Source organism: Alexandromys fortis, unplaced genomic scaffold (genome assembly GCF_014885135.2).
Source record: "Alexandromys fortis isolate MF-2015 unplaced genomic scaffold, M_Fortis_MF-2015_v1.1 scaffold_22, whole genome shotgun sequence".
Classification (NCBI taxonomy): domain Eukaryota; kingdom Metazoa; phylum Chordata; class Mammalia; order Rodentia; family Cricetidae; genus Alexandromys; species Alexandromys fortis.
The window spans coordinates 15,092,907-15,237,085 of record NW_026067900.1 but is presented as its reverse complement, the minus strand read 5'-3'; the positions used below and the strand labels follow the sequence as shown (position 1 = coordinate 15,237,085).

The following is a 144,179-nucleotide window of genomic DNA, read 5'->3' as shown; positions in this document are numbered from 1 at the left end:
GTCATTGCTTTTTTACTGTTGAGTAATACTCCATTGTGTAAATGTGCCACATTTTCTTTATCCATTCTTCAGTTGAGGGTTATCTAGGTTGTTTCCCAGCTATTACAAATAACACTGCTATGAACACAATTGAGCAAGTTTCCTTGTGTTATGGTTGAGCATCTTTTGGGTATAGGCCAAAGACTGGTATAGGTGGGTCTTGAGGTAGATTGATTCCAAACTTTCCAATGAACTGCCATACCAATTTCCAAAGTGATTGTACAGGTGTGCACTCCCACCAGCAATAGAGGAGTGTTCCCCTCTCTCCACATTCTCTCTAACAAAGGCTGCCATTATTGTTTTTGATTTTAGTTATTCTGATAGATATAAGATGACACCTCAGAATCATTTTGATTTGTGTTTCCTGGATGGTTAAGAATGTTGAATAATTCTTTAAGTGTATCTCGGCCATTTGAGATTCTCCCATTGAGAATTCTCTGCTTAAATCTGTACCGCAGTTTTTAATCAGATCATTTGATATGTTGATGTCTAGTTTCTTAAGCTCTATACATATTTTAGAGATCATCCCTCTGTCAGATGTCAGGTTGGTGAAGATCTTTTCCCATTCTATAGGCTGCTGTTTTGTGTTACAGAAGCTTTTTAGTTTCAGGAGGTCCCATTTATTAATTTTTTTATCTCAATGTTTATCTTGCTGGTGTTATATTCAGGAAATTGTCTCCTGGAGGCACAAATATCCTTGGGTCATGCTTCAAAACTGCTGAATGAGACTTCGGGACATGAGGCACAGAAGTCTGTGTTTGATTAGCTCTCCATTTCTGGAGAACACTAATTTTAACTATCATTTATATTTATTGCCCATGGAGCTGTATACTGATGATATTCACCAGATGAGTTTCTGTGATGCGATTCAGACTGCACTCAAATATTCTCACATGATCCTCCACAGCAGCACAGGGCACAGGCAAATTATATTTTTCTTTCTGAAAACAAATCCCTGCTCCGGTTTCAAAAGAACTTCCAGATTTCTCTTCCTTAGCCAAGTTGAAAATTAGTGGTGGTGAAAATATCTACCACATTTGAGAGCTTTCAAACATCAACAGTCCTCATCATTGGGCATCTGAATGCTGGCTTATTTTACTTTTGTGAGATAGAGTGTGTGTATTCAATCAAATACCCTAGAACTCTAGGAATCTCCCACACAGTCCAGCCTAGCTTTTCACATATTATCCTCTTGCCTCAAATTTCTGATACTGACTGGGATTATGTTATTGGCCAACATAGCCTTGTAAGTGATTTAAGACAAAAAATAGTTACAGTTTTTAAACACAGGCTTATGAATATGTGGTTCTTAATATACTTAAAAGTTCTTGCAATACTCAGCCTAAATACTAGATTTATAGCCTTCTTAACTGTTCTATAAGCCAAGTACCCTAACTGCATCCTAAAATATTTCCTAAGCAAAATTTTTAGGACATGATTCTTCCCTATGCATAATTTTTTGTTTGGTTTAGATTTTGTTTGCCTTATTTTGCATATATTTCTGTTTTTTCCTCTCAGTTTAGTGACAGCTATCTCAGGGACATCTAAGAATTTGCTGTTTAAAATGGTCATAGAAATGCTAGTTAAGGGGGAAAATTTTTTTGTTTCTATATCCCCACTGTGATTGTTTGAATAAAAGTGACTTCTTTGACTCATAGCTTTGAATGTTTGGCCATTATAGAGTAGCACTATTTAAGAGGATTAGGAGGTATGGCCTGACTGAAGTAGGTGTGGCCTTGTTGGAGGAGGTATATCTTTGGGAGTCAGCTTTTGAGTTTCTGAAGCCCACCAGGTCCATTGGCTCTATTTCTTTTTTTCTGCCTGTAGATCTGGATGTAGAACTCTCAACTTCTTTAGCATCGTGTTTGCCTGCTTGCTGCCAGGCAAGTTCCCTGCCATGATGAGCCCCAATTAAATGCTTTTCTTTATAAAAGTTTCCATAGTCATGGTATCTCTTCACAGCAATAGAACATTGGCTGAGACACTTAGTTCCTCATGTGTGCACTGATCATTGCTTACATAAGATTATTTTTCTTTCTGTAGGCACAGCTCAGACACTAGAAATTCAACAATTTTATTCAACAAAAGCATGTCACTCAAATCTAATACCTTGTTTGCTAACCTCTTTGCCAACAATATTTTCACAGAATAGTACAGTCCTGCAGATTTCTAGCATCTTATGGTGTTTCTCTTGGTTAATCTTACTAATTAACCATTAAGTAAGTGTTTAAGTGACAAAACTCTTAAAGGTATTAATATATACATGAATTAAAGCAAAGAAAACTTGGTTTTAGCTTGCTTTCTATTATTGTGATAAAGTAACCAAGACTACAGTTATTTTGGTAGAGGAAAGAGTAAGCTAAAGCACATGCTTTTATATTTCCTATATTAGTTGTTTTTTGGAGAGACATATCCCTTATGCCATGTGCCTGTTTAGGGCTATTCATCATTCTTCATGATTCCAATATTTTATGTACACTCTGGTTTTCAGGGAGATACCCTTTTCATGTCTGATTCACTCATTATTTAGTCTTATGTAGGGCTGTTCCTCAGTCTTCTCATTTGGGGAAACATAAGGAACCTTTCCTAATTCTTAGAGAACTTCACTTATTGCTCTACATAACTTTAAATAGATGAAGAATCTTACTTCAAGACTGTGACAATATACACAAATTATTTAAGATCAAAAGAATACTGTATGTGTGTGTGACAGGATAATTATGAGAAATTTGTGTGTCATATATACACAATGTGTTTTGCTGACTATTGCAATGTTCTTATCTGTTGTGATGATTTTTTTTTACTCTTTAAATTTTCTTGGATCAGAAATTTGAGTTTATGATTATGGGCAATTCAAATTTAAGGGGACTTTGAGAGTTTATAGATTTTTCCCTCTGCTACATAGTTAAATAAAATCTCAGGAAAATATTTGTTAAATCCAAGAAGTCAAGGAAAGCCCCAGAATTCAGGATTTTTGGTCCTAATTCTGTGATGTTTGCCTGATGTTTCTTACTGAATGTGTTCTAAGTATCTTCCTAATGAAAATGGAGACAATGGGATACTATATTATTTATCTATTGTTGATTCTACACATAAGACAAATTTAAATTACATGACAGATTTAACACTACCTTTATAGCTGGTCACACTTAAGACATCAAGCTTCAAATCATGTATAGATATAGATATCCAGCTTCAAACTCCAGATGTCCCAAGTATATCATCAGCTAAATTCATTAAATCATCCAGGAAACAATCATAACTTTTATGTTGCAGTACCAATTATTGGTAGCTTTTTAATGACAATTATCAGAATGATTTGATTGGTAGGATTGTGTTGTCAACTTTAGAAAATCCAGAACCACCTGAGTATACATTTTTTTGTGCATTCATGACAGAGATTAACTTCATTATGTTAATGTGGGAAATTCCCTGTTAACTGTGGACAGGACCTTTCCCTGGGGAACAGGGGCAATCCTATGATATGGGATTCTTCTCTGTATGCTGTGAATACCATTGGTGAATAAAGAAACTGCCTTGGCCAGTTGATAGGGCAGAACTTACGTAGTCAGGGAAAACTAAACTGAATGCTGGGAGAAAGAAGGAGGAGTAGAGAGAAGCAATGTAGCCCCACTGAAGCTGGATGGAACTTTACCCAGTAAGCCACAGAAACATGGCAGTACACAGATTACTAGAAATGGGTTAAATTAATATGTAAGAGTTAGCCAATAAGAAGCTAGAGCTAATGGACTAAGCAGTGATTCAGTGATTTAATTAATACAGTTTCTGTGTGATTATTTCAGGGCTGATCAGCCAGGAACTAACTAGCAGCATCCCTATAACAATCCTATACTACATAAAATGTAGGAATTGATTGATCAGAATGTGTTCCTCACATTCTGTTTTTTAACTGTAATGTAATGTGGTCAGTTCCCTCAATAGCCTCCCTTCTTGGACTGTAACTTGACAACTGAGCCAGAATAAATTATGTCACCTCTAGGTTGCTTTTATCATAGTATTTTATGAAAGCAACAATAAGAGAAACTCATAGAATTGCCAATATAAACCATCAAATATCCAGATTTATGGTATTGTATAAACTACAAAATCAGATATTTCATACAACTTACATTGGATAGGTTGTAGACAATATCTGAAAGAGAATTTAGATGCATATTATACAATCAAAGACTGAGTAAGAAAACCAAAGCATCTGTGCATAGGGACATACCAATGAGACACAGAAAAGTTGTATGTCCAGATGGAGGAGGGATAAAAAGCCAAATTGCAGAACATAGATTAATAAAATCAGATTAATTTAATCTATAAGAGACAGTTGGGAACAAGCTGAAGCCAAAGGTTAAGCTTTTATAATAATAAGTTTCTGTGTAATTGTGGGGAGCTGAAAGACCAACTATAGTTGGTGCCCAATGACTGCACATATATACAAAGAGGGCCTGAGAATGCAACAAAAATAAGAGTTCCAAACATGGAGCTGGTTATATCTTCCTAGTAACCACAGTCTTTCAAGCAGTCTCACTGCTTGTGGCATATAGAGGCTTAGTTCCTTTAAGAAGCTCTGCTGTTAAGCCTAGCATTTGAGTAGTCAGTATGCTACTTGGCACTAGGCTCAACAAATTTCCAGACTTTGCCTGGGTAAATCCATCTCCCGACAAATGCCTGTGGGCATAAGACTTGGCTTTCATGGACCTTAGGGGAACAGAGAAACCTTGTGGTGGATGGCCTAGCTGTTTACGTTTTGACTTATATGATCTTAAAAATACAACAGATATAGAAAAAAATACTAGGTCAAGGCCAAAAAAAACCCTCTTAACAGGTACAGCATGCTTGAAAATATGCTTTTGTGCTAAAGAAAGTGAGCAAAGTTAGTCATAGAAAAAACAGTTTACAAACAATAAAAAAATCTTTAAAGAAAGAGTATAGTCATATCAAAAGAATAAGCCATGTAAGGATGGGAATTGCACAGGGCATTTGGATCCTATATGGTGCTTTGTTGACTACAAATTTATTAAATGAACATAAAATGACAGTTGCTGAGAGATATTGGATTCTTGGGAAAAACTACTAGATTAAACCAGTCTATATATTTTAGGAAATAACTTTAGAAAGGAAGTCAGAAAATGTGTTGAATTGGGGGAGAGTTTATACCTTTGTTTCCACAGTACACAAAATGCTATGGATTCCTTCACAGTTATTAAAGACCAGATTTGACTGGAGAAACTTCCTGAAAAATTTGACTGTAGACATGAAGAAAAATCAAGAAAAACTACAAAATATGTGACATATAAACTGATTCCTCTACTTTGGAAATAGCTCTGAGACTGGATAAGCATGATATATATTAATATCTACAGAGTTCTCATGACTTATTATTACACGTTATCCTCTTGTATGGTATGGATGGAGATTTAATTACAGTTTGGTTTTACAGTCTCAACAGATTTATAAAGTTGACATATGTTTGCTGCTCAAACACAGAACAGAAAATAATTTTAGCTAGTTTGTGCATACTGTACATTCCACACTTATTTTAAAGCAGATATATATGTTACCTTTAAAATTTGTGTGTTTTCAGAAAAAGAAAAACAGACACCAAGTAGCACTGGTGATTCACCTACTCAGAATGCCTCTGTTGAAGTTTTATTCAACAGTCTGCATCCAGGAGAACTTCAAAGCTGCTAGTTGAGTGGGGTCTGCCTCACAGACTGCTCTCTCCAGGATTTCAGATAAACCCTGGACTTTCCCTTTACAGAGAGACTAAACAACAAATGATACAGCTAGCTCTCCATGAACATGACCATTATCTCAATTTTCTGAGGGTTCCCTAAAGATGCTGTCACCCTAGAAAACAGCGAGTAATATAAAAACACAATGCCCATATTCCCAAGAGGAGGGGTGGGTGGTTTTTGTTGCTTGATGGATTATGGATATTATATCATCATTTAGTGGGATTAGTTGTAAGTTGTTATTGGTCATTGTCAGTGTGAAGACTAATTGAAGGAGGTTAGATTCAGGCATCTTCTAAAAAGATCAAAGAGAGAGGACATACATACTGGAGGAGAGGTTAAAAAAAGGCACATGGCAGAGCATAGATAATAAAAACAGGTTAATTTAAGTTATAAGACAAGTCTAAGCTAAAGGTCATGATAGAGTAATTAATAATACAGCTCTGTGTCATTATTTGGGGGCTGCAATCCAAGAAAGTCTGACATAAAAGTCTCACTATTCTCAATGTTTTTTTTAAAATATTTTTTATTGAAAAAAAAATTTCCGCCTCCTCCCCGTCCCCCTTTTCCCCCCTCCTCCCTCTCCTCTCCCCCTCCCCCCACTCCTCTCCCCCTCCCTCTCCAGTCTGAGGGGCAGTCAGGGTTCCCTGCCCTGTGGAAAGTCCAAAGTCCTCCCCGCTCCATCCATCTCCATCCATCTCCAGATGAAGGTTCTTGGCTTCTCATCAGTCCTCATTGTTCGCCATGATCAGAGTCCGGTTTTATCTCATGCTTTTTCAGTCACAGTCCAGCTGGCTTTGGTGAGCTCCCAATAGATCAGCCCCACTGTCTCAGTGGGTGGGTGCACCCCCCGTGGTCCTGACATCCTTGCTCGTGTTCTCCTTCCATCTGCTTCTCATTGGGACCTTGGGAGCTCAGTCCAGTGCTCCAGTGTGGGTCTCTGTCTCTATCTCCATCCATCACCAGATGAAGGTTCTATGGTGATATGAAAGATATTCGTCAGTAATGCTATAGGATAGGGTCAGTTCAGACAGAGACCCACACTGGAGCACCGGACTGAGCTCCCAATGTCCCAAGGAGGAGCAGAAGGAGGGAAAATATTCTCAATGTTTTTAAATATAAAATACAGTTTTTGAGTTATAAATCTCTGTGATAAATTTTCTAAAAATAAGATAACTATAAGATTATCCTCATCAGGAGTAGCATAAATATATTTTACAGTAAGAATAAATAATGTTAGCCAGATGGTGGTGGCTCGTGCCTTTAATCCAGGCTCTTGGGAGATATAAGCAGGTAGATCTCTGTGAGTTCAAGGTCAGCCTGTTCTATAAGAGCTACTTCCAGGGCGGGCAGGCTCCAAAGCTACAGAGAAACCCTATCTCAAAAGACAAACAAAACAAAACAAAAAGAAGAATAAGTAATGTTATGGTTATAGTGTTTTCTTTTTCTTTTTTTCTAGTCATAAAGAGAAACATGAAAATACATTCTTTTGTGTACTAAATAAGTCTTCGTTTAACAACAGCTACAACCATTGACTAAAACACAAGGACAACCATTTCCTTTTTTTGGTGTGTGTGTGTGTGTGTGTCTGTGTGTGTGTGTGTGCGCGCGTGTGTGCCTGTGAAACTCATGTAAGATGTAATGGAAAGAAAATTAGCTTTTTGAAAAGAAAGTAGGTATTAATATAATTTGTCATTAACCACTTGATAGTATTAAGAACTTGCTGTTAAATATAAAGAATATTTTAAGCACATTATTTAAATGATTCAATAAAATTTTTATTTTAGAGTCTCAAATGAATAGCAATGTGAATATCTCCATACCAAATGAACTACATTTTACCTTGAAAATGATGTGTTAATTAGTATCTAAGCACTTTTGGTTCAAGAATAATACATTAAGTATTACCATGGTGTAATAGTACTAAAAAAAATCCATGCCAAGGAAAGAAGAATGGCTTAGTATGTAAACTACTTGCCCATTAGACATGAGGACCTGAATTCAGATTCCCTAAATTTATGTGAGAAGTTGAGAATGGTGGTACAACCCTGTAGTCCATGTGATGGTGAGATGGGAGGTGGTTACAAGAGGATCCTCAATGCTTATGGGCCTATTAGCAATAGGCCAGTGAAACAGTCTTCAAAAAAAATGGCAGAGGATTTCTGAGAATAAACACCTAAGGCTGTATTCTGACCTCGTGTGTGCATCTTCATGTGCACAGACTGGTACCCTTCCCACATTAACACACATGTTCACAAATGCACTTAAAAATGCAGTGTTTTTTTTTCCTCTCATCAGAATAGGGTCTAGTTTAGCAATAAATTTGGACATAAAAGAAGAAATTAAAAAGTACTTACATCTTGATTAAATACTACAAACTATTAGGTGAGTACAAAATTAATTGTAGGTTTTGCATTGTTATAATTTGTCATTTAATATTGGAATATATTCTTATTAAATGCTGCTGTTATTCATCATTTTAATGTACATTTCTCTTTCTTCTGTTAATGAGTCTTGTAGTACATTTTATAGTCATTTAATACTGTGGAAATGATACTGGGCAAAAAACAAACTAGAGGAATGCATGAGTTGTAAATGGACCATAAATAAGTGCACAAGTCACAATGTCAACAAGACATTTGGCCCAGGAAATGCTGATTAACACAGAGTGCAGTGGTTTATGATGTTTCACAAAGGAGGTGAGAGCTCTGAGGATGAGGAACATGGTAGTCAGTCATCAGAAGTTGACTCTAATTAAGAGCAATGATTCAGGCTGATTCCCTTACAAATGCATAGGGATTTACCAAATAACTCAATGAGGGCATTTTAATAATCATCATTTGAAGCAAACTAGAAAGATGAGAGAGCTCAATATTTATGCACCTCATGAGTTGATCATTTTTTTAGATTGTCATTTCAACTGTCATTTTCTTTTATCTATGTAACAACAATGAGCTAATTCTCAGTCACATTGTAATGTATAATGAAAAGTGGATTGTTTAGGACTGATGTCAACTCAGTGGTTGTACTGAGAAGTTCTTCAGAACCCCCAAAGCCAAACTTGCCCATTCTTCAAATGTCATAGTCACTGGTTGTCTGACTGTCTATCTGATCCACTAAAAGTCTGGAAAGCATGCAAAACTAATCATAAGGTATACAGAAACAGAAATTACCCAAATCTCTACAATATTCATCTACAATTATAATAATCAATACTTCAAAATTTGAATGAATTTGGTTATGAAGTTTTTCTAGCTGCCATGTTCACCTGATCTCTTACCAATGAGATGCTATTCTCCTTCAAGCATCTCTACACTTTGTACAGGGATAGAGCTTCCATAGCCAACAGATTAAGAAGATGCTTTTAAAGAGTTCACTAAAAACCAAAGTACATGTGGGGGTTCTTTTTGGAATTACAGGAATAAAACTTACTCTTCTTGGCAAAATACCTTGATTGTAACGATTCATATTTTGCTTGATGCAGGTGTGTTTTAGCCTAGTTATAATAATTCAAATTTCATGGCCTGAAGCTGTCATTCTCTTCTCACTAACTTAATCGTTTGTAACCAAGAAAATTATATATGTGTGTGTGATTAATCTTGATCTTCAACATGATTGGATTGAGAGAAATCTTGGAGATAGAAAAGGGAATGTCTATGTATATTTGGAAAGGTATTAGTAGAGAGGGGCGACTGAGAGGATAGTATTGCCTGGAATGTGGAAAGGAATATCAACTCAACAGGGACATAGAAAAAGCTTGCTAGTATGAGCTTTATTTCTGCTTTATGACTACATTTTAATCACAAGCACATGTTGAATAATCACTTCAGGGTTTTGAGAAATGAGTATTTATCTTCAGAAATATGAAGAAATGGGGATTTACATCTCAGTTAATTAACTAATACCAATATTTTAAGCTTTTACTAACTTACACATATTCCCTGAGCTTTGCTAGTAGACATCTGTTTTTGAAAGAAGTAACTATATATTATAATAACTGTGTGTTCCCTTGTGAGAATTCTCACATTGCATCTACAGCTTCATATGTTTCACTTGAAGTACATGTGGAAACCAGGTAACCAGAAAGGCATTGCCATGGTTTGAGTGAGAAATATCCCTTAGGCTCACTCGAACATGTGGTCCCAAGTTGATTGTGTTATTTAGGGATTGATAGCACCCTCAAGATGTGCAGCCTTGCCAGAATAATTACAACATGGAGTGTAGGCTTTGAATGTTTATGGCCTTGCCCCTCTGCTTGTTTGCATGTAGTTAAAAATACAGTCTCTCAGTTTCTTATTCTAAATACCTACTGTCATGTTTTCCCAGCCATTATGCACGCTCCCTCTAGAAACATAACACAAAATAAAATCTTCTTTCTATATGTTTCTTCTCATCATATTTGTTTGTTTGTTTTGATAACACAACAGAAGTGTAGCTAATAAAAGGTCCATTGGCCATAGTGGCACATCAAGGTAAATAGTGTAGTAGAATACAAATGAAAGTAAAGGGGAGAGAATACTGGGTACAGACAAGTCTATGTCTAAGCAGAGAATGGGTATAGATGGAAACAAATTGTTGCATCGGAAATTCCTCTTGGGTTTGCTAGGTTTTATACTGCTATGCAGGCAGATTGGGGAGCAAAGGCATAAATGGTCTTATCCACTGTTAAGTCCTGTGTGATACAACACTGACCTGTCAAGAAAGATTATCCCATTTATGCTATAGTACCATGATGGTTATTGGGGGGGGGGTAACCAATGTTTTCTCCAAAGGAGAGATGATGTGGGATTTCCCTCTGTATGCTGTGATTACTAGGTAGCTGAGAACCAGAAGTGAACTTCCTCCTCCAACAAATTGGCACCTACATTGTCACTACATTTTTCCCCCTCTGAATTGACTTTGCTTGCTGGCAGCATGCTTCTGTGGCTCTTTTAAGAGAGATTTTCCTTATTCGGCAGTAGCAAAAGAAAAAAAAGCCATGCCCTTCGAAATGCTGGCTTTCTGGGGCATGCTGCTAGGTCTTTCAGGAGACCGAGCATTTGAATTGGGTTTCTGAGCAACATGCTATGTTTTGCTTGGTGGCAACATGGACTGGCTGTGTGCCGAGAGATGGGGCATTGCACATGGCTCTGGGAAGTGGGGACTAGCTCTGCCAGGCTGGGCTGGGTGAGGCAATCAGGAAGTAGTGTATTTCCCCTAGCAATGGTGCTGCTTAAGTTTTAAGAAGCACTTAGTATTTTAAAAAGTAAAGAATTACAGATATACAATTGGACAGATTCAGACATATAAAACCTCTAAATGGGTCACAGTGCTGGGTAAATGTACATAGGCTTGGAAAGAGAAGAAAAGGATTAAAAAATAAAACAAAGTCTATAAAGAGTACAGACAGTCATAGATTAAAGAAAATAATAATAAACCACATAAAGATGGAAAATTCACAGAGTCTGGATTATAAATATTATTGTGTTTCTTTGAATTTTTTTGATTGTGAAGGAGCTAAGCACAGAGAGACATTTCATTGTATGGGTCCCTTAGCTAAACCAACATCTTAAAGGTATCTTGATTTCAAAATATGGATCTAAGGATATGTTGCTTTGGAAAAGACATTATTCTTTGTTTCCACAGAGGATGAGAACCTGTGGAATCCTTCCAGACTAATGTGGTTTGAAGGACCAAGATCCCCTGAAAGGTTGCCTTGAACACCGCTCAAAAAATTACTTTGGCCAATAAGCAACAGGAAGAAGTTTGGACAGAACTACACCCACATTCCCAAATATTGCCTATAAATGTTTCCTTACATTTAAAGGGGTATATGCTATAGAGATTTGTATTGGTGTGGATCTTACTTTATTGATACAAATTTAAGGTCAATTTTGTCATATTGTGTATATATATATATATGTGTGTGTGTGTGTGTGTGTGTGTGTGTGTGTATGCTCTTGATTAACATATTGTGATTGTGAGTTCAAGGCCAGCCTGGGCTACAAGAGCTAGTTCTAGGACAGACTGCAAAGCTACAGAAAAACCTTGTCTTGAACAACCAAAAAAAAAGAAATATAAATAATCATCTATAATAGTCAAACTTGTAATCATGTTAGTTAGGTTTTCTAAATATATAGAGATATATTTAAATCATTTAGGTGTAAAAATTTAGGACTTTCCATGACAGTGAGACACATATGTTTCTAGTAGCACCAATCTACTTCAAGAGGAAGATGGGCATTGAAGAGGCTCCTTATGGAGTTTGCTAGCCATTTGGGCAAGTTCTTGCCTGGATTGCTTGATGAGTTCATGCAGGACCCACAGAGAAATTACTGCTAAACTTGCCTAAAGGTGAGATGTCCCTTTGGGTTTTCTGCTTCATGAAAGAGTTGGCTAGACATTCTGCAGGACACAGAAGAAGATGACTGAAAACAGCCAATATAGGTGGAACTGTCTTTGAAATTTCCTGCTTCATGTAAAAGTGACCCATCCACTATGGGCCTGTAGAGTGAAGATGGATGCTCCAGTGGTACAGAAGAACTTTGGGTGACTGTCTAGGCAGCAAGGTGTCTCTGTCAATTCTAGAGTTTTGGACGTTGCTTACAATGTACTTCCTGTTTACTTAGGTAAATATTATATCCTTCTGGAGTCTTTGATGGAGTTAAATAATAGAAAGTAGATATAGTTTTTGTTAAGTATGATAAAAGATAAAGTATATAAATATTGTAACTGCAATTCTTATTGATACCTGTTTTGCTGTATATAACTTTACTATGTTAAAGTTAAAACCTTTCTTTTTTATTTAAACAGAAAAGTGGAGGTGATGTGGGATTTCTCTCTGTACACTGTGATTACCATTAATGAATAAAGAAAGTGTTTTGAACCTATAGTAGGGAAGAACTTAGATAAGCGAGGAAAACCAAATGAATGCTGGGAGAAAAAAATTGCAGTCAGAGAGAAGCCATGAAGCTGCTGGAGATAGATGCTGGGAACTTTACCCAGTAAGCCACAGCCACATGCCAACATACAGATAAATAGAAATGGGTTAAATTAATATAAGAGTTATCCAATAAGAGCTAATGGGTCAAGCAGTGATTAAATTAATACAGTTTCTGTATGATTATTTTTGGTCTAAGCTAGCAGGGCACCTAGGAACCAACAATTGGCCTCCCTCCAACAGAGAGAATCCGTACCTTGTACTCTAAACTTGGTCAGACTTTCAGAAATGTACATGTTATAAGGCCTAGAATGGAACCGGTGTCACTGTCTTGCTAAATTCTCATGTTGTCAAATACCCTTCTAAAATTTTATTATCATACCCACAGATTTGTGCTGCTCTCAACCTTGGCCATAGAAACTTCCTTATGTAGTGGTCAATGGTCAATGTAGACTCTTAACTTGTAAAAGTGCTGAAAATAAGTGACTTGGAGTGCTCAGTCTTAAACAGAAAACCTCTATCAATTCCCCTTCCCCCAAACAAAAGCTTGAGGAGCACTGGGAATGAGAAGAGAGAAAGAATATAATAGTTGGGGAATGAGGAAAAATTTCCTTACACTGCAATCATGAGCGCAAAGGAGTGAAAATTCCTGAAATTGTAGAAGAGGAATTCATGAGACTCCACACCTAAGCTGCTATGGGAGTGAGTGCCATTTTTTTTTATTGGGATGTTGCCATTGATAGGTTTCTCATGCTCCCTACCAATGTGCATGTGGTCATCTTTAATTGTACTCAAAGGGTTATATTAAACAAAAAGAAGAGATCAAGAGATTGAAATGAGGATTTATTGGGAGGTGGTCTGGGTGAATTAAGAAGCTAAAGTTAGGGATAGCTATGTTAAAATGCATTATATAAATGTATGTTATTCTCATATAAAAATAAAAATATTATACAATTATAAAAGTTTAAGGACACAAATGCCTTTGCTCTCATTTAAACATTATAGGATATGCATACATGTTGAATATTACCTGGTATCTCATCAGTGTGTATCATTTTTTGAATAAAAATGAATAATTGAACATAGAAATATAGGTCTATAATGTATTTGTTTATATTCAGTGTTGATACTAAAAGGGAAAAACCTTTATATTAATCAGAAAAATTCCAAATGAGTTGGGTGGTGGTGGTGCACCTTTCATCCCAGCATTCAGGGGGCAGAGGCAGGCAGATCTCTGTGAGTTCAAGGCCAGCCTGGTCTACAAGAGCTACTTCCACGACAATCACTAAAGCTAAACAGTGAAACACTGTCTCAAAAAAGAACAAAACAAAATAAAAAAAAACCAAATGAATTATTAGGCACATTTTAACTTTCTTTTTTTCATTGTGTGAAGTGTTGATAGGTTTTCTGCAGATTAATTTTTATTTTGCCAATATAATTGAAATTAGTGGTTTGAATAAAACAATGAAAAATAAACTTTACTTTCTCCAATTCAATGTATTATAACCAGTGCTCTCACAGTAAAACTTCCAAGAGGCTGAAGTGCAATGATTATTTAATAAAAATATTCATGAAATCCTATAAAAATAAACACAACTGTTTTCAACTTTTGAATTGCATTTACCAACAGATGCTTTTAAACAAAATCCATGTTAAGTTCGACATTAAGCTGAGCTTGTAGCAGTTCTATTATATTTATACACTTTAGAGTTTATTATTTTTACTAAGATCACAGAATCTCCTACTTGTACTGCTTCAAAGAAAGGTACCTAGGCTATTATCTGTGGACATAATGAATACTTCAATAATTGGAAGAAAGAGGTGACCTATGAATCGTATGTTCAGGTTCATTCCCCAATTTAACTTGCTCTTATTTATTTGTAAAAGACTTGAACAGGCTATTCATTCTTTTGATAGTCTGGCACAGTGACTAGACAGATGGGCTGGAGCCAAATGACTTGAGTGTAAATCCTAACTCCACTATTTTCTAGTTGAAATAAACACTGAGAAATTTTCTTTTTTTTCTGAGAGATATTCTTAACCCTTACTCAGTTTCCTATCTGAAAAATAATGACAATAAAACTATCTATCTCTTTCTATCGCTAGTAAAGATGAATATTCAATACAAAAAAACCTCTGTCTGTCCTGATGTTCTCTTCTTTTGAATTAGAAAAATAATTTAGCAGACTTTCCAAAATACTATAATGGAAACAAAATTGTTCACAAGCCTGGAGAAATGGCTCAGTTGGTAAAGTGTACCACAGCATCTGTGGCAGTTTTTTTTTTTCTAAATCTACATAAAAACCAGGTGTAATGAATGTGTGCTTATAGCCTCCACACTGGAGAGGCAAAACCAGGAATAACCAGCCAGACCAGTGGAACTGACAAGTTTCAGTAGACTAATCTCCAGAAATAAGATGGATAAAAATTGAGGAAGAAAACATGCTCACTTTGTCCTTGCAAAGCCCTTCATCACTTCGACATTTGATGCCCTCTATCAGAAATAGGTCAACTTCTATTGAACTCAGTCATTGAATGCCTTACTTTATGAACCCTAATTGGATAACTACTATAGAGAAAAATCAAACAGCTAGGACAATTAGCTTCACTTTTAATGCATAAGGGCAAAGCTTCAATATTTGCATAACATTGACAGAAATTCTATAATGCTTTCCAAATAATCTCTCTCTTCCTCTAGCTATGAGCTCCTGAAAAGGTTTTCCTCCTTATTTATGAAGTTTTTCTTATTGACTCATGACAAATAATGTGTCAAAATTGATAGTAAGGGTTAACATGTAAAGCAAGTGAAGGAATAATTTTAATCCTATTGAACCTAATGTTATAATAACTTGTTTTGTATTATGTTCCCACTTTCAAATGTTTAATGTCCAAGATTCAGGATTATTATGTTTTATAAGATAGTGTCCCATGGTGTATTGAAATTAAAAATAAATTATATTTCACTTTAGACAATTTCAGAGACATTGTACAAGGTGACTATGACATGTTCTCCATTAATTTAGTGGATGAATATGACATAGCTTCTTAGGGAGAAAAAATTAGAATTATGATGGAGGTGGGTCTTGTATCTTATCTGTTGATTTCATTGGTTAATAATAAAGAAACTGCCTCAGCCCTCATAGGACAGAAAATTAGGTAGGCGGAGTAGACAGAGGAGAATGCTGGGAAAAAGAAGCTGAGTCGAGGAGTCGCCATGATTCTCCCGCTCCAGACAGACGCAGGTTAAGATCCTCCTTGGTAAGCCAGCTCGTGGGCTACACAGAATATTAGAAATGGGTTAGAACAATATGTAAGAGCTAGGCAATAAGAAGCTGGAACTAGCCGGGCCAGGCAGTGTTTGAAAGAATACAGTTTTCGTGTAATTATTTCGGGCATAAGCTAGCCATGCGGGCGGCCAGGTGCCGGGGACGCAGCCCTGCCGCTCCTAATTCAACAGAATTATATGTACTGCAAGGACCAAAATAATGGCTTTCCTTTTAGTTCCTTTGTTCCATTCCCTTTGTCTTACATGTGTGGTAGCTAGACAACTAGAATGTCAATAACATCAGTCTTAAAGATTGAATAGTGATTTAAAATTTAAGTACAGCATATCACTTACACAAAGCTTGAAACAAAGAGATCTTTATGTTAATATTGCATATTAGTTATATTCTGCTGTTATGATCAAGTACCCTGGCCAAGGCACCTTACAGAGGGAAGAGCTTTGGAATTAGGGTTCCAGAAGGGTAAGAGTTTATCTTGACAGAAAAGGAGAGCTCAGATTTCAACAGTAAGTATGAAGCAGAGTCAGCAGGGAGTGGGATGTTCCTATAAACACTGAGAACCACACTTGGTGATGTAGTTTTTCCAGCAAGGTTCTACCTCTCAAAGGTTCCATAACTTCCACAAACAGTGTCACTGAGGACCAAGTATTCAAATATCTGAGTCAATGCAAGATGCTTCTCATTCAAACATTCAAACAGCATTCCAACCTTAAGTCCCCATAGGTTTGCCATGCTATGCAAAATGCATGGAGCCCAACTTTAAAAAATAATTTCCATGTCTTTCTCAGTTTCAATATTATATAAAAGTCCAAAGCTCAAAATCTCTTCAAAGACTCAAGATGATTTCTTAATTATAACCCCATTTGTTGTAAATGACAAAGTAAATTTCAGACTTTTCCATACTATCAAGATAATGGTGTATAGAATATATAATACTATTCAAAAATGGAGGAATAGAGAAATAGTGAGAAAATAGTGGCCCAAATTAATACAAGAATACAGAAGGAGCAAGCACCAAATTCTGTAACTCATTATTCAGTGTAGAGAGCTTAGATCGCTTTGCCTCTCCAGATTTGCTCCCTGAAACATACATATCTATCTTGGGCCAGTTCTACTTTTGTACAGCTATCCTTGGTAAATGTCTCCTGCCTGCAGCATCCTTTCTCAGCTTCATGCGATTGCTTCTAAGGACCTTCATGCAGAGAATTCACTGCAACTTGCTACCTCATCTCAATGTTCTCTGAAATCATAGAGGTGGAATCAAAAACCCCTTTCTCTTGCATCATTTTCACTCTAGTGCACACAAGGACAATATTGTCAATGTTGGCTGCCAGCTTGAGATCAATCTTTAGTCCCCTGAACCACAGAACCAACTGTTTGCAATTGCTTTCTAGGAGCTTATATGGGTGGGATCTTTCCCTGAGGAAAGTTTTCAAGTGCAGAGCAGGCCTCTCCTTAACAATTAAAGCCCCTCTTCTAGCACTTGGCTTGGCTGTAACACTAAGCTTACTAGTACTCTCTCTCTGTAAATTTTATGTTTTTGTGTATCATTTTTGTTGTACTTGGCTGTTGTTCCTGCATCATGGGACCCCCCCCCCAAACAATACTACTACAGAGCTGATATCTAATGCAAATATACTGGGGTTTATTAATTAAAAGTTAGCCAACTCAAGCCATAATCAGACACTCCAGCACTGTGGGTGGGGGAGAATCCCTCAATACTTCAGGGCAAGGGGATTTTAAAGGAAAAACTGCAAGGCAGTGTGGCACAAGCCATGGTGTTTTGAGATTAGGTAAATGTATACAACTTTTGAATTCATTGGTTAGGGTACAGAGGAATTTTAAAATAGTGACTGTCAGCAGAAAAGTATTTCAAACAGTGATTCATCAGATACTTACAAGAGCTTTTGAAGCAAGCAGGTGTTGTTTGGACACCCTGGTGGGTCAGTTTGACCAGGACTAGCACAGTTTTTTTTTTTTGGGAATAGTTATGACTTTGTTGGGCTGCATTCATTCACCCTAGTTATGTCCTACTAAAATGGAGTTCTTTCTCAAAATGGAGTTTGTTCTGCTCCTTCATCCCCCTAATCTTTCTTCTTCCTACGAGAGTCCAATCATGAGTCTCAGTCTTGTTTTAAATTACCCAATTTTATCAAAGCCACCAGTGATATACAAGCCCTCAAATGCTGTGCCTGCATTACAGGAGCCCCAAACAAGACAACCACAGAGCCAGTGTCTGAGTTTGTTCTGCTCCTTCATGGTCTTTTTCATTGTAGGCCTACATAAGCATTATAAATGATAATCATACCACAGACTCAACCATATGGATTTTGAAAGTTCTTCCAACATAGGCATTTGTACATTACTTTTAAGATTTAGCTTCATGTAGGACTTGGGAAGAAATCAGCCAAATATCACATGAATGGCCTCTAGCCCAGCTACTATTAAATTTTTTGCTTCCTTCTGAATAGTTCACATTACTTTCAGTGCTACAGTCTTCCCGGATCCAATAGAATGACCCATTAAGCTTGACATACAGCATTTAACCACTTTCTAGCCTAAAGTTCCGAAGTCCACATTACTCCCAAACAACATGGTCAAGTTCTTCACAGCAACACTCCCACTCCAGGTATCATGTACTCTCTTAGATTAGTTTTACTAGTGATAAATAAAATAACCAGAAGAAAAATTGAGAACATGGTGGTTTAAATAAGAGTGGCCACAATAGGCTCATATGTTTGAATGCTTCGCCCATAGTTGGTAGAAAGTTTGGAAGAATTAGTATGTGAGATCTTGTTGGAGTATGTATGGTCTATTTGGAGGAGGTGTTCTGATGATCTTTAAGAACCCATTCAAGGCCCAGTATGTCTCTTTGCCTATCTGCACGTGGATCAGAATAACAGCTTTCAGTTACTGCCTCAGAACCATGATTTTCTCCTTCTCCATTATTATCCTGAACTAATCCTCTAAAAATACAAGGAGGCCTCCAATTACATATTATCTTTTATAAGAGTTGCCTTTGTCACCTGGTGGTGGTAACACACACCTTTAATTTCAGCACTTGGGAGGCAGAGGCAGGTGGATGTCTGTGAGGTCAAAGCCAACCTGGTCTACAACAGCTAGTTCCAGGAAAGGATCCATAGCCCCTGTCTTAAAACAAAATATATAAATAAATAAACTAGAAAAGCAGTTACCTTTGTCCTGGTGACTTCCCAGAGCAATAGAATAGTAGCTAAAACAGGGAGAAAAGTGTTTAGTTGGTTTACAGATTAGTGTTCATGAACTGGTGTTACTCAGGCAGGAACCTAGAGGCAAGAATTGAAGCAGAGGCTACAGAGGGATGCTGTTTATGACCTTTCCTCTACTGGATTGCTCAGTTTTCTTTCTTATACTACTCAGAATCAACTCTCTGGGGGTGGCATTACTCATGAGGGCCTAGGCCCAACTACTTGAATTATCAATCAAGAAAATGCCATACAAACTTGCCCACAGACAAATCTGAGGAATCATATTCATCAATTGAGATTTCTCTTCTCGGATATGTCTAGATTTTTGTTAAGTCAACAAAAACTAATCAGCAATATTCATTGTAAAGACCCAAGTTTCAAAGCAGTTAAAGTGTGACAAATTGACCAGGTAGCACATAATCAACTTGATAAGGCATAAAGTCCTTGTACTCTAAATCAAATTTTCTCTGAATGTTCCTAAGAACTAACATATTCAGCTTTGTCCCTAAGCAGTTATTAAGAGCTTTAGTAAAAAAGGAAAACCATTTTGAACATTTTATAGATTACACAAAATGCCAGAAAATACCACATATAATAAATTAAAAGGAGAGGTGTTTCAATTTAACACAATAACTTCTGTTACGGGAATTTTGGTTTTTATTTCTCTCAGTAATGAAGACATACATTTTTAGTTTCAATGAATATACTGATTTGTTTTCACGTACCATGAGACACAGAAAATGCTGGATTCTCCTGTGCTTGCAGTAAGTTTTAAAGCACAAAGCTGACAAATTTTAACAAGATGAATCAACTGGTGGGCCTTTTTTTTTCCTTTGAGCAGTGCATTCTGTGAATTATTGCTTTGTCTCCTTGAGTGATATGAGAAGAGTTAAATCTCTAGCAGTGTGGTTGCCTGATGATATCTTGAGGTGAATTTTGACACTTTTCAGTGAAAGTCAATGACCTTTTCTATTTGAATCATTCTGATCTCCATGTAACTCTTTCCCTTACAGCATGTTTGTGTGTGTGTGTGTGTGTGTGTTGATGAAAAGAATTTTAAGATTTTAAAAAATATTGTCTTGTATAATATGCCTGTCCAGTTTGATATTCTGCATTTTAAGTGAAAAAGAGAAAAAAACTAGACGTTTTCTGGATGAAATTATTTGTACTTTAAGAAGGATCACAATCACTTTCAATTTCATCTTGGAGAAATGGAAAAAAACTTGTTTTTTGTAAAGTCCTTGGGGTTCAAGGGTTCACATCAAAAGTGAAGAAAAGCGTCAGACACTCTTCTCTGTAAGTAATGGTTCACACAGTGGTGTCCCCAGTTGTTGACCCTATTTCCATGGTGAACCATTACTTACAGAGAATGTATATTTGAGAAAATTTGATTTTGAATCTTGGCACCACGATCCATGTACAGTGTAAGCTCTTTTGATTTCAATACATTTATCATAAGCTTCACCATGAATCACCTATGGATGCTTAAGGAACTCAGGACTTCAGTGATGCATACAGAGTAAAATAAAAATATATTCACTGGCGTACTCACAGTCCTTAATACTCACCTGAAAATAGAATTTTAAACTATACACTCAACTTTACCTCAGCTTCTCCTCAGCTTCTACACATTGATAAGTTAAAATTTACTCATGTCTGAGATCTCAGTTGAAACAATCTATGTTTTTGTTTATTTGCTTTGTTTTGTTTACCAAGCTAGGTTAGGGTACTGATTAGGTACTCCGACAATTGTCTATAGTTTTTTGAAAGATCATTAGGATTCTAGTTAATTGAACAGTCAATCTCTTTTATAGCACTTTCAGGCATCACAAAACTCTCTGGTTAGTTGAGTGGTCTATTAGTCATGAATAGAGCATTCGGAACTGCTAATGGATGTTTATGGAATTAATGAACTTGAAGACTGATCACAAGGATTCTACTTTTCATTTATTTGCTCAAAGGCTGTAGAGCAATGACGAAATGACTTAAGTTTTTACTTGCTACTTGTATATCCTGCTCTCTTATCTCTTCTACCAAGTGTAGAATTTTTTTTAATCTCCCTTGAGTAAGTAAACAGATGCAGTAGTATATTAAGGCACATTAAGGTAAAACTTTATGAATTAGTAAATGAACAGCTGCATGTCCCTACATTTTTCTCTCCAATTGCTGCTCCTTGGAATACTTGCCATAGCTCCATGTTTTCAGAAACCAGCATAACTGAAAATATGCAAAGAGCATGACATATCGGGCAAATTTTTTTTTCACTTCTTCCACTTCCAAATCTTAAAAGTGAAGAGGAGCTTTCTGTATTACCAGGCCCACCTCTCCCTATCCACTTGAATGTATGTGTAGGCCACAAACACCCTCTAGGCAGTCATAATCTGAGCTATTGGCTAGTAAATTTAAATCATTTCTATGAATATTCTTAGTGTCAGCATCTCCTATAATCATATTTTAATCATTGATTCAGAAATATTTTTCTAGACTCATGCATTCTCTGAGATTCTTTAGCCCTGTTTGTAAACCATGCAGCTCTTTGTCTCAAAAGTGTAAAGTAGCTGGAGGTAAAAAGGTAGATTCTTTTAACTGTACACTCAGTAGTAAGTTAGAGACCATCATGAAAACCCCAGCTAATAGAAGTAGGAATGCCAATATTTTCATAAATGTTATAATTTCTTTTGTGTATTATGGATCCAGTTCCTTGTTTGGGCTACATTCAAACTCCCTATGTAGCTCACATCCAGGGAGATTATCAGCCATTAAAACTTCAGTTTCCTCGTTGGAATTGAGGAAAGAATGCAAGTTCTTTTCCTTGATGAACTTGACCAGTTTCAGTAGCACTGAACATTAATAGAATCAGCAGAAAGTGAGAACACTGCATTTTAGAGACTATATAAATTTTCCCATATACACCAAATCACTGTCACAATACATTGATACTAAATGTCAATGAGGTTCAGTGTGTTATTTCCATACACAGATTGTGAATTGATAACATTCAGCTCCGTTCCTATTCACCCCACCTCACCTTTCCCAATACGTAATAATCATCAGTTAAATTTATTTTCTATGAAAGAGAACATGAGGTCATTGTCTTTCTTCATCTGCCTTATTTCACTTAATATGTGGTCTTCCAGTTCCACACATTTTGCTAAAAGTGATGCAATATCATTATTCTATAAATATATACATAAAGATCAAGCAACACATTTTTTAAGAACAGTAAGCGTATGTGTCCTTTACTCAAACCTTTCTGTAGATTTGTTACCAGTTTGGGACAAGGAAAAATTAATGCTTAGATAAGTTAGAAATGCCTAGGACAAAATAAATCTTGTCATATTCCTATCAACTCTTTGCACGTATGCTTAACAAGTTAGTTCTCTGCACTTCAGTTTCCTCCTCTCTTCACTAGAAATGATGGAAGTACCAGTTTCATAGGGTTATTCTGATTACTTGAATTGATACTCTGGTTTGAATAGTACCTTGAATCAGATAAGTTCAAGCTATCATCGTTGATGCCATTCAATTGTATGTCTTATTTTTCTTTTTTTTTTTAAATAGATTCTTTTCTCATATAATATATCCTGATTACCGTTTCCTTTCCTTATATTCCTCCCAGTTCTTTCTCACCTTCCCTCCTCTCTGGGTCCACTCCCTTTCTGTCATTAGAAAAGAACAGGTTTCTACGAGATAACAACCAAACATGACAAAATAAAATATAACAAGGTAAAGCGAAAACCATAACATTGAGGGGGACAAAGCAAGCCAACAGAAGGAAAAAAAAACTCAAGAGCAGACAAAAGAAAGATATCATCTTGTTCAAATGCATAGGAGTCCCATAAAAATGTTAATTTAAAAGCATAATATATATACAGAGGACCTGGTACAGACCCATGTAAACCCTGCACTTGCTGCTTCAATTTCTGTGAGCCTATATGAGCTTTGGTTATTTGATTCAGAGGGCTTGTTCCCCTGGTGTCCTCTTCCCCCTCTGGCTCTTACACTCTTTATGCCTTCTTTTCAGCAGGGTTCTCTGAGCACAGAGGGGAGGGGTTTGATGGAGATATCCCATTTAGAGCTGTGTGTTGCAAGGACTCTTTCTTCCTGTCTGCCTGTGAGTCTCTGCATCTGTTCCTGTCTGCTGCAGGAGGAATCTTCTCTGATGATGACTAAGTAAGGCTCTGACCTGAGTATAACAGAAAATCATTAGGAGTCATTTTATTGATCTCCCTTTTATTAAATACCAGTGCTTAGTTTTATTCCCAGCCTCTGGGCTCTCTAGTCCCTGACTCCTTGTCACCAAGCAATGTCAGGTATGGGTTCCTTCTCACGGAGTGGGCCTCAGGTCAAATCAGACATTGGTTAGCTATTCCCACAGTCTCTGTATCACTGTTGCTCTAGCATATCTTACAGTGAAGACAGATTGTGTGACAAGGATTCTATGGCAGGGTTGGATTTTACATTCCTCTTTTGGTAGCCTGCAGAGTAGTTCCTACACCCTACACCAAAGAACATAGACTGTAGGAATACATCTGTTCTATTTCACATTTCCAGGGTGATCTATGAATAGCCCCCTAGTCCTTTCCTCTAAAACTAACCTACTTGAGTCATTTATTTAATGACTAATATCCACATATAAATGAATACATACTATCGTTCCAAACTGATGTGGGATTGTTTGTGACTTACACCTTCAGTTCTGGGTCTGGGTTACCTCACTCAGGAATTGTATACTTTCTTCCCCAAAAGAGTTGAGTAGCTTTGTGCTTAGAGTACCATCAGTAATGTAATCTTCTAAGTGTAAGGGGATTGCATGTTAATAGTCTAACTTCACAGCAGTCACAGAAGAAAGTGAACTACAAGATATCAAAGTACTGAGACTATCCATATAAAACAATTTTTTTTGAAAAGTAATAACAATTTATTGGGGAGATGAACTAGATAGAACCATGAGTACATAAAGATAAATCTTCAGTGATGTTATTTCATATCTAAGATTCTGACAGGAAATACATAGTTGGCATCTGGAGAACACAATTCCATAGACTTTTTACATTGTACTTGTCACTAATTTTAATTTTGATGAATAACTTCTGAAAGAACTATAGCAACCATGAAGATTCCATATGTTAGATATACTCAATGACTCTGCTGACTAAAAATAGTTAGCCAATGATAGTCATACCATAACTGAAATCTTGTTATAATAATTACAGAGAAATTAAGATTAGAACAGATGGTCATGCTCTGTTACCTAAATTCTATAGAGTTTAATAGTTAAACCCTGAATTTAAAGGTACAGATTATAACAGATCAGATAACTTAAGCAATATAAAGATAAAAGAGAACCATAAACTGAAAAAAATAATGGAATAAATTTATTTTTGTAAGGTAGAGTCTGACTCTGAAATGATAATATTGAAGTTTAGGAATGAAACTCACCATTTCAATAGGTTATCTTTGATTAGTAGATAAATCTAGTCTTATGATTGAAATTTATACACAAATATATGTCAGGAACCAGCCTTGACAAAAACACCTCTCACCAGGGTATGGGTGTGGGGATTTAGAAATATAAGTAAAGAATAGAAAGACTTGAAAAATAATAAAACAGAAACCATAGAATAGTACGAGGAGGGCATTCCAATGAATACTGAAATCATCCATGCTTAATTTTCCATATGCTTTTATACCTCAATACAAAAGACAGAAGAAAGCAACCAAAGACTTTTCTATTGTGATACAAAAGATAACAGTTAATTGCTTTAACATTTTGAGACATCAAGTCATTAACATTCTGTTGTTTACACAGTGAAGCCGCTCTAGACCAAGTATCCTAAAGGGAGCTACTCCCTAGGCAACCTCATATTACAAAAGAAGGAGCAGAAATACACTTGTATATCCTGACCATCAGTCAGGATAGAATAGATCTACTTGTATGAGCCATTGTAATGTCAAAAGAACTGAGTAATCACGTCCTGAGTGAGGGCGTGTAGCTACACTTGTCAACCATTTCGAGCAACCTCCAAATTCTCTGACCATCAGACAAGGTGGAAACATTTTTGGGCCTCTACAAATGTATTGAAGATTTCCAGGGAAAAGAGAATACTCCTCCAATATATTGCTAGTATTTTAGGTTCTAGTGTTTTGTTATATTTGGTTTTATCATGAGGAAACCAGAAATAAAAATCACAAGAACTCCACCACTTTGTCTCCGTTTCCTCATGGAAAACCCATCATCAAGGCAGAAGTAAAGACATGGTGGAAGTAATCTAGGATTGGAAAAGAAAAGACTTAAAATTTGGCCCAGGAATCTTTTGAATAAACAAGCTAGACTTTTCAGCATTGGTTTTTAATTTTGCGAAGATTCCTATGCAGGTGGGGTTTACATAAATCTATTTTGTCTATCTAATAATACATCACCACAAAAATTTAAATAGACTACAATTATTTTTTTTCACTTTACCTTCTGGATTCACAATTTAAGGCGTCTTTCCTTTTTTAATAAGTCATCTGTTATCTTCAACTAAAAGCTACTCTAAGTCTGATTTCTAATCTTCAACATTTGGGATCTGAAAAGCTTCTCTTCATTCTGAGCTATCTTTCTCAATAGAAGAGACTGTAAAGGAATCATTAAAAATGTTTTTTTTTTTCTCGGAATTCTGTTTGAGGGTTCTCCACGCCTCAAAGATAGATCCAGCTCTCATAACCCATCTTGTTTCATGTAACTCTTTTTGATGCTGTTAACTTGCAATCCTACCACAAAATTCTTTGTGTTCTCAACTAAGGATCTTATAACCATGTGCCGAAGTTGATTATTCAAATACCATAGTTAAAGAACTGCAGAATGGTTTTACAGTCTAACCTGGCATGTCTTGATCTTTTATACTTGTTTCCAATTCTGCTTTCAAGCACAAACATTCATTTTTAGGCATCTCTTTTATCTCATTGTTATTCTAGAATACACAAAAACCCACTGTCTTTTTAAAGATCTGCCCGGATCTCTCCTCATCCATGTTGTGGCACTATTCCTGGAGATATGTTAACAAACACCTACTCACTCCAAATAGGAGTGAGTAATTAACTAACCATAAGCCAAAGTATGGATAGCACCAAAGTCTACCTTGGTGGACAAATGAACTTCATTTGAATTAATGAAATACGAGTGAGAGGCTATTTGCAGGAACAGAAATGACTCAAAGACAGCTTCATCACCATAGCCTACGCCAGCATGGGTGATGAAAGCTGGGATCCTTTAACAAATTGCTCAGCCTGCAAGTGGTTCAACCATTTGGAAAATATCCTTATAGCATCTTCTAAACATCTTACTAGTTTTGTTTCTGCTTTTTCCAGGCTTCTGTTCTGGTCTGAGCCTCTTCTAGGCAGCTTGTCTGAGGGTATCTTTTAGCAGTTCTTACTGCTTATGAATGCTTGCGAATGAGGGAGCCTAATTAATCTGACTGATTTCAAGGACTTTCTGAAGTAATTTTGAGTTGCTTACTTCCTGGACCTTAATGAACTTTCCCTGAAGATTGGAAGGTTTCACTTCTTTGAACAGTAGTTCTCAACCTGTGGGTCTGGACCCCCCTTGACACACCTCAGTCTTCAAAAATATTTACATTATAACCCATAACAGTAGAAAAATTACAGTTATGAAGTAGCAATGAAAATAATTTTTTTGGTGGGGAGGCTCAATACAACACGAGGCGCTTTATTAAAGCACTGCAGCTTTGGGAAGGTTGAGAACCACTTGTTGACAACTTCCTGGTGCTTTTACCTCTCTGTATAAATTCTGTCTAAAGCACATGTGGGGAAATTGTGTAATTCTATTTTGTAAAACGAAACTAACAATAAACAAGTCCCCTAGATTAAAAATACATATGTTGCTTTACTTTCCTTTTAACAGCATAAATCCTAATGACATTTCCTCAAGAAATTGCTACATAACACAGATTCAAGGGTTCACTGACTTCACTTTCTCTCTTCCCAGGTAGTGAAGGATTCAAATTTGACAATGGTTTAGAAACACTTATATAGTAGTGCCTCTCCTTTATATAGATGTCTCCAATGCCCTACAATTTCTATCTACTGCTTGGCTTCAGAGCTTTAAGTTTTTGATATGACAACATCATCTTCCTCAGTACTGATTTATTTTATTAGTTATTAATTCTCATGTAACAAGCCATCCCAAAGTTTAGTATCTAAGAAAAAAATTGTTTAATTTGTACAGCCAGACAAATCTTTTTTTTTTAAACTTAGTTTTTTTTTTTTTTATTTATTTATTGTGTATACAATATTCTGTCTGTGTGCATGTCTGCAGGTCAGAAGAGGGCACCAGACCTCTTTAAAGATGGTTGTGAGCCACCATGTGGTTGCCGGGAATTGAACTCAGGACCTTTGGAAGAGCAGGCAATGCTCTTAACCACTGAGCCATCTCTCCAGCCCAATACTTAGTTTTTTATTGGTGCCAGGGATTGAACCCATATCTTATACCTGCTAGACAGGTGCTCTCCCACTGAGCTACATACTCAATCCACACACCTCCCTTTTTTAAAGATTTATTTTATATATTCGAGGGTCTTGCATGCATGTGTGTAGAGTGCACTGAGTGCATGCCACTGGCAGGAGGGTTGCTGCCAGACGCAGCCGCTCCCTTTCTAGACAGGCTGGGAGCATCCTCTGTCATTGTCTCTCTTTGATCCCAGTGTCAGAGCGGGAAAGGAGGTTTAAGAGAAAGCCGCTTTGTAACAGGAAGCATTNCCAAAAGACACCTAAGGTCATGCTCAACCTCATTAGCAATCAGGGAAATGCAAATCAAAACAACTTTGAGATATCATCTCACACCTGTCAGAATGGCTAAAATCAAAAGCACCGATGATAGCCTTTGCTGGAGAGGCTGTGGAGGAAGGGGTACCCTCATCCATTGCTGGTGGGAATGCAATCTTGTGCAACCACTTTGGAAATCAGTGTTTCGGTTTCTCAGGAAATTCGGGATCAACCTACCCCTGGACCCAGCAATACCACTCTTGGGAATATACCCAAGAGATGCCCTATCATATGACAAAAGCATTTGTTCAACTATGTTCATAGCAGCATTATTTGTAATAGCCAGAACCTGGAAACAACCTAGATGCCCTTCAATGGAAGAATGGATGAAGAAAGTGTGGAATATATACACATTAGAGTATTATGCTGCGGTAAAAAACAATGACTTCTCGAATTTTGCATGCAAATGGATGGAAATAGAAAACACTATCCTGAGCGAGGTAACCCAGACCCAAAAAGATGAACATGGGATGTATTCACTCATAATTGGTTTCTAGCCATAAATAAAGGTCACGGAGTGTATACCTGGTGAACCTAAAGAAGCTAACGAAGAAGGTGAACCTAAGAAAAAACATATAGTTATCCTCTTGGCTAAGGGACGTAGATAAAATTGCCGGGGACAAAATTGGGATCTTGGGGGTGGGGTGGGTTGGGGATAAGGAGGGACAAATCTTGAAGTACTCTCACAGCTACTGTTTTTCAGGCATGTGAACTTTAATTGAAGTGGATATTTCCAAAGCGCTTCAGTTACTAAGTCTAAGCTGGTGCTCACTGTTGGCTGTAGATTTGTGCTTTTACTATGTTGTCTCTTATCCTTCAATAGCCACAGATTGCTTCTCATAATGAGTGGTTCATTCCAAATAATGAAAAGCAGTAATTTACAGTCTCTAAAAAACTAGCATTATCATCCAACACATTTTTTTTTTGCCTTATTTGCTTGTCAATTCAAATCTCAAAGTTTCAGATAACAAAGTAGAGAAATAGTCAACATAAGGAATAAAGAAGCCCAAACAGTATGGATTGGGAGTCATAACTCATTCAAGGGATATTGCTATCAAACAATCTAGAGTTTTATTTTAGTGATAATATTTGAACACTATATATATATTATATATATCCTTAGATTCTAGATATGTTGTAAATCTCTGAGAACACCACCAAAAATAAAGAAAAAGATTAAGAAAATGGATCCTGAGTCCAGAATGTAATGCATATCACTGACGAGAAAGTGTAAATGAAAAACCCTAATTCTGTAGTAATCACATACTGGAAAGGTGTCTATCATAAGAACATATAAGCCATGAAAGTTCGTGACTATGTCAAATGAAAATTCAAAATGCCAGTATAAGATTTGAGCTTAGTTTATATTCATAAGCCCCAAGTCAGTTTGCTGTGTGAATAATTGAACTGATTCACTTTAGAAACATAAATTTTGTATTTAATTGAACATATAATTAATGCAGTTAACTGAACACATTTTATACATTGCAATCATTTTATACATGTAAGCATTGCTGTACAGATAATTTTATAAAGAAGTGTACAAAGACTACTTTCTTTGCAAGTTCTAGTAGTCTTTTCATATATATCCATACTTTCTTACAGCTCTCTCTTTTTTCTTTAGTAGTTTCTTGTTTACAAATTGCTTACTAATTTTGTTCTTTTTCATTTAAAGCAATTTAAAGATATTTTCCATGCACATCAAACACGTTATTGATTCACTCAATATGAAGTAAATTAGTGTTATTGATTTTTGTTTGCATTTTGTTTGATGTGTCTTTTTTTCTGAAAGTAATTTAAAATGGCTTGCAGGTTTATTTTGATTGATGGATTTTCACCATCGTTTTCCTTGCCTCCTTCTTTCTTGCCTCCTTCCTTCCTTCCTTCCTTCCTTCCTTCCTTCCTTCCTTCCTTCCTTCCTTCCTTCCTTCCTTCCTTCTTCCCTCACTCCCTTCCCTCTTCTCCATTTCCCTCCCCTTCCCTTCCCTTCCATTCCCTTCCCTTCCCTTCTCTGCTCTCTCTGACAGGGCTTCTCTGTGTAACAGCTCTTGCTATTCTGGAGCTCTTATCTTTAAACAATGTCAAAATTAGACACCAGACATATGAAGAATGTTTTGATACTTGCTTAATATCAGGAACAGAACATCACTCTCCTGTTGTGTTTTATCTAACCTGACCTGAAGTGAGTTTTGGCTTCATCCTCTGCATGTCTTTGCATTTCTGTCAGACTTGTAGCTAACAAGAAATGGTCATCTGTTTCTAATGTTATTCATTATTATCTTTTTAAACATTATATTTCCTGAGGTACTATGCACACTCAATTGAAAGGGCTCAAAAGTTATGTGGCCAATGAACTAAGTTTTCCATGTTCTTACCACTTCTGTAAATTGTGAAAAAATAAGTAGAACTTACACACATGAAACATCATAATTTAAATCAGAGCTTACCCTTAATACAGATTTAAAGTCATTGTCTTTTGGTGATATTGTTAAAATGGCAAGGATTCAGGGCCTAGCAGACAAATTTTATAATTCTATAAGAATTTTTTTTTTAATTTTTCAAATGCTCAGTGCCATGTTTAAAATCAAGGATACCTTCACTTGATGACAATTATATCTTATTCAGCAGTTTATTTGACAAAAATGTCCCCAAAGATATTTAAGGATTCAGTGTCTGAGGCTTGAAGGCAGAAGATATCAAAAAGAGAAACACAAAACCAAATAAAACCCATCCTTTTCAAATATATTTTTGGTCACAAAGAATGAATTAAGATTCTTACTAATCTATGCTTGTGACTGAGATACTGTGTTGTCTTTATTCTAATATGCTTATAATGTGTGATTAGGACTAAAATTAAAATATCACCTGATACAGAGATCAATATGAATGCATGTGATATAGAGTTATGTAAAGAAAATGAATCAGATTTATAGCATTCCAAGCAGTTGATTGTGGATTCTATAGGAAACGGCATTGTCATGCTGGTTAAAATAGCCTAAATTCTAACAGCTTGACTATATTCAGCATTCTTAAATGTTCATATGAACCAACCAATGCAAGTATTATCATTAAATAAGAGAGAATGTAGCTTTCTTGTGTTTTTTTTCCCCAATATGTTCCCAATGTGGTCAGAAAAATTACATGAAACAGTAAGGTTTGTTAAGTATTCTGTTTTCTTATAAATAGTTTAATAAAAGTTCAGCCAGGCAATCTCATTAGCATGGTAATACAGGTTTGGTGGTTTGTTCGTATAGATTTTACTGAAAAACTATGTACTGGCGTGCAGATTTTTGGAAAGCTGCACAAAAGTTTTCAGATATAAGAGGCTCTGAACGATCAGCCTTTTCATGCTATCTAACTCAGATTGCCTTTTGTAAGGAACAAAGTAACAAAATACCTCATCAAAAGTAGCCACCCCCTGATGATTCATCAAATATTGTTCGAGGGATTAAATATTCCATACTTCACTGAGATTTCAAAGGATGCAGTTTTCAAACCCTCTGTATCTTCTTCCCACATGAACACCCTCAGTGGAGTGTTTCAGTGAATAACATTTGTTTTGGATTTCCTGGGGTTTCCTAAGCCATCAGTGACCCCTGGTTCTACAAATCCAGCATTTTGCCCACAGAAATCCTTTGCTTCCTCCTTATTGAGATATTGATACATTTGCTGTTTAGTACTCTCATCTTTTCTTTTTTTAGTGAATGGACCCTGGGGAATATTGATCCATCAGACAGCATGTCTAATTATACTCTTTTAACAGTATAGTTTTTAAAATGTATCCTCTAGGCTTCTTCTTTTTATTTGCAGTTTTGTCTATATGATGTTTTACTACATCTCTAGCTATTTTGAAATTCTCAGAGTGCCATGGGCCTGCATTCAGTGTAAGAGAAATTATGCTTTCAGATTAATAAAAGGTCTTAATGTTTGATGTACCCTCATAAAACAAGCTCAGTTTCTATCATGATGAGTTTATTCTTTAAATATAACTATAAAATGAACAAATCCCAAATGAAGAAAAATAAAATATTTTTCTTACTTTGTTAACTTTTGGGCTTTATATAAATTATAAAAAACTAAAATATGAAAAATAATGCATATTTCAAGGCAAGATATAAACACATTAAATATTAAATATATATTTGGATCTAGTCATGCAGTGTGTCTCACTGTGTCTCAAGGCATTCAACTACCTCAAATCATCATTTCTCTTCTAGATTTGCATTTATTTATCTCAGTAAATTTAGATGCAGATATTTGGAAATATCTCCAAAGGTCTTTAATAAGGAGTTATGCATTCATGTAGGGTGCCCAAAACTTTAGGGGAATATTACTCTTCTCTTAAGGAGAGGTATAGCCAAATAACCTACACATTTATAAGGCCTGGAGACATATTAAAGTGGAAGCCTCAAGTCCACCAAAGGAAGTGGATTCCAATATGTGATGGGTAGAATTTTCAGAGGAGTAGAGCAAAATGAGGAGTAGTCATCAACAAAGCACTGGATGAATAGACAGCCAATGGGAAAGTAGGCTAAAAAAGAAAATAATTTGATTTTAGTTCACTATTATATATGCATGGAAGCTGGTGTAAAACCATACAACATTTGTAAATGTTAGAGTCACTGAGGACACTCACCGGCCATCTCCAATTGACAGGCTTCCACTAGTTACTCATTGGAAGAAACTGGGGTAGAGGGGAAGGCGCTATCTTGAGTTATACATGGACACAAAATTTTAGCTTAGCATGGCCCATTTTATTAATAGAAGCTTATACCTCAAGAAACTGAAGAATGAAATCCAGGTAAAGACCCATTGTTTTTGAGGAGAGGTAAAGAAACAAATCATTTGTTGTTAAACAAAAGAAGTATTCATTCTGTTTCCTTCTAAGAGAGAAAGAATGTTCATGAGAACTCCATTCCATAAGCCCTGCACAGAATGTTTCAGAATGAACACCAACAAACCAATGAACAAATGAACATTTGGCTTATGAATTATAGTAGTTTTGACCAAATGAACCAGGAAATAGTAGTTTCTACTTATATCATTTTTTTCCTTATGTAAAACCCTGTGATGTATGTTAGTGGGAGAAATAAAACCAACTGTAGAGACAATTCTCTGTGGTTCATACAGGAGGGTCCTACTAGAAGCTAAGGTTGGATCAATAATGTTGAGGATTGGCTTTAGGTATTATACAAAGTTCCAACACTAAGCACTGGCATTTAGTTTTTATTTATTTATTTATTAAAGATTTCTGTCGTTTCCCCACCCACATTGGAGCACCAGACAGAAATCTCAAGGTCCAAATCAGGAGCAGAAGGAAAGAGAGCACAAGTAAGGAACTCAGGACCGCAAGGGGTGCACCCACACACTGAGACAATGGGGATGTTCTATCAGGAACTCACCAAGGCCAGCTGGCCTGGGTCTGAAAAAGCCTGGGATAAAACCGGACTCGCTGAACAAAGCACTAGCATTTCTAAACGGGAGGAACCAAAAGATTTTGTGGCAAAACAGGATATATGAAAACAAAAGTTTCCAAAACTAACTCAACAAACTATTAAATTGACTTTATCTACTCCACCAATACTTGGGCAAGGTATTGCCCAAGTACACATACATACACACACACACAGAGAAAGAGAGAGAGCACAATCAAGAATAAACATCATTAAAATAAATGAGTCAAAAAAACAGATACAAAAAACTGTGATCTTTAATAAGCTATGACCAATGAGTTAAGAGTTGTAACGCAAATTATGTAAGACATCTATAAAAAAGAGGAAGGTTCTAGAAATGAGCAGGATATGCAAGAAACTGTCAAGTAGAATTGCTACAAATGTGGTAAAAAATGTCATAGTTGAATTATTCTTTTGATAGAATTGTCATTGTGGAAAAAAAAAAACTTAGTAATATGAAGTCTAGAAAAGCAATTGAAGCTGAAACCACAAAAGAGAAAGCAAGTTTTAGAATACAAGACTAGAATATACAAAACATGTGAGACAACATGAAGTGATCTAACATAACACTAAGTGGGATCCAAGAAAAAGAAAAAGAAGGAAAAAAGAAGGAGGAGAAGGAGAGGAAGGAGGAGGGGGAGAAGAGGAGGAGAAGTAATGAAATAATAAAGAATATGAAAGATAATAGCACTGCCAAAAATAATAAAAGACAAGAATAATATGTAAGAGACTGAAAGAACCCAGTCACATAAATGTAGATCCAGATGTAAACATAAATGTAGACATGAAAAATTGCTAAGAAAGAAAATTTTGTTATGATGGAGAAAAGTTAAACTCAAGTTATGTGACTTGGTCTGACAAAGCACTCCTCAAGAGCCATAGTAATGAGAAACTCACTTTCAGGTTGTTGGCCAGGAGATTCTAAGAGACTCCCTAAACAATATAAGCTGTTGCTGTTTCCTTGGATTGCCTCCCAAAGGTGGATGGTAATTCCTATTGCTGGAAGACACTATGCACTTTGGACACAGGACCCAGATGATCCTAGCTGGGTATGATCTGAAAGCCTTTTCCCTGAGGACTAGCTTTGATTGTACCAGAGGACACCACATAATTTTACAAGAGAGGGAAGCAACCAGTCCTGCCCAGCAGTGATCTATGAACTACAACAGTGACCGACATGGCACTATTACCCTAATACTGCAATCATTGCACGAATACTTTGGTGGTAACAAACACTTCTATAATCAGATTGAGGACCTGATCAATAAGATGGAAGTAATGTCTGGTACAGGAAACAAAACAGACTACCTAGGGCTAGTAAGGTCATGGATCTTAGAAGAGAATCTACTACTACTGCTTTACTAAACCAGCTTAATCACTAGCCACATTGTAAATATCGATTCTTACATCCACAGATAAGAATAGATCTCATCCCTTACTACAGAGTCTCTGTTTGCCACAGAGAGACCATTACATAAATCCACAACCAAACCAGAATGCAGAGAAAAAGTGACTGTGGGGTACACAACACAAATTTTCTAAAACTCAGGTATCATTGCAGAATAGGAAGGAGAAAGATAAAAAAAGTCAGAGGAACAAGAAATTTGATGTTTGATGTCACCTCCTAGAAATGAAAAGGAAGGCTACACCCCTTAAGTCTCATCATTGTGACTGCCTGTGCAACAAAGATGATGCTAATAGTCATGCTAACAAGGAAGGGAAACTTCATGTGGCTTCAACACTAAGCAAAGAACTACAGGAAACCAAGAAAGCTGAGAGCGGAAGAAGTTCTCTTCCCAAGGGAAAAGCCTCCAAATGGTTATCCAATATTAAGTACTCAGTCTTGAAAACATGTCCATACAGTAACATTATATGAACTGATCAGGCTGTATTTACATATATTTAGAAATGCACATGTATATATAACATTATATATACATGTATATTATATATATGTGACAACGGTTAAAGAAGTATAGGACATTTCAGCTCTTCTACTCTTCCCATTTACACCCCGTGGGTATGGTGTAACTAGGAATAGTAGGAGAGAGGAAACATGGTCTGAAATGATGTAATTAAATATTTAAGGAAGATTTAAGAATGCTAACTTATAAATGTGTTTACTTCATTGTCTGATACTTCCCAGGTTATATGCCCTCAGGAGGCCGATGTTTTAAAGGTTTGATCCCCAGAATGATGTCATTGGTGTGTTAGAAACTCTAGGAGGTAGGAACAAATTAAAGGTTCATATGCTCCTCCTGGGGAGGGGCACACTCTTGATAGGTTTAGGCCACCCAGGCCTCATTTGCGTCCTACTAACTCACAAGAAGTACCTGTCCTCTGTCAAAATTGCGCAGCAAGTTTGCACAAATTTTGAGTTGATTCTCCAGAGAATGAAGTAAACACATCGTTTCTTTTATATGCTGATTATCTCAGACAATTTGTTACAGTCACCCCAAAGCTGACAAATAGAACAAGCTAGGTCCTCAGAGACAAGCTTCCATTCTCTGCAGGTGTCTTAGTTAGGGCTTTGATTGCTGTGAAGTAGCTGTGTAGCATCATGGCCACAGTAAGTCTTAAAAGGAAAATGTTTAATTGAGGCTGGTTTACAGTTTCAGAGATTTAATCCATTATCATCATGGCAGGAGGTATGGCCGCACACAGGCAGACATGGTGCGGGAGAGGAGCTGAGTGTTCTACATCTGGACAGCAGGCAAAAGTTAGAGAATGCCACTCTGGGCCTGGCATGAGAGTCTGAGACCTCAAAGTCCACCCCCAGTAATACTTCCTCCAATCATGCCACACCTATGCCCAAAAGGCCACACCTCCTAATAGTGGCACTCCTTATGAGCCTATGGGGTCTATTTTCTTTCAAATCACCAAAGTAGGAAACCATAAACGGTTTTCATACAATATTAGCTATGGGAATCTGGTCTGTGGCATGAAGAGGCAGTAAAATCCGTCTAAATAAAATACAGAAAAAATAATAAGCAAATAAAAAATAGACAAATAAAAGATCATCTTGTTTTGTTTGTCAACTTGATACAATGTAGAGTTTTCTGGGACTAGCGCCTCCAGTGAGAAGACTCGTCCTTCAGATTGTCCTGTAGGCAAGTCTGTAGAATTTTCTAATTAATGATTAATGTGAGAGAGCCCAGCTCCTTGCAGAGTAGGGCCTCCTGAGTGATGTAAGAAAGCAGGATGAGCAAAAAATATGCAAGCAAGCAAGCAGCATTACTTCATATCTTCTCCTTCTGCTCTGACTTTACTTAGTGATAGAATATAATCTGAGAGTTGTAAGAGGAAATAAACTATTTTTATCTGTTGATCATGGTGTTTTTTCATAGTGATAGAAACTCTAACACAACCTAGTAAATTTAGTTATTTTGATTCAGTTCTAAAAGGTTTCATCCTGTTCTCTATTGGCATAGTATCTGATCTATTAATGGTTTACAGTATTGTGTGCTAATAAATTAAATAATAATTAATTCTAGGTATTTAGCAAATTAATTATCTTCTAAATCTATCTTTTCTTTTAATGAAAAGATTCTAAATCCCCTCCTATAGCCATTATACTATATTGTTAACCACAGTTTGGGAACTGTTCAATAAAATCCCAGATTTTAGTGTTCTTGACTCACTCACCAGGACTCCGTGCCTACTGATCAATCTCTCTCTAGCAACTTTCTTCCATTCCTTCTCTGGACTCTGGAACCTGTGGTGCTTCTACACTTGTAATATGTAGGAGTCCACAGAGCTATGTGAAGATTAAATAAGTACTCAGGTCCTCCCTATATGATCCACTATTCCTTTCCTTATCTCGGATGGATTAATTTGCCTCTGTAACCAAACAATTGGATTTTTTTTTGGTGAACCCCACTGAAAACTAAGCAAGAAGCATATTTTACAAAATCTTAAAAAATTGTGAAGTAGATTATTGCCATTTATTATTAGCAAAGTAGGCAACTGCAATCTACTAAATACATATAATGCAGATAAAATATGTTTGACTATTCTTTAAATGTATGCATAATGCCCCTTACTCTTTTGTGAAGAAAGCACTAGAATTTACCCAAATAACATTTTGTTTTCTTTCAGACTTAGCTCTAAAGACATATGACTTTAGGGGACATAGTTTCAATAAAGTTTATGGAAAATCAGATTACTGAACTGTTTCCCCAAGATGCTTCAGGTAAAGGACTTCTCCTACTAGTGTTATGCAGCGCTGTAAGTATAGAGCTAGGGTAAAGGAGAATGGGATAAAGCTACAGGTATAAACAACAGGGACTCTCAGCTCGTAATTAAGAATAACACATACTCCAGGAGCAGCCATGATCATGCTCATGATATATTTCATGTCAATTGCCAGAGGTGTCTTCCGAGTCTCAAAATATCACTTGGTTACTTCCCTGGGGCTTTCCATGTAAGTTAATATAATTGAAACATAAAATATAAGTGTTTTCAAGCAATGCCTCCTAAGGTCATCACAAAAATCATTTTTCCAGAAAAATGCTCCTGAGCATTCATGAAATCTTTTCAAATGTGAACTTATTTCTAATCTCAAAGCAGAGGATGAGTTCTAAACTGTAATGTAAGCTCACAGCTAATGGATAGAGCTCATGATTTTAGAAGCAAAGAACTAACAAGACTTGTTTCTCATTGTGTATTACTAAGGATGACTTATTGGTATTTTCTCTGAATCAACTCTAAATAATTCCACAAGTATGTCTTTAAAAACCAGGTAGGTGAGTGGGCATTGCAAGGTGCTTGCAGAAATAAAAGAAAAATTGAAAATACATTCTCTACCCTCTGAGTTTGCAGTTTAAATTAAAGGCAGACATAAACAAAATATGCACCCAGGTATATGAGGACATAGAATAAATATTTACAGGGAAATAATGTATTTTGGGGGTGTATGAAAGGAAAAAAATCTTAATTCTGTCTTTGGGGGTCTGAGAAAGCTACGTTTACTAGGAAATTCATAGCAGTGGACACTGGTGATATCATGAAGTATAAAGAAGGTAGTGTGTGTAACTATGGTCATTCACTGAATCTTTGACAAAGGACCAAGATCTGGGTCAGCCTGCTTCTGAAAATCTGAAAACTTGACCTTTTGTGTGCCAGATAATCCTAGATTTAAGTGATTGAGAAATCCATATCACTACATAGCCCTCCCTTTATTAGCTGGTAAGTGTGGAGTTATTGAGAGTTTACATAAATAAAATACTTTTCATTTTCTTGTCATTATTTCATCCAAAGACAAAGATGGGGTAGGACAAGCTCTGGCCAGATCACATATGTATATCTAAGAGTAACAGTATGGGATTATAACCTTTGAAATTAATTACCCTCTTGGCTAACTTTATATAACTTTATCTGACATAACTCAGGTTTTTCTATTGCTTGCAGAAGGATAAAATTTCTTGAAGAAATAATTTTTCAACAGATGAATCAGAATGTATTATTCCACTGACCACCTGGAGGACAGAAAAATAGTATTTTCTCACTCCCCAGACTGCTCTACAGACATGTGCTTCCTTGGGTGTAAATGACTGTCAGGTCACTGCATATCAAAGCAGTGTGACACTTCTTGGCACCAGTGCAATCTCGCATGCCTCTGTGCAGGATATTAAAACTAAGTTTAAAATTTCAGTCTCTAGACATATAAAAATGGAGGAGACGGTGGTTGAATAAAGCAGAGGCACACCTCACTAATGAAATGTTCTGATCTATCTTCGACTTGTTCAGGGCCACCACTTGTGCGGCTCCTTTGTGGATAAGCACACTTTAGAGCTGGTAAGTACGATTCACCAATACACTTCTGATTCGTGAAGATTCCTCTGGAGCACTTGACGTCCTCTCTGCAGTGCACCATGAGATGAATGCAGTGATTTTTTTTTTAAAGCAATGATTTTGCACCTTAGATGATTTTCTCTTCTAGGTGTGTCATGTGTGCCAATTCTGTTACTGGCCCCAGTAACCAGCCTGGTGTCTCAAAACTCCCGGTCAGAGTTCAGAAAGTTTTAAGTCCATTATTTTATAAGGATGTTCCTTATTATTGTAAGCAACACCAAGTGTAAATCGATGGGCTTGCTGATTTCTAAGATGCTTACACACTTAAACCAGAGCAGAGTGTATGTTTATAAGAAGTCTAGGCCACTGCTAAGATATTTACTAAAAAAATAACTTCTTGGACAATGCAGACATCAGAAACCACATCATAAGGTTAGTGAGCAAGAATGTGCATATGTGGGCAGATTTCACAATAGTTTCTTAATCTAAATCTGGTCTTATACATGCTGTATAAAAAGAGGAGCAAATACACACCATGCATTGAAATAGTGCTAAATAATCAAACTTTAGGAACCTCTCTAATGTGTTCCTTTGCTTGCACTCTGATACTAAGCGTGGTCATGGTTTTATGGTCTGGCGAAATACGGGAGAGAAAAGTGAATTTTCTTTTTTTTTTTATAAGACAAAATTTAATGAAAATTGGTCAATGAGTACATATGATTTATGGTGCTAGTCCTATCAAACTGCCACAGAAATGTAAAAGAGAAGAGATGTTGAAGAAGATGCTACATATTGTCGTCATCTGATCCATCTTCTTCCTTCAAAGACTCCTTGGCATACTTCTCTGCTTCCTCCCTTATATCTTTTGGAACAATTTCATGTCTTCCTTTCGTCAATTCACCAACCCAGCTGAGCTCCAGTTCAAAAGCTTTGTCCTTCACCTCATCATGTACTATATAAATTATCTTTGCAACTTCTTTAACTACATCACGGCAAGTCATTTCTTTCATCTGAAGCCTCTCTATTTCTGTCTTTGCAGCTTGTCTGGCTTTGCCAATGGCACAGCCCCAATAGCCATATGAAACCCCCGATGGATCAATCATATAGAGTTGGGGACCATCATTCACACTGTAAGACCCTAACATGAAACTGCAGCCAAAAGGTCTAACAGCACTGTAGAGTGTATAAGCGTGTACGTACATGGCCACTCTGTCTGCAAGATGTTTGAGAGGAATGGTATAGCCAAAGTTGGATCTAAAGTTGGACGCTTCTTTTCTTGCTATGTCTGCTAAGGAACGAGCATCTGCCAGCAGACCTGCGACTGCCATTCCAACATGTCGATCAACATTAAAAAGTCGTTTATTGGAGCCTTCTTCATAAAGTTTAGAAAGGACTAATTTCTCTACCCCGAAGACAACACCATCTTTACATCTGATCCCAATAGCTGTACTACTGTTTTCCACGGCCTTCATAGCATACTCAACTTGAAAGACTCTTCCATCGGGAGAGAACGTAGAAGCTGACAGGTCATACCCGGTCCCAATGGAGCTCATGGTGCCGACCCCGGAGGCCGCGCAGCGATCCCCAAAGTGAATTTTCTTATTGGACACCTGTGACTGATTACTGTTCCAGAGGGGGATGTTGATTACAGGGACCAAGGAAAAAGGACTGAACAGCTTGTCTCTTGATCTAAATGGTCCTAGAGTACTGCCTAGTCTCTACCTTCATAGGAAAATATGCATTGGGGATGTATATGCATCTGTGCCTCTCTCTGTCTCTGTCTCTCTCTCTCTCTTTGGGGAGGAAGGGAGGGAGAGATACAGAGAGACAGAGAAAGGTTGGGGCTGAGGAAACAGACTATTGCTAAGTCTAGACTAGGGATGGGGATATTATGGAAGGCTCAGTTCTCAATGAAAAAGGAGATACTTCAGATAATTATATTTGAAGAAGAAAAACCGAAAGTTTTACATATGAAATTAAATGTATAGCTTAATACCATCAATAATGGAAACAAATCTAGTTGAAAATACAGCAGCTTGTAATTTGACACTTGGATGCCTCATGGAACTCTCAAATTGTTGTCACCACGGATACAATGTAGGCAGAAAATCTGCCATTTTATAAACACTGCTTTAAAAATTGTTATAATTTATCAAATATTAAATGTGGTTAATATGCTCTACAATGCATTACTGTCTTGTCAATATCACGCTACATTTGCTGATCATTATTTCTAATTTGAACAACGTCACAAATTTTTTTTTGTCTTAATGTTTTTAGTGTATACAATTCAATCAATTATCAACTCAACAGAAATAAAGACTTATAAAAGTGCATTTCTGGAGACATATGGATTTGGTTATGATAAAAGGATTAATATTAAAATTTCCCACTTACAAGAAGAAGATATAAAATTGTTAAGAATATTTGAAAAATAAAACAAAACAAAAACTCTTGGTGGCTGGGAAGGTGGTTCAATAAGGAGAATTGGAGTTTGTACCTCTGACATCATATTTATGCCAGGTAGGACTGAAAGGTGCCTCTAATTACAGTTTTTAGAAACTGAGGACAGGTTACTTGGCATCAAGTTTGATAGCCAACCTAGGGTAGAAACAAACACAACTGATTAAAAAAAAGCCAATGAAATGATTCCTAATGATATTCTGCTATACACATAGATTGATGTCCATCCCATTTGTCATCAGAGCGGTTTCCTCGAGCAACTGTTGGGAGCACACATTGGGTGATGCTCATGGAAACCCACAGAAGAGGGGAGGGAAGATTATAGGAGTGAGAGGGGTTCTGGACAACATGAGAAAACAGCCCACAGAATTAACTAAGCAGGGCTCATAGGGGCTCACAGAGACTGAAGCAGCAACCTTGGAGCCTGCATGGGTCTGCACCAGGCCCTCTGAATACATGCTGTGGTTGTTTAGCTTTTTTTTTTATTGGATTCCTAACAGTGTTAGTGGGGCTTTCTGACTCTGTTGTCTGTCTCTTTCCTCCTACTTCGTTGCTTTGTCCAAACTTGATATGAGGGTTCATGACTAGTCTTGTATCTTGTAATGCTGTGTTTAGTTGATATCACTGGAAGACCTGTTCTTTTCTGAAGGAAAATGGAGAAGCAGTGGATCTGGGGAAGAGTGGAGGTTAGAGGGATAAGAGGAGAGGAGAGAGGAGAGACTGCAATTGTGGTGTATTATCTGAAAAACAAAATAAAGAAAAAAATAGGAAAATAAATCTGTCTTCAGTATTAATTTTTGATAACTAGAAAGATGCCATTTACTTATCATGCTAAAAATAAATTTTGATTGCTTTATTTCCATAGCAACAGAAGAATCAGTCTTCCTTGGTGCAGGAACTCTTTTTTTCTATCTACCTGCACTGCTTCCTCTCAGCCCAAACAAGTAAGATATCTTTGATTTCCAGTTCCTACCATTGCTGTTCATTATCTTTATGGGGAATGTTGTATGAACAAGAACAATTTTTGCCAAGTATATCTTTTCTTCTTTAGGTCCCTGAGTTATCCATGAATTCATCTATCCAAACAGTGACTATAGAAAAGTATTTATACTTCTGGACAATAGAGTTTGATATTTATCAAACAAATGTGAGAAAAATGAAAAGAATTCAATAAGTATTGTGGAATAAATCTATGGTTTTTAGGCTTGAAGAAGGAAGCAGATACAGGACAGAAAAGATGGACCATTGGGTACGGGCTCTGACCACCAAGCCTAATGACCTGAGTTTGATACATGGAACTCATGAGGTAGAAGAAGAAATATTTGCTCCCTTTGACCTCTTCATGTGAGTCATAGCATGCATATGTGTGCATTCATGTGTATACACGCAAAGTCAGTAGATGCAGAAAATTTAAGAAGGAAGTACTTTCTCTAGTCAGTCATCTGTTGGTGAGTATCTAATCTGGTTCCATATCTTCAACATTGTGGATAGTACAGCAATACACATGAGTATGTCAGCATCTCGTCAGTATGCTAACATAGAATCTTCAATGAACATATGCAGTAGTGATGTGGGATTCCTCTCTTTATGCTGTGAATATCATTGGATAATAAAGGGACTGCTTTGGGCCTATAGCAGAGCTATAGGGGAATAGAGGTAGGCAGGGAAAACTAAACTGAGGGAAGGGAAAAGTCAAGGGATGACAGGGTAGGTGAGTATTGGCGGCATGGTCCAGAAAAGAAATGGTACTTCAGAATACCATGAGCACAAAACTGTAGTGAGGATGCAGTTCTGCACTCAAGAAATCCGGTCGTAACATAGTAAATAATCATTGAGCTAGGGAGAAACTAAAACACTCACTTTCAAGACTTGAGTTCTATACTGTCAACAAAATAAACTGTGTAACAAAACTGAGTGGTATAACATCATTGTAATCCCAGAAATGGGGAGCTGGAGAGAGGCAGATTCCTGGGTCCCACTATCCAGCCAACTTAGCTTATTTCATGAGCTGCAAGTCTCAAGAGAAAGGTGCCCTTCTTGAAAAAGGACATCCAAGTTGTCTCCTGGATTCCAAACACCCTCATATGGAAAAGTATGCATGCATATATGCATATGTACATTAATAAAGAGACATGCATGTTTCTTAGTCAGTAAAACCAAATGGGAAAAAATAATCAGAGCTCTTGAGTAGTGTTTTTTGTGAAGACAGATGACAGAAAGTGTGAGCATTAGCAGCTCCTACAGCTGGTGCCTAAAAGAAAGATTGAGACAGGACTGGAGGACATTGACAATTTTACGCACTCTGAAATTTCATCTGGACTTAACTCCAAGGATAAATGATATCTGTGGGACTGCTGTCTAGTATTTTATGCAATAGGGAAAGAAGTGCAGCAGAGTGGCAATGACCTAGTCAAGCTGAAGCTGGATGATCCTACAACTTTATGATAATTAGGAAAAACTAAATCAAGAATACGTTCAAAATTAGAGTGGTCTGGTGGGAAAAAATATTCAAAGAGATACAAATTCTTTTCCTTTTTTGGAAGATGAATATGTAATGCTCCAGCAGGAATTCAAACACAATAAATGGGGTAAACAGCAGCATACGATAGATCAACATTAAAGCCTCAGAAAAACCTTTGGTACATAGTATCCCAGGACCTATTTCCAGTGACATTGTTTTACTCTAATCTCTTAGCAACTTACAATGGATAAAGTATATAGTTCATCCCACATAACATTTTAACAAATGTTTATCAATGTTAAAAGCCTATTCTTGGATAAAGGAAAGAACTGATTAGTCAGTATCTCTGAGTTAAGAGTGGCATGTGATGACCTTTAAGACTCAACATAAGGGAATACATAAGCTGGTAGTGTGATCAATTTAAAAGGCATCTTATTGAGACAGAGATGCAAAGCCATGCTGTCTCTCTATCCCACCAAAAAGTCTCCAGAGACATGAAACACGAGTATGAAAATGTGACTATTTGGCAGTAATACTGTTTTAATAAAAACTGTATAATGTTCTGCTGGGAAAAAGATTTTTGCTTGTATTCCAAAAGAAATGAGTAGTCATTTAGCAGTAAGAACGCAGGCCGCGACTAAACTATGTTTTCCAGCCAGAAGATATTGTGATCCTGGACACAATTTGTCTTATTTTTAAGTAGCTCCAGAGCTGGGCTGTAAGAAGAATTCAGCTAGGTGAAATTGCTAAGTTAACTGGCATTCATCCTCCATGTGGCTACATAGTTCTTCATTATATGAAGGACAGTCCTGTAGTCTTAAGTCCCAGTTGTACCTGCTCGATATCATTTACAGTATTAAGTAATACTACATATCATGTCAGTAATTCCTGTTAATTTGGAATAGCAATAATTAGATAAGATCAGTGTTATATTGACTGTTTCTCTGTTTCCTCAGTGTATGCAACCACTGAAGTTCCAGAGCTATGAAGAGGCTAGGGTTTCATGCTTCAAAGTATTGAAGTTTACTTGTTTAGAAATAGTTAGGAATTAAATAAATTAATTTTATTCTTGAGAAATCAAATATATGTTGGAAACACACACACAATTTCAAACATAAGGGAAGGGAAGGAGAGGAGAGGAGAGGAGAGGAGAGGAGAGGAGAGGAGAGGAGAGGAGAGGAGAGGAGAGGAGAGAGGGGGAATGCATTTTGGGATGTAAAATAAATTAAAAATTTAGTGTGTTTTCAAAGAACTATCAGCAACTAGGGAATGGTAAAAGCGAGAAATAGTCTTTTCAATACAATAGCATACAAATTGAGTATCAGATACCAAATGGTTGTCCCCGAAAACATACATACAGGTAACATCATACAGATGAGCAGGTTGTAGTCACATATTTAGGTGTGTGTGTGTGTGTGTGTGTGTGTAGCAATATCCAAATAAAAAAGAGGCCGTGAATCTGAAAGAAAGCAAGGCATATATGTGGGAGGTTTTGGAGGGAGGAAAAGGAATGGGGATGACATAATTATATTATAATCTTAATATTTTTATAGTAATGTTAAAAATTAGTGTGCTTAACTACATTCATGCTTGTAGTAGCACAAGTGAAATATATGTGACTGTTTGGAAAACATAATAAAGATAATAAAGTTGGAAAATGCTTAACATGTTTTTGACCGGTAAGTAAAAAAAATGAGAAGAATCTGGAAGATTAGGGCAGGAGTAATAGTGTAACATGTAGGTGCTATGTTCAAAATCATTTTGCTTATGTCCTTTATTTGATTAAAGACAATATTCTGAACAAAGTAATATGCCGTAATTGAGCTTAATGGGAATGGAAATTTTGTCCTATGCTTCTGTAATCTTCCCTAGCATCTGTCTGTACTTCTAAGTGTACATATATGCTTACTGACTTGAAACTGTGAATGTTTTCATTACATATCTTAACTCAGAAAAATAAAAGTAAGGATTTGGTGTTCTCTGTAAGGACATTGTTCCTTTAAATATATCAACTTATTTATTCTACAATATGTGGCAAAATATTGATTACTCTCTTTGAGACATTGCTTGTACTGCAAAAACATAATTATTTCCTTTAAAATATCCTAAAAATAGGTATTGATTGACTGATGACAATTCAGAGAAAGCCTTTAGATCAATGGAAGAAATCAAACTGTAATGCTCATAGCTAGATATCACAGCGATTGGAATTATATGAGAAATGAACTCCATAAACACCAGGAGATCTTAAACACAAACAAAAAGAGTTCTTGACAGGGAAAAAATGGTTTTTGATGAGATCTCAGAAAAATGAACATTTGACAAGCAGCCTGGATATTACTGCTTGTCACTCCCTCGATATCCTCAGAGATGACTGGTAGAAGTAAGAAATGGGTATAAACAGGATGAAAAATGCAAGAGCTTTGTGTACTCGACACTCATTAGATACAATGGCAGAGACCATACATACTATTGGTGTACCTAAACGGACAGATATATATGTTCTTGGGACTTGGAATGAGAAAGGATAATGACCAGATGTGTATTGAATGCTCCCTCTTCCAAAATTCAGGTGTTAGTAATTAGATAGTGCTTAGATATGAAGGTGTTATTAAAGGTAATTGAGTAAATAAATTATGTGCCCCTCCTTATGAATGAGACTTCATACATTCTTGACTAGATTGTTCTCTTGCTCTTCAGCTTTCTTCCTGATGAAGATGTACAAAGAGCCCTCATCAGATGTAAAAACTAGTTTCTTTCTTTCTTTCTTTCTTTCTTTCTTTCTTTCTTTCTTTCTTTCTTTCTTTCTTTCTTTCTAACTATATTTTATCATTTTACACGCCAAATTTATTTCTCACTCCCTCCTCTCCCTATGAAGGGAGCTTCACCTTCCCCTCCACCCCCTCCCACCACCCCCATCCACACCTCAGAGAAGGTCAAGTTTCCCATGGGGAGTCAACAAAGTCATTGCTTTGAGGCAGGGTCAAGGCCCTCTCCACTGTATCTAGGGTGACCAAGGTATTCCTCCAGAGATAATGGGTTCCAAAAAGCCAGAACAAGCATTAGGGATAAATCCTGGTCTCACTGCTAGTGGCCACACAGTCTGTCCCAGTCGTCCAACTGTCACCCACATTCAGAGGGCCTAGTTTGGTCCTGTGATGGTTCCCTCACTCTCAGGCTGGAGTTGGAAGGCTTCCATTAGCTCAGGTAAGCTGTTTCAGTGAGTGTCCCCATCATGACCTTTACCTATTTGCTCTTATTCTCACTACTCTCTCTCTTCAACTGGACTTTGGGAGTTCAACCCAATGTTCCACTGTGGTTCTCTGCAGTACTATAACCCATTATATAATATTGTTGGGAGAAGGTTACTTTTGTAAGCCTGTATATAAATATACTCTTAACTTTTACCCTTTGCCAGCCAGTCTGCCTGTGTCTATCTGTCGTCTTGTTTGCTAGCCTACATGTGTGCCTATGCTTACATGTATGTGCTGACATGTGGCCCAGTCCCAGCCACCAGTTGGCAGTTGCTTGTCTAGCAACCTTCTCGGGGGAGAATAAAGTATGTATCTTCTGTGGTTCTTCAAAGTCTCCTTAGACTCTTGCCCCTCGATAAACTCCTTTTTAGCATCAAAGCGTGAACCTCATCATCATATTTGAAAATATCCCTTGGGAGAAACCCAAGGTGAGTCTAGGCTTATATGGCATGTTTTCTATTTTTAATAATGTCTATCTCTACACTGTGCATCACTTGCTTATAAAAATCTGTAACCGTAGCTTATGAAGAGAAGGTTTGTCCAATACTAGCTATTTCTCTGTGTCTATTGCTGTGAGACTCTTGGAACTATAATATTCATTGTGTTCTTCTTTTGCCTTTTTAGTTCTGCTGTCTTTACATTCTTTGGTGCTATCCTAAAGACTATAAAATCCATCCTTAAATTAACAGTAGGTAAAATTAGCATTATTCTAGCTTCTAACAACTTTTATACCTACAAGTTATAAAGTTTATTTTCATATAAATATGTCATGTTTTTACTGTCCAATATATATTATGTATATATTTCACATACCCATATGAACATTTTCATTAAGTATTAAGTTTGGGTGTTTTCTGCCTAACATCTTTCCCTATTATGTTGTCTGGATTTCTGTCTTCCCACCAGGTCCCACAGCTGTTTAACCCCAAAGAAATCACACAGAGGTCTATATTAATGATAAACAGATTGGCCCATTAGCTCAGGCTTCTTATTAACTCTTATAAAACTAATATTAACCCATTATTCTTATCTGAATACTTAGCCACATTGCTCAGTACATTTTTCAGTGGGGCAATCACATCTTCCTTCTTTTGTGGTTGGGACAGGACTGGGGAGAAACGGGCTTCCTCCTTCCCAAAATTCTCCTGTTCTCATTGACCCACCTTTATTTCCTGTCTGATTGTCCTGCATATACTTCCTGCCTGGCTACTGGCCAATCAACGTTTATTTAAAACATAATTGACAGAATATAGACAATTGACCCACACCACTATTAGCTTTTTATTTTACTTATTTTCTGATCATTCTTAAGTTGCTATCATGTACCCAATTCTATATATGCATTTAATTTTACAATATTTCTATTATTCAATAAACAGAGAATGACCTATATTTACTCAAATGTACACAATACCCAATACTTACATTTTCTTCAACACCGAACTTCCATTTATAATTATTATCACTGTACTGAACAGTTCTCCTTGTATTTTCTTTACTTTCTGTAAGTTTATAACTGACCTACTTTTGGATATTTTCACCAGATACAGCATTTTTGGTTGCCTGATTTTCCCCCTTGTGTTTAAGGTGCCACTCCATTTCTGGTGACAATCTTTTTGATTCTGAGTTATTATTGCTAACTGTGGCATACAAGATATTGTTGTTTATAATTTTCAACATTTGTACTTTTTACCCCACTTGAAGTTTTCACCTCTTTTTGAATCTCTCCTAATTATTTTTGCCAATGTTTTATAATTCTTACTCAGTACTTTTGAAATAATGTATAATTTAATCTTTTTCCCTTTGTCCCTTTCATTCATAATCCAAAGTGTCAAATGGATATATATATATATCGCATATCAATATAAACATTTCATCAAATTTTGGTATTTTCTGTCTAGCATTTTCTCTCTATTAACTATTTTTTCGTTCTAGGTATGCCTAATCAACTATCATAAATTTATGCATCAATTTTAAACTTGTGATTAATAAATTTTATATTATGTTTGCTGTTTTATCTGACTTTACAGATTTCAGTTCTTTGACGAATTAGATCCACTCAATATGTGGTTCTTTAGCACATTTATCACAATCCTCTCCAAATCCAAGCACATCTGGATTATCTGCATCCATTTGCGTTTGTTTTCTCCTTTTTCTCTTTATATTGTGCCTTTATATGGTTGATAACTTTAATTTGACTGCCAGATATGTACATTTAAAAAAAACATTAGGTGCTTCAGCACTTCCTAAGTGGTAAGGAGTTTTAACAATCGAGTTCTTTACAATACAGAAGTTAATGATACAAACTTCATGCAAATTAATGGACAGTTTCTGTGTATGAATAATTTTGAATCCTTAATTTAATCTGTTTGTAACAGTCCAATTCTTGCTTCTCAACTTTGGATAATCAGTCTATGAAATAGAAGACATGTCAGGAAGACTGTTCATAAATTAATGTCTTCTATTGGATATTGCATTCCACATAACACGTTATTATTTGTATTTTAAGTTTACTTCTCTCCTGATGACTCAAGTATATTCCCTTTATTAAAAATAACTTTCTATTATAACATTTATTGTTCCTTTTATTAATTTATTATAGTCAAAATATCAATTATGGATCAAAAACTATTATTAACTTATACTTTGTAGGCTTAGTAAGTTTACAGTCTATACTATAAACTTTCCTTGCTTGTTTCTTTTCTTCAAAATCTATTTTGTGTCCCAGGGCCATCATATTTAGTTGTAAAAATGTTAGCAATGTCCTTTTCATAGTCCTGAAAAATCTTACAACATTGCAAGTTTGTGCTCTCTTCTCTCTACTGAATTCAATGAATCAGAAAATTAGACTTTAAAATTAGACTTTCTCTTTCTTGCTAATGTCAGTTATGCTTGTCAGAGAGAACATATATTTAAAACCACATTTCCCACAGAAAGGATAGAACATCCTCATCGACAAACACATCCTGTCAACATGAATGCCTGAGAAAATCTTGCAGGATGCAGGAAAGGGGGGTGATAAGGATGTTGAACTGCTTAGGGATGTTCAAAGAAAAAGAAGTTGTTTGATAAGTCCTCACGTTAATACAAACACTGCACAACTAACCCTCAAATAATGTTTGCTAAAGATACTTTGCAGGAGGGCCTGACTTCAAAAACAACATCTGAAAGGGCAGACCAGAGAAGGATGCTCAAGGGAAGCAAGATGTCTCAGAAGCAGGGCTTGGGATGGAATCATTACAATTCAGAAAACTCCAGGAGACCCTTCCGCACCCCTAATCCCCCACGTCCCCCCTGCTCTTGACTAGTGTAAATCCAGGGTCAAAATCCTAATAACAAATCTGCAGAGAAATAAGCCTCCAGAAGTGATTTTCTCCCCACTGCAATGAATTTCAATTATCCAACTGCCACTGTAGAAGATGATTTTCCAACCAGCATTTCACTGAGAATGCCAGGGGACGACACAGAGAGAGGAGGGTGCTGAATCTTCTTGATCCTTTATCACTAAAAACATACACGGGCAAAGAAAGCTGAAAGTAGTTCAACAGCTGTAATCCCCAGGAGAAGACTGGGGGCCCAGCTGTCAGTTCAAACATCACTCGGGAGCACACAGAATACATGAAAGGTTGTTGGTCTCTGGTGAAAGCCAGTGTGCCTGGTATTCAAAAGGCACATCCAACACACTGTATTTGAAGAATGACACAAAGGCTGGCATTGAAAAAGGACACCTCATATGACAACAGATATAAAGCTTGGGACCCTGGGATATCAAAGAAAAATTAAAATATCTGAATTTTCCCAGCTATGAACTGTGAAGTCATGATTTCTTCAGTCCGCAGTGCTATTTTCCTCTGTTTCTTGGTGAAGGAAAGTATTAGGTTCAAGCACAGAAAGGTCTCTCTTGTAGTTGTATCATGAAATAGTCAGAGAAGTTAAATCATGAAGTAAGACAGAGAGACACAGTTTCAAGTATCCACTCAGCAACTTTTAAGTCTAATTAAATAGATAAACGTGCTTAACCTCTTCTGAAATACTGTGTGTGTGTGTGTGTGTGTGTGTGTGTGTTTATACATGGGCAAGCTCCTGTCCTATGGGAATGTTGTATGTGTCAGCAACATATAAAACTCAGCCTTTGAAAGTAAGTCCATTGACATTTTAAAGACACATCTCTAAAGGTAACTAACTATATGCTGTTGAGATTGAGATTGTTAAATATGAGCTAGCCCAAACAAAGGAGCAATCTTGCAGCAACTAGCCTAGATATTTGACATTTCAATGAGCATGGAATTCAGCGAGGCAGATTTTAAATGACTCGTGCCATATAAACTTCTGTGGAGAAACTGTATAGATACATTTTTACGTTAATTTTTTTACTTGTGTATATATGCGGCATGTTTGTGCCCCAGTGTATTTGTAGAGGTCACAGGACAGTTTAAGGGAGCTAATTTTCTCCTTTTATCATGTGGGGCCTTGGGTCCACACTCAGTTTGTCAAGCTTGGTCACAATCATTCTTATTCACTTAGCCTTCCACCCTCTCCCAAATACAATTTTTAAGAGGTTTCCTTGCTAAATAATTATCACTTCTACAAATATTTCTTGGTGGCTACTGTATTCAGGATAATGTGTTGATTACTGGTCACTCAACACTTCCCAAGGTCAGCAAAGAGATGAATATATAATCAATATTGAATAAACATGTTCTGTAGTACAAACACACACACAGAGTGAGGGAGAGATTCCTATTGCTAAATTATTCTCAGATGTAATGACTTTAACATTTTATTAGCAGTATGAGAAGAAAAGACACAGAAAATGTGTTGAATTGTGGAAAAGCTGCTGACTCAATCCCAAAGTGTCATTTTAAAGCCCTTGGGATAAGATTCAGCTTGGTTCTAGTACAAAGAACAATTAATCAGGTTGTTTTTTCGCAAACAGATATCGTGAGTCTCAGTTGACAAGAATTCCTCACCTGTACTTGGTTTTTGAAAATAAAACACATGGTCTAGTCAAGTCAGCTGCCCGCAGCATTTCTTTGCTATAACATATATACTTTAAAAATCATCTTCAGACTTTCCAGAGAAAAGACCAAAATGAAATACTCCATTCACTGTGTCTTTCTACAAGGTCCTCTGGGACAGAAGGGGCAGGATTTCTCACTGGGCTCAGTCAGTTGGTGTCTCCAGACAAGAGTACAACTGAAAAAAAGTGCTTTGTACACACTCCTCCCTTCTTTCTGCCCCTCTTTGGAAATCCTTCCTGAGTGAGCATTGGGGAAGACCAGAACAAATAGGGAAGAACAGTTGTCAGCCACCAAATAATCCACACTGAGCCCTCATGTGCCAAACTCCATAAAGTGAACCATGTCATCATGACGTCCAGATGAATCCTAGGACAACAGTAACAAGAACTGATAAATGTCCTCCTGACACATATCCTAAGTCCTTCTGATTAAGACAACTCTAAAACTATTTATATGCCAGAAAATGAAAGCATTTTGAGTAATGCCATATAGATATGGATCATGGCTACATTTTCAAACTAAGTTTCTTTGTAATGGCCTCAAAGATGCTGTTGAACATAACCCTGCCACACCACTGGACAAAGACCTACAGGCAACTAAGACCTTCTTGGAGAATAAAATTAGCCTCTCCCAGGGCTAACCTCTATATTGGTCTTCAATATAGAGTGGTCATATGTGAAGTCATATACCCACAAATGACAAAATAGATTCAAATATATATTTGTGCATACACATACATGTATGTATGTGACAAAAATAAATATATAAAAAGAGGCTATTAGCTTGAGTTGATAGGACATAGGAGTAGTTTGAGGGAGGATGACTGAGCGGGTCTAGAGAAGAAAAGGGAGGGTGGAAATGGATGCCATTTAAAAAGAAAATCATATTTTTAAAAAGCTGGATGTGATAGTGTGCAATCATATTCCGAAGTCTAGGGAGGCAGAGATGGAAGAATCTCTCTCATCTACTGGTGAGCCACTCTTGCCTATTTGGGTAAGCACTAGGCCAGAGAAACTTTATGTCTCAAAAGTTCAAGGTAGATGGTACCTGAGGGGGGAAAAAGCCGAAGTTGACCTCTAGCCTCCATATACCACACATACATGTGCACACAAACACACACACTCACTCAGGCCTGGCTCCAAGTAAGCATCTGGAGATAGAATGGCTGAAGTGAGGCACCAGTGCCCTTTATAAATCATTAACATAGTCCTGTCTCTCCCAGGCTCGTGTAATGTAAATAAAACACATTGAAATTTGATAAGAACTTGTATGTTATTTAAAAATGATTTAACTATGAGATTAAACAAAACAGTTCATAGAAAACCCTGCTTCTTCCTAAATTTGAAAACTATTTTGAAACAAGATTTTTTTTTAATCTCCAAAGAGTAACTGTTAATACTTTAGCATGCAATCACCCTTCAGAACTCAATGTACAAAGAACATACACACATGTTTACATGCACACAAAAATGAGAAAATGAGTGTCAGTAGTAAAACACTCTTAAATGCCAACGCTAGACAAGAAAATCTAATAGATTGAGTGGTTAGACATAGAATTAGCTAAAAGTGAACAGCTTAAACAAAGAAATTCCACCAATGCAAGATAAACCCCAGACTTGTGTGTGTATTCTTTGTGTGAGTATAAGTGTGTGTGTGTGTGTGTGTGTGTGTGTGTGTGTGTGTGTGTGTGTCAGGGTGCATATGTGGAAGTCAGAGAACAACCTCTGGTGTTGGGCCTGATCTCTGGCATCATTTGACACAGGATGGGTCTTGGTACTGATTGCTGCTTAGGCCACCATGGCTGGTCTCAGCATTCTATCCTCTAGGAGGAGCTGGGAGTCTGAAACACTCTGCTTTTGCATTGGTTCTGGGCAATCTATATTTAGGTTAGGTCATAAAGTTTGAGTTGCAAACCTTACCCTCACCTTACCCAGTGAGCCATTGCTCCATCTTCCTCTAACTTCTTTTCTTGAGCAGTCTCTCATTGAACATCCAGCTGGCTGTTTCAGCTAGACTGGCTGCCCATTGCACACCTGATAATTCACCTTTCTCCTCACTAAATCTCCTAGTAGTAGGGTTACTAGTCCAGCCTGCCAAATCTGTTTTTTCACATAGAGAATGGGAGCCCAAACTCAGATCCACAGACTTTTACAAAATTACTTCACCCACTGTGCTATCTCTCCAGTTATAAATTTCTTTTTTAATTTTTAATTTTATTTTTAAATTAAAATGTAATTGTATCTTTCCTCCTTTTCTTTTTCTCCCATAAATATCCAATCCTTTTCAATTACTCTATACTCTGTTGTGATATCAGGACCTTTTCCCCTTTATTATTGTTAGGCATACACACACACACAAACACACATACACACACACACATACACACATGGCATGGAAAGGTGTAAGCTTACATATACGTCTAAATATATAAACATAACCTAGATGCTTAATGGTGCTTCTATCTATCTATCTATCTATCTATCTATCTATCTATCTATATCTACCTACCTACATACTTACACACGCATACATATTCTTAAGGATGACCTCTTGGTAATGGTGATCCTTTTAGGTTCCACTTAGGGGACTCATCCCTGGAGAGAAGAAATTCTTCCTCTCTCAACAGTCTTTTGTTTCCTGGCGGTTATTTTTCTCTTTTCTTTTCTTTTTTTTTTTTTGTATCTGGTTAGAATCTGTGAGATTTCCATGATAGCATATCTACTGGTATAGAGTTGTTTTGTTGATGTATCAGTTGAGGGTTGGCATCCCATGATCAGTTAGTTGTTCTGTATTTTGATCACTTTTGGTTTTCTGAAATGGTCTCTGTTGCAAAGAAAGGTCTCTTTAATGAGAGTTGAGAATTAATCCTTTCTCTAGGTAGAGGGATAATTATTTAGAACACAGTTACGAATTATACTGATTTAGTAAAGTGGCAGTAGTTGCTTCTCATCTAAGATAGGAGACTTCCCTATCTCTAGGTAATCCCTTAGGTTTTCAGGACCAGGCATGAGTTCTTTCCTGTTGAGTGAACCTTAAGCCTCAACAGGAAATTCAATAGCTGCTTGTTACTTTCAGTATATAACTATCATGACAGAGCCCTTAGGTTTATTGTTCCATGATGGTCATCATAGTTCTTATGTTGTAGAGCTGGGTAGGGCTGTTGGCTGCCGCTTTCCCTTGGAAGCATGTCTATTACCTTTCAGTACTATTATAACTAGTCAAGCCTTTCAAGGCAGTACCAGTTCTAGTTCCCTGGATATAGTGGCTGAAGTATAGGGTACCTTTCTTCATCAATAACGACTTACCATCAACCTCTAGAAAGCAACCAAGGGCAATGGTAATAAACTATAGTGTTTGGGGAGTCTCGAGCTGCCATGACTAACAACTTAAAAGGGAGTTTCTCATGCCTAATAGTTAGCTTTTGTTAGTCTATGTCTTTTTATAGGCATTGTCTATGCAAGTGCGATAAGTTCAATTAGACTATATATGTATACATACACACATGGTCTTCTATGTAGTATATTTAATTTTTGGTAAATAAATAGTACTATCATTCATAATGGCTTTTTCAGACATGCTTAGTGTTACCAAAATAATTTTAAATTTTCGGGAAACATAATAAAGCAAAGTTGAATAACTTTGAATACATAACATCTTTCAAAACTTAAGTATTTAATTTCAAAGAATCATTCTTTCATTCAAGAAGCTAGTTGAAAATGAGTTAAAGTAAATTCCTAGAGTTATGTTTGTAGCTCAGCAGTAAGCACACAAGTCTAGTGTGTGGAAGGCTCTGGGTCCTATCTATACCACCAAAACATAACTAACACCGAGAGAAAGTTTCTGAGTTAAATTCCAAATATGCTCATCCATCAATCTCTTACTCTATTTGGAATCGGAGTAAAATGCTCATAAAATAATGAAAAATGGCATGCATGCCAATAACTACCCACAAAAGAGTAGGGAGAAGTTAGTAGATGCAGAGATTATTAAAACAAAATTCCTATTGAAGAGGCTGTGACAGGAAGAGTTATGAACTGGAATGTGTACACTCCAGTCCAAAAGGCCTATGGATATATTGCCTGGCACATCAAAAACACACTTTGCAGATATGAGGAAGGATCAGATCTTGAGATGCAGAAACAGCTTCCTGTTATGAGAATTGGCATCTCAGATCACAAATTCTTTAGCTCTGGCTTGTTTGATTGGTTGTTTGGTTGGTTGATTTTTGAGACAGGATCTCTACTGTCCCAGACTGTCTTCAAACTTTCTATGTAGACGGAGCTACTCTTAAAACTCTGATCCTCCTCAATGCCCAAAGTGTTTGATTACAAGTGTGCATCATATGAAATTTACATATTTAAGACAAAGCATCTTCTCTGGTTTTACATATGGGAGGTGATAGGTGACAGAGAGGAGGAGAAACAAAAGTGAAGGAGAATAAAGAATACAGGGAAAGGGGAAGAGAAGACAGAGGAGAAAAGAAATACCATTGGCTTTGAAGTAAAGGAGCACTAATTTGAATCCATGAATTCAAACAGTGTTCTGAAGCTGGATACCACAAGGAAAGTTATTCTCCCCCAGATCTTGGACGGTGGCATAAATACTTGATAATAACTGATTTTAATTGGGAAAAATTGTACTGACTTCCAGACCTATCAGGTAATAAATTTGTGTTGCTTATAGTTCTGTGTTTGGAGTAGATTGTCATCAAAGTAGTTCAAAACTATTGAAAGAATATTGATTGATAAGCAAAGCAAAGGAAACTGCAGTTCAACATTGGCAATCCGAGGATAGGCAGATAAAGAGGGGAAGATATATTAAAGAGGAGCTATATAAACTAGTGTGATGTCAAAATCCATGGAGTTCCACAGTGGCAGAGAGGGCAATTTTCAAATATCAGATCATTTTGTAGGACCCAAGTTTATTTCCTCCAATTCAGGTTGTTATAAATGCCTGTGTCACCAGGGAGAGGTCAAAAAATAACTTGAGTCCTCTTTGACAACATATCTGTCATGCAGTTTCTCTAGCCCACATCTGACACTGCAATGTTGTCCTCTTGAGGGCCTCACTGAAGTCAAGCCTGTACGGCTACCTTGCTCTGAATCCTCAGAAAAAAAGAACCAAGTCAAACTTTTCTTCTTTATAAAGTTCTCCAGTCTCACTATTGCATGACAGCTTTGGAAAAAAGATTAATGCACCAATACCAGGTGTTGAAAGATAATGAGGAAGTATCCTGAAAATTCCAATAGAAAATTAATTCTTGAATTTTGTATGAAGACCAATTATCAAACAGATGTAGTTTTTCAATAAGCTTGAAACTGATAAGAATTCTGATGACTTTTCTTCTGAAAATAGATCAGTAAACAATGCAGTGAATCCAGGACTACCCAGACAATAGAACAAATAAAGGCAGTCTCTGAAGAATAAGTGAGCAGCAGGTTCATGGCGCTGAAACTACTCCCTGGAACTGTAGGAAGATCTACCAAAATCAGCCATGTTTTGCTGATTTATTTTGTTTTCTTTTATATTCTTTGTGCCTCTTAAACACACACACACAAAACAAAATAAACACACATACACACACGCAAGAAATAAAAAAAAATGGAGTCTCTTTTGTGTTGGCCATCTAGTCCTGAGCATGCAAACTGCCCTAGGGTATTGCTGACAAACTTTGTGCCACTCCATTGAAGAAACTTCTTTTTCTCTCCATACTTGCATTCCATAACCTTATCATCACTGCATGAATAAACTAGCCCAGGGGCCTCCTATGCTCCTCCATTCCTAATATCCTCCATTCATGTTTTCTTGTGTCATTTGCATCATTTTAACATAAGATAAACATGATATTTATTTCCCCAAGACAAAGTGGTTCCCCCATCTAATAATAAATGAGAAAATTTATATCCTGGCCCCTAGGTATCTAAATGATCTGACTCCCAATTGGCATATAATCCAGTTTAATTTGTTATTCTTCTTTCTCACTTTCTTCCAATCTCAATGCCTTTTCAGGATTTATCAACCTTTTCTAGCATATTACTCATAATCTTTGACCTTGACATTTATATATTAGAGATTTCAATATTTTAACATCTTTCAATGGTCTCCTTCAAGAGGGAATCAGCCCATATTGCCCTTTAAAACATAGCATTCTCCTTCCCTAAACAACCTTGTATTACTTTGTATGTTTCACAGCATATGCCTCAGTCACTGTTCTGTTGTGAAGTGTCACTGTGATCGTGAAAAGTCTTATAGGTGAAAGCATTTAATTGGGTCTTACTCACATTATCTGATATTTAGCCCATTATCATCATGATGGGGATCATGGCAGCTTGCAGGCAAGCATGGTACTTGAAAAGTAATTGAACATTACATCCTGATCCAGAGACAGGAAGGGAGAGATAGACCGGATCTGGCATGGGATTTTGAAACATCAAAGTCCACTGACATATTTTATCATACAAGGCCATACCTTCTAATCCTATCAAACAGTTCCACTTCCTGGTAACTAAGCATTCATATATATAAGCCTGTGGAGGCCATCTTATTCAAGCCACCACAGCAGATGACACCACCTGACATGGTATATTTATTTGATTTTCTGTATAACTGTCACATGCTCTTTAGGATGTGGTTTCTATTCGAGTATACATAATCATGTCTGTCCCAAATGTCATCTGTAAGACCCACATATAAACTACTTCAAGAGGAATGTAAGACTGAAAATATGTAAAATCCTGGCACAGAATTCTCTCTGAAACACGGTCCAAGGATGTACCACCCCAGTAACATTTTTGCTCCTCCAATAAACAGCAACCCCACCATGTAATGGAATGTGACTTGCTTTTTAACTTTCAGAATCAAAATGGATTTAAATAATTCATACAGAAATGTGCGTGTCTTCTCTTCATGATGTGAACCTCAGTTCCATTCCTAAGGAGACGCAGTTCTGTAGAGCTTGCGAGAGCAGCAGAACACAACATGTTCCTTATATAAATGTGCAGCGAAAATAAATACCATTTGTTGGTGTGCAGCAAGAAATAGCAATAAAGTTTACTCGTTTCGAGTGCAGGAATTGACAAACGAGGCCCTAAACTGAAAATAGTGATGCAGTTATGTTTGGAGGTGGCAGGGCAGTGGAAGCAGAGAGGGTTTTGTAATTTACCTCTCTCTATGATGGCAAGGCTATTTTTTTTTTATTATTCTTTAATGTATATGTTTGGGTTTGATAGTATGGATACTGACTTCAGAATATGTGAGTCAGAATGAGAAACACAGTATTTTTTTTAACTAGGTGAAGATGATCTTGTGCTCATGTTCTCCCGTGTCTTTTTTTTTTTTAATTTATTAAAGATTTCTGTCTCTTCCCCACCTCCGCCTCCCCTTTCCCTCCCCCTTCCCCAATTCTCCCGTGTCTTAAATGAATGTGTAGTTAAAAAGATTTTATGAAATCTTTAGGGATTTCAACCCATTCATCGACAAGACAAAAGGTGGAGATAATAAAAGGTTAGTATGGGTGGGGGCGTGTGCTGTTGATGCTGTTCTCTCTAGAGATCTTGTGGTGACAACAGTACCTGGTCTTAAGGAGCAGAGCACACATTCTAAGGTGTGAGGAGGCTGTCTGCAGTCTGTACTTTGAACACTATCTTCCTAGTTCCTGACTGTGTCACTGCTGTGTCAACCTGTGTGCCATTGTACATAAGGCCTGTGTGGCTGATCACCCCACCTGTCATCCACACTCACTTTTCTGTTCTCTATTATTCATGTCACTAAGATGAAAGATTACTTGCACTGCTGAATCTTTGTCCTGTTGGCCTCCTCTCAAAATTCTTTCTTTCTTTCTTTCTTTCTTTCTTTCTTTCTTTCTTTCTTTCTTTCTTTCTTTCTTTCTTTTTTTCTCATTGATCAACTTCTATCCATCCTTCCATGCCCTGGTCCATGTTTTGCCTTCATTGTGAATTTTCTCAAAAGGGTGCGAATAGCCAGGTGTTCTCATTAATACTTTCATTCTCTCCAGTGTTTACTCTCAGTTCCTAAAGGTTTCTAGTTAGTTCAGAAGTCTTCTATAGTCTCTCCTAAAATAAGCACATAGTTCTCTCTGCATGTGCTTTGCTTGTTCTTTTCGAGGTCCTCCTATTGTCCTTGACGCAGGGATGAGTATACACTAAGTGGTTAAACATTATGGATTGAGCAAGACAGTTATACTTCAAGGTCACATATAGGTCTGAATGTGTCCAAAAAGAAGACATTGAGGGGGTAAAATAGAAACATAAATACTATCTGATTCTTTTTAAACGGACCCTAGAAAACAAACCAGAATAACAAACCATCTGAGGGATCAGAGACCTGGGAACTGATGAAAAGAAATGCATTACCAGGAGAATGGTTTGTAAATGCTGAAAGACTTCAGACAGAATCTGGAACTCACAATGAAGATTAGGCTGTCTACACTGGCGGGCTTCCCAGTATCATCTGGAAAGCCCAGGCATTTAGCAAAACATGAGGTAAGAGATAGGGAACACAATCTCCTTTCCCACTATGTTTCAACAGGCAAGAGAGGGAATAAGAAAGGCCTCTGGGACCTGGGGGAAATGCGCATACCTACTAGTACTGTATGTTCTAACACACAGTCAGAGTAGGAAAGATTAAGTGCAGAGAAAATGACGGACACTTCTGAGACAAGTAACACAAATTGTCTCGATGACTCTCCACAGTTCTGCTTCAGTCCCACACTTTGAAACTAAGAGGAGATGGAGGACACAGGGCATCATGGTTTGATTTCTGCTGTGCCTTGTGTGTAGGTTCAATCTTGTTACTTATTGCCAGTTTTTTTAAAATCTTAGGCAGAATAAACTGTTCTACTTTTGAGTCCTTTTGTGTGCTGTGTATAGAATCTGCCTTTTAGCTTACGATACAATATACATTCAAATTAATTCTACGTCTTTGCATTGAGTAGGCAGCATCTTCCTCTAACTTCCTTATGTGTCTGACCTTCTATAGAAACTCTGTTTTATTCCTGCATTTAGTAGGTTTTAAATTCACACCATTCCAAGGACATGGATTTTGTCATAAAATTGTGTGCACTCTTAATTGAAGCAGTTTCTTTTGTGTTTTTGAAACATGAGAGGGCATGAAAAGTCTACTTTACGACTAGGAAGTGAAAAAACTGTGATGGAGAGGAAGTAAAAAGGTCACACTCATGTACCAGTAGGATCTGAAAAGGCAGAGAGCCTGAGGCAGTGCAAAACTGAGTGAATGAACACTCACAGAATAGATCTAGAGACACACAGGCAAGCATATGAATCTTTGCTTGATACAAGGAGACATGGTAGTAACTTTCTCAGTACTTAGTCAAGCATGCTTATTCACATGCAAGAGTTCTGGCATGTACTTACAGCCAGATCATTCTCATATCTTATTTCTTTCAGCCTCAAACTAAAGGTTAATTAACTATTGTTCTATAAGTAATGAGACCTCAATTTCAGTCATATGAGATGAATGTAGTATAAACTCTATTTTTCACCCCTCTGCTAGAATGATCAGCTCTTCTCCAAGCCTTAATGAAACATCATTTCTTTTTTAGAATAGTAACAGATTTTCTGCTATGTTGAACATTCATTGAATACAAATAGCTTTTATAACTAAGAATTAATCAAATTGACATTAGCAGTGCAATATATTACAGTTTCGGGTGAAGTGTACATGTGTTCCATCATGTGAAAACTCACATCAAAAGTCCATGTCCATAGCAAAACAGAGAAGCTATTTTCTTTTATTTTTTTATAAGGATTTTCCAAGAAGCCAAGCAAGAAGTGGCCTTCATATGAAGATGGCTAGGAGATTGGTTTATATGTAAGGCTAAAGGAAGACTATCTTGACCTCTCTTAGAGGAAGTGTAATAATAAAGCAAAGTCTTCATGAATTCAAATTCAAATTCCACAGCAGTAGCAGAACAACTTAGATAAAGCCAGGAGTAGTAGGCAATATTGCCAAGGAGGAGAATTAAAGCCCTGGAAAGTAAATAAGAAGTGGGTAGGAGTGCCATGGGGCCTAGCGAGTATAACTGGATGGGTATTAACTTTTAAATTTTAGATTAAATGTCCTAATTTTAACAGAGACTATATTGCAAATTATGTTCAGTTATAAGGAGTTGTGACTTCATTTTTAATTTAACCATCTTAGGTCTGTAGTGTTTTAGAATATAGGAAGAACAGAGTCATTCCTTTCCTCTTAGTGCCTAGAACCATTATCCCATTGATGGGATCAGTGGAGACCTGGCTCATGAGTTTTCATAGTACAATAAGAACTCTATTATGGAGGGTGATAGAGGCCATTCACTGAACAAATTGGCCAAGAATTATGCTTGTGGACTGAAAACTTGGGTAAAGTTGAGTTAAATATAAGGAATGATTTGTTTTGTAGAGAAAATGTCAAAACAGGTGAACATTCAGGCTGGTACTAAGAAAGCAAGTCTAATTTCTTTTTTTNTACATTAAGACTATCTATATATACATGCAAACACACACACACATATATATTCCCCTTATTGAATATAAATTTTTTGAACTGTATATTCTGATTACAGTTTCCCCTTCCTCTGCTTCTCCCAATTTTGTTTCCCTAGCTTCCCAGTTTCCTCTCTGCACTTCCCCTCTCCCACAAATCCACTCCTCCTCCGTTTCCCTTCAAAAACAGCAGGCATCCCATGGATATCAATCAAACATGGCTAAACAAGTTACAATAAGACTAGACACAAACTTCATATCAGCACTGGGTGAGGCAACCAAGTAGGAGGAAAAGGGGTTCCAAGAACAGATGAAATAGTCAGAGACATCCATACTCCTACAATGAAGAGTCCCTCAAAAACAACTTAGCAATCCTAATAATCTTAGTTGCATAAGACCTATTGTAAACCCATGCTTATTTACGGTTGTTGCTTCAGTCTCTGTGACCCAATATGATCCCTATATTTGGTTCTGTGGGCAGTGTTCCTCTCTTAGTGTCCTTGAACCCTTTTGCTCCTGCTATTCTTCCTCCCTCTTTGCTGATGAGTTCCCTGAGCTCTGAAGTGAGTGGCCCAGTAGAGATCTTCAATTTGGACCTCTCTCCACCTAATGTTTGACGATGACTTTCTGTATCTTCTCCCATCAGCTTCCAGATGAAGCTTCCCTGATGACACGGGTTAGGCGTGATCTACGAGTATAGCAGAATATGATTAGGAATCACTTCATTGACTTTTATTTTCTACCCTAGTTCTCTCTGGACTATGCTGCCTCCAGTTCCTGGCCATCTGGGCAGTTTCAGACATTCACAGTGCTGTGGCAGAGACCTCAAATTAGACCAGAAAATGAGCAATTATAATTGTTATAGAGATCAGCACAATTAAAGAGAAATCAGTAGAAATACAGTAGAAGGGTGAGAAAAGTGTCCCAAGAGCCAAACTCCATGCATAAGAAGCTCTGTCTCAAAACTTGGAAACATTGTCTACGTTTGGGGACAAGAAATGAAAGGTTTCGGATTACAAGTGATGTGTTTGGGTGTTAATCTACCAGGGATGGAGTTGTGATTGCTAGAAGTAAATCATCTGCGAGATGGGGTTCCCAATCAAGATGAACTCTGTATTGAAATATGCCCTAAAATAAACCATTTCTTCTTTAAGTTGCTTTGTTAGAGAATTTTATCACAGCAGCAGAAAAGTAAGTCAGCTAAAAGTGCTTTGTAAACACTAGTCATAATCCGCAAGGAGAAAAATATCCTAAAACTCACATGATAAGGAAAGAGTCATCCCAAACCCTAGATGACAACTGGCAGACAGGGGCATCCATGTGTCCAATGTATTGGAGTGATCAGAGAGCCCTGAGCTCAGTTAGAGATGGGTTTTTATAGTAGCAAAGGTAAAGGTGAGGGATTTTTAAGGTTCAGGACCCCTGACTGGCTGACATTTGTCTAGGGGTGTCCTGGTGAAAAGCAATGGGTGTGTTTTAGCAGGTGATAATATTTTTGGTTATGAGCCTAGCCTTTAATGATGGAGCCATCTCTCTAGTCTGAGAAAATTGTTCAAAGACATTAAAACCAGAGATACTGGGACAGTTAATCTTGGCTTTGATTTCATATGGATCTGGAATGAACTAAGAGATAAGCCTCTCTGGGCAGGCCCAAGAGGGGTAACCTAGGCTAAGGTTAACCTCTGAAAATGTCTGGGAGAGCTTTTCTTGGTCAGATTAGCTGCAGTGGAGAAACACAACCTTAATGTGCATAGTTTTCAGGGACAGCCCAGAGAGGACTTTAGATAGAAAAGGCTTTTGCTTTTTTAATCTGTCTATCAACCTTCCTGTCTTGGTATTGAGTTTATGCACCCTGCATGAGAGTTCACTAATCTGTTGCTGCCACCACAGGTGCTATTTCATTTCTTCACTGATGTCAAAATCCATCTTCTTTGAGCTCCTTTCTCTTTAGGTCCTGATGAAAAAGAATAGCCATGCTTTGCTTGCTTATCACCTAAACGTCTCATATCAAAGAAAACTGAACTGGCCTCAAATTATACATTGCTCTGTTAGAGTTCTGTGCAAGAACTTTGACCAAAATGGTACTGAGTTCACCAACATTTCAACAAAGAGTGCACATTAGCTTCCCAGCCCATAGATAATGAGGGTCATTCTCAAACTGCCCTTGGCAGGAACTGTGACTCACAGATAAAAGATGTAGAGTAGTGAAGTCTCCCACATCACAGGCACAGAGTGTTTTTCTAATGTCACATACTTCACATTCTGTGCTGCAAATGGTGTTTTCTGTTTCTGCTCACAAAGAGACTTTGTCAAGATCAGAGGTTAGGTGCATTGAATAAAACAGGTGTCAATTTAATGAGACCCAGTGACAGAAATACTAAACTCTCTGTTTCGTTTTAGAGCTTATATAAGGCCATTGTAGTGACTTCTTAAGCCACCAAAAGTTCATTTGTGTGTTCTGTACTGCTTATCTTTGAGTTCAAGACTTCTTTGAGCTACAGCTTTGTTTAAGCTGAGCTACAGAGCATATGCTCTATTAAAGACTTAAAAGGTCTAACATTTCTCGGGAATAAAACCCCACAAGTGAAAGGCAATGCCCTTTCTGCTGACCTTCTGGTCAATAGTCTACCCAATGATGACAGAAAACTTGGAAAATAACATCAGAATGTTCTACTGTCAGTAGGTTAAGGAGAACTTTGACCTCACTCCCTCCAGCCTTCAAGTCTCATGTGGATTTCTAGATGAAAAATGAATGCTCCATACAAACACCGAGATAATTGTGACTCTAATTTTATTTCTTTGGAATAGTTTGTTGATCAACACATGGAAACTTTTCCTTCTGTTTATCATTAGCATTATGTGCTTCCTAGGTGAAAGTCCAAGGCTGATGAACACTGTCAGAAGCTCCGCTGGGCTGTGTCAGCTTCACAATTCATTGACTACTACCGTATATCAGCCTCTGCTCCACCCACAGCTCTCCTCAGGTGATGTCCTGTATATCAGCTGAGTGAGAGCTAAACGTTGATAAATACTGGCAAGGAAAGGTTCTCTAAAGACACCAAAGTCATATCCCTAATGATCTGGCCCATAATTTTTGACTCTAACTCCATACCACTGTCTAAACACATTATTCAAGAAGGGAAAGTTAAAATATTCAGGAAACAATCAAAACAATTTTGTTGAAACACCCTCTGCTCTACTGAACTTGTTCTAGCTCATTTTTAAATTATCCTCAGTTCCTGGATTTATCTGCTTTTGTTCCTTGTCTCACAGGTTCATTTCTGATGTTTTTCTCAGGGTTGACATTACGTATTCCTCATATCCAGATCAGCTTTACATGTCTAGGGAGTTCTTCTCAAAGCAGCCTTTTGTAGAGAACTTACTGCTGCCTTGCTTGTTTATATTTAAAGTCTTAATCTTGGTTCCTTTGGCTGGTATGATGTCATCTTTCTAGGGAACTCAGGAGATGGAGCAAGTAATACATCTGCCTGAAAGAATATTCCATCCTTTTTGGTAGATACACAAGGTGGTCCACCTCTAATTCTCTTCATGTCTCATTTGCACTTCTGGTCTTCTTTTAGCTAACTGCAGACTGCATTGGCACAGGGCACTATGAGAACCCCATTGAAACCCCAACCTGATCGATAAACAGAGACTCAAAGCAAATATTGCTTCTTACGGTCACACCCAATGCTTTCTACAGTGCAAGTGTTACTTGTGTATTACCCAAATCTCCCTTTAGAATATGTGTAGAGTCTCATCTGGCTCAGTTGTTGACTTTGACTCTGAGAATATTACTAAGAATGAATGAATCTGTCCGATCCATATTGTATTATTGACCTGGGTTCCTGCATCCTGCCACTCCCTAATTTTGAGGTTTAGCTCAACACCTCTATGATACTATGACAGAACTCCCAAAAGCATTTCCATTTTTGCCAGTCTCCCAATCACTGCCTCCATTATATGACAGACACATCAGCCCCTGCCCCTGTGTGAGTCTGTTTCCTTCATCCTTCTGAGAATACTCAGACAAAAGCTTCATACCAACCTCTCTATTGGGCCTAGACATAGACAATCATGAACATGTCTTTCAATTTGTTGTTAATTTGATCTCCAAAGCCATGCTTCTGAAAAAACCATTCTAGCAGATCATGGCTTCTTTGATAAATTCATAAGTCAATGTTAAACAATGGATTAAGCATTACAGCACACATGAGCAACACATTTTGATAAGCAAACATGCTTAGAAAACATCTGTGTTTACACGCCTTAAATACTATCGAGACCCTAACAGAATATATAAGTAGCTGTGTAGTGCCATGGATATTGCAGTTATTCAGATTTATTATTGCATTGTAACGAGTCTCAATAAGCCAACTCTTAAAACATAAAATCCTCAGTTTCTCACAAACATATGTCAGGTGGAAAATGCTTAATAGCCTGGGAGAGAAATGCTAGAAGCAACATAAATCAAGCATCTTACTAGTACGTGTGGTGCACGACCTTCCTTTTTAAAAGAAACAAGAAGAGTGAAAGGCAATATAAATAAGTTATTATTCACACTGAATGTGAAAAATATATCTGCATTTGAAGCAAAAATAAGAATTTAGGTATACGATATTTTCAAGGTAAGTTTTATTGCACTTTGTTATATAAATTCTAAAATATTAGGACATAAATATTTTTGTTAACCTGCCACATCCACAAAGCTAAAGGCCCTTCTAATTATGACTATGAATGACTTGTCTTTTTCAGTTTCCCTCTGTAAAATGGAGATAACAGTATTTACCTTCCTCAGAAGATGCTAAGATGATGAATTTCCTAATGTGTATAATGAACTTTGAAGATGAACACCTTCACATAAATGCTGAGTGCTGTTACTGTGCATAAATTTGTAAGTTATGACAAATGCACAATTCCAAAAAATATATTAAAGGAAAATTTCATTATGATTATTTTGGTGTTATACACCAGAATTAAATATACAGATAAGAGATAGCCTCTCAGCACCATACATAGACCAGACTGATTTTGTTCAGATGTTTCTTATATGTAAATTGGTGCATATTACAATTAGACAAAGAATGAAAAAGGCATAAATTAACTTTAAAAAAAATCATACAGTTTGGCTTTCAAAGCTTAGCCCATTTTTATTGCAATTCTCAATTATCTGGGGTTAATAAAGCTACTTGTTTTCAATTACTTTATGACATGCAAACTTATTGGAGAGCACTGGGATTTTACTCTCAATCATCAACAGTAAAATTTTGTCCAAAAAATAATTATAAAATACTCCTGATCATTCAATGCTGCCTTCGTTGTTAAAAGGTATAACTTCTTTCAATGTACAACCACCTCAGGAAAAATAAATCACAGTACAATAGAGAAGGCCGTGTTGGGAGTCTCTTGAGTTCATTATCAAAGTGACTCTTATGTGTTTTCTGCTTTGTGTTATAATAAGGTATTTCAAAGATAGATGAGGCAAGCATTTTTGCTTAACTTATTTTTGTGGCATTTATTCCCAAGTAGCTATCTGTCTGGAGGATTCACTAGTTCTCCTTGGCTATACCCACAAAGCCACAAGGACAGTGGCTTAGAAAAACAGTACACAAGCCCAATATGAATGTCAATGGCAAGATTCTCAGGGTTAGTCTACTCTCTCAGTGTTGAGTTTGGGGTTTGGCTCTCATCCATAATAGGAACTTTAAAAAAAATCTCAATAGTACAAAGATTTGTCTCTTCTGAGATTTTATCTTTCACTCTTTTAATGGTAAGAATTTAGCAGTGGGGTAGGCTGACCCAAGGACAAGGAAGAAAGGGATCATAAAATCGCCTCTTATGCTTATTCCATTTTATTTTTATTTTTTGTCAAGGAATTGTCGTCACTTACAAGCAATCTTTTCTAAGAAGGATGTTCAGACTAGTCATTCATGCATCTGAATAACCATAAAAAATGTTGCTTTCCATCTTAAAAGCAGCATTAATTTGTTTTAAGTGTGGGTGCTGCCAGCTAGCATCATAGACAAAGCCATTTGCTGAAATGGGGCTTCACTGAGGAAAGTTAATGCAAACGACGGATAAATGAAACCCTGCTAGCTGTAAGAATCAAATTTATGTTGCACAGGATTTCACAAAAGTTCAAATGAAACAACCAAATACAAAAGTTTGAGTGTTTTATGCGAAGCACAACATTAATTTAGCTGGGAGAAACCATCACTGTATTTTCTGAGAGAAGCATCTAAAGCAAGGTCAGCACATCATCTATCTCCTTATCCATCCAACTCATGTTTATTTACATTAAGCATGTTCTGCATATCACACATGTAGTCCGGAAGGGATACAAAGAAGAAAATAAAATCACATTTATAAAGATTATTTATGAACTACTTGGATAGTTCAAGAGTAGAAAAAGAGGCTGGGCTTGTCTATACTTCTGGTGGTTCCATGTATCCACAGAATCCGTGTATCATGAATGATCTTAGAGAAAATAAAGAAAAGAAGACAAAAAGGGAAGGAGAGATGAGAGGGGTAAAAGTTGCATAAATGAGTGAGGGTATTTGGAGTTTACTCACTGGAGAGGAAAGGGAAGAAGAAACAAAGGAAAGAAAGAACTCAACTTTTCTAATTACCCAAATTAACAGCAACAAACTTAGTTAGGATTTATATTACTGTGAAGAGACACCATGACTATGGCAACTATTATAAAGGGAAACATAAAGCTGTGGTGGCTCAGTTACAGTTCTGAGGTTTACTCCATTATTGCCATTGCGGGAAGCATGGTGGTTGGGAGTATGGTGGCATGCAGGCAGACATGGTGCTGGAGAGGGAGCCGAGAGTTCTTACATTTTGACTCACAGGCAAAGTGATATAGATCACAGGAAGTGGTCTATCTCACTGGGTGTGACTTGAACATATAAGAGAGCGCAAAACCTGTCCTCACCGAAACACACTTTCTCCAACAAGACCATAATACTCTAAGAAGGCCATACTTCCTAACAGTGCCACTCCTTTTTAAGGACCATTTTCTTTCAAACTACCACAGTAGTTGAGATATTAAAAACTGATCCCTATAGCTATCAGTTTGTAGATATTTCTGAACTGCCATGTCTGCCTAAAATTGCAGCTTCAAGGAATTAAGCAGATGAGGCTCTCATTCCAATAAAGAAGAAGTATATCTAGTTTTGGAATAGATGTTGTTGGAGATTATTTAGTTTACAAAGATATTTTCTTATGTGAACAATTCACTGATATCGAGAATATGAAACCTGATTTAAATGAGTCATGCTTTTTTAACTTAATAGGATAAATGCAGTTCTTATTTCCTAACTGCATTTTAAATGACCTATCCTTATACTACAGATAAGTGTGACTCTCACCCCTCATAAAAGGGTGAGCAACAGATGAAAACTATTTCACTAAAGTATAACAGGTCAAAATATAGAGATCAATTAATTGTAGTGATGCCTTATCCTAATACATCTACAGCACAATTCCAGCATCTAAGGGTCAGGGAACATCTTAAGAGGAACACTCTGTGTTTCAGGTCAATGTTACAAGTATTTCCCATCATGAAACTCATGTACATTAGTTCCACTCCTCCTAATAAATGCCTTCTGATCCCACAATATCTTCTGATTCTACTTCCTTGCCTGCTTTCTTTTTGGAGTTTACGTTGCCTCAAGCTGTTGTCTCTGCTGCCTACCAAATCATTTTTGTGCCTTGTCCACATGTGCTAGTACTCTAGGGAAATGTGTTCAGCGAGTTACCATGGCTTTTGTCACATGCCCATCCTGGATAAAGAAACTTCTTACCAGTGTGTTTAGAGAGCTGTGTATTACCCAATTGTTTAGACTGACAAAGATAAATGTTTAAGTATGTCTTAATAGAACTAAAAGAATGAATCTGCTTAACATACACAACATTCCAAGTATATTAGAACTAGAATATGCACAATCACTCTAGATATATGAATTAAATTATTTTACCAACCTGCCCCTTGAGATGCCTGAAGGAAAAGCAAGAAATATAAAATCAAACTCAAATTATAATAATAAAGTGTAAGAGTTATTTTTAGAAAGATGCCACTAATTAAGTCATATTATTGAAAACCTGGTCAGGCAAACTCTGCAAAGTTATTATGGTTAAAACTTTTTATATGGGTGAAATGGAAAAGCCAGACTTTGATAATGAGGACAGAGACTCTACTTTGGGAGACTTACATAACTCAGTTATGCCTTGTCCTGAAAGCAGCCTTCTTCCCTTCCTTCACCATTCCCACCTTGAATGTGAGCTTTGCACTTCAAAACACCTTCTAAGTGAGATTCAATTCAATGAGCATTTAAAAGAGGCAGTTATTTTCCTAAAGAGAGATTTTGTAAGAACAGGAGCAGAAAGATTCCCATTAATTTGCTCCCAGCCGAAGTCAGAAACTCTTTAAAGTATTTTCCTTGTACGTTTCTCAGGAGGTGCCCGGCCATCTCATTTCAAAGTCCTTTGCTAGTTCTTCTCTCCTGCTCTGCTTTACCAACAAAAGCCCTTTGGCAGTCCCATAGTGACCTCTGATCCCTTATTGCTCAGAAAAGGCACGCAGAGGTGTCATTGCCCTTCGTAAGTAGCTCTTCAAGATCATAAATGACAACGTTCAATTTAGAAAGTTAAGCTACCCTGCGTCTCATACTGTCTTAATAGTTTCTTTAGTTTTTTTTTTTTTTTTAATATTTTAAGCATATAAAGGTGAACATTTCTTCAAATAAAGATTTCAGAGAAAGATTTCTACTGGCGGGTGCCAAGAGAAGGTTCTGCACCCAAGGTATAGCATAGGTGGTGTAAGTTGTAAAGGAGATATGACATTCAAATCTGTTTCAAACAGTATCCGATGAACTAAAAGAATAACATAGCCATTGGAGGGTATTTATTGGTGATGAGACAGGCTCCACAGAAAGGCATCAGCAGTCTTCTGCTATGCCCTTTCCTCTGACCGTGGCCGACCTGACAATGTACAAATGAAGCATAAAGGTAAAGTATCCCTGCAGCAGATTCAGACATTGCAAATTGCAGGAGCACTTGCAGATGGCTGCGGAGGAAGGATGTGCAGGAAAAAGGAGGCAGGCATACAGGTCTGGCCTGAAACGGTCCTCTAAATGCAGACACAGCAGAAATTTTAAATGAGGAATTGTGCCTGTCACTTAAGTTGTCTTCCATATTGACCATTACAGTTTTCAGTGCTATTGCAAAGCACTTAGATCTGCGTCTGGGGTAGAAGTGTTTTGTAAGGAAGCCTGAAAGAGCTACTAGTTCCTGTGAAAGACATCTAGAGCACAAAATAGAATTTAAAAGGGTTGAAGAAGCATTATTTTCACTGCTACAAAGAAAGCAGATTTAATTGCTTCAGAGTCGAGAGAACTCCTGAGAACAAAAGCATCAGTTTGATACTTTGAAGGCCCTTAGGATAGAGCAATAGAGTTCTCTATTTTGCCAGATGATGCAGAAACATCAGCAGGGACAGTAATACCTGGAAAAGTGGATCAGTACAGTTCGTTGAAAAAGTCAATATTGTTTTCTAGACTCTGGAAACCTAGCAATGTAGTTATGTGTCTTAGAATTGTGAGAGAAGTTGAAACATAGGATAAAATAGAGGATGAATATCAGTAAAGCTCAAAAGAGAAGTGAAGAGCCACAGGATGAATGTGAATGGGTAGATGATATATGTAAGACAATTATATATATATTATATCTANAATATATTTATCTATGACATATATAATTGTCTATATGTAATTATATATAATAGATGATAGATATAGAAGTACATAAATAATAGGTAGATAGGCAGACAGATGATAGATAGATGATAGATAGATAGATAGATAGATAGATAGATAAATAGATAGATGATAGATAGATAGATGATAGATAGATAGATAGATAGATAGATAGATAGATAGATAGATAGATATAAAGATAGATATAGGTGACAGAAAATAAGGTAGAATAAAGGAACACTGACTTGTAATCATCTTAATAAGAGACATGTCTAGGAAGAGGCCAGGACCAGAAGGAAGGACCAAAGCAAAAAACCAATGTATTAGCTGACTGGGTTTGGTTGCTAGTACCTATGATGGTGCCACTGTTAATAACATCTTTCAATAGCAAAAAATAAAAAAATGTAGTAAATTATGGTTATCACTATATGATCATGCTAAAGTTGGCCTCAAGTTAAACAGCTTGACAATGTTTATATGTACTTAATTTTAAGAATTAAATGTAATGGGAATATTTGGATACAAAAGTGTGATTGATGTATTAGGCTACTATACCCTTGAAAAATTTGAATTTTTAAGAGTGTTGACATAATTATTTTACATACAACTAGTTACATGCATGTATTTATTATAGTTTTTCTTTATTTTTAAGATATGTATATATTAAGAATTCTTTATATATACATGTATATGTATAGAAAGAAATATCCTGTCTTCCATATATAGACACATACATTAATATGTACATATATACATATGGAATAAAATATTTTATCTAGCCTCGTTCCCCTAATCTAACTCCCCTTATATTCATCTAATACATCCACTTCTTAATGGTGTCTGCTTTGTTTATTTACTTTTTGATAATGTACTAACTCTAATTAGCACCACTCATATGCATGTAGGCATGTGGTCATTCATTGAATTGGAGAGACTACCGGCAGCCAATGTTATCAAAAAGGAATGATTCTCCCGTTTCTGTCAGCTTTCAATGCCAGCATCCCCTTTGTAAGCCTCATACGCTAGCCACTTTGATCAATGATGTATCTCTCCCATGAGTGGTGCTCACTGCAGAAAGAAATTTCTCTAACCAAATTGGAAAGCAGTTAAAGTCTATAATTATAAACATAAATATCAGAAAAAACATTTATCTAAGTGCCAATAGTGAGTTCTATGACCAGCACCTGTGACCTTCCAGTCTGTGTGTCTATGGTTTTTAATGGCTCTTAGATTTAGACTCTGCTCTGGGTCCTCAACTTCCACTGAAACAACTATGAGATGTGGAGCTCCTGAACTTCTTGTGGGCCTTACCATGCTCACAATCAAGCAAAAGACATAGACTAAGTCATGTGCTCTAAAACTATTTGGAAAGTCACAAAACGTGTGTTTTACTATGAGATGTATGATAATCCATCTAGCTTTAAAAACTTTGTTTTCTAAAATTGTACTCAGTAAATTGAGATAATTATACTTTAGAAATATATATTTTTCTCAAACATACATTCTTAAAAATAGAAGTGACCTTCGCAACTCATCCCAATACCATACTACTGGAACAAATCCCATGTATAAGATCCATTGTTAAGTGAATTACCCATTCTCACAAATCCTGACTGTCTGCCATTCACTCTTCATGTTTCTTGCCTTCCTGTTTATGTATTCTTTTAAATATTGTTTGAATCAAACATTTAAAATGTTTCAGTTTTCTGATTGAACTTCTTCCTTTCCCTTCATTTTTTATTGTTTTCTTTATTCTCACTATGACTCATCTATTTTTCACAATTTAGTATCTTTATGAGTTTATCCATTTCACACTTACCATTAAGTGGATATGAGAGAATGGCAATGAATAGATAGTTAAGAAGTGCATTATTTCAACACTGTATGGATGGGCAGAAATCAGCCACAAACCGCTCAGTGACATTAGGCCTGCATGTGTTGTCATAGGTGAAGGAGAGATGCTCTCCTGGCACACACACACTAACCTTTGTCACCTGTACAGTCGGGAGAGCTGGCCTTGGCAGCATGAGAGCAGAAGGGCTGGTCTTGCTTCTTACCAACTGCAGCACTCGGGAGAACCAACCCTGTACCTTGCCTGGAAAAAAATCATAGAGCAGGCCATGGTGGTATGGGTAGGCAGGCCCTGAAGGCATGAGAGCAGAAGTGGCTTCACCCTCGCTGCCTGCTCCATTGGGTGAGCTAGCCGGGGCAGTGCTAGAGAGCAGTGCTGGGAGACCCAGGTGGTGATGATGAGGAAAAGCTGGCAGGCTGATCAACACAGCCCAGGAGTCGGGCTTTGAGTTAACGCACCCCAACATCCACCTCATCTATAAACTGCTGGAGCACGTGACAAGGCCAGACCTGAGGATCTAGAGCTGCAAAGATCTCCACGACGCAAGGCTACAACAAGATATCCAAAAGAGGTCCCAGCGAGGGCCAAGTCTTGATAGTGTAGAAGAAGTCAGAGACCTCAAACCAGACCAATGACTCATTGCAATAAACACAAGAAAAGATGTATGGGATAAAGGGTATTCTGTCTAACTCACTGGATTACGGTTTTCATGCTAAGATTTTTGGGTGTATTTTTAAATTTTGGTTTTCTTTTAAGTTTTATTTTGTGGGAGGCTTACAAGGGAAAAGAGTGGTTGTGAAGGGATCGGGAGAGAAATGTGATCAGGATCAATGATGTGAAGTGAATAAAAAGCAAAAAAAAGAATGCATTATTTCATAAGTGCAAATGACAATAAATAATGGAACAAGGGAATATAAAGACATGAGAAAATAAAAACACAAATAGCTCAATAGTTAAAGATAATAAATCCCTATTTCTTTCATTAAATCAGAGTGTTTGCATTTTGTATATTATTGAAGCTATTTTGTGGTATTTAAGCAGGTGTGTGTATGTGTGTATACTTATGTGTGTGTGCATGTATGCACACGTGGCTATTCATGCACATTTGTAGGTACTTGTGTATAGAACACAGAGGTTCTCATTGCTTGTCTCTTCTCAAGTGTTCCCCATCTTTAGGTCTCTAACTTAACCTGCAGTTTATGGATTGGCTAGATTGGCTGCCTTGAATTTGTAGCATCTTTTTAACCTTCTAAAACTGCCAAAATAGAGATTCATATTGAAACGTTGTTTGTGTGTATAACAACATTTCATTTATTAGGATAATGTGAGAGAATCTCAGTCTCACTGCTGCCACTGCCCAGAGACTTCTGAGTCTTTTTCTGTCTGCTGCCCTCCACTCTTACATACAGAATATCTTTTCAGATTACAGTGCAGAAGGCCATATATGCTAAGCAAACTGAATGTTGAGATGACATAAAGCCTGCATGGGAAAAAAAAAACAAACAACAAATTATGTAATGAGATGGGTTACTTACCCAAATGTGGTAGGAGTCCATAAGTCACCTTGGATCATCATCGGAAGTATTGAACAACACACGAACCGGGTTTGAAAAATCAGATGGCTGAAAAATACAGATAGAGAATTGAGACTAAGCTAAGAAATATTTTCACTGATGTGCTATCTCTTTTGGGACAATTCTTGATCCCCAGAGCTTCACAAAAAGAAAATCTTCCGTTTTGAAATGAAGTCAGACTGTCATCTCTTCTTGGCTGTGGTTGCTGCTAGCTCTAACAAGAAAGGGCTTTTAGATCAGCCACAAGCACACCAGGAGGCCTTTGAAAGCAGCAAGAAGGAAGGGAGACCAACACATACTATCGTGTTGGGTTGGCCCTTAACTTCCCTGTGCGCTGTCATGAACGCCCCAGACAAAGCTTGCACAAACAGCTTTTGATGAAATCATTGCTGGACTTGATACAGTAAGGGAAGAGTCATAGACAGCCAGCATGGGAATAATGTGGCTAGTGGGGGACAATTTGCCTGTGGACATAGAATACTCAAGGAGATTAGCAGAGACAGGAGGAGAAGATTAATATTCATTCCAACTTTTGCCTGCCTCATTTTAAAATTTAGAAAGTAGATCAACATCATCCATGATGCTCCGTGGTGTTCTTGGTTCATGATGTCTGTCAAGTTTATCTTACTTTTATTAGAATTTCTGTATTTCACACAGTTTTGAGTGTTGCGATATTATGGGAGTATAATCAGTGAACATTCAGATGGCTACTCAATTCCATTCTGTGGTGGCTACTCAGAGGATGTGAGATTTTTATACAAGGTATAAACATTTGGTATAGCAAATAGCTTAAGTGTCTTTCTGGCTAACTCTTATATTTTATATTAACCCATCTTAATTAATCTGTGTGTCATCACATGGTTGTGGCTTACCAGCAAGGTTCCGGCTAGCAGCTTGTGCCTTTCCCTGGTGGCTCCATGGCATCTCCCTGACTCCACCTTTTTTCTCTCAGCATACAGTTTACTTTTCCCTACCTACCTTTATTCTGCCCTGCCAGACCCAAGACAGATTTTTTATTAACCAATTGTATTCACAGCATACAAAGGGGAATCCCACATCCTCAGGCCTTTTAGGAGTGATTAGGTCAAAAGGAGAAGACTTTGTGGACCAGTTAGCACTTAGTGTACCTATGCCAGAGTAGAGACCTCTGAACTGTGAGAATACTGAGAGAAGACAGTCATCTGTAAGAAACAATTCTCACAGGACACCCATTTTACTAGTGCCTTGATTCTCGATGCCCCAGCCCCCATTCCTATATGAAATACATTTCTGATGTTTATAAGTTAGACTGCCTATGATGTCTTATTAGAGCCACTCCCAGTGGCTGCTGTAGCAGTCAACTCTGTGTGACCCAGCTTCTCTATCAGTATTGATTAATATACTCCTAGTAGGGAGTTTGCCTCCATATTTATAACTCAGCAGCATCCACTATTCACAGATTCTAAAGGCATGATTACTGCACTGCTCTTTGGACTGGAGAGGGAGATGAAGAGGGATGGGGGAAACGGGATGGAAATGGGAGGAGGGGAGGAGGTGGAATTTTTAATTAAATAATATAAAAGTAAATTAAAAAATTGAAAAAAAAAAACCTCAGAGCCATGACATCTCTAACACTCTCTGAAAGCAGCAGGATTTCTGGGAGGCAGAGATTTTAAAGTGTCCTCTGCCTTTAAAACATTAAACAATTGGGGCTTGTTGGATTATTACCAATTAGTTCCCATCCGTCTTCATAAGGGTGTGTAATTTTCTTTTTTTGAGGGGGGAGTCTTTATGTCATTTGGGTATCAGGGTAATTGGGCCCTTGAAAAGAATGGGTTAGTGTTCCTTCTGTTTCTATTTGCTCAATAATTTGAGGAGTATTGGTATTAATTCTTTGAAAGTTTGATAGAATTTTATGCTCAAATCATTCAGCCCTGAGCTTTTTATGCTTCTATTTTACTAGGGGGTATAGGTCTATTTACATTCCTTATCTGATCTTGATTTAACTTTGATAAGTGGTATGTATTGAGAAAATTAACAATTTTTTAAAGATTCTCCACCAAATTACCATCTTTTAATATGCTTTTATTATTTAGAGTTATAGAAAACATGAAATAACAGGTAAGTTGTGATTTAGGTCCCTAATGACTGTAAGAAAAAAACTATCAAAGATAAATATTATTGATTTCTGTTTTCCATTTCTTGAAAAATTAAAATTCCAATGACAAAATTTACTTCCTGTGGTGATCTGAATGAAAATGACTCCCACACTCTGTAGTCTCATATATTTAATCTTGCTCCCCAGTTTGTGGATCTATTTTGGAAGGGTTAGATGTAGCCTCTGGGAGGAGCTGTCACCTGGAGTGGTCTTTGAGGTTTCTATCAGCCTGCTGCTTACATAGGACACATACAAATAGATGAACAAAAAGTCTGGAAGTTTGGATAAAAGTGGTAATTGATTGAAACCTTTGAAGCTCTCAGCTACATTCCAGTGCCATGCCTTCCTGTCTGCTGCCATGCTCTCTGCCATGAAGGCTATGGATTCTAACTCTCTGGAACCATGAACCCCTAAATTAAATGCTTTCATAAATTACCTTCATTGTGGTGCTTTATCATGGAGATAAAAAAATAACTAAGATTCTTTCTCTATTTTATCTGGGCTAAGCAAGTTCACAAATAAACCATATGGTAACTGCAGTGATAGAACATTTACAATAGGTTTAAACCAGCCATTACATTTCCTAAACTGCCTGGCTTTTCAGGCATCTAATTTTGTGTATCTTATGTCATAATTAGAAATTTGATTGGTCTAAATTATAAGAAAATGATTTGTCCCTTCTTGCTTATAAGAGGCCACTGGAAAAATATTAGTGCTTTGCAAATGACAGAAATGGCAGTTGCTGTAAAATGAGATTTTGATTTTTAACAAGAAAATGAAGAAAGCTGTTCAATTCTCAAATGGTTTTTGAAGCACTTGTTGATTTATATTGGTTTCAAGTGATTCCGTCTTTTAGAGGTAGGTGTTGATACATTAGAGAATTGACGTTACTTCTCTCAAATGTTATTCATAAACAGCTTATTAACTGTATTTAATTTATAAATATTCTGAAATTATAAGTGTATTTGAATGCTATTATGACTTGGACTTTTTGTAATTGGATATATTTTGATGTTTTAAACTGGAGATAATTTAAAATTTTTCTTTTTTCTTAAGTTCTTAATTTATGTGCGTGAGTGAGTGTTATGCCTGCCTGGATGTATGTCTATGTACCACATATACCCCTATGGTATGGGAGGTCTTTCTGTCTAAGATAGCTGGGCAGCCAGGAACTAACAAGCGGCTCTCTCCTCCAACACACCTATTGCCATGAAGACCAGAAGACAGTGTTGGGTCCTCTGGAACTAGAGGTATGATGGTTGTAAATTGCCTTGTGTCATTTGGAAATCAAACAGCTATTCTTGAAGAGTATCAAGTACTCTTGACCACTGAGCCATCTGCCTAGTCCCCAGTTTAAGATTCTTAAAATTTTATCTTACAATATTCCTGGCTTGTACAATATTCAAAATAACTAGAAAAAGAGTGGACCTAATCTTCACTAAAGTCAAAGAAGCATTAGAATTTTACAAAAGCAGAAGTCAATTATTAATGTGATTGATTGGTTAAGACAGAGAATAAGCAATTTAGCTAAAAAGATTAGCATTCTAGTTTTCAAGGCACTTTCCAAAGAAAGTCCCAAGCACATAAGTTATAATCAATGACAAAGTGATCCAGATCTGTTAATTTTCTGTAACATTCACAGAAGAGTTGAGAAATATAATTAACAACAAAAATTGCATAACTGTGGCACTATCTTGACAACTGCTGCACCGTTTATTAAGACTGTACCTAAGTATAACCGAGGGATGTCAGCCATTCCCACATTGGGGAATGGTTCTGGACAGTTGTATCACCACAGAATGTGAGTCAGCTTCTTGGCCTTCAAGTTTAGAAGTATAATAAATGAATGGAACTCAAAGAGCGCCTGAAATATATTAAAAGCAAGGAGATTATTTAAATTGCACTAAACCTTACATATAAAATATTGCGTTTGTAGTTTCCATTTGTAAAAGCTTGTTGCTCTCTGATAAGAGGTGAACTGATTGGGGCACTATATCAAATATTCATTTGCTTGACGTAATGTAGCTTAAACAGCCTATACAAAGCACAGAAAAATCTTAAGACTCAATTTCTCAAGAACTATTCTAAATGAGAAAGGAAGGAAGGTGTGATGAATGTGAGAGGAGGATTGATTGTCAGAATAACAAATTTAAGGTGATTATGTGAAATAATTTTCAAACCTGAATTCTGCAATCTAAACACAAGTTATAAAGAGACAAAACATAAACCGAACAAGCAATCTCTTTAAGGAGAGACGTGGTTCTGTTCTCTACATCTTTTGTACCTCTTTCTTCCTCTCTTTCTCCCATTTTATTTTCTTGTTTGAAGTTTTTCAAGTTTTCTCTCAAAAGTTCTTTTCTTTAGATCATTTAGTACCTCACTAGTTCATTGTCATCACAATAAAATAATAATAACCATATTAATAGTAAATGTGAGCTAAACAAGCTCCCTTCTCTATTAAGTTAGCTTGCATCAGGTATTTCGTTATGGTAATGAAAAGCTGACTCTGATAGAACCTTGTTCTTGGTTTCCACACCTATGAACCAAGAAGTGAAGGCAACATTTGCACTGGAAAACTGACAGAAATTTGGAGAAGTAGGTGAGAAAAGCCTGCAAAAAAGCCAACAGTAATTCCACTTTTAGGAATAGAGACTCAATGGAGATTCTGGTGAGGGCTCAAAAAAACAAGAAAATGAGAGAAGGTATGTGACTTAGAAGTTGGCCATTACTTGTGTTCAGAATATTTACATAAACAGTAAAAGTCATGGTGTTAAGGTCTCAGATAGAAATGACATTATTGGAAATTAGATTAAAGGAAAATTTCACTGTGACAGAAGAATATCTGCATTGTGTCCTAGGGCTTTATAGACAGCTAAACAAGAATTATGAAATAATTTATCTGTCAGAAGAGGTTTCAAAACAACCAAGTATTATGGCTATAAAATAAGAACTACTTGCAAGGAAGTTTACTTTAGGGTTAAAGTTCTGGCAAGGATTAACTGGTGACATGCTGCTTTAACTGGTGACATGCTGCTTAGTGGAACTGTGAGAGAAGAGTCAACATAGGGATCTTAAAAAGTTAAAGTGACCAGCAATGTGTGTGCCATGCCAGCCTTGGAAGACACAGACACCTGCATGCAACATGTGGAAGTCACTATGCGCGTTGTGGTCAGCAAAGCTCAGAGGTCAGGCTGCCAAAGACCAGAAAGACAAAGCCTAAGATATTGAACTTGTTGCTTAAGGATTTAATACTTCTTCTACTGAATTTCTGCAGGAGCCTCTTCCCTCAGTCTATCTGCTCCTCCTTTTTCACATATACACTATCTCTCCTTAACCAAGATTTGGTTATCGGAAATGGATAAACTCTTCAGGGAGTTCCCAGACTCCTGTTGTCTATGCTTCACTAGTTGGTTTCTATGGGTATGTTTTGTTTTGTTTTCTTGCAACCGGGTCTCAGAGCCTCTAATACTGGGCTTGTGTAGAATTCACCATGTGTCCCAGGCTGGCCTCAAACTGATAACCATACTACCTCAGCATCCCAAGTGCTGGGGTTACAGATACAAGCCATAGTTTTTCAGCTTGTCTTTGGAAATTTTATTAGATACTCAGTTTCATTTTGTAGTATCTTTGTAGAGATAAGGTAAAAAACACCAATTCCATAATGTTAAAGAAGCCTTTGTACCACAGGATAATACAGAGCTGTGAACAAGTGTGGAACTTGGTGTTCAGCTTGAGATCTCTTACCCCACTCAACATAGCAAGCAAGACACCAGAGTTCCTAGTATGCCTAGCATGCCCTGGAAAACCTGGTGTAACTATGATGACTGTGTCTCTGAAGTCCAGAATCAATTTTCTTGTGTCCAAGGACATTCCTGATCCATTATTTGACAAGCATATTGGTCTCATTTTCCCTAAACATTTCCATTTCAAGGCTATTGCATATTTTTTTTTCAAATATCTTATTTCTGGTCATGTCTTTTGTCTCTGATTTTTATGCCATCCACTTAATATTTTAGTTTTATTTTATTATCATTATATTCTTGATATATTCAAGTCAAACAAGTTCCTTAAAGCAGATTTTTATGTGAGACTGTAATTTCATAACATGGCTTTGGTACATAATAGATGCCCATTAGGTGTTTACTAAATCAATTCTAAAGAAAATTAAGAGTTTCTCCTTAAAAATTTCTGCCTCTTTGTATAGGCCCTGTTTTCAGACACTGTTTTCAGAAACAGAGTACAGAACAGATCTTGACAAAGCCTTCTCTCACCTCTTTACTATATGACAGGGTAACGTCATGGGTATTGCACACTTTGTGGCAGCTTGTCTCCAAAGGCTTGTAGTCATTTTCGTTAAAAATGACTTCACAGATACTTGCCTGGCCTGATAAGAGCTCTGCAAGAGAGCAAACAAAATGATGCCAAGAAACATAGCCACAGGAAACCAAGTGCTAGGGATTTATTTGTTACTGTTGTCTCAAGGTTAAACAGTAGACTATGAAAAAGCATAGAATTATAGAGCTTCAAAAAGTTTTGAAGAAACTTCAGAGGCTATTTATCTCATCTTCTTCTGTAAATCCCTGGATTTTGTTTACTTCTTCAGGATTCTGGTTTATACCAAAGACCAGTTGCGACATCCAGCCTGTGATGAATTCAACAACAACTGGATTCTTTTTTTTTTTTTTTTTTTTTTTTTTTTTTTTTTTTGTGCCGTGACTCGGATTTGAACCGAGGTTGCTGCGATTCTTGAACATTCTGTCCTCAGACAACTATTGTTGGACTAGTGGAACCACACACACACACATATATACACACACACACATATATATATATTATCATTATATTCTGTAAGTTCTGTTCCTCTAGAGAACCCTGACTAATGCAAGGCAAAATAAAGCTGTTTTCTTTATCAGAAGATTAAACATGATGGCTATAACAACCAAAGCAACATAATTAAGGCAAATACCTAAGTGAAATGAGCAAAAATGCTCATTGTTCATAGGAATTTTAAGGAGATAAACATAAGCCACAAAGGAATGGTTTGACACCATCTGATCCTCCTTATTACATCAGCTCTCTGTGGAACAGGCAGCGACTGTGGCGTTTCTGAACATTCATAAGCATATCATGTTCATTTATACATATGGAAATTAAGAAAACAACCCTTATCATCCTCTATAATGTACAGAAGCCATATAAAATGTGAACTCAAATTTTTGTCCACCTGAGCTAACAAGCAACTCTGAGTGGTTACTACCAGAGATTTCTGAAACCTGAAAGTTAGTTAAATGTCATACCTAGAATTCAACAAGCAATCCATTTTAACTAGATACTTTGATTTCTCCATTTGAGGGTGATACTGGAAGAAGAAGAGTAACATATGTCAGCATAGATCAAAATAAGGTTTTTAGCTCTAATATATCATAGAGAAAAACTAATCTCCTTATGAAATCATTTTATAATCCCCTGTCTTTCTGTCCTTTCACATCTTCTCTTTAGTAAACATCACTGTTGAAAAACCTGTTCTGTCATTTTTTTTCAATAAACCAGAGAGCTTATTTCAATGGTCATGTTTAATATCATCATCCTTTTCAAAGGTTATGGGCTCATCTAGTGAAAATATGTTATATATTTAAGATACAGTGTACTATCCCCATGTGACACTTGCTCATGATGGTCTGAATCTTTTCATGTGGTACTTATTATCTCAAGGCACAGTATGTGTTTACTAATTGATCATGTTTGTTTATTTTTCTTTTATGCTAAGTTTCTTCTCCATGTCCTATCTCTACTGAGGTTTGAGCTTTGCCGAGATGAAGAGGCTTGTTTTTCTCCCTGGTGAGTTCTGTTTTAGAATGTGTTATGGCTCATGGTTCTATTCAATAGCTAAGTGGAAACAAACGGAAAGGCAGCATGGCTGATAACAATCTATTTTTTGTTAAGATCTGAGCTGTCTCAATAAACATTTCTAGAGAATGTACGACTGCCTCACATTTTAAATCCCACCATCAATCCTGTCTTTCTAAGGGCATGAATATTTTCCAAAAAAATCGCTGGTATTATATATTTTGTCATGTTTCAGGATTCTCCTGTATCTAAACAAAGCAGAATTTACTCCCTCCATAATGTTCTCTAAATCTGATGCAGAATCTGGTTTTTTTTTTTTTTTTTTTTTTTTTTTTTTTTTTTTTTTTTTGCAACTAGTCCTGCTAAAATTACATGTTGGCACTTACATAGTTCCAGGGATTCAAGATCCCTAAGCCTTTGGAACATCATGATCTCGAGGAGTGTATCTGTTGACATGGCTGCTTTGAATTCTCCCAGGTAGTTTCTGCCAACAATGTGACTTAAGATGGAAGACTTGGATAACACCATGTAAGACTGAAATTTAGAGGGATGAGGGACTAAGTTCAAATAGGGGGCATGTATCATGCATGCACAACCAAGGCCAATAGACAGTCCTGTTCACTAAGGCTTGGCCAAGCCTCCCTTTTGACACTACTCTATGAATACTAAATATTACAGGAGTGAAAAACGGGAACAGCTAGAGACTTCATATCTTCTCTTCTCTGGATCCTGCCCTGTTGACTTTGTTGCTAATTATGGTTTGTATGTTTTCCTTGCAATAAATTTTAACCATAAGTACTTTCTGAAATTTGTTGTTCTTTTTAGTGAATTGTTCTATAATTCAGAAAATTCTTACATTTAATTTCTGGAAAATAAAATTATCAAAATGAACAGCACTTAATTGTTGCAAAGAGGTAGGCAGATTGTTTGTCCTGGCTGCCCAGCTAGCTTAGCCCTGAAATACCTGCACAGAAACTATATTAATTAAATCACTTCTTGGCCCATTAGCTCTAATTTCTTATTGGCTAATTTTTACATCTTAATTTAACCCATTTCTATCAATCTGTTTATTGCCATGTGGCAACGGCTTACCAGGTAAAATTTCCAGCATCTTTCTCTGATGGATCCATGATGTATCTCCCTGGCTCTCCTTTCTTCCTCCCAGAATTCAGTTATTTCTTCCCTGTCTACCTAAGTTCTGCCCTATCAATAGGCCCAAAGCCATTTCTTTATTAACCAATGAAAGCAACTCAAAGACAGAAGGACCTCCTATACCACTTAATAAGTTAAAGAGAAGGTTTAAAAATAGTAGATTGTGTTAGTGAAAAACTAATACCATAAGGAGGTAGATAGGAGCTTATCAAAAGAAATGTAAAAATGCATAAGTATCAGGAAGGAAGTTCTACGAAGGGTTGAATGTGGTTGTTGAAAAAGAAAAACAATGAGCTGGAAAGATGGTTGAGAAGTTAAAGACATTATCTGCTCTTCCAGAGGTCCAGGGCTAAATCTGGGCTAAATTTCCAGGACCCATATGGCTCTTCAGTATTTTTGTTTGTTTGTTTGTTTGTTTTTCGAGACAGGGTTTCTCTGTAGCTTTGGTGCCTGTCCTGGAACTAGCTCTTGTAGACCAGGCTGGCCTCAAACTCCCAGAGATCCGCCTGCCTCTGCCTCCCGAGTGCTGGGATTGGCTCTTCAGTATTGTATTTACATTATTTCCACACCACCATTCCATCCCTCCAACTTCTCCAATTCATGACTTCTTCTTTAACATTTAATATATGATCCCTTCTTTAATTATTATTGTTACGTAACTCACACACATACCCATAAATATGCACATATGTGTTTTAAATACAACCTACGGACTCCATTAAGTGTTGATCATATTTCAGTCAGTCAACCTACTGAATCCATTAAATGTTGATCATCTCATTAATGTTGGTGAAGTATTGATTACATGTATGTGTTTAGAGTGGAACAGTAGGGACTGTCTCTAGAGAAAGTGCTTTCCTCTCTCTCAGCAGTCACTAAAAGTTATCTATAGAGTTGTTCATCTAGGGTTAAGGCCTTTTGAGATTTTTCCATCCAGATTTGAATGTCAACTGGCATTGTCATTGTACAGAATGTATTTAGGCAATAATTTTTAATTTTGATTTGATAAATCACATACACAATAGATAATATTGTATTGTATGCACAGTGCAGAATGACACAAAATAACATATATCATTTAAATACCTTTATTTTCTCTGTTCCTAAAACTTTGTACCAACTAACAAATATCTTCCCCTTCTCACCACCACTAGCATTTCCATGTTTAAAAGCATGCTACATTCTTCTTTTATGAGATCATTTGTTTTGGAATATATATATATGTAAGTCATGAGATATAAGATCAATCTGTTCCTGACTTATTTTGCTTAGTATAATGCCTTCTTGATTCACACATACTGGAAGTGATAGGTTTTCAACTAATTTTAAGTCTATATAATTTTTTAAATTGATTTTTATTGAGATCTACATTTTTCTCTGCTCCTTTCCCTGCCTCTCCCCTGTCCCTTCAACCCTCTCCCAAAGTCCCCAGGCTCCCAAATTACTCAGGAGATCTAGTCTTTTTTTTTTTTACTTCCCATGTAGATTAGATCTATGTAAGTCTCTCTTAGTGTCCTCACTGATGTCTAAGTTCTCTGGGATTGTGGTTTATAGGCTGGCTTTCTTTAATTTATGTTTAAAAAACACCTATGAGTGAGTACATGTGATAATTGTCTTTCTGTGTCTAGGTTACCTCACTCAAAATAATGTTTTCTAGCTCCATCCATTTGTCTGAAAAATTCAAGATATCATTATTTTTTTCTGCTTTGTAGTAGTCCATTGTGTAAATGTACCACATTTTCCTTATCTGTTCTTCAGTTGAGGGGCATTTAGGTTGTTTCCTGGTTCAGGCTATGACAAACAATGCTGCTATGAACATAGTTGAGCACATGTCCTTGTGGCACGATTGAGCATCCTTTGGATATATACCCAAAAGTGGTATAACTGGGTTTTGAGGAAGGTTGTTTCATAATTTTCTGAGAAATCGCCACACTGACATCCAAAGGGACTGTACCAGCTTGCATTCCCACCAGCAATGCAGAAGTGTCCCCTTTACCCTACAACCTTCTGTGTCTTGTTTTACTTGTATTGTTCTTATTGTTAACTTCTAGGCTTATTATGCAGTACTCAGAAAACACATTTAGGATAATTTGAGCTTTTTAAAAGTTAAGATACACATATTGTTAATAATGAGAGAATAATGACCTCTAGAAGCAAATGAACAAAATTTTTTGAGTAATACAAAACAAAAGCTAATAGTTGTTGTTTTATGTTTTACTTTACAAAAAATCTGTAAAAAAGACAAAGGTCAATATTCAATGACAGAAGAATTAGTTCAAGATCCTTAGTTTAGAAAAATTAGTTTAGGATAAAACAAATATAAATTTATATGAAATAGACATCACTCAATCCCAGAGCACTGAAACCATAGAAGCCAATCTGCACTATAGTTAACAAAGCTCAAAAGTGTTATCAGGAGTGCCTTCCAGGTAGAGGACAAAAAGGCAGAGGCAGGCTGATCTCTGTGAGTTTGAGGTCAGCCTGGTCAACAAGAGCTATTTCCAGGACAGGCTCAAAAGCTACATAGAAACCCTACCTCAGAAAACCAAATATAAAACCCCATCTTAGGATATGGCATAGGACATATTCCCCCAAACAAGTTACAACATCTTGAAAAAGAAAATCCATTAAAGTTGGGGCATCTTTTTACACAGACATACAATCTTAAAGCCCATGTGTAACTATAATAAAATAGCTAATTCAACTCTTATCCAAAAGAACAAAGCTGGAGGCATTTGATTACAGATTGTATTTGCTGCTGTTATAATTATTAAAGCAGGATAGTAATGGCATAAAAATAAAACCAGTAACTTGTGGAACAAAACTGTAAGCTAAAGAATGAGCCTATATAGTTACAATCAATTGATTTTCCAATAAAGTTCTACATTTTGCAGTGAGTAAAGGATTCTCTCCTCAAAAGAGGACATTAGAAAAACTGGCAAACTACTCACAGAAAAAGGAAACTAACTTACCTTTCATATTATACAGAAATAAATTCAAAAGGAACTATAGACTTAGATGTAAATATTGAAACTATAAAAGTAAAAAAGAAAATGTTTGAGAAAGTTGTTCTAACTTTGGAGTACAGACACACAGGAACACACGCACACATATGTATACCTCTATACATATGTATTTCCTCGCTATGTTCCCTTTTCTCTTATTTGGTATGGTAGCGTGTAGCTTGTGCCATTTTTATAAGAAGTATATGATCTGCTTTTCTGATGTGGGAGTGTCATATATCAATCTGTAGATTTCATTGGTTAATTAATAAAGAAACTGCTTGGCCTGATAGGTTAGAACATAGGTGGGTGAAATAAACAGAACAGGGGAAGAAGGGAAGTTAGGCAGAAGCCATGCCTCTCCTCTCTGGCCAGACACGATGAAGATGAAGCTCCAGCCCAAGATGGACATAGGCTAGAATCCTTCCTGGTAAGCTACTGCCTCATGGTGCTACACAGATTATTAGAAATGGGTTAGTCGAGATGTGAGAGTTAGCCAAGAAGAGGCTAGATATAATGGGCCAGGCAGTGTTTAAATGAATACAATTTGTGTGTTGTTATTTCGGGGCATAAGGTAGCCAGGCAGCCAGGAGCTAGGCGACAGGAACGCAGCCCACATCTCCTTTCTACACTTTTCCACTTTTATTTTAGAAGGGATTACAGTTAGATTGCAAGAGTCTCAGAAAAGACTTTGAACATTGGACTTTAAAACAAGTTTGAGACTGTTATAGACTTTGGTTGACTAACTACATTTTGCATTATGATATGGCTACAAACCTATTGGGCCTAGTGAGTAGAATGTGGTGTTTTGAATAAAAATGCCTCCCATAGGCCTATAGGGAGTTGCATTATCAGGAGTGTGGACTTGTTGGAGTAGGTATGGCTTTGTTGGAGGAGGTGTGTCAGTAAGAGGTAGGTTTTTGGAGTCTTAGATGTTGCAGCCATGCCCAGTGTGGCAATGTCTTCCTGCTGCCTGTGGATCCAAATGTAGAATTTTCAGCTTCTTTCCCATCACCATGGCTGCCTGCATGACACTTTGCTTTCTGCAATGATGAAAACGGACTAAACCTCTGAGACTCTAGGCCACCCTCAATTGCAAGTTTTACTTTTTAAGTTTCCATGGTTATGGTGTCTCTTCATAGCAATAGAAATGCTAACACATGTCCTTAACTATATAGCATGTACTACACATGCCTGAAAATATTTCCTCAATTCTCAACTACCTGCCTATGTAATATCCAACTTTAGATCCTGCATTCTTTACCTGATGATTTTCTTTGACAATGGAACATGCTTTGACCAGATGTTAGATAATTAATTACCTTTGAAGAAGAAATAGTGAGCACAGGTGAGAATTAGTATATAAATGCCTTAAATTGTATTCCTTGGAATTTTAATTTGTATGCCTCTAAATTATACTGACTTCCAGAGTTCATCAGTGATGTTTTGATTAATTTGTCCATGGTGATAACACCTAACACACCCACTATCAACTAATTTGCTCTTCTTCTTAATACCTGTCAATGTTCTAACAGTAACCTTATATAGCCTCCTAAACAAGCTAAGAGCTGAATTAAACTTGATTTTATTTATCTCAGGCTATACTCAATATCCAATCTGGGAATATAGAGAATTATGATTTTCCTCACTTTCTTTTGCTTTACCTATGAGTTTACATATTGTAAACTAGGAAGACTAGTATGATTTAGCCCTCTTTTCGTCATCATTATCTGTTAATCTCACACATGTAGTTGGTATTTTGTTTAGTGGAAGCATTGAGGTAACCCAGTTCTAATAGATAAGCTAGTTCTAGTGCCTCTGAAGCATTGCCCAAAGTTTCCATCCCCTTCCATGCCATGCTCTACAAATAAGCTAGCATGATCTTTGTAAAAATGATTAGATTATTAAACTACTTGTACTTCAAATATACTAATTGTACTTCAAAGTTTAAAATTTTCAACAGATTTCTGTTTTACAAGAAGGAGACACCAAGCATCTTTGTCTAGTTTATAAAACATTATTTTCTCTCTTTACTATGTCTCCAAATGTATGTCAATTAGATATTCTCATTTAAGAAACAGATGATGAAATTAAATTTTTTGTTCTGAATGTTTTTGCCAGGCGGTAGTGACATATGCCTTTAATCCCAGCACTCAGGAGACAAAGGCAGGTAGATCTCTGTGAGTTTGAGGCCAGCCTGGTCTACAAGAGCTAATTCCAGGACAGGCTCCAAAGCTACAGAGAAACCATGTCTAGAAAAAGCAAACAAACATAGAACAATGTTTGTTTCTGTGTGGGAACCTCTATACATCTGTTCCTTTCTGTCTGGGACAGTGTCTTCCTTCTCCTGACTTTATATGGTGCTGACTCAAGTTTTGCTTATACTTTCTCATCCTTTCTTTCCCCATCTCTCTCTTTACAAAGTGACTTGGTGATGGAATCCAAATGAGGACCTTGTGAAAGCTAAGCAGGTACTCTTTTCCTCTGAAATATGTCCCCAGGCCCAGACTGTTATCTTTCATTACATCATTCTGTGAAGGAAATTTATATATAAGTATGTTGCTATAAAGTTAATTGGTTATCACTATTTCTCTATTCCATAGTTACAAGCTGTGAAAATAATTACTGGGTTTCAACTATTATTAAATAATCTGTATCAAGCATAGAGACTGAGGTCTAACATGCCCTTAATAAAACTTGTGAAATGGGTAAGGAAAAATGTCTTAAGGAAAACTACACTATAAACACTATCCTTCAACATTTTGCTTTAAGTGACAGGATAGAATATAAGTACAGAATATTTTCTTTTTCTTCACTTTAATAGTATTATATCTATGTGACGTATTTTAACACACAGTAGTATTACATCTATACGACAAATTTTCATACACGTAAATGTATAATTTCAAGTAGATTAATTTTAAAAGTAATATTTTAAATTGTTCCTTCTCCCGCTAAATACTTCAGTGACACCCATTCTGCTCATCAAACACCTTTCTTTACTTTTCTGTTTATTTAACGATCCACACAGGAAAGTACACAAGCACACACACTTGCACTCACACATAGACATAAGGTTCCTCCCTGTGCATCTCTTTAAAGAATGTGATCTTTCAGAAACCTGTCTCTACATTTCACTCTTCTCACTCATTAAGAGATCCTGGGATAGCAGGCAAATCTCCAATTCATTTTATTAATGGCTATAAACTTCTGCGATGCAAAGAAGCCTGATTTATTGGCTCCTTTCTCTATTTGATGTTCGTTGACTTTACTGCCACTTCCCATGCTTTGAACATTACTATAATAAACCTCCTAGTAAATATATCATCTTTACTGCTGCTTTTATTTCTGTGGAGCATATTTTCAGGATGGAAATTGCTGGGTGACATGGCATGTACTTTTAATTTTGATGAAGCAGTTAGCTTGCTTTTTCCAAATTCAGCGACAAATTGCATTTTCGTAGAAATATACATGTGATTGCCCTTTCCTGTCAGCTGTGGGTGTTATTTTCAGTTAGCTTTTAACAATCTACTGTGTGCAATAGAATCTGTCTTCTATCTACATTTTTATCAGTGGCAGTGAGTTTGAGTTTCATTGTGTCCGTGTTTCAGTTGGCATATTCTTTTGGGAGCTTTTGAAATCATGTGTAGCTTTCTGTTTGTCCATCCCAATCAGCAGGTTAATATAGATCTTTAGTTAGTTTATGTACCTTGGAGATAACTGTAGAGATTTCTTTCATTTGTTTATTTTTGCATTTCTTTATGTCCCTCTGTTTTTAATTTTAATAGTCAGAATTTTGAAAACATTTCAGAATATATGGCTTTAGGAGGTGTATGTGAGATGTGTGGAGTGTTTCTACATGTAGGGAATGCGGAGGTGTGGTGATTGCATGCTCATGGGTGCATGCATGTATGTATACATGTGCAGATCCCATTTCAGCATCAGGAGTCTTTTGCCATGTTTCCCCAACTCATGCTTTGAGACAGAGTCTCTCACAATACCTGGCCTTCATGGAGTTGGCTGGACTTGTTGGCCTGCGGGCCTGGAGGCTGCTTGTCTCAGACCTCACTAGAATACGGGGGTTGCAGTCACACCAGTAATTACATGGAGACGAAGATTTGAATTCAAGTCCTCATGCCTGCACGGTAAACACTTTACTAACTGACCTTGCTCAACAACCCAGATGTGTGGGGTTTTTTTTGTTTTTTATTTTTTTTATTTTTATTTTTTGCAACGTGACTGAAACCTAGACATAACTGGGAAGAAGGAAACTCAACGGAGGAATTATGAGGAACTAGTTTCATCAGATTGGGCTGTGGCCATTTTATAGTAAAATTTCTAAATTAATGACAGATGTTGGAGGGACCCAGGTTTATGTGGGTGGTACCACCTCGGGACAGTGGTCCTAGGAAAGGAAGTTGAGTAATACACGAGGAGCAAGCAAGTAAGCATGATTTCTCCATGGTTCTGCTTCTCACCCTGAGCACCTGCCTGACTATTCTACATGATAAACTTTAAACTGGAAACTAAAGTGAACCCTTCTCTCTCCAAGGTGCTTTAAATCATGGTTTTTATAACAGCCGTGGAAGACAACTTAAGACACCCAGGTTTCTTGTTTGGATTAAGAAATGTGTTGTTATATTTGAGTATATATTTTCATTTTTAAAAATATTATTATATTATTGTTATTAAGTCTTTACTCTAGTAGAGATACTCATGCTTTTGTCATTTACTAAGAAAGTTTCTGACTTTAGTAGTCAAAATCCATTTAACACATTTAAAGAGCTTTGATCTCCTAGTCACTCACATTCCTCTTCATATTAGCTATCATCTCTTACATTTTTCTATTCAACTGTATTGATCAACTTAATCATCCACTATAATGGATTTCATCTGCTTTTTAAAAATGTAAGACAAAGTTTCTTTCTTTAACTATTTTATACATTTTGCTACATCTAAATGTTGGCTACTGTATATAAATTAACTCAGCATCTAATTAATAACTAACAAATAACATAAATCTTGGTCAATTAAAATCCAGTGCTTATTATTTTATTTAATTCATGCATTAGTTTTAGAAAATTATTTATTCTTTTCTTGTTTGTTTTTTGAAACAGGATTTCTCTGTGTAGACTTGGCTGTCTTAGAACTCATTGTGTTAATAAGGCTATTCTTGAACTCAGAGAACAGCCTGCCTCTGCCTCCTGAGTGAATTATATATTTTTAAATGAAAACTTTTTAACAGTGCTTGTGCTAAGTTATGTCCTTTTTATTACATCTTAATTATAAGTCCTAGTTAGCATATTGTCACCTTAATATATATTAAACATATGATTAATATGTGTATTATATAATATATATAATATACACACATAATTGTATATTAATATGTACAATTATTATAAAATATATGATTAAATCATATATGACATTTATGAAATATATAATTGCAAAGTGGCACACATTTATTATAAAATATATGAATATTATATAAGATATCTGAGTATTTTATTAAAATACATCTAAATGTGTATACATTCACAGGTTTTACACACACACACAGACACACACCACCACCAGCTAATCACTGCAGCTCTGAATGTGTTCTTCATTTTTCCAATGTAAAGCATTCCACATTAAATAGAAATCAAGAACTATGTTAACTGACTTTGTGTAGTAGCCAGAACTAGGTATCTATAACTGATTGTGAAGGAAATTCAGATTTCTTGGCTCTGTCTTGTGCTTACCTGGGCTGTGTGGTCTGCATTCTCATTTGCATTAGCCTCCCAGTGGAAGGCAGTAAGAGGACTCTAGATCCCCTTCCTTTTCTGGCTGACGGCTGCAGTTTATTTCTCCCAGGAATCACACTTGCCTGTTTCAATTCTCTCTTTCCAGTAGAGATTTTTTTCCACACAAAGAAAGGCCTGCATTAGCGGTTTACTCTGTCCCCCAGGCTTGCCTTTCCTACCCCCATTTAAGTAGCAGGTTCAGATTTCATTTGGAAGCTTGGAGTGGCATTCTATTACCACTGGCCTTTATAATAACTAAAGGGAAAGTAAAGTCAAAGTTAAATCTTTGCAAAGTTTATTCATCTCATTTGTTACACTTGTAACTCTTGCACCAAATTTGAAATTTGATGCTGTATTTTTGTACCCACTCCTTTGCTTTATTCTCTGTCAGCTCCTTCAATCTCCCCTTCCTTTTCTGTCATATGAAGTATTTGTTCTCAAGCACCGGTCCCTGGAGTAACGGAGTGATTTTCATTTTGTTCTAAGACTCTTTGTCAGTTTCACTGTTGTCTGTTTGGCTGAGAGTATTCAATCAATTCCTGGTTCTAATCTCAAGAATGAAAGCAAAACCTTACTATATGCAGTGCGATCCACCGCTGTTTAATCTTGTTTTCTCTTCTGATATGAAATGAGTTATGTCTTACCCAACTCTGTCTAGGCCATGACCTCACGGTGCTATATAGATTAATAGAAATGGGTTAAATTAATATGTAAGAGTTAGCCAATAAGAAGCTAGAGCTAATGGGCCAAGCAGTGATTTAATTAATACAGTTTCTGTGTGATTATTTCGGCTTTGGGTGGCTGGGACAAACAAGTGGTTCCTTGCAACATCTGCCCACCTCCCATCTCTCCTTTTCACTCTCTGTCTCTATTATTCTCTCTCTCTCCCCCTCTCTCTCTCTCCCTCTCTCTCTCCCCTCCTCTCTCTCTCCCCTCTCTGCCTCTTTCTTCTTTTCTTCTGCTCCTATCCCCGGAGGTTGGTCTCCCCTCTCTCATTACCCCTGTTAACGTTTCCTTTCCCTAATAAAAAAAAAAAACCTGCATGTGAACTCTGTCACATGGTATCTTTCTCTCTCACACCACTTTTTAAAATTACAACATTTTTAAATGACTTTAATGGATGTAATTTTTCCTTTATTTTCAATCTTTTGCATAATTTTAGCACTATGATTTTTTTCACAATTATATAACTTCTACGCAAGAATAGTTTTAAAATGTTCATGCATATAAGTAAATGTCTAATGATAGAAAATAAAAATTGAGATTTTATTTTCATTTTGCTAATTTTAGTTCTATTATGGAAGTCTGTTGACAATATCAATGAAACCAGCAGAATGAATCACATAACCTGAGTCACATTTAGCATTTAATAGATGTCTTCATATGTCCCTTGCTTTGGTATTAAGCATTATGTCATCAGCTTTCTGAAAATCACTCCCCTCTTTTCAGAGCACTATAAAATGTTTAACTCATTTGTAAGAGATAATTGATTTGCTTTTTTGCAGCAAACAACATTCTCAATCGTGAGTATTGCAGTGAATGGGGAAAAGGGCACTTTCATAGAGGTGTTCCATCACTGCCATAAATCCTGTGGACGCTCTGAGACTCAGTTTCTATTTACAGTGTACAGGGTAGGCATGTCTGTACACAGCAGCAATGCTGCTTTCACCACAATCAGGCTTTCATAAGTAAGGGCTGTACACTAGGTACCGCATTAATTTCATGTGCAGGAGAAGATGAACTCCTAAAGCAGACAGTTTCTTAGTAGATATAGGCAATTTTCTTTTAATTGAACTATCATTACCTCATTTCCACCTTTGTCCCCTCCTTCCAACACTTCCCATACCCACTCTTCACTTTCAAATTTATGGCCTCCTTTCCTGTATTATTTTCACACAAGCACATACACACACCTGCATGTGTGCACCACCCTCACATTTATGTGTATATATAATCTATTTGGAGTTATATATGTGCACATACATATACACATATTCAATTCTCACTTGATATTACATAACCAATTAGGGAGCTCATTCTTAGGGTTTTATAATTCTCCCTCTCAGAAATCATAAGTTTCCTTTGTGTGGGGTCCAATTATACATCTCCCTTCCATGTTGGTATCTCTATTAATGCTGTCATTTTTTAGGTCTTGTTAGACAGCCTTCCTGTTAAGATTTTAAGGGTGTAACTTCTTTGCCATCCTCTCCTCTAGGAGACTCAATTGTTCAGCACCCTTTATTTTCCCATGACTGTTGCAGTCTTTCTCCTCATCCACAATATTCCTTAACTGTTGAGGTTGTGTTGGAGACTTATCAATTGGCAATGGATACCTCACCATTAGTTGTTCTCTGCATTTTGACCAATTGTGGCTTTCTTCAATGGTCTCTGTTTGACGCCTAAAGAAACTTCTTTCATAAGGGCAAGAATTGCACTTATCCAAAGATACAAGGATGTGTTGGCAGGTTTTTGTTAACTTATCAGAAACCTAGGCATATCTAGGAAACAGAATCTTAATTGAACAAACACCTCTCTAAGATTGCCTCTGGGCAATTCTGTAATATCTTTTCTTGGTAAATGATGGATGTGAGAAGACCCATGCCCTGGAGGACATGCCAACCCTAAGCAGGAGGCCCTGAATTATATAAGGAAGAATGCTGAACAAGCTATGAGTATCAACCAGAAAGCTGTATTCTGCTGTGGCATATGCTTCAGTTCCTGTTCTGGTTTCCTTCAGTGACATAGTGTGGCCTGTGAGTTGTAAGACAAAATAAAACCTTTACTCCCTAAATTGATTTGGTCACAACGGTTTATCACACAATAGAAACCCAACTAAAGTAAAAAGGTAAGTATTTAGAATGCAGTTAGGAATTATACAGAGCACAGTATTAGTAGGAGTTTCTCTTCAAAGATCTACTGTTTTATCATTTATAGCTGGCTATGTTTTCAGTACTAGACATGGTTTAAATCCTGCTATTTGGGCTTTGAATTTAATTATACAACCGTTGTTCACTGGCAAGACATAAGTTCTGTGGTTACTGGTCATCACTGTGGTTCATCAGTGTGACAGCTGTGTAGAACTGCTGGTTGATCCCTTCCTTTAACAGATGCCTAGCTCCTGCCAATGATGTGAAATACTTGTCCTCATGCAGGAGAATTTCTTGTCTGGAGTGATTTGATTACTCTGAGTCCCATGTCCAAAGATCATGCTGTCTTCCACAATAGAGGTTTACCTTTCAACTTCTACAAAGGAAAAATGGAAGCAACAATATCCCATCTATCTTGTTTTGGATTTTTAAACTCTTAACTTTTAAAATGTTTAAATATTTGATTTATAATCTTAATGAAACTAGAATATCAAAAACACCAGACTTAAAAGTAAACAAAAATCTGATAGACTTTAGAATCTTATGATTCTAAAGGAGGAAGAGTTTATTTGAGGTGTAGAGTTCCAGAGACAGAATGATCATCACAGTGGGAAGAATGACAGCAGGCTGGCATTACTGTGCTGAAGCAGTAGCTGAGAGCTCACATCTTGAGATACAACAAGGAGGCAAAGAGGTCTAACTGGGGATGGCATGGATATTTGAAACCTCAAAGTCAGACCCCAGTGACACATTTCCTCCAGCAAGGAAATACTTCCCAAGCAGCTCCCACCCGAGGACAAAGTAGTCAAATATATGAACCTATGGAGGCCATTCTTTTATTCAAATCATCACAATTACTAGAGGAGTAAAGAAAGCATTGGTGGTATATTTCTATAATTCTCCTTATTTGTAAAGTAGAGAAAAGAGACCAAGAGTTAGAAGTTGTTCTCTTGTATGCAGTAAGCTTTACTGAAGCTTGTGTGGGCTACATGAGACCTTGTCTAAAAATAATAGCCAGGTGACAGTGGTAATTAGGAGAAATGAGGAGACAATAATGAATAATTATTTTGCAGAATTAAAAACCCTATATTAAAAATCAAGCAACACTTAATCTAAAAATGCTAATAAGAAGAAAATTTCAGCACTATATAGACAAAATACAAAATGATCACATTCACACAAACATATACAAACAAAAATTGTAAGAAAAGATAGATATATATTTTAGAGCTTGCTCCTGTCTCAAGTGTATATGTTCATATATGTATACATGCTTATTGGAGTGGTGTTTATTCATGCCTATAAGTCTGTGCCAGCCTTGGTATTCACCCCAAACTAGAGTTTGAAAAATTAACACAACCGAATAAATAAGAATTTCATAGGCAACCCCTAGAGATAACCACACCAAATTCATCACATTATGCTGGGCAACTAGTCTCCAATGTAAAAGTCTCATCTTTCATATTTGCTTGTAATATTTTACAGAGAATATTTGTTTTTAGCAGTTTGTCTAAACCTCTGGACATACATGAATCACATTGACTTAGATACTTCAGATGTATTTATGTTTAAAAGAATCACTATTATTGTATTTCTCTAAATCTGCCTTTGCAAAATATACATAACCTTTGCCTTGCTTTGAATTTTTAATATCTCAGTTCATGCTTAGTTACGAATGGCTCCTTTTGAATTTACAGTGCTGAATGACTGGTCCTGGGGCAGCTGGACAAGCAGAAGTTTATTTCTTAGGGTCAACTTCAGAGCCTGCTTACTAAAAAAAAAAAAAAAAAAGCAGGTTTCAATAAAATATCCCACCCAAGTCAATAGACAGATATACAAGCACACAATATATCCCAGAAAGGAGATCAGGAAAGGAGGGTGGGGTTCACAGTAGCTACAATGTCACTTCTTGAAATGTGATATTCTCTGCAAAGGGATGGGGGTAGATAGAGTGGCAGGGAGGTTCAATAAATAAACAAGGAAGGAAAGCAAGTAATAAAAGATGCTTTTAAGACCTAGTTGTCAGATGAACTGAACAGATTTCGAAGTGACTAGTATAAACATGTCCAAACAACTAAAGAATACTATGTTGGCAGAATAAGGAAGGCACTGACAATTTTCTGCAGTAGGGAATAGTAATAAAAGATCAGTTACAAAAACACAATTGGAAACCTTGAAATGAACAATGACTGACACAAAAGACATATTTCTCTGTACCTTTTCCTCAACACTATATTGATCAAATGGAATTAATGTATCATTATATTACCTTTGAATATCCCTACTGCCCAGGAATTAGCAAATGTTCAACAACCTCTGTATTTATCTATTTATTTAATTCATTCAATTCAAAACTGACAGTCTAGAGAGTTAACCCCAGAACAGTGCATATGTTCTAACTATACACATGTGTATTTATGGTAATCAAATGCCAAGTAATTTTTCCATAACTAGTAAGAGCAATCAAATATATCCTGTAGGTCAGCAGGGGATGCTGATACATGTAACTTTTCAGGACCTCTGTTCCTTCTGCCATGAAAAAATATTCAAGTCCGTTAAGTGCAGAATTCTGCTACCATCTTCAATCCATACTGAGATAACAATTTTACCATCCTTGCCATATAAAATTGGAAACCTGACATTAGAAAACATTGTTTTGTTTTGTGACAGGAGGAGCAGGCTGCTTGTCTTCCCAGCTGCCCAACTAGCTTCCACTCAAAATATTCACAGAAACTGCATTAATTAAAACAATTCCTAGCCCATTATCTCTAGCCTCTTCTTGGCTAACTCTCATATCTTGATTTAACCCATTTCTATTAACCTGTATATCACCACAAGGTTGTGGCTTACTGGGAAAAATTCAGCATGTCTGACCTGGTGGCTCCATGGCATCTCTCTGTCTGCCATTCTTCCCAGCATTCAGTTCTGTCTTCTCCATGCCTACCTAAGTTCTGCCCTATCAAAAGGCCAAGGCAGTTTCTTTATTCAACCAATGAAAGCAACACATAAACAGAAGGACCTCTTACACCATTTCCCCTTTTCTGTTTAAAAGGAACTCCTATACCATTGTTTAATCAAGTTTAATTTTAGAAATTAATTTCTTGTTAAGTATACTAATTTTTGAGTGTTTTGGTTTAGCAAGAAAAGATATACATATATATTCGAGGAACCAAACCATCAATTTGTCATTGCTTTTAGTGTTTAGATTATCTAGACTAAATGATATTTTCTGAGCAATATTAAACTTAAATATTTCCTTAATAATGATTTTAAAAAGTTTTCCTTTTCATGTAAATATTTAGAGTCTCATTTAATAACTTTTCTTAATTTTATTTTACTTATGGTACAGTTTTAGTCAGGACAGCTTTGAATCATTAAACTATCAAAACTATTTTTATTTCATAGGATTTAATATGCAGCGAATTATTTTTTTGATTAATTTATTTATTTATTAAAGATTTCTGTCTCTTCCCCACTGCCGCCTCCCATTTCCCTCCCCCTCCCCCAATCAAGTCCCCCTCCCTCGTGTACCCACACACTGAGACAATGGGGATGTTCTATCGGGAACTCACCAAGGCCAGCTGGCCTGGATCTGAAAAAGCCTGGGATAAAACCGGACTCACTGAACATAGCGGACAATGAGGACTACTGAGAACTCAAGAACAAAGGCAATGGGTTCTTTGATCCTACTGCATGTATTGGCTCTGTGGGAGCGTATGCAGCGAATTATTATTTTTAATGGGTTACTAATTTAACACAGAAACTAGTTGGAGTGAATGCAACTGTAGAAGCAGAAGAATTTAACACTAAGATCAGAATAGAAAGGTCCTTGCCTCTGCATCTCTCAAATGATGTATATAATAAGGAGACAGCGGTACTTTGTCATAATTAAATTTTACATCCACTTCTTCCCCCACTTTTCTAAGATCATTTTATGTGATTATTTCTTACAGTCAGAGGTGATTGGCATTTCTATTCTTTTTAAATCCAGTAAATGACATACACTTAGAGATGTGTCACCCTGCATGTAAATTTATTCAAAGCACTGATCCAGTTTTACTGGTGCTTTTATTCACGGGGAAAGAAAATTCTTAGCTTCAGTAGTTTAGCACATGGGCTGTGGAGCCAGGGTGCCTGTTTTCAGGCTGTGGTTCTGTTCTCCATTTGTATGCCTCAGTCCCTTTTTCTTGTGATATGGATATAGTGAGACTCCTTGTTTCATAGACGGTCATGGGGATTAAATGTGGTAATATTTAAGATCTTTCACCCAATTCCTACTACATCAATTACTAGTTCTTTCTTAAAACACAGTTTTATTCGAGACTGACAGGTATGCATTAAAGTTTAATTTCAAATCACGATCATGCAAATGAGACGATGACAGAATACTAATCTCTGTAAAAGACTTCATACAGAGGTGTCTGTGATATGGACAAGCAGTCATGGGACTGGAAGCATCCCTCCCTGGATGTAAGACTCTACAATAGGTACTTTAGTATTTTACCAACAACAATTTCAGATTCCACAAACTCTCCTTCTGAACTTTAAAACAATTTCATTTATTTGCTTTTTTTTTGTGTGTGTGTGGATGTTTTGTCTAGACGTATGTCTGTGCATCACATATGTGCCTGGTGCCTGCAGAGACCAGAAAAGGGAATCAGATCTCCTGGAATTGGAGTTATAGATGGTTGGGAACTGTCATGTGAGTGCTGGGAATCAAAACTGTGTCATTGGGAACTGAAATCTTGATTTTAACCATTGAACCTTCCCTCCAACATCTCATTCTGAAACTCTAACTTTATTTTTATCATTTGGGATTATTAGCATTGGAAAATGTGGAGGCATGTTATTGAGAAAGTAATTTAAAAGAGCACTATCTGAGGTGAACTATGCTACCACTCTAATCCAAATGCTGAGATAATAAAAACAGCTTCTTCCCAAAAGAGGTCCAAAAGGATCACAAGTCAGTCACTCCCTTAATAACTCTAAGTACTTGCACACACAAAAAGAAACTTTTATAACCACAGTTGGATAAAGGGAAGGTGTCATAACAGGAGTCATGTCCCACATATTCCACACTTCCCCTCACTGTCTCTGTATCCATGTTGCCTTGAGCACAGTTGTAGTTTTTAGCTTCCGAGGTAATAGCTGCTGATCCATGAGCCTTCCAGTACCCAGACAAAAGTCATGCACAGCATTTGCACTGCTGTGGTTATGATGATGGTGATCGTGGCTACTTTTGCAACCATGAGCACTCTCCTTCCTTCCTTCCTTCCTTCCTTCCTTCCTTCCTTCCTTCCTTCCTTCCTTCCTTCCTTCCTTTCTTTCTTTCTTTCTTTCTTTCTTTCTTTCTTTCTTTCTTATTTCTTATTCTTCTTTTCTTTTTTGTTTGTTGAGACAGGGTTTCTCTGTGTGATAGGACTAACTCTCCTGGAACTAACTTGTAGACTAGGCTGGCCTTGTACTCAAAGAGATCCTCCTGTCTCTGCCTCCCAAGAGCTGGGACTAAAGGTATGCTCCACCACTGCCCACCGGAAGCACATATTTTTAAATTATCTTAAATTGCACTGTTGTACTTCATTCAGTAGCCTAGCAAGCTATGGGGTTTTAAAAATCATTCCGCCAGCTTGTCCTTGCATACTTGGTTTTGAAAACAAACACTGCCTGCTATGTCTTGCCAGCAGATACATTTGCCACACTGTTTTTAAGTGATTTCTATGTGTCCGAAGAGCCACAGTCCAAGAAGAAACCAGCAAACAGAAAATCAAAACAATCCAGTGGGCTGTTACTAACTTGTGAGCTAGGATACGGTCCAGCTATCATATTTGTGGGCTATTCTCTCTATCTAAAAAAGAATAAATTTCTATTTTCAAAATTATTGAAATAACTATTTCATCCAAATCTGTGGTAGGGGAGAATATTTCTTAATTTGCTAGCAATTTGACAACTTAAAGTTGGTATGTTTACTGCACTTAAAACCACAGTAGTTTTGCAGCAAATCTTGGCTTAGATGTTTCTTAAATATATTGTATATTTCTCATTCCATATTCTATGATGTGACCAAAACACAGTAAGATTAGATACGGACAAATAAGCTTATCACCTTAAGGCAATGGATGATCTTCAATGGACTATAGATAGTTCTAGATGGTGTTCTTAGTTTTGTTCCAGAATTCATAACACTAATCTGAATGATTTCTGTGAATGATAGTGAGTACTTAGTCTAAAACTTTAAGATAAATATCTTTCAGAGAAGAAATCAAATAGCCAGCTAGCTACTTAAGTTTCAAAATAAGAGACCAGATCTGGGAAGCTTGAGAGTAAAGATGTCACTGAAGATCTAGCACAATCCACCCTGGAAGACAGTCTACCTCCAGGGAGTTAGGAGGAAAGTGGGGAAGACTGTAGGCATTATCTAGCTATAGAATCAGGAAGAAGAACCAGAGGGAGACCCCAGACTACATGGTGAATAGAAGGATGATTTCCTCTGGATATAGGCTAGACCATTTTTCTTTGAAAAGTAGTACTTTTCTCATTAGCATGGAACTGATAAAGATAAAGCATACATAACACAGCCAACTAAGATGTACTTATGAAACAAAATATTGCAGGCACTGTATCCAATACTAAAGCCTAATCTATGCATAAACCTAATTTACTCTAAGGACTTTCCTGGCAATTTACAGGGCCCGAGAGGTCTAAGGAGTCAGTCAGTGAGGGAAGGAATGGGCCAGGTATGTGGTTGGGAGAATCTTGCAGGCAGAGTGCTTCTTTATTTATAGAGAACTAAGTAAGCAGACATAGATTCATGTTGTTCCAAAACATAGATTGTATCATTTTTGTTTTTGGACATATGTTTCACTTCCTCTTGGTCATCTTTTCGTCATCATTGATAAACAGTGACAGAACAGAGTTATCTTTTACATTAATTTTTTTCTAAGTTTTGACGTCATTGATAAACAGAGTTATCATTTATTATCATTTTTACTCATTAACTCCATAACCCAATTTTTAAAAATCTATAGGCATATGGCAGACTATTCTCAGGCTAGTTGCTTTGTGGCTACAAGGACACTAGACCAAAACAAAATCTTCAAGCCAGTCTGGGCAGGTTGTCATGTCCCAAAGAGTGTATTATTAACTCTTAATGGTCAGAGTGACCAAGAAAAATCCTCAACCCAAAACTGTTGCAGTTATTACTCAAATTCTGGCATAATACAATGATTACATTTTATATATTTATAAGATGTGTTTATGTGTATAAGTCTGACATCCTATTGTTCTATGGTCACATGACATTATAGTGGCTAAGCATGTGCTAACTTTTCTAAGAAAGGGAGGTCCTGAAATCAATCAATCTTTCTTTATTTCTTATTTATTTATTCATTTATTTATTTATTTGAGATAGTGCTTCTCTGCGTAACGTTGGAATCTGTCCTTTGGAACTTGATCTGCAAATCAGGCTGGCTTTGAACTCATAGAGATCCTCTTGCCTTTGTCTCCTAAGTACTGGGATTAAAGGCGTGTCCCACCACCTAGCAGACATATTATTCTTTTATTATCTTTTCACGTAATTCTTTGTCCCTCAATATAAATCTTTGTGTAGGGCAGAGGGAACTTCAGCTAATCTAACTTTGTTACTGTATATGCCATATAATTGCCAGAGTGTATAATGGGAAGAGACTTACAATCTGAACTATGGCCAACTCATCCAGCTCACTTATCTTGTTGACATTTCTGAGATGACTTTGTTTTGAATATGTTGTTCCTGCATAAGTACAGGGACAGATGTTTCAAGAATGCTTCATAACCTCATAAAGAGACTTCTGTCTTTTTTTTTTTTATGTGTGTCATAACCTCCAAGGTGTAAGGAGAACCTTCTGATAGATAAGGATATCTCCCCCAAACAGGAGGGGGAATATGTTCATGTCTTTCCTGGGGAAGCTTAGAAGCAGTACTTATGGGTAAAGGCATAAATGACTCATAAGAAATTTCCCATCAATTCAATACTGAAAATACTGTACAAATATTAAAAGTTCCCCAAGTATGCAACAGGTAGAGATGAAAACCAAGGTAACATGGCAGCCGTCATGTGGATCAGCTTTGCTGGATCTTTGTTAAGCAGCTGTACTGACCTTATGACTCTTGCCATTCCCATTAGATATGACTCACCAAAAGTGCAACTTCCAAATCAGTATACCTTATTGATTTCGTTGACTACCACAAAATGTAAAAATATGTATATTTTTCTCCTACTAAGAGCTTAGGACATGCCACAAAGTCTCACCTGCCCAAGGCTGATGACCTTTTGTAGTCACATCAGAAAGACTCAATTTTTTTTTTTAAGTTCTTCGAGACAGGGTTTCTCTGTAGCTTTGGAGCCTGTCCTGGAACTCCATTTGTAGACCAGGCTGGCCTCGAACTCACAGAGATCCGCCTTCCTCTGCCTCCTGAGTGCTGAAGATTCAATATTTTTGTTAATGAAATTTATCCATTTAGTTTATATCCCAACCACAGTTTCCCTCCCCCAACGTTCCCTATGCTACCCACCTCAGAATTCACTCCTCCGTTTTTGTTCAAAAAGGGGCAGACTTCCCATGGGTGGCAACAAAGTATGGCATATCAACTTCAGGTAGGACTAACCTCTTCCCCTGTGTTAAGACTTGATAAGGCAACTGAGTATGTGGAATAGGTTCCCAATAGCATTCCAAAGCATCAGGAACAGGCCCAGCTTCCACTGCTAGGAGTCCCACAGGTAGGCCACGCTATACAACAGTCACACATATGTAGAGGGCCTAGGTTGATTTCATGAGGCTCTTTAGTTGTTGGTCCAGTGTCTGCAAGCTCCTATGAGCGCAGGTTAGTTGTTTCTGTGGGTTCCCTTGTTATAACCTTGAACCCCCAGCATGTATAATCCCCTGCCCATCTTCAACAGGATCCCTGGAGCTCGACCCAGTGCTGGACTATGGAGCTCTATGCCTGCTTCCATCAGTTATTGCATGGAGGTTCTCTGATGACAATTAGGGTAGTCACCAATCTGATTACAGGAGATGGCCAGTTCAAATACCCTCCTCCACTATTGCTAGGAGTCTTGACTGGGCTCATCCTTGTAGATTCATGAGAGTTACCCTTGTACCACATTTCTATCTGATCCCAAAACGCACCCCCGAGTCATCTCTTGAATGAATCACCCCCATTCCACCCCTAACCCAATCCTTCATGTTTTCATCCCCACCTGCCCCTAGTTTATCCATATCTCTTCTATTTCTCCTTCCTAGTGAAATCTATTTCTCCCTCTTTTGGCCCTCCTTGTTATCTGGCATGTCTGGGGCTATGGATTGTAGCTTGGTTAGTCTTTACTTTACTGTTAATATCTGAGCACATACCATTTTTGTCTTTCTGGGTCTGGGTTACCTCACTCAGGGTGATTTTTCTAGTTCTATCCATTTGCCTTTCAATTTCCTGATGTAATTTCTTTTAACAGCTGAATAATACTCGATCATACAAATGTACTCATTTTTTATCCATTCTTTGGTAGACGAGCATCTAAGTTGTTTCCAGGTTCTGGCTATTAAGAACGACACTGCTATTAACATACTTGAGCAAGTTTCTTTACGGTATGATGGAGCAATCTTTGGGCATATGCCCAAGACTGATATAGCTGGGTCTTGAGGCAGATTGATTCCTAGTTTTCTGAGAAAGCACCATATTGTTTCCAAGGTGGCTGTACAAGTTTGCACTCCCACAAGGAGTGGAGGAGTGTTCCTCTTGCTCAACATTTTTTTTCTACCATAAGTTGTCAATAATGCTTTTGATCTTAGCGATTCTGACAGGTCTAAGATGCAATCACTATGGTTAACATAGAAAATGGCATCTTACCAAAAACAATCTACAGATTCTATGCAATCCCCATCAAAATTCCAACTCATTTCTTTACAGACCTCGAAAGAATGATACTCAACTTCATATGTAAAAACAAAAGCTCAGGATAGCTAAAAATAATCCTGCATAATTAAAGAACTTCTGGAGGGACCATCATCCCTGAATTCAAGCTCTGCTACAGAGCTAGAGTAATAAAACGACTCTAATTTTTTATATTCAGTCATTAAAAAGTTGACTCGACCCAGACCACTAAAGCTCATGCATGCCTTGTTCTACCAAACAGTTTAGTAGGGTAAACATTCATAACTGCTTCCTCAATATGGTTATGAGTTTCAGGACAACAGGACTTGTAGACTTTTTTATGTATAATTCTTAGACCAGGATAGTTTAGGAGTCTGAATGCTTACAGGTTATTATCCAATAAGTATCTGCATATTTTTGTCACTTCATTCTCTTATACATCACCAAACTGTTTCTTGGGAAAAACCGACTTTGTTGAAAAAATGTCTTTAATAGACCTCTGTCTTATATAAGTTCTAAAATAGGAAATTAAATGAATAAAGGACCAGTCAGGCCACCTTCTGCTAGCTCTCTTGCATATACCTTAGAACTCTGGTTAGAATTTAAGATATTTGTACTGCATTGCTTTAATCTTTGACAGGTTAGATATGACATAGCAGCAGAACACAATGCCCTATTGCATATCCTAATTTTGGGTAGCAGAGAAGCTATTTAGAGCATACATTACAGGGACTAATTTGCCTAAAAGTTAATGAGACATAAACCCTTGGATGTGTTGTTTACTTCCCAAGGTCCTTTGCTTCATTTTGAATTTATCATTTTATGTTTGACTCCCTAAAGCTATCTTCCTGTAAAAAAAAATGCTCCAGGGCCCACAAAAATTGTATCTACTTCTAAAGGTGTATGGATTAGATTAAAAAAAAGCACAGTTCAGTCATATGTGATGACACAATAGTTAGTTAAAGCCTTTTGGAGATGAAAGGAATTTAAGGGTTGTACTTTTGACTGGTAGAAGGAACTAACTACCTTGGGTCTAGACAGAACTCTTATGAAAGCAGAAAGCCCGCTCCGTGTATCCTACATGAAGTTACTTCTTCTTTAATATTACTGGAAACAGAACAAGGCATAAATGAAATTCAATCTGTGTCATCATTAATATAGTTGTTTCATAAATTTATTTTAGCAAAATACAGAGTAGTCTCTGCTAATACAGCACACATACCTCTCACCTCAGCCTATCTGTACATTACATCGGATTCATGACCATGAAGGAAGAATGACTTTTCAGCAAACTCTTGTACTGTATATTTCCCAAAGGATCATCTTTCCAGGATAAAGTTTATGCAATATGGCACTTAGGGTATTTTATACATTAATTCTTCTGTATTTCATCTAATGAACTCACTGACAACTCTCTACTCTATTTGTCCTTCACTTCATTCCATATTTATTTTTATTTTCACTGTTTGAGCTCCATTGCTTTTCATCAGGTCAGAAAAGATACTAAACACATCCAAAGCTTTTAGTATCTTGGCTGCAGTTTTTATTTCTTCCTTCTTGGACACCAAATTTTTCAACTAATTTTTAACATGAAAATTTTCTTTGAAATGCTTCCCTTTCTTGCCAAACATTCTTTCTTTTAAGAGATTGTCAATCTCCCTTTTGTGCAGCGCCTCTTTATTTATACATTATTGTTGTCTTTTGGGAAAATCAGTGTCAAGTGGAACCTTTTGTTATCTTCTCTGTTTACAAGGATTGCAAAATTGTTACAATCATGAAATGTTCATGGTGTTGTATTCTCTCAGCATCCCCTTGCAAAAAAGACAAGCTATTTTTTTTTAAATGCATAACTCTTGTGCTTTGAAAGTAGCCATTCAGCATCCCCGATGACAACTAGTGTTTCAATCCACTAGGGACAGTGCCTCTGTGCACTTTATTTCAGAATGCCATCTTCTTACATTCCAGCTTTATGATGAGCCATGAATTTGAGGTCAAGAGGCAGCTGGGACAAGTATAAGAAATATGCATGTGTAGAGTATTAGCAAATAGATAAACATTGTTCTCATTAAAGAAGAATATTCTCATCGTATATTCGGGCAACTTGAAAGAATCATATAAATAGTTCTGTGATTGAAGGTGGCATTACGTTGCCAACAGAGATCAGATTGCTGTCTGTGATCCAAGTTGCCACCAGCAAAGAAATCATGCCACCATCATGCTGCTACTGGGAACTATGAGGAAGTTTATGATCTGTGCTGCAGCAAGCTGTTATAGGCAAAGACGCTTTATATGTAGTGGCATCGATGACTGCAGACTCATAATTGAGAATAAGAGACTTTGAAGGCTTCTGTGACATCCTCCCTCGCCCTGTGCACTCTCCCCCAAAAAGAAACAGTCTAGACAGGAAGCTATTGCGGAGAGTCCTTAAGAACTGTGACAGGGGGCTGGAGAGATGGCTCAGTGGTTAAGAGCATTGCCTGTTCTTCCAAAGGTCCCGAGTTCAATTCCCAGCAACCACATGGTGGCTCACAACCATCTGTAAAGAGGTCTGGTGCCCTCTTCTGGCCTGCAGATATGCACACAGAGAGAATATTGTATGCATAATAAATAAATAAATATTTTTTTAAAAAAAGAACTGCGACAGAGATGCTGAAGTGTAGCTCTTCTTAGTGGATGGTTTCTGGCAGGTTGTAGAGAGAGGGAGAACTCAATTTTCTGTAAGGGGCTGGCCACTGGAAGGTTGCCATGCTCTGGGAAGTATATGGACAGCACAAATTGGACTTGATGATTTTTTTGGGAGGGGTGGACACAGGTGGCAGGGTTGATGTGGGAAGAGTGGGAAGTAAATGTTATTGGGGTCATTGTACAAATTTCCCCAATAATTAATAAAAATATTGTTTTGGTGGGAAAGTGAAAAACAGGAAAAAATAAAGTAGGGGAAAATATTAAACATTTGCTCTGGCCTCATTCTTTTCAATGGTAAAATGAATTCTTCTTCTAACATAATTTTGTATCACATATAGAAATAAGAACCACACATACACATGCAATGAAGGTAGATATATACATATATTTGTATACATACATATATCTGTAGTTACATGTGATTAGTAGCTTTACAATGTGTTAGCTTTTTGTGAAATGAGGTTTGACTTGCTAAGAGTGTGCTCAAAGCTAACTGAAAGTCTTTTTTCTTTATTTCAAAAGTTTGATATGCAGTCATCTCAAAATCCTAAAAATTTGTTTCCATTATTTTTTTCCAAATATAAGGATATTAAATATACCCTTTGTTTACTTTCAAAACCACGTACATTTCTAGATTCTCTTTTAATGTCTAACATCTGAAGAATATATTCGGTGCGTGAAGCTGATGCCAAGCCATATCAAAGCAAAGACAATGAAAGCTGTGCCGCTTCTAAAAGCATATGCAGAATTGTGAATACTGTGGGTGATCCAATTCTCAAATCTATGTAGCATTTTAATTTTGTTTCATCTTCCTTTCCAACTCATAGTAAAACTCTTTTGAAATTTATAGGGCTCTTTGCATAGAAAATAAGTAAAACTTTCATCTTTCAAGAGCATTATAAAGTGTTTTCTAATCACAGATTTGTGGCGTTCTCGATATGTTATTCCTCTAATTGGATGCCTTAAAATAACCATTGCACCGCTCTTAATCTATTTTTCTGAAATGACAATAATGGAGTTAGGGGATGAATGTTAGAATGAAAATCCCTTCTCTAAATGAAGAATAATTATTCATGCTGGAAAATGATCAGAAACAGTATCAAGCTTCATTAATAACATGTGAGGTGAATTATGATATTCTGCACAGCTGGGGATACTTACTACTTACAAATCACTGAAAGAATCAATTTGGCTATAGAAAAGTTAAGAGTGAGGGAATATAGAAGATTACTGTAGAGTTCAAATGAACTGAGTGGCACTCTAATCTAGACTCCTTAATTTATGGTTGTCTTTGTTACTCTTTTATTGCTGTAAGGTGGCACCACAGTCCAGGAAACTTATAAATGAAAGCAATTAGTTAGAGGCTTGCAGTCTGTACTACATTGGTTAACTGAGCACTGATTCTCCTCAGTTTTGTTGTGTACTCAATAAAGTTTTGTAGCAAGCAATTTCTTGGTACAAAGCCAGAAGAACATTCTCATTGAATGACAGAATTAATCACTATTACTTTAAAATGTTTGGGACTCAGTTTCCTTGGCCTTTGACATATGAATGGTTCCCATAGTTTTATATATTTGGGTGTTTGGTTCCCAGGTAATGGAACTGTTTAGAAAGGATCAAGCGGTGTGGCCCTGTTAGAGGTATGGCATGGAGGTGGGCTTTGAGGTTTCAAAATTCCACATCAGGCCCACTCCGGCTCTCTCTTTCTCCTGACTTCAGATCAGGTTGTGAACTCTCAGCCGCTGTCACAATCCTTCCTGTTCCCATGCTCCCTGCCATGATGGTCATGGACTCATCCTTTGAAACTCTGAGATCTGAGCAAGCCTGGCTGATAAAATTCCAGCACTGATTGAAAATGTAATAATAAAGATTCTGAAAACTTGTTTCTTCCCTATTAACTGTGGGTTTAAGAATATTATTTCCCAAGTACTTTTATCATTTCAATCAATTATCTCTTTTTAAATGAGTGTGTGTGTGTGTGTGTGCACATGCAGATGCAAGTATGCACATGTCAAAGTCAGTCCTCAAATCCTCTCCATCTCTTGTTTGAGAGAGGGTATCTCATTCATCTGAGGTTGCTACTTAATCTAGCAGTCCTTTTAGTTTCCTGAGATCCACCTCTCCCTGATTTCCATCATGCCATCTTTGGGATCATCAGTGAAGTATTCTGCACCCATTTTTTTTATGTGGGTTCTGACTATCCAACCCAGGTCCTCATGCTTCCAAGGCAAACACAAGGCCAAATAAGCCATCTCTTCTGCTTCTCAATTATCTTCAAATACTTGAGATTCCAACAATACTGTAGCTAGTTCTCTACCATCATCTATCAAATAAATCTGTCAAAAGAGTGAGTAGAGAGTCACTTTAACAGATGTATGCACTGCTGATGCACACCCTGTCTGGGAACAATCTGTCTGATACTTGTATCCTCATTCATGGCCTCATTGGTTTCTTCTCTTTCATTTGCCTAAGCAGTTTTCCTGTTTCTCATTTCCTCCCCTGAGCTGGTCTACATCAGCATAAATGGTGAGCTAATCTACACAGAGGATAATGAACATTGATCTTCCAATTTAGCCCCCTAACACGAACAGTAGTGGATTGAGTTGGAGAAAATCAGGTGTAAAAAAAGTCTACTAGTCAAACTGAAACCAGCTGCAAGCTGTGCTTTGTGAGCCATGTCCTCAGTTGCATGGATCCGGCCTTCTCTACAGCTATGTGGATTCGGCCTTCTCTACAACTGCATGGATTCGGACTTCTCTAAAGACTTTTCAATGGAAAAAAAATCAAAACATGGCTGATTTGGACTGTCCACAAATCTTTTAAAGTGGGAAAATAGCAAAATAGCAACATAAATATTTTAAAGCCACACAGGGGCTTTATGCTGACACAAAATTTTCAAAAACAAGCATAAAAAAAAAACAAAGCGTTTTGATGTTCTACTCCAATTCTATCAAGTTCACATAGGAATTTGATAATCAAAATAATCTGAACTATGTAGACAGCTACTTTTGTGTCTTCACTTCTGTAAATCTAACTTTTCAGACATTTCTGAGCACATGTTACACAGAATTTACACCCTCACCTACTGAAGTAAGCCCTAGATGCCAGCATTTAAAAATGGAAATACTATGGTATCTTTTAAGCACTCAGACTTGATTTCAAAGGGCATGAAGTAATCAAATAGTATCAAGAGGAGGTGTGTTATGAATACATGTAACCCTTCTTCCATGGTGAAAACACATGGCCTGCCCCACTCTTTCTTGGACATCATTTGTTCTTGCTTACAAACTGTTCCACAGTTCTTTGAATGTTTACTGCTGTATCCTACTCTGACTTTTACCTATGAAAGGCAAAGTTATAGTATGAATTCCCCCCATGAAGCCTTTCCTGGTTTTAGAGTGAAAAATAAATCTTTCTCCTTTGACTTTACACTTTTTAGTGCAGTCAGCATGAATTTAATTTATCATATCTATACTAGATACTAGAGCAGATCACAGTCACATTTAGGATGCAACTTTCTCTCCATCTTAGGACCTTGTTTTCCGTGGTTTGATACACTAATTAGTCGATTGTTAAGAAGCACGCATAAATACAATTTTACAAATAGGTTTATTAAATACTTATGGACACTACATGGACTATTTGTACTGCAGATTTATGACCTGAGGGTCATGACAACTTATTCCTGTGATGAGAGCAAAAGTCACAATGGAAGATTAACAAGCAGAGAAAAGAAAAACATGGGAGCGCAAATTAACATTCACTGTGCATTATGCTGTATGTTTCCTGTACTTCTGTAACAAATCACACACATGTGCACACATACACACACACACACACACAAGGTTTGTGTAGGTAGTAGTAGTAGGTTGTCCATTAGGATCCATGACTTCATCAGCCTCTGGTAGCGGGGTATGTTTATAGTGCTTTATAGAATTTTCATAGAATTACTGCATTAATTCCAACCTTCTGTGCAGGCCTTAAGTCCAATTAGACTGCTATTCATTATGCTAAAGATAAACCTGCCACTATTGTGCCCTTGGATTCATGGGTTTTACTGCTGGCTGGGACTTGTGTTCCTTCTTTGGAAACTTGTGAAGCACCTTCTGGTACTATGAGAGTTAGTCCTCAGAAATAAGGCTTTCATGTCAGTTCTTCAAGTCCTGTGTCTGAAATATGCTGAGCTTTTAGCAGTAGGGTCTTACCTTCAAGTTCTGGTAGACAAGAGCAATAATGTCCCTTGTATTTGGAGTCTTTTAGACTCTCCTGGCCAATAACTGGAAGGAAAGTTTCTCATGCTTGGTACTGGGATTTTTCTTAGCTAGTTTACTATTCTTCAGGGGAACATTATCACCCCAGAGGCATAACTTTGCTTAAATTATTTATATATGTATACACATACACTTATATATTGTACATGTAAATTAACTAAACATAAAGTAATATGCTTCCCTGTGGATTTTTCAAACATCCTGGTGTTATTTATCTTTCCTCCCTCTCCTGTATTGCCCTCCCTGTTCTCCCACCAGATAAAGTCTTCCTCCTATTTTTCTTTTTTCCCCATCATAAAGACTATGGCCTAATATCTCCCAGGTTGTATATTGGGGTTTTAGATGCATTGGTCTAATCTTTGCCTGCTGTGTGTGGACATCCACTCTTTCCAGCATCATTTGGTGAAGATGCTCTCCTTTCTCCAGTCCATACTTTTTGCATTATTTTTTCAAATTTGAGATGACTGTCACTACATGTCTTCATATTTGGATCTTCAGTTTTACTTGATTGATCTACATGTCTCTTTTTCCGGCACGATCCATTGGATATTGCTATATAGTTTGTACAATAACTTGAACTATGGTGTGGTAATTTTTCTAGCATTTTCTTGGCTATCCAGTATCGTCATAAGACTTTTAGGATATTTTCCTATATCTGCGAAGAACCGAGGGTATATTACACTTGTAGTTTCTTGAGAATGGTATTAATGATACCAGGTGAATTTCTTCACTTTGTTATTTTATGCTTTGACTCAATCCATATGGCTAATTTAGGAAGTAAATATTGTTCTGGTTGAAAAGATAAGATGACTGAAATGCCTGGGTTTGGGTGACTCATTCAATTGGTAGAGACCCAGTTCAACATGTCTGCAGCTCACCACTGTTTTTCTATTGTATTGTGATAGCTACCTAATCCTAGGCACTCACCGTTGCTTATGTGGCTATGAAAGAAAACTACTGCCATTTTAAAGTCTGTGCTTTTATCTGCTGCCACTATTTCTAAACGACCATTGGTTCCTAAGCATTCTCATATAATATTTGTCTCTCTAGGAAGTGGTTTTGATATGGTGCAGAATTTTCTCCACTGAACTACTGGATGGGTGAAAAGCAATTTCATCACTACACCGCTTGACTATTTTATCTAGAAATAATAAAAAAAAACCCAAAAATAAAAAAGTGGAGGCTTTCGGAATATGCAAATATAAACCCAATTTTAGACCAAATATAAGCCAAATTTTAGACATGTTACTAACATAGATTTTTCAATCCAACTGAAAATGATTGGAAGTCAGCTGTACTGTCACTATAAAATGATGAGTTTTCAGTAAATATTGGGCATAAGGTTCCAACACATTTAAATAACATTGTGCGTTCTCGCTGATCTCCCCTAAGCAAACCCAAACACTCTGAAATTGTTTTAACAAACTATGATAATTAACTATATAATTTCTAGTGAATATTTTAAAGTCTTACTTATTAAAATGATTTTTAAAAATTCAGGAAGCAGTACTGGTTCTTTCCTACTCCTGCTTATTTTTGCCTCTTTTTCTGGGCCCTTGTAAGCATAAATTAGTTTTTTCTTACTTGTGGAACAAATTGTCACAAATCTAGCAGGTCCAACCATCACATACTATTAACTCACAGTTCTGTAGTTGGGAAGTCTCAGCAGACCTCTGCACAGCTAACTCATCACCTAGTGATTTCACAAGGTTGACAAGACTGTATTCGTTCTTGCTGTCTTAAGAAAAGAATCTGCTCCCCAGCTCATTCAGGTGGCTGACACCATGCAATCACTTGTCTTTGTAGGACTCAGGCTGCCCATGTCTCACAGAAAGCTCAGTGAGATATCTGTAACTTCTAGAGATTTCCTGTTACTTACTTACTTACTTACTGATTTTTTTTAACTTCAGTGGCCTTTCCCCCAGCTTCAAAGGCAACAAAGTCCTTCTCATGTTTCAAATGCCTTTGATCTCCCTTTTGGTCCATATCTCATCTACTCTTCTACTACATCTTTTTCTTTCAGACATTTTTCTACCATTTTCATCTACATTTAAAAATCTCCAAGTGATTACGCTGGGTGCAACAGGGTACGCCAGAAAATACTATATATTTTACAGTCATTTTAAGAATAGTATTAATTTCATCAATCAAGTACACTAAAAAGCACTGAGATTTAATTTTTAAATTAATTTAAACATAGATTTTATATATTATTACAGATATATGGCTATTTAAAAAAACACAGTATTGATTATTTTAAATTATTTTCCCAATACTGTATTTCTAGCTTTCTAAGAGTAGATTATTCCACAGACCAAACAGTTCATTTTCTTACTCTGGATAACTGGGACTGGATCTACCTTTGCTTGAATGCAACTGTTGGGCAAAATTTTCATATATATATATATCTGTCATTTTATTGGAATATACTTATTATATATTGTCATGGGTTTTACAAAGACACTTTCACAGGTGTGTATCATATACTTTCACTCCTACTCTGCTTTCTCTCCACTCCTGGTGTTTCCATCATTGTCCCCGATAGCCTCATATCTACTTCCATATCAGAAATGATTCTATATTTCTATATAAAACCTATGATCAACAAGTGTGAGAGAACATGTTACAGTTTTCTTTCACGATCACCTATTTTGCATAATATGATCACCATTGCATCCATTTCCTGAAAGTGATGTTACTTCATAAAATTGAAACAAATACAGCCATGTTTGTAAATCGCATATGGAGAGCAAAGGTTTGGTAGAATCGGTTTAAAACCATGTGTTCACAAAAGTATAGGTATCTAATGCATCAAAAGAAATAAGCATGGGCTACTGTATAGAACAGTATTTATTAAAATATTTAATTAGGATTGTCAAGGACAAAATAACTGCAAACAGAGATAAAAAACATGTTACTGTAGGTTGTTTAAGGGTTCATAATATATCATCCTAGCATGGTCTTGTCTTGCAGCAAGATGCCACATTTTCTTTCAAAGGCTTCTTTTTAGACTTATCCTAGCTAGAGATATGGGAATTATCTATAAAATATGATTAGACATTGAGCAATGGCTTTAGCATGTCAACTGATTGTAAATCAACATAGGAAAGAGATTTAGACTTCTTAATAAAATTTACTTCCTGAAAAGAATTAATGTTTATTTATTAATATTCAAATTCCATTAATAAATGCATCATCCAGATTTAAAAGAGTTTTAAGCCTTTGATAATAATTGGTTACTATATTATTCAAAGTGTATGTTATGAAATTAATTTTTTTCTGAATAAGACAACAGAACCAATGTTCTAAACACAATGACAGTTTAATTTAAATGTAGCCTTTTATATATTATTCCAGATTCATCATTAGTTACAAAATCACATTATTGATTATTTTCAGGAGGCAATCCACATCTCTGGAAAAGAAGGCAAATTGCATTATGTTCACACAACAGTGCTTTACAGTTAACTATAAGGAGACTAATGAAGATGTTTAGGAACTCAAGTTCAATAATTAATCAGACTGATCATTAGGAAAACATATGACACTAATAATTTGATTAGTAAATCACTGTCTTAATAGTATTTATTCAAATCATTCAACAATAGTTTATTATTTTACCAGAAACAATGGAGGATATGATACACGCCCCAGCAGTATGAGGAAAAAGAAAATATATTAAGTTTTTGATCTGATGGCAATTGCTGGCTAACAAGGAGAAGGGAATCAAGGAAGGACAGAAAATGGAAAAACAAATTTACATATGGCTGCTAAGTGTATACAAAATGAGTAGATAGATGACTGAAAAATAAAATGTAATATAAGAGAAATGTACAAATGAATGGAAATTAAGGTACTCCCAATAAATCAGATCTTAAGAAAGCAGAGTCACTTTAAATTTATGGAAATAGGACTTTATGACAGAAATTAGACATTATGCAATAGGGGAGGAACTAGGAGAATAACATTTCACAAAAAAGAGCTGGGTGTTCACTACGCAGTTGCAATGCCATTAAGCAATCACTTTTTGCAGGTATCTTTGCAAGTAAAGTCAGTAAACACAAGGCGAGAAGATGTAAAATCTCTTCTCTTCCTGTGATTTTGTATGCTGCTCTCTGCTTACTTCCCTTGTGCTAGGCACTTGGCAAGCATCGTTTAAATTCTTAGGAGATCCCCAGAGGACTGGCGATATGCCAGAGCAGTTTTTTTTTTCTCTCTTTTTCTAAAAAAGGGGTAAGACAAGTGAGAAGAAATGTGCTGGCCTGTGTAACGTTTATGTCAGTGTGATCCCCCACAAGATGCCAGCCAGCCAACTGCTCTCATCACTGCCTGTGCAGGCAGGACAATCCTCCCTGATGCCGAAAGTCAGAACAGAGTCACGGGATGGAACAGATGATCTGAAAGTAGGATGCTTCCTCATCCTTAAGAGCATGAAGCGTATCCATGCAATAAATATAATTTTCTAGAAGGTGTTAAGAATGAAAAACTGTATCTTCAAACTGGCAATCTTTGTAGCACAAAAATAGATCATTGCACATTTTAAACTGAAGGAACAGGTTGACACAGAATTTTTTAAATGTGAGTTTAGATGTTTTTGGATGTCTGAAAATGGATGGATTTTATTTCTGTAAGCCTTTGGAGCTTTTCTGTGCCAGTTATGATAGTTTTCTCCAACAAACCATTTTCTCATTTTTATTACTTCTTTGGGAATATCATATTATGTGTTATGATTATAATATACACCTTCTGCTCCAAGCTCCTCCCAGATCCACCTCCTCCCTTCCTCTACCCACACAACTTTGTGTCTTTGTTTCTTAATAGAATCCAATTCGCACCACCCATATATCTTTGGGTTTGTAACCTTTCCCTAGAACATAACATGGCAAACCATTAGGAGTTGGTTTAATATTAGACCCATTTAGCAGAATAAAGAAGGCATATTGAAAACTGTAAGAAAGAAATGCCAAGTTACCTATAAGGGCAAGCTCATTAGAGCTTATATCATAGAAACCTTTAAATCCTGAAGTGTAAACAGACACTCCACTTTCAGTTCCTGGCCACCCAGACCCGTATAATCACACAGAAACTATATTGATTTCAACACTGTTTGGCCAATAGTTCAGGTGTATTTCTAACTAGCTCTTACATCTGAAATTAACCCATTTCTATTAATCTATGTATTGCCACAAAGTTGTGGCTTACCATTAAAATTCTGGCGGCTTTCTCCTTCAACAGCCACATGGTGTGTCCTTGACTCTGCCTACTCTCTATATCTCTCTGTTCAGATTTTCTGCCTGGCTTTATTCTGCCCTGTCATAGGCCAAAGCATCGTCTTTATTAATCAGTGCTAATAAAACACATTCATATCATACAGAGGGAAATCCCACATCACAGAAGAGAGTAGAAAGATGTACTCCCAAGTCTGTAAAGTTCGCAACTGTCATCCCATACTATTCTACCCAGCAAAACTGTTTGTTAAAATTTATGGAGAAATAAAAGTGTTCCATGGTAAAGACAGATTATAGGAATGTTATGACTATTAGACCAGCCCTACAGAAGCTACTAGGAAGATTACTTCAGTTTGAATAGGAGAGTAAGCATACCCAAGAAGTCACAGATTCTAAACTGTCCTACAATTAGCCACACAACCCATTCTGGCCTGAAATTAATGTGCATCTTCCTGTCTCAGTGTATTGATGGGTAGAATTACAAACGTGACACTCTCCTCGAGCAGTCAATAGCCCTACTGAGAAACTGTTTTTAAATGTTTTATCCTGCGTGTTTAGATAATACTTATTAAAAAAACAATCAATTTGAATGATAAAGAAATATAATATTAAAAACAATGCTCTAAAATTTATTATAATTAAAATGCATTGACTTTTTATATTTTCAAGCTGGGTATTTTCAGACTTCCTTAAGATAATATCTATATCAAGGAGCGTTTTGAATTGGCAATTGCTAGAAAATTGAAATGGAAAAATGCAGCTTTTGCTTCAGAGGAATTGCTACCTTAAGGATTGACTAAAAGCATTTTTGTGCTCTATCTCTATCAAGTGGATTCAGAAAGTATCATTAAAGTGAAAGTAACCACCGCGTGTCATTGTGCCAAGGTGGCTGGGAAAAGGCTTTAAGAGGAGGTAAATTACATACTAAAGTAACCAATTTTATTAACATATGGACATCAAGTTGAAGAAACGTCAGCAAACCTGGTAGTTAAGCTTCCTTGGGTATGCTCTTTACTTGATAATTGTAGAAATTACTACTCCTTGCACCAGGATTATAGGTATCTCTATAAATGGCAGGTGACAGCTTCTCTGAAGCCAAACAGCCTCACATGGCACCTTTGGCATAAAACGCTTACTAGGAACTTTATATTTTCTAATTTCAATATGAAAGTGACTACAACTGAATGACACACCTGTTAACAAAGTAAGGTCAATCTGCCATCCTTAAAGGAGTATGTCCCCTCTCAATTAGCATCCTGTGTTCTGTAGTGACCACAACAATGAAGACCTGCTTAGCACTGAAGTACATCAAGTTGGAGTGTTGACCCAATAATTTTTTAACACTGTTAGGGTTTACTGCCTCATTATTAAACACTGAGTAAACCTTAATTTTCATAAACAGTGCTAAAGTTAAGTGACATAATCTCATTTGCTTCCTATTGAAATGCATAGCGTTTGCATAAGGTGTTTTACTTCCCTTCCTGAGGTTTGCTTATTATGCCTTAATCCCCTAAGTTAGTTTCATATATAGAAACATGTATTTATCTCTACAAAGTATCATTGTAATGCAACCGCATGTCTTGCTGCACTGTTCTTAGCACACGATATATGATATTTACTCAGCATTCATTTAATAGCTAGGTCTCTTCTTTCCATAACAATAACTGATGTGGTATCACAATGCTTAGATACCACATTTGATTCTATCTATGACTTAAAGACTCATCAGAGAGGCTTAGAACACAGTCCCTTACATGGAATAGAGTAACTATCATAATTAATTCCTTTATCCACATTATATATCCCAAAACACCTCACATACAACCATCTCCAGGAGATGACGTTTTTTAGATTTTTTTGTGGACTTATTTATTTTATTATTATTATGTATGAGTATTTTGGCTGTACATATGTATTATGTATGTATGTTAATGCATGTCCAGGCACCATTCCTGGTGTCTGAGGAAGTAAAAAGAGAGGGTAGGGTCCTCTAGGACTGAGTTAGAGAGGACTGTGAACTGACCATGGGTATTGGAAATTAAACTGTGTCCTCTTCAAGAGTAAACAAGTGCTCTTAACCACTCAGCCAATTCTTTCATTCCTGCAGATGGCGTTTCTTATCCCAAACAGAAAGAACCACTTGTCATCTCTGTATCTCTTTTCTCACTTTTATCTGAGACAGTAGATGTTGACTTTCTTGCAGATGCTGCTAATGTTTATACCTCAGACATCCCATCCATTTTAGTCTCATATCCTTTCCTTGTTCATCTTTCTAAGCACATAGCTCTGGAAGAAGCCTGTCTTCACTCTGTGTAACCTGTCTTCCAGGTTGTACCCTAACAGTCCTATTACCTTTATTAGGGTGTAGATATAGAGTGTACCCTGAATGTTGAAGGCTGGCTTTCCAGCTAGGGGGTGTTATTGGGATGTAGGGGGTGTTATTGGGATGCGGAGCAAACGGCAAGAACAATTAAGTCAGTGGGAGATTGATGTTCCCACCATGCTGTCAACCTTATCTGAGATTCAGAGATGGAACCAACAAATGAAGAATAAAACCAATTCTCTGAAATCAGGAGCCCAAATAATTTTTCCCTTTGTGAAGCTGATTTTCTCAGATCTCCTTACAGCAATGGAAACACAAATACAAACATACCCCCCCCCTCCGTGAAGTTACCTGACAGTTCATGGTCTCAGAAATGAACACAGATGAACAAAACCTTTACTAGTGCTTCCACACGAACCCCAAATTCCATTCTAGATATAGCAGTTAAAGACAGTTCCCTGTCTGAAGCTGTTTCTAATTCGTTTCTTCTCATTTTCTTTTAAATATTTTAATCCACTTTTTAGCTCCTACATAACAAAAATGTTACTATTGAGACCACAACTTTTATACTTAATTCTAATGCCCCAATTTACTTAAATGTATGTCCTCATTAATGAATGTCTTACATTTCTTATGTAATTTAAAATTCCATCTGACAACTCAATGAAAAAAATCTATAAATATAGATTTATATATTTATATAGATAAATCCAGATTTATCTTCTTCAAGCCAAACTGGAAATCAAGAGTTTTCATGAATCTTTCAAAATAAACATCATCTTGTAATCACAGATAGATGAGAAATGGATCTTGGATATTTGAGGTAGTTTTGACTCCTATTCTCTCTATTTCATGAGAAGTACTTTAAAACTATACTATTTGGCATATAGATGCATTACCATAATCTCAGCATTGGGTCAACAAAAACAGGAAGACTATCAAAATTGTTCTAGCCTAAATAATGAAATCACATATTGTCTCCAAAAATAATTAGATCAAATTAAATTAGACTATAAGATATTATTACTTTAGAATAGTTATAGTCATGAATTTCAACTCCTCCTGGCTGGAAAAATCCTCACAGGATCCACAGGTTCTGCTTGGTGAGGTCCCAGAACCCCTATTTTATCTCTTACTTTTCCCTACTGCATCTCAGAAAAACAAAAATGGCTAAAACACAAAATCCAAAATGTGATTTGCAATTGTTGGGACCAATTAAGTCCTGGCCTTCAGCTAATTGAAGTTACTAGAAGCTGTACCTAGCTTAGAGGATCAGAAGATGGGATTTTCACCTGTTGGCCATTGACTGCAGTGTATTTAAGCCTCCATGGTGCTATTAAAGAAGGGCTTTTGTGGTACCAGTGTTGCAAGGTCTGTGTGTCTGTCTGTCTCTGGGTGTGTATTCTCAACCTCCAGCTTCTTGCCCGAAGCTTGCGAGCTGGGTTCTAGCACATAGAGCACAGACGGGGGGGGGCCTCACTGCGTGGCAGGCAATTATAGAAATTCAAAGTAAAATTCTGAGGCTACATCCTCTTCCAGCCAGAATGGCAAAGATCCAGAATACATAGATATTTTTTTAAAGTTAAAAGTCAAATTTTTAATTTGCAATAAAGAATATGTCACTCATCAAGAGCTATATTTTCTGTATTATTCCTACAATATATCCTCCACAACACTCTTCTAACTTAAAATATGATATTATACTTATGTGTTCTAATTTCTGTCTGTAATATTTCTTTCCAATTGGAGTCCAATGTTCTAACAGATGACAGTGATTGTTAAATGTCTTGACTCAATTTTAACTTTTTATATAACTTGGTTTCTGTCCCTATTCTTTCATTCTGGATAAAAGTTTCAGTTCTTTCTAGCATCCCTGCCATAGGTAATTTCAGGGATATGCAACAATAAGCCTCATATAAAGCCCAAGCAAGAGAAGGAAGGAAACAGTGGGATTCTTGGCCTGACAGTGAAATATGCGTCCCCACTAGAGTTGGTTGTCAAAGGTTCTGTGGCTCTTCCCTATTGTGTTGCACATAAAGCATGCAAATAGATGGAAATAGAAAACACTATCCTGAGTGAGGTAAGCCAGACCCAAAAAGAGGGACATGGGATGTACTCACTCATATTTAGTTTCTAGCCATAAATAAAGGACATTGAGCCTATAATTAGTGATCCTAGAGAAACTAAATAAGAAGGAGAACCCAAAGAAAAACATATAGGCATCCTCCTGAATATTAACCTTCATCAGGCGATGAAACTATTCAAAATTGTAGAGAAATTATGCATCAATGAGAATTCAGGCACCACAAACTTCTCCTTGGTAACTCCACACTCTGTGAGCTATCACGAGCTGTCAAGACTTCTCTATTTTATCTCTTCTTTAACCCCTCCCCTTCTCCTCCCCTCTCCTCTTCTGATCATCTCTTCTCTTCATCTGTTCTATCTCTCCACTTTCTCCCTTCTCCGTTTGCTTCCTTCCTATCCTTTCCTTCCTTCTTTAGTGTTCCACCCTTTCCTTTTATATTTCTCTGCACCCGCTTCTCTTCATGGCTGTCATTTTAGCCTTGCGGGTTGGAAACTTGATTTTTTTTTTTGTCTGTTTCAACATATACTATCAGTACCCCTTCGTTACTATGAATCCGTTACCTAACTAGCACCTTTAATTTCTGGTGGAATAAACTGTGAAGATTCATAGTTCTTGGCCTATATTCCTACATGCAACAACTTAACCCCCAATAACAAGCACAGACCTTACTTGTTATTAAAGCAAAACTTAAGGAGAGGGAAATTCTGCCTTTATATCAGATATATTGCATACACAATTAAATCTTTGCTCATGTTCTCAGTGAGTAGCATTCTCCCTAAATTTTTGACCATCAGATATTTTGTAGCTTCCTGTGTGCATTTTCCTTTTTGTCTTTCCATTTCCTAACCTTGCAGCATATCCACTGTTTTCTGTCTACTTCCAATGACGTTTTGTGTGCGACCTGCAGCTTTGTGTGACATGAAGGAGGAAGAGGGAAGGATTCTACTGTAGACATATTCATACCGGGGTGTACTTGGGAGATGACCTTTCTAAGGAGGCAGCTGAGCATAGGTCAGTTAAAAATCCAATATAGAGTTTTATATTAAATGATAGCAAATATTAATAAGATCTTAGGCAGATAAATATAAGCCTGTTGTATAATATAGTTTATGTATAAAATAGCTCCAGAGCTCATATGTTAAAGTTTGGCACTCTGCATATTGTTTACAGATTAGGCTTTCAGGAAGTATTTGGATTATCAGGGCTCTGATGTAGTCAGTGATTTAAATCATCAATAGATTCTAAGTTTGACGGTATTATAGTTAGATGGTAGAATCTAGGAGACGAGGCCTACTAGGGGAAGTGGGCCACTAGGTAATTATGGGCCTTTTTCCTGTCTTTCATTGAGCTATCCTCAGACAAGCTCTTCTGCCTTCCTACAGGCCTGAAAGCAGTGAGACCAGCTGAGCACAAATTGAAATCTCTGAAGCCATGAGTAAATTGTTCTCTCAAGGGTTTTGGTATAGACACAAATGTAACCAACATTCTTTTGCTACTATGTCTCAAACACACATGCATGTTGAGAATATTTTGCTTAACATTTACATGATTTGTTTACTGCTGTGTGACCTTGAAAAATATATACACCCTATCTTAGTGGTCTCAGGTATCTAATTAACTCCAATCATTTATGCATGGAAACTCTCATCTTAGTGTTCAAACACCTTGTTTTAGGTCATGGTCCAATTCATTATTCTGCAGTTTACCTTGTATTAATCAATGAGATTCATGAGACTGCATAGTTAATACCTGTTAGTATTCTGAACTTCCTGAGTGTAATCAGAGGAACTTCTGGTAACAGCTTCTTACAGCGATGACTTACTTCTAGAAATTGATGGGTGCACAAACACATTTTACAAAGATAATGATTACTCTCAGCACCACAGAGTAGCATTTTCTAGCTTTGTCCCTGGATTCTTGGGAAGGATGCTTGTACTGGTTGAATAAAGTGCAGAAACTTCCATTTCAACTCTTGGGGAAACGGTTTTAGGAAAAAGAATTTTTGTTTTTTGTTTTATTTTGTTTTAACTCAGAAGTGTTTGTTGACCACTATACATAATATCTTTACAGCTTGTGCATTCATAGTTATTACCTTTAAAGGTCCTAGATAAAGCCTATGGATTCATATAGATTGTCTTACTTTAATATTGTTCACATCGCTTCCAATTTGATCAAGTTACTAATAGGACGGGATCAAAATGTATAGTCATAGTTTGGTTCTTCCCTGACTTGTCATCAGTTACTCTTCTTGCTTTCCTTAAGTAGTTATTCCACCAATGAAAATCTAGACGTGCTAACTTTCACCACCCAGCATTTGATAGAGACACCTTACAACAGGTATTTCTTCTCAGGGTTTTTCCCATACAGCCCCTGTGCTTGCCATTTTGTGCTCTTTGCTTCTTGTTCTAAGCATGATCGTTTCTGTTCATTCTTGAAGCTGATGCAAACACTGCATGTTTTTCTCAAAGAATATTTCTCACATTGTTCACTTCTTCCATGCAGCCAGATAAGCAGATCAACACCTCTAAGCACCATAGTCACAGTCCAGGTTTGTATCAGTCCTCTCATTTGTACTTCAGATCAATTCTTCTGTGATAGCAAGGCTTGGATTGCTACACTGCCTATTTACTGGACTTCCCACAAGATAACTACCAGTATCGATGTTTGCGGAGACTATCTATCTATTCAATAAATATTCATTGAATAAATTAGACTATCTTTATGGTTTTTGCACTTTCCTGAATCTTTTTATGAGTAAGAATTCTCAAATTTTAAAGTTAGGATCTTATTAAAATACAAAGTTTATACATCAGGATATGCTAAAATGGATAAAACACATAAAAGCAAAACATCTTTGCCTTTGATTTTAAAATTATTTGAAAATCTTACTAAATAGTAAAATCAAGTTTTCCTCAATAAAACTTAAAATTAGTGCCATGAATATAATAAAATACAGCTCTCCTCTGAATATCCAGTGCTTTAAAATTTTTAGTGTAGACAGTATAATGCAATTTTTATTCTTCCAAGTTCTTAAATATTTCTTCAGAACAATATTACATTCATGACAAGTCTGCAATAAAATCTTGAAGGTTTAAATACAATGTGTTGCCCATTAACTCTGTGAATTAGGGCAGCTTCTAAAAGAAAAACAAGTAAATTGCAGTCAGCGTGAGGAAATTAGACTGGGTTATGATTGCTATCTGTAAGTTGTGGCCTTAAATTATCCTGGCATGTGCCTTAAGGGCACAGAAAGTGTTCTAAATTAATTTTAGATGATAAACAGTTATGTTTGCTATCATCACAGAATCCAAGAGCAGTGCATCCCTTGATGCTTATACTATCATGTTTTAAATCCTCGGAACATCATTTTACAAGGTGACTTATTTATAGCAAAATTCTTCTTATTTTGCCTCAAGAAATTTTCTTAGATATTGGCAATAAAATTCCTTTCTTACTTCCTCCTAATGCGACTCTGAAATAAGATACACACACAGAGTGAGGGGGTGCACACACATGCTCATATTTCGTATACATCATTGAATTTCAAGTAACTTGTCTTCTCCTGATGTTTCAACATACTCTAGAGCTCCTAATAACAGATAACCAATATGATCACAAATCATGAAGGGGCTTTGTGATTCCTTTCTTATAATTTATGTCTAATTAAATTTTCTTTATTTTGATATGACTATAGATACATTTGTTACCCACTTTCCTCCATGAACATATCTCACAAAGCCACAGGAAAAAGAATCTCATAACAAGGGCATGGAGGTTGATACAATAAACACATACAAATACAAATGCCCACCTCATAAACCACAGCTTAAAAAAATCTTAATTTAAATACACAATAAAAATAATGAAATTAGAACAGAAGTAGAGGAGATTGAAATGAAAAAATAACTTAAAACTGGTTCTTCAAAAAGATCCATAAAGTTGATAAATATCTAGTCTGGTTAGCAGTGCAATATGTGTAAAAGTTTTTGGACCCATAAGTAAAGACAAAATCATCACTGAGAAACCTTTGAACAATAAAGGATGATAAACAAATTTTATGAGAAAGTTTATGGACAAAGTTTTTGAAGTGTTAGATTAAATGGCCAATTTCATTAAAGATGATATGACTATCAGAACAGCCTGGAGAGAAACAGATAATTTTAATATATTTATAGACATTTAAGAAATCAAATAACTAATACTAATGCTTCCTAATGGAAAGAGTCTGATAGATGTGATCAAACTGGAGGATTCTAGTGAACATCTAGGACAGAAATGATACCAATTTCCCCAAATACCTTCCATAAAACAAAAACTTTTGTTTTTATGACATTTGAAAGTCAATGAATGCAATCTTCCTCATCAAAGATTAGAAAAATAAAAAAAGAAAATCAATGAGGTTGTCAATAGACACAAAAGGCCTTCAGCTTCAAAAGTCAATCTTTAGGAAAAGAAAACCCCTCTGCACTCTAGGAGCAGCCCTCTGCTTGCTTGATTTACAGAAGAACATGTACATAGCACCTGCAGATAGCATCATGTTAATGGCAAGAGAGAAGCTGAGTGTCTTCTTTGCAAAATAAGAAAAAAGAAAAGAAAACGTAAAAGCTACATGGCTCCTGTTCAAAGCATACAGGAAATTCTGACAAATATAAAAAGAAAATGAAGGAATTGGGAAGAATAAATAAAAATTATTTTTAACCTAAATGAACTGATTATCTACCCATACAAAAATTTGGAAGCAATTGAACAAAAAGTTTCAGTTTATTGGGTTAATATGCAGAGTATGCTGAATTCTCATATGCCAATGATAAACAATGGAAACTTGAAATGGAAACAATCCCATGATAGTAGCAGTAAAAACAAGTAAAAAAAATCTAGCAAGCTATGGGTGGTGGTACAAGTCTATAATTCCAGTGTTACAGTGTTGGATGCTAGATTAAACATTCATTTGAGTCTATCCTTGGCTCTAGAGAAAATTCCAGGTTGGTCTTTGCTACGCAAGAGAGCATGTCTGAAACCAAATAAACAGTACAAGTCTACAACATGGAGAAATCTGCCCAAGATTAATATGTAGAAACTACAAAACTCTTAGGACCTTGTAGATTAGCTTCATCCAGTGCTGTTCCAGGTTGTCTTCTTTATCCTGTCTGCAATGTTTTGTAGCACAACTAGGATGCCTTTGCTGTAAAATCTTGTAAAGAGAAAAACTTTTTTTTGATAAAGAAAACAGACTCCTTAATGTTTCCAGCACTTTGATACTCAAAGTTTTAAAGTGTTTCCCACCAGATTTGCAATTATTTAGAGTGCAGATACAATGGCAGGAAATGACAGTTCTGACATTATATAAATACTGCAGGTAGATAACGATGTGTTGATAGCCTGCATCACAGTTGAGTCACTAATGTATCTACTTCTCTCAAAGAGTCTTTGCTGATCATCTGAATCATCTTTAGGGTGACCTGCTTGCTCCTTCAGTTCTGCGCCTTTCTACCAGTATCCTACACTTCTGAAGTTCAATGTGCACTCTGTAGAGGAAGACTGAAGATATTTGCCTTGCAAGGATTGGTGATGATCAGGGGTTATGTGCATATCTCACATTGCCAGTAACAGATGACTAGTTAAGAATGGCTTGGATTTCCAAACTGACAACATAAGCTGCTAGTTACAGAGGGGCTGAACCCTGAGGGCTCTAGTATTGAGCATAGAGCAGGACCCACGGGAACAGATATTCCTTAAAATCCAAAGGAAAACTTTGTTTGTTCTAGGGCCTAATGGCAGTCTATAACTTTATGTATAGATGTCAAAATATTGATCATTAATGCTTCACAAGGCTTCTTAAAATTGATGTTTTCATCTCTATCCATCCCCATTGCTGATGAAGATAGCCTATGGAGGCACATAACCTTGAACACAGGGGTATGGGATTGTATACAGATGAGCAGGTGCCTTCCAATTAGCCATATGAGGACATGAGGAGTAGGGTAAAAAAAATACCACTTAACTCTACCCTGAATACCAAGTATCTACAAGGCAGGTGGCTGAAAATGGCTCCTTTCCACATTATCTTGCAAGCAATCCTGGCTGAGAAAGGGTATTAAGGTTTTAGGCCAACGCCTGCAAAAGGACCAATAATGTCTCCACTCCCTGTGTCTCAGAACTAAAACATTCATGGAAATCAATGTGAGAACTCAGTGAATTTTAACGCTCTAACACAAACTTTCTATGAACTTTGTAATTGAATCTTCATAGCTGCTCTGTGAGGCAAATTCTATCAACATTTTACAGGTGCAGAAAAGAAGCCTTAGGGATGTTCAATAACTTGTCCAGATCACACAAGCAAAAGTTCGACATAAGACTTGAGGCAACAACTGTCTCAACTCAGCCCCCAACGTTTTGATTATTATTGTTCTCTAAGACATGAGTTCTTAATAGCTCAGAATGATTTCACTTTCAGAATAATGCTTTAAATCCGTTGGGGGACGTATTATTGGTTAATTAGTGTTCTTACTGCTGCAACAAAAATAAACCTGACAAAAACAACTTAGGAAGGGTTCATTTTGGCTCTCAGTTTGAATCCCTAGTGGTGGTAAAAGTATGGTTACCTTACATCAAAGGCTAAGGGACAGATAAAATCATGGTACCTAGACGCTTTTGTTCTCTTCTTAGTCCAACTGGCACCCCATATCCCGAACTAGTTCTTTTCACCATCAGTGTATGTCTTCCACGCTCAGTTAGTCCTCTCTGGAAAAGCATCCACAGGCACACTCAAATGTGTGCTTCACTATTGTCCTTGATATTTACTGATCTCATGTTGAAATAGGAGCGGCAGGGCTGCGTCCCCGGCACCTGGCCGCCCGCATGCATGGCTAGTTTATACCCAGAAATAATTACACGGAAACCGTATTCTTTCAAACACTGCCTGGCCTGGCTAGGTCCAGTTTCTTATTGGCTAGCTCTTACATATTGTTCTAACCCATTTCTAATATTCTGTGTAGCCCATGAGTTGGCTTACCAGAGAGGATCTTAACCTGCGTCTGTCTGGAGCTGGAGAATCATGGCGACTCTTCTCAGCTTCTTTTTCCCACAATTCTGTTCTGTTTTCTCCACCCACCTAAGGGTTGGCCTATCAAATGCAAATGGGCCTAGGCAGTTTCTTTATTAATAAGAAATCACTCCCACATCATTTCCCCTTTTTCTGTTTAAACAAAAAAGAAAGGCTTTAACTTTAACATAGTAAAATTACATATAACAAAACAGTTATTAAGCAAGAATTACAGTTACAATATTTATATCTATTTTATCTCTTATCATAACTAAGGAAAACTATAACTATTCATTCTTTAACTCCATCAAAGACTCCAGAAGGATATAATAATACTTAAGTAAACAAGAAATAAGAAAACTCTAGAAATGACAGAGACATCTCGCTGCCTGGACAGTCACCCAAAGTTCCTCTGTACCGATGGGGCATCCATCTTCGGCCTTCAGGTCCATGGTATCCAGAGACATTTCCATGAAGCAGGAAATTTTAAAGACAGTTCAGTCATTTTCTGCTGTGTCCTGCAGAATGTCTCGCAGACTCTTTTATGAATCAGGAACCCCGAAAGACCATCTCACCTTTAGGCAAGTTCAGCAGTCCTCTCTCTGAGGGTTCTCTGTGTTCAGTTTTATGCAACAGTCCAGGCAAGAGCAGTTTCTTGCCCAAATGACTATCAAACTCCATAAGGATCCTCTTCGATGCCCATCTTCCTCTTGAAGTAGATTGATGCTGCCAGGAGCAGACGTGTCTCCTTGTCATGAAAAGCCCTAAGTTATTAAAACATTTAAATGCCATATTCTGTAGCCTTTGAAAGATATGAAGAATGCCTATCTAACTGAAATATATCTCTATATATCTAGAAAATCTAATTAACATGACTACAAGCTTAACTATCAGTGATGATTATCCATTAACAACCTATATTTCCTAATTATACATTATATTTTTAAATGAACTACACAATCACAATACCTTAATCAAGATCAGAAATACATATACATATAACAAAATTGACCATAAAATCCATACCAATGCAAATTATTTATATCTATATCATATCCCCCTTTAAATGTAAAAGAACATTTATAAACAATATTTGGGAACATGGGCGTAGTTTTTTCTCTCCAAACTGCTTTCTGCTGAATTGGGGCGCTGTTAATCAGATCCTTTAGGGTGTAACCTGTGTGCCAGGTTTATCTCAGTTGGCAGTTGAGTGAAGTAATTTTTTGAGGGTGTTCACAGCAACCTTTCAGGAGGGCGTGGTCTGTCATACCAAATCGGAATAGATGCAATCCACAGGGTCACATCCTCTGTGAAAACAAAAGAAGACCCTCTCCAAAGCATCATATCCTTAGACCCAAATTTTGAAATCATAATACCCTCATGAAATCCATTTTGGTTTAGCTTGGCAGCCCATATAATGAAATGTCTCTCTGTACTTAGCTCCTTTACAGTCAAATATTTTAAAGAAAACACAATGTACATAATCCAGACTCTCTGTGAATTTTCCATTTTTACGTGGCTTATTTTTTTTATTTCTTTTAATCTCTTAACTATCTGTACTTTGTCTCTTTAAAGACTTTACCTTTTTTTTTTAAAGCATTAACTTTATTCTCTATATTTTTTTCTTCTCTCTCCCAAGCCTACGTACATTTATCCTACAGTGTCTGAATCTGTTCTATTGTGAATCAGTAATTTTTTTATTATCCAGGAGCATTTTTTAAAATGTTAAGCATTTCTTAAAAACTTAAGTTGTACCATGTATAGGTAATACGGTACTGCCTGTGTCCTGCCCAGTCTAAACCTTAACTGCGCAGTTTTAAGGTAATTACGGTAGTTCCTGCCTGAGATCAGCACAGTTCAGCATGGAGCAAGCCACTCCTGCCTCAGAGTCATTTGGTGCTTCTGAGCTGAGCACAGTTCCAGGCACACAGCAGTTCACATTGGAGCCGCAATCAGCAGTTTAATTCTGAGTCTGAGTGTGTAGCACAGAAACTCTTTTTATCCAAGTTACAGCCAAATCTGACATGCAGAGAACTGCGCAGTCTGAAAACGCGTCTCTGTATGGCGGCAGGAATCCGCCATGCTCTTCCGCCTGCCTAAGCTTGATTCCGCCTTCTGCCCAGGTGCAGGCGGGGAACGCTGAGCCATCGGCACGGTCTCAGAGCACTCTCCTCCGATCCCAAGCGGAACACAAACATCCAGTCCCATAAAAGCCTTGAAATGCTTTAAAGCCAGAGTTTACGCTGGCAGCACAGCTCCCAGGAAGCCGCGCTTTAAGATGATGTAGCTTTTTTTGTTGTTGTTGTTGTTGTTGAATCAGGAATCTCTCTACAGCACGCCACCAACAAAACAGCAAAAATCTGTGTTAAACTCTCTTTCCCTTATTTTTAAGCCTTCTCAGGTTTTTAAGTGGATTTAGCCCCACGTTGGGCGCCATCTGTTGAAATAGGAGCGGCAGGGCTGCGTCCCCGGCACCTGGCCGCCCGCATGCATGGCTAGTTTATACCCAGAAATAATTACACGGAAACCGTATTCTTTCAAACACTGCCTGGCCGGGCTAGGTCCAGTTTCTTATTGGCTAGCTCTTACATATTGTTCTAACCCATTTCTAATATTCTGTGTAGCCCATGAGTTGGCTTACCAGAGAGGATCTTAACCTGCGTCTGTCTGGAGCTGGAGAATCATGGCGACTCTTCTCAGCTTCTTTTTCCCACAATTCTGTTCTGTTTTCTCCACCCACCTAAGGGTTGGCCTATCAAATGCAAATGGGCCTAGGCAGTTTCTTTATTAATAAGAAATCACTCCCACATCAATCTCACAAATCTGACAATCTAATTATCTAGCACAGCACCTGGTACAGCTCTGGTACTGTTCTGCCCACATTATTCCATTCACTGTCTAACACAGCACGGGGATCTAGGTTTCAACTCTCCCTTTTACAAAGAAATGCTCTAAAGCTCATAGAAATTAGGTTATTTCACCCAAGGTAATAGGCTCACCATGTAAGAGCAAGGATCGATTCTTGTTCCATCCAATTCCCAAGTCCATATTTTATATTTCCAAAGAATGATCATCACCATAACCAGATCTTAAAAAGACAATGGCCTTTTGTACATTCAAATCTTTATTGCATGGGCTATAAGATAATAGTAACCATGCCTACAAAGTATGGTGACTTACAGGTACTGTCTTGTGACTTTATGCCCAGTTATATCTCTTCAGTGCTCATTTACTGAGCTCTGACTCTGCACAATGGTCGACATTTTGCACAAGATGGATCAGGTTAACCTTGTCATTTTCCAGTGCAGAGGTTGCTGCAGTTCTTTGTGGAAAATTTCCTTCACAAAGCTAATTTTTTTTTGTCAGGGTTAATTTCTTTTACAGCAGAGACTAACTATGCCCTTGTTCCTAGAGAAACAACATTCATCATATGGTTTGGGGTATCTGAATGACAGCATACCCAGAGCTGATTGGTTTCACAGGTGATGAATGAGCAGGCCCCTAAATCTGCAGAAAGGCAAAAATCTTTTTGTTTTTTTCTGGCCCAAATCTCACAAAGCTTATCCTGCTCCAGGTTTTCAACACAACAGAAGCTTTAAATTTAACCGAAACAGAGAGTATAGTCAGAATGAAAACAGCATTAATTAAAAGAGGCTGTTGAATTCCAGGCAAATTGCTGTTGTAAGTCAGAGCAAAGGGAATAGGATGCTGAGGTTTTTATTCATCAGAGGAAAGATCCTGCGGTCATTTATAAATCATTAGCAAGACTTGTCCACTGTGTCCAGGGCCTTCACAGATAGACTCACTTCTATATCAGAAGCATCACCACCAAGATAATGTGGGAATAAAAGATTTAGTAATAAAATGTGTGTTTCATTGACTATAAAAACATTACTGGATAAGTATAGAAAATCAGAAACCCTTAGAAAAGGATAAAGGGAAAAGGCATATTGCTTGTAACCCCTGATTCCAGATGTCTTTCGACAAATCATAATTCTAATTAAATTGAAAATTATAATAAATAGCAAAATTTAAAATTGATCTAATAACTGATTAAATTTAATTTTAGCATACTTTTAAATTGTTAATTATACATAAGTGTACATGGATAATATATAAGTACTGTTTGGGCATTTTACAGTACATATGTTAAGTTCTGAAATAATTACATCATTTCTCCTTTTCCTTTTTCTAGTAACTCCCATGAACTCCCGTCTTGCTCTCTCTCTTACATTCACAGTCTAAGCAGTGTTTTAATTTAGTATCAGAGGGCAAGTACATTTACACTCTTCACAGTTGTAAGTTCCCTTGCTGGATAATAGGCGTCCTGTTACACACTCACAGCTCTTAGTGCACAACAATTTTAATAAACAAGCATGTATTCATATAGAAAATGTATTATATAAAATTATAAGTTGATCATTTATAATCCTATAATTGTTTTCCTTTGTTAATGTTGTTTCTATAAACTGTTAAATTATCCTTTTTTGGAAGTTTAATCACTTTTCTGATTAAAAAAACCAGTGAACATTAATTTGAATACTGGACCACCCAGTCACCATCATTGGTCTTGAAATTCAGATTCACTACATCAGCCAAGTTAGCGCTGCTCAACATCCATTTGCACTTGTAAAATATGTGGGAGGTGTGGGTTTGTATGCTTGCAAATTAAATGAGAATACTTAGCAAAAAGTAACTGTGGATTGTCTCATTTGCTCAGACTTTTATTAAAAAACAGCTTCAGGGCTGCAAATTTAACCTCTGAGCTTCATGTGCATAAGGGAGGGGGCAAGTTAAAAATGTAGTTTTTTTTAATAGTAGACAGATTATGATTCCCCACAAAGGGGTGATCAATTTAATCATTCTAGATGAATACCTACAACTATTACAAAATCAATGAAAATGAGGCTGAGCTCTCATGTCCAGGTATCATATCCCTTCTCTCTGCCTGTCTTTACCTAGACCCAATGTTTCTTTAGGGTAATGATCTATCCTGAAATAGATTGAAATTTTCAAGCATGAAAAGCAAAATTAAACTATACAATAGATTTTTTTTAAGTTGTAAAAGAATAGCCACTATGGTGCTAATTTATTTAATTTAATGCTTGCCCAAAAAATCAATAGGAACATGTTCATTAACTGATAAATCAAATGTTCCTACTTATTTGTGCATACCATCTGACCAGTCTTAACTTTTTCTGAGAGCCCATTTTGTTATAACAAATACCAGTTCAGTTTATTTGAAAGCAAATGACCCCCTAGTAGAACAGGGAGGATATCATATGCCCAGAGAAAAGTACACTGAATTCTTTACAATATATTGATATTCTGTGACTGTTTCTTAGTCTTTCAAAGCCCTCTTCCATGTAGTCTTACCAGTCAAAACAAAAGTCCTACTGTTTTCATCCAATTTCTTGTGATGCAGAAGGTAAAGTACTATGCATCTTGTGACAATAAGAAGTGTCACGTATATAAGGAATCCTCCTTAATTGTTTTTTGCTTCTTTATGGATTAGATTCATGCTAACAATTACACAGAAAACTCTTTATTTATTTACTAAAAATTTCCACCTCTTCCCTTCTTCCCTTTCCCCTCTCCCTACCTTTCCCCCCTCCCCCTCCCTCTCCAGTCCTAAGAGAAGTTAGGGTGGGTGCCCTGCCCTGTGGGAAGTCCAAGGTCCTCCCCCCTCCATCCAGGTCTAGGATGCAACTATAGCCTCTTCTGTAGACATTTAAATTAAGAGAACACATATTTGTGTGCATCATTGCTCATGTCTTACTCATTTCTTGATTATGTCTGTGTTTAGGCCCTTATTCCCTTACCCTTAAGTGCAGTGCTAATATTTTCTATTAGGTTAGCACAAATTAAAAGGTATGAGGAATCAGTATAGATTGCCCTTTGCTGCTGTATTGATTAGAATAGGGACCATTATGTCTCGTCAGACTATTCTGAACTTTGCTACTAAATGTTAATACACTAGAGATTAAGCCTTTAATGCATAATTTCAAAAAACTGGATGGGACAATCAATTGCTGGGAAGTTCATTAATTGCCAGCTATATCTATTTACTTTCAAGTTTAAAATCATATAGGGTGTTTTTTGAAATAAATTTAAATGAACAGGAAGTGTAATTCATCTTTCTATATAATCTACAATGTATTAAAATATAATAAAATAATCAACCTAAAACAAAAATAGTAGCATGGGTAATATTTATAGCCAACCAAATCAGACAAATGAAAAACATGGCATCTCCCTGACTCTGCCCTCTTTCTCCTAGTATATAGCCTAGCTTTTCCCACCTAGTTCTATTCTGCCCTTGCCATAGGCTCAAAGCAGTTCTTTATTCATTAACCAATACAAGCAAGATACAGACAAAAGGACCTCCCACATCAACCTATTTAAGTGTTTGGCCTCTGGAAAGAGCCAGAGCAGTATGTACAACTAGCATGAACTAGTAGCCCCCCCCCCCCAAGAAGCCTCACTCTTTTCACTGCCAATACTGTATCAGGAAGACCTCTCTTAAAGGAGATGCAGTGCTCCTGCTTGCTGCCAGCAAACAGAGCACATCTAAACGGAAATGTGGCTATCAAGAAGTTATGCTAAAGTCTGTTCTCTTGTATCTATAATTTCTTTCCAACCTCTCTCAGGTTTTATGTAGATGTAATCAGCCCAAGTTGCTATGCCATTTTTATTTGTACAGAAAAGGGGAAATGGTGTGAAAAGTCTTTCTGTATATGTGTTGCTTTAATTGGTTAATGAATAAAAAAGCTGGTTGGGCTTGTGACAGGATAGAATAGAACAAGACAGGAATTCCGTGCAGAGAAGAGAAGAAAAGAACATGGAGTCAGAGAGATGCCATGTAGTGCTGAAGGAGAAGGACGCCAGCAACCAGCCAGAACCTTACTAGTAAACCTTGAGCCTTGTGATAAAATATGAAATAATAGAAATTGGTTAATATGTAAAAGTTAGTTAATAGGAATCCCAAACTAATAGGCCAAGCAGTGTTTTTATTAATATAGTTTCTGTCTAATTATTTCAAGTCTGGGCAACTGAAAATGAACAAGTAGCCACTCCAACAGAGAGGAAAGGGGAGGAAGAAAGTGATACAATTCTATTTTAATTGCAAATATACTTAAAACATTAAAAATAGATCTACCACATGACCCAGTTATGCCACTACAGAGCATATAACTTAAAGACTCTATATCTGACCATAAAAATACTTGAATATTCAGGTTTATTGTTGATCTATATATAATTGTAGGGAAATTGAACCACTTTAGATATCAATCAACATATGAATGCATATAAAGATATATATGTACAGTGGAAATTTATTTCTTTGTACATAAAAATAAAAGCATGAAATTCACAGGAAATGAGTAGATAGATAACATCAAATCTCAAAGATATAGTATTAATCAAGATAATTTAAACTCAAAATATAAAAAGCACATGTTCTGTCTCATATGTGGTTCATAGGTTATGATGTATGCATATACATTTATAAACAACTGAAAGTATATTGATAAAGTCTGAAATACTAGAAAGATCAAGATAGGAAATGATGAGAGGAGATGGTGTGGGAAAGGACTAATGGAACATGAATAATAAGAGCCTGAGGGGGAGGCTATACAAAAGGAACTAATAGGTAGTTTGATGGTAGGTAGATGGGAAGGAAGGGAAGACATTAAGATATGCTTTGCTTGAAATGTAGAAAATACATTCTGACAAAGGCATTGCTAGCTGAATTCTCACATTTTTGCTGCTGGTGATATAAAATGATTCAGTCATCGAGTAGGATTCTTGCTGTTTCTCAGAAATTAAAGCATTGTATTATCATTTGGAATGCATATATANAATCTGAAACTGGAAGCAAGCAGGGTGAATTCTAGATGGTAGATGTATAAGTATATAAGTACAGAACACCATGCTTGGAATATGTCACCAGGAGTGAAGTCATGAAAGTTAAGGATGAATGTTTATTATTTTCTTCCAAGATTTCTTTCATCATGGTGTTACATCAAAACAATAGTAACCCTAAATAAGAATGGGTGGTAGAAGTGAAGATTCTACCACTGAAGTGGAGATCAGCAGATAATACAATGACTGATGATCCATGTGGTAGTAGATTAGAGATGGATACATTAGTGTGAACTTATAGAGGTGGAGATATAGAAATATTTCTGAGTATATGCTTTTACGTGGATTAGTACAGGAATGTAGACAGCCTGGTTCTGCTAATTCAGAAGACCTAGAAATGATTATCTGACAATAACATGAAAAGAACTGGTATTCCTTCCTCTTTATTTCTAATATATCATTTAAAAGAAAATAAAACACTGATGGTCAATAAATAATTATAGATATACATGCAATAAAGGCAAATCCAGATGGAAAAGACCTCTAAATGGGTCAAAATGTTGGACAAATGTACATAGGTTTGGGGAAAGAAGAGATAGTTATAAAAAGAAGTAATTATTTTTAAAAATAAAAGTCTTTAAAGAGACAGTACAGATAGTCACAGATTAAAGAAAAATAAGTCATGTAAAGATGGAAAACACACAAAGCGTCTGGATTATGTATACTATTGTGTTTTCTTTGATTTTTTGACTGTGAATGAGATAAATACAGAAAGATTTTGATTCTGGGGGTGACTAAGCTAAACTAACATGTATATTTTAAAGATATAATGACTTTAAAATTTGGGTATAAGGATATATTGGAAAAGAGGTCCTGCTTTTGGAAAAGAAATTCCATCTAGACTAATGTAGTTTGATGGACCACACCCCCCAAAAGTCTCTGTAAACCACCCAAATTACTTCACCCAACAAAAATCAGGAAGCAGTTTGTAGAGAACTATGCTCAAATTCCCAAGTATTGTTTATATACATTTGTTTACATTTAAAGGGGGATATGCTATAGAGATGAATACTTTGCATTGGTATGGATTTTTATTTATTTATACAAATTTAAGTTCAATTTTGTTATATGTATATTTCTGCTCTTGATTAAGGTATTGTATTTGTACAGCTCATTTAAAAATGTAATACATTATTAAGGAATACTGGTTAATAGATAGTCGTCTATAATAGTCAAGCTTGTAGTCATGCTAGTTAGGTTCTCTAGAAATATAAAAATATAATTTATTTAGATAGATAATCTTCAAATGGTTCAAAGACATATGGAATATGGCTTTGAACTATTTTAAGAACTTAGAGCTTTTCATGACAATGAGACACATCTGCTCCTGGCAGTACCAATCTACTTCATGAGGGGGATGGACACTGAAGAGACACTTGTGGAGTTTGCTAGCCATTTAGGCATGAAACTGATCTTGCCTTGACTACTTGATGTTATGCTGTATGAACTGGACATGCAGGACCCACAGAGAAATGACTACTAAAGTACCTAAAGAAGATGAGACAGTCCTTCAGGTTTCCTGCTTCATGAAAGAAATTGCCAGACATTGTGCAGGACACAGAAGAAAATGACTGAAAAGCTTCCTATATAGGTAGAATCATGTCTAAAATTTCCTATATCATGAAAAAGTCTGCCAGTTACTATGGGCATGTAGTCTGAAGTTGGGTGCCCCAATGTTACAGAAGAACTTTGGCAGTAAGATGCCAATTTTAGAGTTTTGGAGGTTGCTTACAATGCATTTCTTGTTAACTTAGGTTATAGTATATCCTTCTGGGTTCTTTGATGGAGTTGAAGAATAAACAGTTATAGTTTTCCTTAGTTATAAAAAGGATAAAGTAGATATAAATATTGAAACTGTAATGCTTGCATATGTAATTTTCCATGTTAAGTTAAATCATTTCTTATGTAGACAGAAAAGGGGAGATGATGTGGGGAGTCCTGCATATGTGCTGCTTTTATTAGTTAATGAGTAAAGAAGATGCTTGGGCCTATGACAGGGCAGAATAAAGCTAGGTGGGGAAACTAAAGTGAATGCTGGGAGAAAGAAGGCAGAGTCAGGAAGATGCCATGTAGCCATCACACTAGACAGAACCTTGTGATAAAATATAAAACTAAAAATGGGTTAATGTATGATGTAGAAGCTAGCTAGAGGTACGCTTAAACTATTAGGCAAACAGTATTATAATTAATATTGTTTCTGTGTGTTTATTTTGGGTCTGGGCAGCTAGAAATGTACAAGTGGCCTCCACCAACAGTAATACTCCTTAAACATGCCCAGAATATTATGAACTTATTTTAAAAATAGATGAAAATGGAAAGATGAAAGAATAGATGAATGAGGCCTTCAGTCACTATGCAAGCAGAAGGAATGATGTCAGCATCAATTTATGTTATAACTTCTACCTACAAAACAAAACTGGTTGTTCAACTTTGTTTTACTGAAATCAATTTCTAGCTACGGCCTTGAATATATATATATATATATATATATATAGATAGATAGATAGATAGATAGATAGATAGATAGATAGAGCGAGCGAGCAAGCAATACCTTGAAAGAAGAATCCTTTTATGGGGTTAGCAAGATACGAGGCATTAGGGAGATATATGTATATATATATTTAGTGATTTAAATACTTTTAGTTAAATCACTTTATCTGAATCTTAACCAAAATAAATCTACTTTGTGCAACTTGGGGGCATGTTTATTCCTCTACACTCCATAGATTTGGTATAAAAAAGACAAGATGTTGTTTGTTTGTTTTACCTATTCATTTTTCACGAAGAATGCATATTTCTTGTGATAAATCTTTTTCCATTTATGGATTTATTTTTGACCCTCTTTTATCAGGCTAATTTCTTTGTGGAAAATATCACTCCAGTAATGTTGGTGATAATTCATATAAGTCATGGGAATACACAAAATAAATATAATAAAAATAGCTACTTATGTGGGTATAAAATACATCTCAAATAATATAAAGATATTCATACATTCCATTTGGTTGTGTGCCTGAAATCCTCTCCAATTTAATAAGATGTCAAGAGAGCTATTAATAAGTGAGAGCTAAGCACCACAGTGAAGCGTGGGCACTGACTTTTTAAACTTACAGGAAAAGGACAGCTTTTTAATTGGACAAGTTGCTATATTGCCAGAATCACAGGAAAAAAATCAGATTTAGTAGTAGCAAAATACTTTCTGCCCATATCAATGATAAAAGATAAAAAGAATATTTTCTTTCTTCTATATATGAACTAAAAGACTACACACAGACATTCAGGTCATGTGTGCTTGTTAGTGTTAATGAGGTAAAGGATAGCATACTACTCATGTGTACAGTGCTCAGTGGTCACCAACTGATGACTTCTCAAATAAAAAATATTTTTATTCTCTTCTTCTTTGCACATCTGAGACATGCATGTGGACACAAGATATTTTACACAGTGAGACTATGTTTGCAATATATAAAGCTGGTGTACAATTTTATCTGAAAAGCAGGGTTTTTTTTTCTATCATAAGAATACTCTTGGCTTCTTAAAGTCTTAAAGATTTTTTTTGTAAATTAGATGTTTTACAGCTTAATAATCTGTATAGCATTTTAAGTGAGTGCTGCGTAATGCTAAAAGTAAACTCTCAGATGTTTCTATTTGCAGTAGGTTGTGATTAATACAGCCATTCTAAGCGCAGGTAAATAGATAGAACTAGAAAAAGACATCTTGAATGAGGTAAACAGAAACATATAAACAAGCATGGTAGGTACTAACTCCTAAGTGGATCTTAGACATAAAGCATAGGATAACCAGCCTACAGACCACAACCCCAAAGAATGGAAACAAGGAGAATCCTAAGAGGGACATATATCGATAACCCTGGGAAGGGGAAATAGGCAACATCTCTTAAGTAAATTGGTAGCATGGTTGGAGGGTGGAGGGTGGTAAGGGAGTAGGGAAAGAAAAGGTATAATGGAGAACATGAGGGATTGGGATGGTCGAATTGTTTTTTAAGCGTTCAACCTCTGCCTTAAGAATCCTGGATTCATCTTGTAAAGACTTTATCATATTTCTATCAAACCATTTAGTGCCAAGGAAAACTACGAATCCCAGAAGGATCCATAGATGTGGGGTGCTAGACACCTCTTGTAAAATCTCCCACATGGTATAATTAAAAAAAAAAAAATGTTAAATTCTTAAATGGTAACGTGTTCAGAAATTTTATTTATAAAAGAATTTTTTTTTTTTTTTTACCTGCAACGACTGGTTCCTGCCGGTGGTGGTCTCGGTGGTTTTGGAGCCTGTCTTGGAATTAGCTCTTGTAGACCAGGTTGGCCTCGAACTCCCAGAGATCTGCCTGTCTCTGCCTCCCGAGTGCTGGGATTAAAGGGGTAAGCCACCACAGCCTGGCCGGCCTTGAACGCACAGAGATCTGCCTGCCTCTCTGGATATTATGGGCCTGAAGGCCGAGTGTATCTCGGACTTGGCACTGGGGCCTGAGTCACGAACTAAAAAAAAAAAAAAAAAAAAAAAAAAAAGGCACCACCCGGGAGCGTGCTGTCTTAGCTAGTGGGCTAAGCGCTTAAGTCAAGGGCAAAATTGCCCGACGTAGGATGCCAAAATGTAACGGCGTAAACGAATGCAGACAGATTGTCAAAATATATACAGCCTTAATGGAGAAATAGACTTACAGAACCACCATTCCCGTGGAGACCAGGAAAGCAGAAGCAGTGTCTGGGAGTATGCTCACCAAATTTATAGGCTAACATTAGCCCGAGGCAAACACGCCTCCTAAGGGGCAGGACTTATCCCTACAGGTACTATAATGTCTCAAGTTTGTTACTTAAATTTTCAGACTTTTAAGTTAAACTTTTTCAAAAGGTCTTAGAAACCTCTTGAAGAAGCTTCCTAAAATATATACACATGCACAAGAAATACAATTTGGAGTTACTGTATAATGGGGAAATACAGTAACCAGACTAGATACCATATGCTACAAAATAAAACTCACAGTAATGGCTTTGTGTTATATCATTTTCAATCAAGGAACTAATATAATGGAAGTTTTGAAAGTCTAGCACCCAAGGCTACCTTCAGAGTTCAAGGAAGAAGTCCAAAAAGAAGCAAAATTGAGCATATCTTTTTCTATTTGAGGAGTAAAAACTCATATATGTGATATAAGCATTTTTTTTTAAATTTTCCTTTAATTTCTTGTCCTAATTGTCTATAATTTCTTAGCTCTAATTCTTTAATTCCAATTCTGTACTTATAAATCTTTTTTCTAAATCTCTGTTTCAATTCTCCTTGCCTTTTTTTTTTTCATCTTCAATAACACCTTTTACAGGACGTTTAATAATAAAAAAGTTACAAGGGTCACTCACATCTCATTAATCATAGCACATTCCTTGGGTAAGCAATAAGGGCAGAACCATTTACGATGACAACACAAAGTTTTAAGATTTCTGTTGTAAGAATGTGATCAGAAGCCAGGGACACAGTATCCGGTTAGACAAGCTGTGAGACATAGTTCTTTTGATCATGATATATGACTCCCCTCTGTATGTTGTGAATATGTTTTATTACCATTGGTTTGTAAAGAAGCTGTTTTGGCCAGTGGCTAAACAGAGTAAAGTCAGGCAGGAAATCTGAACAGAGATACAGAGAGAAATTAGGTAGAGTCAGGACGAAGCCATTCTGCTGTCGAAGGAGGACACACCTAAACCTTAGGAACCTTACTGGTAGGCCATAGCCTCA

At 36.7% G+C, this 144,179-nt stretch overlaps 1 protein-coding gene across 1 annotated transcript; it reads right to left on the bottom strand.

Moving 5' to 3' along the window:
- Positions 1-40,025: 40,025 nt before the first annotated feature.
- Positions 40,026-40,867, bottom strand: LOC126491463 (proteasome subunit alpha type-3-like). The gene has a single exon (XM_050127151.1). The coding sequence runs from the start codon at positions 40,839-40,841 to the stop codon at positions 40,074-40,076; it is 768 nt and encodes a 255-aa protein (XP_049983108.1). The 5' UTR covers positions 40,842-40,867; the 3' UTR covers positions 40,026-40,073.
- Positions 40,868-144,179: the final 103,312 nt, after the last annotated feature.

Excerpts from the sequence above, each read along its gene's own strand:
- LOC126491463 (XM_050127151.1), bottom strand. The coding sequence starts at position 40,841 with ATGAGCTCCATTGGGACCGGGTATGACCTGTCAGCTTCTACGTTCTCT.